Source organism: Capricornis sumatraensis, chromosome 16 (genome assembly GCF_032405125.1).
Source record: "Capricornis sumatraensis isolate serow.1 chromosome 16, serow.2, whole genome shotgun sequence".
NCBI lineage: Eukaryota > Metazoa > Chordata > Mammalia > Artiodactyla > Bovidae > Capricornis > Capricornis sumatraensis.
Window position 1 is genome coordinate 56,540,096 of NC_091084.1, and position 144,179 is coordinate 56,684,274.

Genomic DNA, 144,179 nt, shown 5'->3' on the forward strand with positions numbered 1-144,179 from the left:
GGGTAAGACGGTGAGAAATATGCCAAGAAAGTATTGGGAAATACTTTCTACTATACAGAGAAGAAAATAAATATTTAGACAGGACAGAGAGCCAAAGGCCTGAACATTTCAAGTAATAAGTCCAGGAGGTGATTATAGGTGATAAAGAGAAGACAAGCCCAGAAGCCAGGAATTAGGGTGATTAAAATAGGTTGGGAACTGGAATGGTTTAAGATAGATGCTGTGGATGGAAATGGTGTCTGGAGCCTGTTTTTACAGGTTGCTGAGAATGTAATAGGGGCAGAGAAGGGTCTCATTGCCTTAACATCTTTGTGGTGGCCTCCACTATTAGCCTGGTAGTCTGATGAGTTTCTCTTCTCCATTTCAATGATTCATTCTCAGCAAGCATCTGTTGAGCATCTGTTCTGTGCCAGGCTGTTAGGTACTGTAACTATATAGTGGAATCAGATGTCATCCCTGTGCTTGAGCTTGTGATCTGGTGGAGGAAATAGATGCATAAATAGATAATGACAAGAACATGAAATAAATGCTACAACAGAGAGAAGCACAGAATGCTCTGGTAGCAGAGAGCAAGGGCTCTTGATCCATTAAGATCTAGAAATGTAATTTGCCTGAGGACATATAACTAGGGAGGATTAGAACTCAGACCCATTAGACTTAAAAAGCTATTCTTTTTCCATTGAAGAAAATTGGGAGAAGACAGAAATGACTTTATGATGATGGAAGAAATTTATGTGTGTCTGCTTGGTTAAGCTGTAACCATATGAGTCTAGGTTAAACTTGGTTAAAGAAAGGATAGTTGCCTGAGATTTGGGAAGCAGAAGTGAATCCGCAGGTGCAGCTCTCTGAAGCTGTGGGCCTGAAGGCAGACACGGAGGTGCCAGCAGGTTTTAGCTTGTCTTCACTCTCCTCCACTCCACACCCTGGTCTTCCCACTGCTGACTCTCCTGGCCAATTGTAACTCCAAGTCCACCACCAGACATTTGGCTGTGCACCCACAGACTTCCCCCTGAGATGTCTCCATCAGCTCCCCCATCACAGTCCCACTCTGTAGCTGGGTGTCCTTGGCTTCTTCTAGGATTGGTGACTTCTAGGATTGGATCTGTTGGTGACTTCACTGGTCCACTTTCAGAGCTCCACTATCAGAGCTCCACTGCCCCAACGCCTCCCACATTGTACAAGTTCCAGTTCCTACAACAAACCCCTTATCCCAGAATTCAGAGTAGTCCTCTGCTTTCTTAGTTGAACACTTACTGAAATACTGGGTTTTTCCCAAAGATGGAAATAACTGAGTAGATAGAAGAACTGACTGAAAGTCTATTTTCTCCATTATCTCCATAACTCCAATGCCTCTGCACTTAGCAATTCAGTAAATATTTGTTGAATTGGGTTGAATTTGTAGGTTGCTTCCAGTTCATTAATACAGATATCATTTCAAAGAATAGCTTCTGGGGAAGAGATTTTTTTTTTTTTTAATTTTTTTACTTTTGCTTCTGTTATTTTCCTAGGATCAATGCAAAGGTATGGAGTCCTTTATAGCTCAGGTTCTGACTCAGGACAGCATCTGTTGCATTGGCTATATATGTTCATTTCCTGGGGTACAATGTAAGTTGCTCTGGTTTCAATTTTCCTCTTTCTTCTTCACTTTCTATCCCTTGCAAAAACAGAGGAAAACCTCACGCTTGTGCACTTTCTCCGAAGAAAGTATTTCACACTCTAATCAGATCAGAAAAAAAAAAAACATAACCCATATATCGAGTTACCCTCATGGGAATGCTCCTCTGGCAGGGGCTGAGTTGGAAGTGAGGGAAACAAAGACATCTGGAAGTGGAGGGGCTCTGCTCACTTGGGTTGCATGGACAGCAATCAACTCTGAACCACTTAATTGCAGGGGAATTTCCTTCTTGCTACTTAGACCATTCAGCACTGGTTGAGAGAAGACACATTACATGCTCACTTTGCCTCCTGGAAAGCTGGGTTAAATGTTGTTTCAATTAGATAACCATTTATGGAATGTCTGTCCTAAGCTGGTCCCTAATGTAGCTGCTGGAGATAACTGCCCTTGAGGCATTTTCAGCCAAAGAGGGAGGGAAACACGATGAGTTATAGCTCAAGTTAGTTTATACTAAGAGCTAGAAAATAGGCATAAACAAAGCACTACCAACAGAGGAGGGAGCAATTACACTTGATGAGGGACTCTGGTGAGGGGGAGGGGGTGAGGGAAGAAAGCTAATGGAAACACTGAAGAATGCACTGACAGAGGGACCTAACATTTTTAAAGCACTGAACTGGGTTTCAGAGAGCTAACAGTTACTGATAATCTATCCTGTGCTGGTCGCCGACCTAGGTGCCATATATATGTTATAACATTAAATCTTCCCTAAAACCCATGCGGAGGAAACAGAGGCACAAAGAACTGAGGTAATTCATTTAAGAACTTAAAGGAGGCAGCACTGAATTCAAACCCAAATCTTTTTGATTTCCAAGAACATGCCCTGCTCCCATCTGCTTGGAGAATGATTTTCAAAAGACGTTTGAGATGGACAGTAAAGAATAAGAAGGATTTTGATAGGCTTCGAAAGGCAAGGGGCTGCATTGAAGGCATGGGGGGAAAGCATTCCAGGCAGAGAAAGAGTGGAAAGAGAACAGCCCCAGGGCAGAGCATGAAGGTGTGGGGCCTGCTTGCAAACCTCAGGCAGTCTGGGGTGACTGTGGAAAGACATTGCCACATGCACATACCACTGTCCTTTTGGGTTCAACAGGCCGTTCGGTAATTCACTCAATAGCGCTGGGAATTTAGAAGTCAAAATCCTCAGTCCTTGCTCTCAAGGAGTCTCCGATCTAATGAGACTCTGGTGAGATAACCATCAGCAGATTGCCTTGTACATTTCAGGTAGGATGTGTGTGTGTGTGCGCGCGTGCGTGCACGCATGCGTGCATGTGAGCATTTCCTTCCCACAATCATTTCTCACCACATATATTCCCTAGGCTTTCCATAAGCACATGTTCCTTTATTACCTCTGCCTTTAGCAAGGATTGGATTTGAACTGCTGGCCTTGACGTGGTAAGTTTAAAGCCTGCAGCATCTCAGCAAGTGCCCTCTCCACCCATAAGAGACCTGATCTGGTCTCCCACTAGCTCACTTAGAAAATAATGATCAATCCTAGGGTTACAAGGAAAAAAAACTTTCACTGAAACTGACAAGAAAGCAGACACTTTCTACTATTTCTCTGCAGACTTCACAAGTGCTCAACACTTCTTGAAAGAGAATATGGCTCCAAGGCTTTCGTTCTGCTGGCTGGAGCAGAGTTCTAAAAAATGCATTTCATCTCTGGCAAATCACCGCAAAACGTCATAAACAGCTGGAAACTCTCTGAGGTGAAGACAAGTTGAATATTATGTTTGGATTTATAGTCCCCTCCCCCTTACCCCATGTAGCTGATTTCCATTTCCGACAGGGTTATTATTTCCATCTTTATGAAATATCTTGGATCTCATCTCAGATAATTACTAATTATCATCAGCTCCTCACCTGAGGCACCTTAGCACTTGGGTGAACCTAATTTTTTTATTTAAAAAGTGAACTAGGGAAAACTTAATGTGTGAGATTATGTCTTTATTTCTATTTTCATTTGCAATTCCCTTTGGCTTTCTAATGATCAGGTCATTAATCAGTGTCAAATCACCATCCAGAGCACAGACAGTACTCTTGTTACTTGGGCTCCAACATGGATTAAATGGCAGCAACTTGTGTTTTTAGGTCTGGTGCTCTTTTGTGAGGTGGTGTGGTGATTATTTAGGGTACAGACAAAATCTCAGAGGCCATCTACGGTTTTTAGCCAAGAATGTACATCACAGCCTTCTGAAATTTGATAGAGCTTCCCAAATTGTTCTGACAGGTACTCCCAGTTGAGGACCACTAACTGGGAATCCAATATCCCTCATTTCACTTCTATGTGTCCTATGCTTCCATGCCTTTGCTTCTCCTATTTTCTCTGCTGTGACACTCTTGATACCCTCCTTCTCTGTCTGGTAAAAATCCTGCTACTTCGTGAAGCCCAGCTCAAATGCTACCTCTGCTAAGGAGCCTTCTATGATGGAAATAATCCTTTTCTCCTTGATCCCATAGCACTCATTAAGTGCCACGTCATCATGGACATTCTGTGTTATCACATTCTCCTATGGTAAATAGAGCTATCTGCATATGTCTACCTTCCCTACTCAACAGTGAGGTCCAGGAGGATAATGGTTATAACTTATTCATCTTCATAACTTCAGGGCCTGACATTCATTCAAAGAATAAATTGATACCCAAAAGAAGTAAACATTGGCCTGCTAAATTTAGCCAGATCTGGGCTTCCTTTGCATTTATTCACTAGGATGCTTACAAAGAAAGATGTGCAAGGATGTGAAATGTAAGGACCTAAAGGGCCATGATGTTAAGCTTTTAACTTTTTTTTTTAAGAACATCATTTTCCCAACAAACACAATAACTGCTTTTATCCAAATTAGTAGTGTAAGGCTAGATACCTACTAGAAATTGAAGATGGGTTTTCAGAAAAGCAGACAATCTCACCAAAACCCAAATCTTAATCAACTGGTTCAAATGGTGAACTTTTACATGTGCATATCTATTCATATAATCCCCACTTAGATCAAAATATAGAACATTTAGAGCACACTGGCACGTTCCTACATGCTCCATTCAAGTATTTGCTCTCTGTAAGGTATTTACTTTTCACACTTCTAAAACTATAGATTATATCTGATGGCTTTTGATCTTTATATAAATGGAATTTCACAGTATGATTGCAACCTCCTAGTCTCTGAGCAACCCAGGTCTTCTGTCATAATGAGAAGGAATGAGTGTGTTTTGCATGTGAGAGGGATATGAATTGTTGTGGACATTTTCCAAAAATAGGCACAGCATCATTTCTGGCCCTACATGTTCTTTCAGGACTCTACCACTCTTCCATCAAGCAATGGAATCTATTTCCCACTTTCCCCTTGAATTCAGGTGGGCTTGACTGCTCCAGTCAAGAGTATGGCAGAAAAAAGGCTTGGACTTCCATAGCTTGATCATAAAAACGATAGTTTCCTTCTCTTCAGTCACTTGTCCTTCAAATCTGGCCACATGTTGTAAGGATCCCCAGGCCACATGGAGATGCCACATACCCAAGAATAATTCCAGCAAAGATTCCAGGCAACAACCAACATCAATTGCTAATCATATGAATGAATGAGCACTCATATACTTCCAGCTCCAGACATCAAGTTGCCCCAGCTCATGCCCAGAGTAGAGATGAGTTGTCCCCACTAAACCCTACCCAAACTTGGAGATTCATGAGCAAAATAAATTGTTCAAGCCAAAGCAAAGGTTTGTTATGTAACCACAGATAACCAAGAGTCTGTAGTGTCTGTGTGTTCTTGAGAAGAGTCTTCTGGTGATATCTGACTTTGGACAATTTTTTCTCTTTAGGCCATTGTAAAATGGAACAATAATTACTACGTTAAGGGAATTTTGAGGTTTAAATGAGGTAATACACTCCCAGGTGCTCTTTTTATAATGGGATCCAAACCACCTAAAGGAAATTAACACTGCATATTTATTGGAAGGATTGATGCTGAAGCTCCAATACTTTGGCCACTTGATGCCAAGAGCTGACTCACTGGAAAAGATCCTGATGCTGGGAAAGATTGAAGACAAAAGAAGAGGGCAGCAGAAGACAAGCTGGTTAGATGGCATCACTGACTCAAAGAACATGAATTTGAGCAAACTCCAAGATAGTAAAGGACAGGGAAGCCAGGAGTGCCGCAGTCCATGGAGTCACAGAGTTGCACACGACTTAGCGAATGAACAAAAATGCTACCTAATATTATTTCAACTTAGTTTCATCAAGCTGTTCTAGATTTACTGTTTTGTACCAAGTCCCTTTCATGGTACGTATGTGTCATATACATAAATATAAACCATCTTTCTGTATACACATATGCAGGCACATCATAATACCGCAGCTTCTATGTTGCTTAGATCACTTGCTCTGGGGGAATCCAGCTACAATGTCATAAGGATGCTCAAGCAGCCTTATAAGGCATCCCTGTAGTGAGAAACAGAACTCTTCTATCACTAGTTTGCCAACCATGTGAGTGCCCTACCTTGGAAGCTGAGCCTCCAGCCCTAGTCAGCCTTCAGATGATTGCAACCTCTTAGAGATCCAAAGCCAGAGCCACTCTCCTAAGCCACCCACAGAAACTGCAAAAACTGTGTTGAAATTTTTAAAAATTTTTATTAAGTCACTAAGGTTTGGGACAATGTATTATACACTAATATTTAACTAACAGTTCAATCAACATGGGGAGGGCTGCAAGGATAAAACTGACCCAGGGTTGAGGGCTGCTTTAGGGTCTGTGTGGAAGGATAGAGACGGTTGAATGGACTTGAAAGCGCTGATGAGACTGAGCTTGAAATAAATCATCTGGGAGTCCAGGGTAGAAAGCAAAATCAGAGGAGGGAACAGACTTGGAACTAGGAGACTGTGGACTACAGATTGCACTGAAGCTGAAGAGTGGACTTGGTGAGGGTAAAGGAGTAAGAAATCTGCAGTAAATGTGGAATACCTTGCTTGGTGATTTCAAAGGTGGAACAGTTCTGGAGAACAAAGTGCAGGATGCAACGCTAGGGAAAGGTTTGTATACCTTTATGGGGAGTACATGGGCCAAGCAATGGGGTAACCTAAGCAGGTTATCAGCAGATTATTAAAAATCTCCTTTAGAGTCTTTCATCCCTAGAGTTACAAAATGAGGGTGGAATGGAGTTTGAATGGCTTGATGGTAAAAGCCTTAATACAAGAGTAGTTGGCCTTAACAGAGAAGGCGATGGCACCCCACTCTGGTACTCTTGCCTGGAAAATCCCATGGACGGAGGAGCCTGGTATGCTGCAGTCCATGGGGTCATGAAGAGTCGGACACGACTGAGCGACTTCACTTTCACTTTTCACTTTCATGCATTGGAGAAGGAAATGGCAACCCACTCCAGTTCTTGCCTGGAGAATCCCAGGGACGGGGGAGCCTGATGGGCTGCTGTCTATGGGGTCGCACAGAGTCGGACACGACTGAAGCGACTTAGCAGCAGCAGCAGTTGGCTTTAATACAGATGGTAGTGACAAATTAGAAGAAAAGTCAGCCTTTATTTCTTGTTCAGGATACTGAAGATGCGGGGAGAAGGAGAACTCCATTTGAAAGAGTTTCAAGGGAAGCAGTGAACTTAAGGAAAACATTAGATTTTGGACAAGATTAAAAGGTGACAGCAGTGTTCTAGGAACAGGTTAGATGAGTAAGGATGTTTCTTTAGCTCAGCATGGGTTTGCTCATAAAAAAGCTAAAACTTTATTCTTTTTTTAAAAATATTTATTTTTGTTTTTGGCTGTGCTGGGTCTTTTTTGGCTGAAGCTGCGTGGGCTTCTCATTGCAGTATTTCCTCTTGTTATGGAGCACAGACTCTAGGCCATGCGAGCTTCAATAGCTGCGATTCCCAGGCTCTACAGCACAAGTTCAGTAGTTGCTCCTCAGCTTGTGGGATCTTCCTGGATCAGGGAAGTGAACCCATGTCTCACGCACTGGCAGGTAGATACTTTACCACTGAGCCACCAGGGAAGCCCTACAATTTTATCGTTAGCATCTATGCATGCTTAGTTGCTCTGCTGCTGCTGCTGCTAAGTCACTTCAGTCGTGTCCGACTCTGTGCGACCCTGTAGATGGCAGCCCACCAGGCTCCCCGTCCCTGGGATTCTCCAGGCAAGAACACTGGAGTGGGTTGCCATTTCCTTCTCCAGTGTATGAAAGTGAAAAGTGAAAGTGAAGTCACTCAGTCGTGTCCAACTCTTGGCGACCCCATGGACTGCAGCCTCCCAGGCTCCTCTGCCCATGAGATTTTCCAGGCAAGAGCACTGGAGTGGGTTGCCATTCCCTTCTCCAGGGTTACCTTCCCGACCCAGGAATCAAACCTGGGTCTCCTATATCATAGGCAGATCCTTTTACCATCTCAGCCACCAGGGAAGCCCGTTGGCATGTGGGAGCTTCCCAAGTTTTATGTAGGTGACTGATGTGTTTGCAATTCACAAAACTCACCCTGACTGTAGTGGCTGTATGGCAGATGTAGTGGCAAGGAATACAGAAGTTCCTCTGGAGAAAGAGGGTTAGTAAAAAGGTCCATTTCACACAGGTGATGAGGCATCACCATCAGCCTACTAAAACAATGAAGTCAGCTACTTAGGAAGTAGAGACTATAGAACTGAATGGTTAGCGGGAGAGGGGAACGGAGGCAGCTGACAATGCAAAGGCCAGATCTTTTAATCATTTTTGAACCTGTTCCAGACTGCTCAAAGCACTTCTGATCCTTCACTGAGCCTAAGTAAGTAAGTAAGTAAGTAAAGTCACTCAGTCATGTCCGAATCTTTGTGACCCCGTGGACTGCAGCCCACCAGGCTCCTCAGTCCATGGGATTCCCCAGGCAAGAATACTGGAGTGGGTTGCCATTTCCTTCTCCAATTGTCAGTTATCTCCAGTTTACTTCTCTTTTTTCTGTCCCCCAAATCCACTTATTTTTGATCTATTTGATATTCTTTTTTTTTTTTTTTAATCTTGGTTGTTATCCCCTTTTAGCACACACCCTGGCTATACAAGTGTGGTAATACAACTTTTTGATGGTAAGAATCTAAAGTCAATGTGATAAAGTAGAAAGGGCTGGTTTCCAGTCTCACTCCTGCCATGAAATTCCTACGACTCTGGTTAACTCACTTCACTTCTTTAGACACCCAATTTTTTTTTTATTTAGAAAATGAATCTTTAAGGTCTTAACCATTTCAATTTTCCTACCTGTACAATATCATAGGAGCTTAACAGATATTTTAATAGGAGTGAAATCTACCATCTCCAATATAGTACTGCAAAATTAGAATGGTAGATGGCATGCATCTTGAAGTTTGTTCCAAGAAACATACTTAATCTGCTTTGTCAATAGGGGAATAAAGTTTGAAATAGGTATTGTACTATAATACATTTCCTCAGATCAGAGGTAGAGGAGAATAGTTCTCACTTTACATTTCCTGGAGTTAAAGTGACTTCACTTGAAATCATGGCTCAAAAAATGCCTCTCTTATCCGAGGGGGAAAGGTAGGGACAGGATAATTGACTTGAGAGTAAAGTTTGAGTCTGATCATTAAAGAAGAGAATTCAATGTTAGGAATATTTGGGGATATGGAGCAGCAAGAGGCACTGTGGGGAAGGCAGCTTCTTGCTGCAAAAGACAAATAGGTTCTGAGCAAAGGGAGGATGTGTGGTAGCCCAGGGCAGACTCTGGCGCCAAGGTGCTTAGGTTTAAATCCTGCCTTTACCATTTACTTATTATTATTTTTCTGGCTGAGTCACTGCAACATGGGAATTGGTTCCCTGACCAGGAATTGAACCCATGCCCCCTGCAGTGGAAGCACAGAATCCTAACTGCTGGACTGCCAGGCAAGTCCCACCATTTATTTACTATGTGTAACTTTAGGCAAGCGAACTTCCTTCCTATGCCTCAGTTTCCTCATTTGTAATTAGAGATCAACAGTATCTACCTCATAAGAGTTTTAAGAAAAGCACAAGGATGGTATCAGTTAGTCGCTCAGTCGTGTCCAACTCTTTGTGACCCCATGAATCGCAGCACGCCAGGCCTCCCTGTCCATCACCAACTCCTGGAGTAATTCTTGATTCATACACTAATTATGGTCAGAGTTGGTTTTATAAGCAGCTTGTCTTTCCATTTCTACTCCATTACCTGTCACCTTGACATATGTTGTAGAGGAAGACACTTGGAAGTCAGAAGACCTGGGGGAAAACCTAACTCCCTTCAATTCCTAGCTTTGTGGAATAGGGTGAGTTCTTGATCTGTGTTTTTTTCATAGTAGGGAGTAATCTTAATTAGACTTGGCTCACTAAGATGCTATGAGACTCAAATAAAAGAATATTCAAAATCTTCTATTAAAGTTTCATTTATCATCTTTCCAAGAGTTAAGAAATTGGTCAGAAAACAGGTGATACTTTAATTTAGCAGGAAACAGATGGAAGAGAATGCATTGGAAGATTAAGGATGGCGTGGTGGGAGACTTATTTGTCCCACTTCCTGACTTTCTCAAGGGACAGACGGGTTCCAACACTATAAAATTTTCCTGGGCCTCAGAGAGGATTCTTAGCTACTGGGCAAATAGTACACACGTGTTGTTATTTATTTTTTTCTACCAAACCTACAATGGAGATCCAAGAACTTTTCTGTACGTTGTGTATCACATCCCAATAGGGTAAAATTAACCTAACATTTATAAGAAACTTTGTTAATATCATAAAGCAGATTAAAAACTCTTTTCCATTTGAACATTTTTACCAGAGCAGTCGTTTCCCAAAGAAAAAAATTTGAAAGGGAGGGAAAGCACAAAATTTGATTAGATCTTCAACAATAGCAGGTACTGGCTTCGATCTTACGGCCGCAATTAACTATATATTGGGCCCTTTTTCTCATCCATTAAATAGGGGCAACAATACCCTCTTCACACAATTGTTCTGTGATTAAGAACAAAGGCTAAAGGGTGAACCTACCAAGTCGCTGGGCCTCAAATAAACCCCTTCTCCTTCTTGCCTTTGACAGAAATGGCACTATCATTCCCATTTCACAGGTGGAGAAACCCGAAGTCGAGAACGTTCGGGTCCCCCTTCTCTACTTGCAACTCCGCAACCCCAAGTTCGGGTACGCCCAACTGCGGTTTCCAGTGTCAGGTCTGGCAGCGCGGATGCTCTCTCCTCGAGCTGCGTCTGGCGGCGCTGGAGGCCGTGATAATTGCTCGCAATACTCTTGAGGAATCCGAGCCTAATCAACGGCGCTTCAGGGACCAGCAAACTTTCCAACCTTTCCTAACCCCGCCTAGAATAAAGGTCGCAGGGAACCCTCTGCTCCAGCTACCGACGCCATCTTGGCCGCTACGTGTGACGCCACACGTAGCTGAACACGTAGCGGAGAGCCAGCCCATTGGCTGAGAGACCCGAGGAGAGGCGCGCGAAGCCGGGAGAGGAGGGTATGGAAGAAACTACAATCCCAGCTTTCTTTGCGCGTGCCCACCGAGAGCGAAAGAGGAGGGAGTTTGAGTTCAGACCACAATTCCCAGCAATCCTCGCGATGTCTCTCCTTTGCTTCCAAAACGTGGAGGAAAAGAGGGACAGAAGAATGGAGATCTTCTGGTGTCCGTTCTTCGAAAGGCGGGAAAGGCGAACTACACCTCCCGACTTGCAACGCGCGGCTGCGCCTGCGCCCTGATACCTGTCGCCATCTTGCCCGTTCAGAGGCACCGCAAACAAACCCAATTCCTGGTGTCCCCTAGTCTTGGCGGAGGAGCCTTTTAGATGAGCTCAGAAAGGCCGGGCAGGTGGGTGACTCTCAGACAGAGTGCTGGGAAGAGCTGGCAGGATAGCCAGTATGAAGGACCGCCGGGCCAAGCATTTGGAGCCTGGCTTGGGGCGCCCAGCCCCATCCTCCGTTGTCTCCTAACGGGATCGTGGGGCTCCCCTAGGTGGGCTTAGGGGAACTGGCAGGCCTGGTGCTGGAATTGCGGGGGTCCAGCTCCTGGGGGCCTGCCGGTGAGTCTTGGTCGTCTACCTGGCTGTCCGAGCGTCTACTCTTTCTCTCCGTTGTCCTCTCCGCTAAGGAGGGAGCGAGGCGCTGATTCCTACCAGAGCCCTTGACTCCGGCTACTGGTCCTTACAGAGCTTGGGTCGCGGGCTTGACATTGGGGTGGGTGCTGAGCGGCACGGGTGAGGAGGGTGGGCGGGCTACTCTTGTTGTGGTGTTGCGAGAGTGTGCGTGTTTGGGGAGGGGGCGGGGCAGGCTAGCCTCCTTGACACTTGAGTGGGGGGAGGATTAGACAGGATTCCGTTTTCCCGAGCGGGCTCCGGCAACCTCTGCCCAGGTTTCCAGTGCGATGCGGCCCCGCAGTAAGGTCCTCTGGCGGGGACGCATCGGGATGCCGTGACGTGGTGCTTGATTCCGGCGGTCGCCGGCCACCTCCAAGATCCTGTCGGGAGGCGGGGACTGGCTTGTGGAGGGAGCGGATTCCTTTGGCTCTGCCCCTTCTTCCTCTTCTCCACCCCTTTTCTTTATGTCATTCTGCCGACTGGAGCGCGCAGTCCAGTTCTCCTTGCTCTGGGTTGGTTCTTAGCTGAGAGGACTATGGGAAGTAGGGGGAGGGGGTTCAACTCCAGGCGTGGAGCTGGAGTTAGCAGCCCTAGCTCTTGGAAAAAGAGATGGTAGTTACTACGGATCGATGCCTGACTCCTAGTCTAGACACTGAGCTCGCTCATTCTTACATTCACTCATTCATTCATTCGTGTTACTCTTCTCAGTCATTTATTTAACAGATATTTACAGCAGATCTGCTGTGGGCTAAGCGGGTATTGTGCAAGGGCCCAGCGCCGTTGTCTTTTTCTAGACCAGGGGATTACCAGTCCGAAGTTTCTGACATCTAAACTTTTGGGAAACGCTTTTGTAAAGACTTCGGGGTGTAAATTCATCTTTCATTGTTAAGACGAGACAGTTCCATTTACCCACTTAGCATCTTAGGATCTTTACATACTGTATCTCATGTAATTCATAGTGAGAAACCTGGCAGAAGTCAAGTGAATTAATTGCCCAAGATTACATAGGTAGTAGCACCTATTTATTAAATAATGTGCCTGCCACTAGAATAAGAACTTCACATACACTATTATCCAGTTCTCATAACTGGGTGATAAAACCTCTACTTTATAGTAACACATGTTCAAGTAGACCTGTTTACCCAGGATCACACAGCCAGTAAGTTGTAAGATCTAATTAAAGCCATAGGTGTCTGATACCTGTGTTCTTTCCATGTGATAGGCTGGAATAGTAAGCTCCCAAATGGTTAAGTTCTTCATTTGTCAGAAGTTGTAAAGTGTGGAGGTGAAATAGGATTTTGAGATACTTTTACTGGTTTTGCTTCTTAACGTGTGGCTATCCAGGTGAGTGGGCTTTTGAATGTACTTTTGTAATGTGGTCTTTTGTAATTTGACTTTTTGGTTTTTGCTTTGGTAGGGAAGACAAGCTCTTTGGGGCTACCAAAAAGAAGCAGCAATGCCTGTTGTGTGGCCAACACTTTTGGATCTCAGCAGGGATGAATGCAAAAGGATTCTTCGAAAATTGGGTATGATTTTCATTTTTGATGTTTTGTGCCTCTCTGTGGTGCTTTTTGCTTTCTATTTGGGTCATGACTGTTTGCATGGATGTCATATTTCATGCTGTGTTAGAAATCCTTTAGAGGTATATAGTTCTTGTTTTACTCTTCGTTATTTCCTTAGTGCCTAGCATAGTGCTTTGTACACAGTAGATGCATGAATCATATTAATAACAATAGCAGCTAAGGATTCTTCACGGCTACTGGACTGAGTCCTTTACATTCAACATCTCATTTAATTGTCACTCAAACCAGATAGGTATTTTGCTTTTTATGTCCCCATTTTACAGATGATAAAACTGAAGCTTAGAACCCAGACTAATTCTTGACTAAGTCATGGGGTCAGAATTTCAACCCAGGGAATAGGATTCCAGTCTCACTTTAACATACTTTCAGGCTTCATGAGTGTGTGAATTACTTGTGTGTGCGTGTGTGCTCAGTTGCTTAGATGTATCTGACTCTTTGCGACCCCATGGGCTGGAGCCATATTGTTTCTGAGTTCTGAGTTAATGTAAGCTATGCTGACTTTCCCAAATTATATTTTACTATCAGTAATAAAACACCATTTACGCTTGTAATGAATTATTGAGTGCTTCTTTTCCTTTAGGGCAGTCTTTCTCAAGCAGCATTTAGGGAGAGAATTAAGCCCTAATGCTAAGGCCTTCATTGTATGTAATGAACCAAGTTTTCTACCTGATTCTAGAATGGTATGTTATCTATTGTTTTGGGGACAATTGAGAAAAAAAGAGTTACTCAAATCATTTTCTGTATTCTGTGATTCAAATGAGAATCCTGGGTTGAGAAATGTAGCTTTAGGCTCTAAGATTCAAGGAGGACATTTTTGTCTTATTTACCACTATAGTCTTAGACCAGCACATAGTAATGACTCAATAAATGAAAAAAATAATTTGGAAAAGAACATTAAATATTTTGGCAGAGGATAGCAATTATTTAGATATCTGTGATTTTGAAGGAGAAAGTGCGGACTTTGAATTCACGTAGATTTAGGATCTTGATCCTGTTACTAATGACTGACATCCAAAAGCAAGTTGTTTAATCTCCCTAAATCTATTGATACTTTTGTAAATGAAGGGTAATAATATCTGCCTCATAAGTTTGTGGGTTAAGTGTATACAGAAAGGGCCTATCACAGTGTCCGACATCTGAGTATATAGCATTTTAAAGCAGTTGCTTTCAGACACTTATTTATTTGCAGTTGAATCTTTTCTTCACAAGAAATCTTTGTTGGAAATTTCTGAGGATAAATCTGAATCATAGCTAGTCTGGCCTTAACTGCTAATAATCTTTGCCCTTTTTATTTTCCCTTAGGGGCTACCATGAAGATTTCTATATTTTAAACTATTTCTTAACATTGTACTTTAGTACCTTGGTTTTTTTTTTTTAATAAATATTCCTTTATTTTATTTTTTAACATTTAACTTTATAAGTTAAATTTTACTACCCCTTCAAGGTTTTCTATACACTGATAGGCAATTGGCCTGACTTGTTAGCTACCAGTTATAAAATTGGATTTGTATTTATTTCATAGCTGAAATAGTTACAGAGTTACTGTGATCTGTTCAGATCACAACTGCAGTCAGTTGCTTTAGTTTCTGGGCTTTTGGGACCTCAAATGAAGAGACTATGTTTAAATATAAAAATTGTAAGCTTTAAGTCTTAAATTTATCCTTTTATTCAGAGCTGTGTAGGTAATGTTGCTGAAGAGCTGCTTCTGTACTGAAAAGAACAGCCTTCCTATAGGGAATGTCATTTTCAGTGATCCTTCTTTGGGGCGGTGAGCTTTGACAGTGATTTGCAGAATGACTTCCTCCTCACCCGTTGGCTCATTATCATAACAGTGAAACCTTTGAATTGCTTTCAGACGCTAGCTCTAGGTCCAGAGTATAGAGAAGGTACTGTGTTTAAGAATTAGCTTAAAATATTTTAAGGATTAGCTTTTAAAAGATTCTTTTAAAACAGTTATAAATTATTTTAACATAAGATGTTAAACATTTATATTTTACTCGTGAAAGTGTTAGTTGCTCAGTTGTGTAGCCCACCAGGCTCATCATTCCTTGGGATTCTCCAGGTAAGAATACTGAAGTGGGTTGCCATTTCCTTCTCCAGGGGATCTTCCGATTCAGGGATCAAACGTGGGTCTCCTGCCTTGCAGGCAGATTCTTTACTGTTTGAGCCACCAGGGAAGCCCACATAGATATTGGCATAGAGAATTTCTATCTCTGTATAACTCTAACTTGGGGCTTTATGAAATATAGTATTCATATTGGGTGGCAGGTTTGTTTAAATGGAATGGGTTGAGGCTTTATTAAAATAGTTCAGATCCTTTGTTTTCTGTGGTTTTTCATGTGTTAATTATTTCACTATACTTAAGTGTCATTAAAGTTAACACTGTAATAGAATGGTATCAAAAATAATACCAGAAATTCTACTGAGCTTGATATTGTCAGAATCTTAGGATTCTCATCAAAATGGAAAGCCACAAATGTGAATGAGGTTGGGAAGCTAGCCGATGTTCTTTACAGTGAGTGAATTTCTCACTGAATGAAGGGAAAGTGTGCCTTGGATTGTGTACCTGTGAGAATTGTGTTCTGAGTTATACAGTTTTGTGTGCAGTTGCTACCTCTTCTATGCATGACTTTTTAGTTAGACTTGGAATGAGACTTGAGATGTCAAAAATCTTTGTGTTTAGTTAATTTCACTTTCTAAAAAATACTGTGAAATAGTGAAATTTCGATCACCATAAATTTCACAGGCCAAAAGTGAACCTTTTCCTTAAATCACTTCTCTCTGACCTCTCCATCTCTTTTTATGGTATTGTCATTTTCCTAAATATCTTGGAAACTGAAAAACCTGGTTTTTAATCACTTTGAGAATAGGGACCTTGTTTTGTTTATGGAGAAGGCAATGGCACCCCACTCCAGTACTCTTGCCTGGAAAATCCCATGGACGGAGGAGCCTGGTTGGCTGCAGTCCATGGGGTCGCGAAGAGTCGGACACGACTGAGCGACTTCACTCACTTTGACCTTTGTTTATATAAAGATTCGCCTTGGTACCTTGCAGTAGTAGTAGTGTTCAGTTAGTAGTTAGGTTTGAATTAGTGGCTAGTCAAGTACAGACATATTTTTACTCTTCCTAGTATAAAACTCTCAAAATAGTGACTATTACTGGAAATTTAACGTCTTTATGAAACATTATATGCTCTTTTACTCTGTTCTTTTTGCACATTTGCATTTTCCCCACCTGCCTAGAGCACAGTTCTGTTTCTGAGTAAAGCTTATGCTTCTAGACTAGATGATAATTTTCCTCTGTGCCTTTACCACTGTATTGTAAACTGTGTCAGAATTGTCTAATGACTTGATTCACTGTAACTTTATTCTAGAGTTAACTTCTTAAGGCAGGGTTTAGCATACTATCTCGTATATATAATGGGACTCAACACTGATTTGTTGAATAAAATACTCGATAAATGAGGCATGAACATTTGGAGTATAGTGATTTCTTAAATTATCCCTAGTGTCTTTCTGAACTCTACTTTGGGTTCTGATAAAAGCTGAAATATGTTTTTTGGATCAAAGTATTTCCAGGGAAGCAGAGTTTGTCCTTCCAGAAGGACATGAAACATCTACCTAATGTCCAGTGTAGGTTGAACATGCAGGATGTTTACACATGTTTACACATGGAACAATTCAGTTGGACAAGACATGTCTATTTAATATGGTCAACTCACTCTTCTATATAAATTCTTTTTTTTTTTTGACAGAACTGTGGATAATACAAACTGAATGAGGCTACTATTTTACTGTTATTGTAGTATCTTGAATGCAGCTATGCATGCCTTAGATTGGCTAACATTCAGTATCTATTATATGTAAGGCATTGGCAAATACTGGCAGTAAGTTGGATCTATTAAGAGGATAACTGTAGTCTAGATACTTATTTCCCATCATTTTGTTTTCTTCAGGTCTACTTGTCTCATAGTGTTTATGGTTTGAAACAACTATTTTATTATTTCTCATGATTCTATGGGTTGCTCATCTTGCCTGAGCTCGCTCCCATGGCTCTATTCAGCTGGAAGCTTAGCTGGTTAGTTGGGCTCAGCTAAGATGGCTGGGCCGCTCTCTCCATGTGACCTTTCATCCTGTGCTTCTTCACAGCTTGGTGATCTTAAGGTTCCAAGAGAACAAGGCCCTGTGTGCAAGGCTGCTGTTTGCATCATGTATGTGATGTTCCATTGGCCAAAGCGAGTCACATGCCAAGTCCAGAGTCATTGTTGGAGGTACTATAGAAAGGTAGTACATGAGGAAGTATACTGAGAAGCAGGCATGGTTCATTGGGAGCCATTGAGGGCTTTTTGGTTTTATAGTTTAACCACTACTAGGGACAACAGTTTCATTAAATAATGGTTGTTGCTGTGGAAAGTTAGTGAAATGAAACTGTCTGGAATTAGGTTTCAGTGTATTATGTCCTGATTTCTGTAAGAGCCAAAATTCATGTTTGCTAATCTGCCTTAGTCATTTTGCTGGTGGTTTCAATTTGTTGGTGGTTTCTTCAGGGTACCTTCAAAGTGTCTTCTAGGGCACTAGGTGAAAAAACTAGGACCAGAGATGAGAAAGGACTTACCCAAGGTCACACAACTAATGTCAGTGCTGGAGCCAGAATCTGGTCATTTGACTCTTGATCCAGTAGTTTTTCAGTTGCACACTATTCACAGATGGAATATAGGTTGAATTCTTAGGCAAGCTTAAGGAATTATTTCAAAATTTTATCAGTAAAGCTACCTATCAATAATACTAAGAACTTCTCTTAGCAGCCTTATTATACCACTGGGAACCTATTCGCAGTTGTTGGTAGCATCCCAGTTGAATGTTCTTCAGTGATGATATGTAAAGCAAAATATTTAGACTTTTCTTCCTAAACTTTTACACACATGACTTCTATGAGGCAGTAAAAAAAGAAAATAAGATTATAAAAGCCACATTTAATGTATGTTAGTAGATAAAATTTTTAATAAGAGGACATTAATGAAATATTTGCATATTGATTTTTAGGTTTCCTGCCCTGAAGTTTCACTGTATATAGCCATAGTATTAAAATATTGATGGTCTATTTTGATAAAATAATTTTCTTCTTCTAGAATTGGAGGCATATGCTGGAGTTATCAGTGCACTTCGGGCACAGGGAGATCTCACCAAGGAAAAGAAAGATCTTCTTGGAGAACTCTCAAAAGTTCTTAGGTAAATTATCATAAAAGTTTGTGAGACATGACTTTAGAAATTTCATTTTGAGATATTTTGGTACTTTTCACTCTTATGCTGAAGACAGAGGTGTTCAAGTTGTTGGTACTTAGATATCCCATCCCGGTTGTGTGCTTTGTTACAGAAAATTATGTAATTTACCATTTATTCTGTACTCTAATCAGAAAAGGTTTAAGGCAGGTTATTTTAGCTTTGGGCCAGTTGGAAAAGGGAACTATTTTTAACCTGGGTAAAGCAAAGAAGAGCTAGGAGTGACTGGATATGAAGATCTAGAGTGGCCAAGTGGCATTTGTTAGGGGGTAGGAGAAGACACTAGGAAGTTGTTGTCTTAGTTTATAGAAATGGGTAGTGATTATATCGGAGAAGGCAATGGCACCCCACTCCAGTACTCTTGCCTGGAAAATCCCATGGATGGAGGAGCCTGGAAGGCTGCAGTCCATGGGGTCGCTGAGAGTCGGACACGACAGAGCGACTTCACTTTCACTTTTCATTTTCATGCATTGGAGGAGGAAATGGCAACCCACTCCAGTGTTCTTGCCTGGAGAATCCCAGGGATGGGGGAGCCTGGTGGGCTGCTGTCTATGGGGTTGCACAGAGTCAGACATGACTGAAGCGACTTAGCAGCAGCAGCATTAGGGACAGTTGATCTCTTCAGCTTCCCATTAGTGTGGGACTTCAATTTATTAAAAAAAAAAAAATCTGGTGAAAGGGATTCTTTGATACTTTGCCTTGATCCATTCTTAACATCTTGAGCTTTCTCAGAAAATTCAGTGCTGTTTTAACTGAAATTTCCTTTCTACATTTAAGACCATTTTGTCATATTTTTAAAGTGAATATAGGGAAGAAATTTTTTTCCCCCTACATTCAATTAACAGCAAAGTAGCTATATTATTAAATCCTGTCTTAATGCCTCCATACTTAACAATTTATATTTTTCATTTGTTGTTTATATTGCCTCATAAATTCTGCTTTTAAGCCCCTTAAATAGTTTAATCAATGGTATAGATTTAGCTTAGCAATAAGGATTATAGTTTCAAGGATGGTATTTATTTTATTATTTATGAATGGAATGGGTATAGCCTTTTTTTTTTTTACTTGTTTAGATTTAACTTTACATATATTTAATCAGGATCAACATAAGCACCTTTTTACCGTAGTGGTGATGTGATATAATGCAGAAGACACATAGCTTCAGTGTTGAGTAATAAAGGAGTAATATCCTGGTGTCAAGTTTCATAGCATATGAAACAGTATCTTGTCACTTTCATTTCTTTGTTATATTTACTGAACATAAAATTTTAGACTCTTAAGCTTTAGAAAGGACTTTGTTTTGAGGGCCAAAATCTCAGTAACCATGATTAGAGGTCATTCAGTGGTTTGTATTTTTAGATAAGAGGAACCTCTGCTAATCTTGACTATGGTCTGACATTTCTGAGTTTTGGACGTTAATGACTTCATATCAAACTGAATTTGTCTTTCTGTGATTTGTAATTTGTATAATTTGTACACATTTATAATTTGTAATTTATAATTAGAATTTAGTTACAAATTCTCTCTACAATTATAATTCTCTCTACAATTACACAAAATCAGTCTGAATCCTTTTCTATGACTTTAATTAAAGCATTTGAAGATATATATATTAGACCCTTGTCTTTATCTTTTTTACACATCAATTCCCCTCCTCCCCCACAAACAAAATGTTAACTTAAACATTAATATAGAGAAGAACTGCCTGCTTGGCAGAGTTCTATAATGGCTATTTTTTTTCATAGCATCTCAACAGAACGCCACCGTGCTGAAGTTCGGAGAGCAGTAAACGATGAACGGTTAACAACAATTGCACATAAGTAAGCCATTAGTCATACCACCCCTGATTTTTCATGACGTAGTATACCATAGTTTTGAAACAGTCTTCCTATTGTGTAGAGATTCCTGAGTCTTTTATCTTGATAGTAATATCTCTGTACTCAGGGATCCTAATCGTAGCTGTGTTAACTGTTTATTTTATTGGTTATGTTTTGCATTTGGTTAGGCAAGCTCTAAGTACTCAGGTCAAATCCTGTTACAATGTAATCTCTGTGTACCTAAAGGGCTCAACAGTTTAGCAGGTGATTTCCTTATTTGAAACAAAGTTTAATAACAAAGTAGCCCCAAATTTGACAGCCCCTTAGAGTTTCTTTGTAACAGTATTTGATATGTATACATATTGCTTTATAAATAGACATTATAAATTTTTTGACTAATATTTCATGTATTTTGAGATTCAGAAAAAGATTGTAACATATAGCCTGGTTCTAAGAAATATGAATACAGTGTATTTTAATTTACTTTGAAAAGTCAACAAAATACAATTATAAAGGATTCTTATCAAGTTGGTTTCAGATCATTATAACTATTTGATAGATGGGGTGGAGGGTGGTGGAAGATAGGACTGAGCATTAATGGAGTATGAATGGAGAGAGTGCCTCCTGAAAAATAGAAAAGAGCAGAAATTATCCTTTAAAATGTTAATGCAAGATGGTAGAAACATTTGATAAAATAAGGTATGTTATAGAAGAATTCATTTGCTTTTTATTTTTGTCTTAATGTGAACTAAAGCTAAAAGAAAAATTTTGGTACCTTTCCATTCTGTAATAAATAGTGCTTTTAACCCAATTGGCAGTATTAGTATTGACCCCGAAGATCCATTAGCTTCATGTTGCACTTCTCTGTTCCTCATTTTACTTGACTGATAAAATGGGGTACTACCTTTTTAACTGCATAGTTTGAAAGATAAGCAGTTTGAATTTGGAGATTTTTCAGTGGTAGATATCTATGCACTGTAGAAATTTGGAAATTTTCCTCTAGTGACATTAAGTATTGTTAGGCCAACATGGCTGAAACATTTAAATATTAATGTGCTCCTTCTTTTAAATTTCTCTAAACTTTTAAATTGAGATACTCTAAAAATAGTAATTGAGCCTAGATTCTAATTTGAGAACTGGTAATAGGAAACTTATGTGCTAGATAATGAAGTAGTGAATAGTAGTTTGCATTCAGAGGCACTTAGAGACAAAATTAGTACCTTAAAAACATTGGAACAGTATTGTGGGGCAATTAGTTATAAGTTGATGCATCAGTTTCATACTTAAAGATAACATTTATTTAGTCTCCTTTTCCTTTTTTCCCCTTTAAAGAATGAATTTATCCTTATATTTGGGTGAAAGACCAAGTTACAGGTATGCAAATAGGTTATTATTATTTCAGGCTTTTTCTTGTATTTATTTCAAAATGGAAGCTCTCAATTATTCAGGGGCACATACTTCATTTATGAATTAACCAAGCCCCTTGCTTTTCCTCCTCTTCTCCTCCTCCCCTTCCTAATACTGCCCACCCTTTAGCTATTTTGCTGCTTGAAAGTAGTCAGAGGGTGGGAAGGGAGAGGAGGTGAAAATTTTAATCAGTCATTTTACTACTTGTTAGTTGTTCTGGAAAAGGTTTGATGGAAGAAATTTTAAGTATTTGCCAAAGTATTTTGGTTAATATGCGAGTTTCTTTAATCTGTTTGACCTCTCCCTTTCCCTCCTCTCTCTATTAGCATGGATAATTGAGAGTTGGCTTCTACCTACCTGTTTCCTCTTTTTTTCTCTACTTTTCTGATTTCTTTAATACATGAATTTAATTTTTTGAAAAACGTTTACTTCAGTGTATAATTTTAAGCTTCTCAGGCGTTTCCATACTCCTGTTTTAATATTTTATATTGTGGTTTTAGTTTGACCAGATGTTGTATTTACTCGTGGAGCCCAAGGGGCAATGGGTGGGTAATGCTGAGGAAGACGTAGATCCCTCATTCTCTCCGTCTCCTTTGCCCTCTGTAGCGACAGAACCTAGTTCTAAAGATTATCTATAGGAGAGTTTCATACTCTGAGCCTGAAAAAAGTAACTTGAGCCAAGCAGGAATGCATCTGAACTGACTGCATTCCCTTTCTCCTCTCCCTTCCCTCCCCCATTCAAAACAGCAGCTTAGGCCAGAAGGAATGTTTGAAAGGTGAAAAGAAAGCCAAGAAGATTGAGCACAAAGGAGGTGGAAACAAAAGGAGTCGAGTGTCTGGGATCAAAGAAAAGCCTTGCTTGAACCATAACACGTTTTTATTATTTGATACTCTAATTCAGTTTTGAGACATGACAGAATATTATAGTATCAAAGCCTGGAATGTTAAGAGGCCTCACAGTTTTTAATTGGGCCACTCTTGGCAGCATTGTATCTAAAGAAAGTAGCTATCCAGAATGACTGATCTCTTAACTCCTTCCCCATCAGCTAGACATTCATGGATACTGTGTGAGCCTCTCAGTGAGGATTTCATGCTGGTGCCATGCACACCAAAGGATGCAAGGGCCAAGGTGGTTCTACTAGTGTCAGACTTCTCAGAAAAGGGGCTCGGAGCAAGGTTTCCACCCCCCACCCCTTGCTATATTTAGTATAAATAAAGAGATGTTCTTTGAAACTTAGGAATCCCAGGGAAGCCATGGAATAAGATGTTTACAGAAACCTGGAAAATTCTTTTTAGATGATTTGTGCAACTAATGCATATTTACACCCTTATTAATAAGCAAATAGGAATTTTAAATCTAATTCTAACATGATGAGTAATTTTTCACTCACTTAAAAAAATTTGAGCACGTTTGCGTGAGTAGAAATTTGGAAGATTTATAAGTCTTTTTAAAAGTTGCAGTTGTGTTTTTTGCACTGCAGATTCTGTCTTTTCAATAGCATATATATTCGTGTGTTTAAATTATTAATCTTCCATAATTTCTGCCACTATTTAACAGTGTACCAGGTAAGTGTAGACATCATTTTATTTGTGTGGTAAACTTTGATCAAGCAAATTTCTTAGCGACTTTCTAGTAAAATGGTAGCAAAATAGGAGTAAGCCAAGAAAATACTGAATAGCTTTTAGAACTTTTTCCCTTTGACAATCAGTAATAGCCCTTTTCTGTCTCTCTTGTTTGTACCATTCTCTGTTTCAAAACTAGCATCAATTTGGAGATTACATGCTAACAGATTTGTGAGGGTTATCGGGGTTTTAGGAATCCCTCTTTGCCGTGTCTTAGGTAGGCCTGTGTTAAGCATAGGGAATTTGCAGATTTCCCACAATAACTCAGTTGGATTCATCAACTCCTAGAAATTCTTTTCTTAACTGAATGTAAATTCTTCTCAAGTTGTAATTTGTTTCATTCATTGAAAGTTTATAGATTAGACAACAGTGTCTAGTTAGTATAAATCAAAGGCAAAAGTTAGACATGAAACACATTGAAAATTTTTATACCTTCTACTTGTGATGTGGCAGTTCATTTCAATAGCATGATGTATGCTTGTTAGAGGAGTGGTTTAGTAACTGTGTGATCCTAAGCAAGTTATTTAACCCCTTGGTAACTCAATTTTCCCATCTATAAAATGGAGATGATAATATTACCAATTTCATGGATTGAAAGAATTATATGAGTTAATACAGGCAAAATATTCAGAACAATATATCACATATACTAAGTGCTAATTGATGTTAACTATCATCATTACCATCATCATCATCATCATTCCACTATCCACTAACAAGGGCTTTTGTGTACTCTGTTAAGAATCAGTGGACATACAGAATCTTAAACTCTAGATTGGGTTGTAGAATCATTGCTTTTGAAAAAGGTGCAGAAGTATTTCCAACTTAGTGAAGAAATTGATTGATTGATTTTGGATGAATTTTAAACATCGACAGTCACCATTAGTTAGACTGCTGCCTTTATTGAAGCCAAGCAAAGGGAAGCGAAAAGCTGTCTTTTCATGCTTCAACCTTCATTTGGACTCCTAGGATAAAATTTGCTCAACAAGTTTAAAGTAAAATTAAGAATAGCGTCTGCTAAGGAATAAAGTTCAGTTGCCTCAAACATTTCTAAGAGTGCAGAATGATATAAATAAGTAAAATTAAAATAGCGGCAGATTTCTTCCAGTGTCCTCAGATCTAGTCTGTTTATTTTTAATAGAAAGGATAATAATATAACACATTGTCATTGACACCTGCAGTGATATGTACAGCTTCGCACCTCCCAGTACCTAGTCTCTCTCGTTTACTGCCTCAGTTTCCCTTGTTTGAAAGCCTTAGAACCTCTGGCCATGCAGGCAGTTAGGATAATTTTGCAAAAATTCAGTGAATTTCATCCTTAATTATTAAGGAAAGTCTGATTTTTGAAATTGAGTAATTTTTACCTTTTTAGCCTAATTACAACATTAAGTTCTAAAAGTTGGTAGAAATACTAGTTTTCATCTTCAATACCAGCCAGATTTAAACTAATGAAAATAATGTTGATGTTTATTTACAAGGCATGGGACAGTTTTCCACAGTTTCAGAGATGTTCATTATAAGATTCAGATTATGGAATAAAATGTGTGAAAACCTAAGTGTATGTAAGATTCCTTAAATTCTGATTTTTATTCATAGTTTTGATCTTGCTTAAAATAAAGCCTCTCCTGTTCACTCAGGGTACTTTTTTTTTATAATTTGAAAAGTTATATTTGAATATATGTATTTGATTCAGTTTTAGCTATTGAGAACTCTTGTAGCAGCATTTTCTTTTTTGTTTAGTATGTCTGGACCTAATAGCTCCTCAGAATGGTCCATTGAAGGTCGTCGATTGGTACCCCTGATGCCCCGGCTGGTTCCCCAAACTGCCTTCACTGTAACAGCTAATGCTGTTGCCAATGCAGCTGTTCAGCACAATGCATCTCTTCCAGTGCCTGCAGAAACAGGAAGCAAGGAAGGTGAGTAAAGAAATATTTCAGTGTGTAAGGATGACTTCTCTTGGATTCTTCCAAGAAAAGTTATCTTATTTTTCTTCTGTTTTTGTCCCAGTATTCAAACTCTGTGAAACGTAGTGAATAACTCTTGTTCTGAGACTAGAAACTGCCAAGTTTTTAGTCTTAGCCAAAATTAAATATCCCTTTGTTCAAAGTGTGAATTACATTAATCACAAAATTGCAGAAAGCCTTGGAATGAATTTTTTAATAGGAACCTGTCTTGTTAGAAGTGGATAAAAGGCCTTGGAAAATTAATAAGGCAATAGAAGTCATTTATGATAGCTGCCGGAGAAAGATGCTGAACTGATACTTTAGAAAATAAAGTTCTGTTCTTGTCTTCTGGAATCAATGGTATATGCTGTTTCTCTGTTCCAGTCAATGTGTTTAATCTGTTAGGGGTTGCATGGCTGATGGAGAAGGCTTTCTTATTGTTATTTAATCTAGTCATTGACACATGCTTTAAAATTCCTTGGAGTCTCCTGAGGTAACCAAGAGTAATATTAAATTTGAGAGTGCATGTTTCAGTTGACTTCAGTAGCTTAGTTTGGTGTTATATGAAAATGACCCTGAAAATAATGCAGTTGTCAGATTACTTTGGGGAATTATCTTTTTTTGAGTATCTATGGATTGTGGAACAGAATGAGACATTCCTTTCATTCATGCCAGACTCTTTTACACATAAGGAAGCTATATTTAGGGAGAGACAGTTATCAGTGTGCAAACTTGGCCTTCATTGAATTCCTGTTTTCTTTGTTGCAGGAGAGATACCTTTCTTCTCTGCCCTCTTTTATCTTTTCTGTTTACCACCTCTCTGATTCAGTGGAAAGAATATAGAATTTTTGATAGTTCTAATCTAGGTTTGAGTCCTCATTTGTCATTTCCTTGCTTTGTGACCTCCACCCAGTCTTTTAGCTTCTGTGAGCCTTGGGTTCCTCATCCTTAAAATGAGGATGTGGCGTTGTGAGATTAGTGATAAATATATGGGAAGAATTTAGCATAATCCTTGGTAATCATTCCTGCTTGTTGCTGTTATTCAAGCAGTTAAAATACTGTGTTGTCATTACCTTAGCTATTATTGCACTGTTTAGATGGCAAGTGACTAGTGAGTTGTTTATAAGAGAAACTTACCTTGGTTCTCTCTAGGGGCTAAGTTGGAAATTTCTGTGGTTAGGGAAAACTGATCCATCACTCCATCATTGATACTGCTATTAGTATTAGAAAAGAATATAAGTATATGCTTTTTGTCTAACTCCTGCTATGAATAAATAATAATTTTCATTTTTCTCAGTTTTGAACTTGGTTTCTTTGTAACTGTGCTCTTCTCTATTGTCATTGCCACCTGTAGACAGCTGCTAAAATACTTGGGGAAAATCTAGTTAAGTGATGATTTTCAGAAATGGTTATTAATTTTTTTAACCTGTGGACCTAATTCCTAGAATTGGCTGCTAACTTCTGGTTATATGAAAATGTTAAAATTGGCCTGCAGTAAAAAAAATTATCTTTGTGTATGTGTGGACCGTTTTGGTGAAAGTTAACAGCGAACTTTTTTATCGTTCCTTCAGTAGTGGTTTGCTATTCCTACACAAGTACCACGTCAACCCCAACCTCTACCCCTGTTCCAAGTGGCAGCATAGCAACGGTTAAGTCTCCAAGACCTGCCAGTCCTGCCTCCAATGTAGTTGTCTTGCCAAGTGGAAGTACTGTTTATGTCAAAAGTAAGTGATATTCTCAGTGTTATCAGGGCCATCTTGGCTAAAAGCTGCAGCATAGGCTCTGATTAGATCTGCCTTCCTGATTAATTCATTGGCCCACTGGCTATTAGCAGTGGTTAGTTTTTGAACATTGTAAAGAATTCCTTTCTTTACATGTGACTAGGTATATATTGCTTTTTAATCATTTCCGGGGGTTGACTAATTATCCTTTTTTTGTTTTCTGTGGGGAATCTGCCTTAAACAGTGCTATCCTCTTAAGTATTCACTTGTTCTGATTTTCATAGAATACAAATGTGAATAGAAACTAAGGGAATGTGCTTATATCATTTATTTAGTGTTTATTCCTGTAATAGTAGTCTTTGTAGTGTTTTTAAAAATTATGCAACATATCATCTAATTGTTAAATTTCAGTGAAGCATTCTAGAGCATCTTTCTTTCACATTTCTAGTTGACTGTAATTTTTGAGGTTTATTTGCAGTTGTTAACCCTTTGATTCTACCCTGTGAAGCACTTTGATGTCCAGTTCATTTTTTGCTTTCAATGTCTGTTATGTCAGTATTGATTTGCTTTTAGTGTTAACTCGAGATCATTACTATTTGACTTTCATTTTTCTCAATGTAGTTATAAACTTAATTTCTTTGTAACTTTTAGAGGTGGACTTTGCTGTTTTAGACGGAAATAATTTTAGGTCATTGTCAGTCTTGGTTAGAATCTAAAACTTGAAGGAATAAGGAGTTATGTTTTATCACCAATTACATGAGTCATGCTGTGTGCTTTTGTAAATGTCTGCTTTATAAAGGTTTCCTATGTATATTGCAAAATTTTGTTTTTCATTTGATTTTTTTCTTAAGTACAAGACAATTGAGGCTTTAGTACATAAAGAAAAATTTTAAACTTTGGGAGTATTATACCTGATTTCTGTGAATTTAGCCAAAATGGTCTTTTAAAATAACTATAGAGGTCTACTTTTTAATTGTTTTTTAAATGTTGAAAGTGAATCCCAAACATGAAGAAAGTATTTCACATAATATATAGCTTGAAGTAACTGAAAGTTTATTGCTTTATTCTCAGAAATCACACAGGTAACATTAGTTTGAGATATAATCATTCATTCTCCTGACTTCATATGTGCAAGGCACTGTACCAGGGAAACAAACCAATAAGACTGAGGTGTTGCCCTTTGAGAGCCCCTTAATAACAGGAGATGTGCAGACTGCCTGCCACATTGCCATGGGATAAGTGATACCGAAAAGAATGTATGAAGTGCTTTCCAAGTTCAGAGGAGACATGGATTAGCTTTGCTTGGAGTAAGGGAAGGCTTCACTGAGGAAATAGCTTACAGGATGATGACTGCTGGATAATGAAGAGGTCGTTGATGATATGTGGTGTTCCCCAAAGAACAAGAGTACATAGAGATTCCACATGGATAGAGTATGTGATAAATTGGCTTTGGGGAATGGTGAGCATGTCAATTTACAAGGATTATAGGGTGGGTGGAATAGGGTATTGTGTTCTTAGAAAGATATGGGACCTTGAATGAGACAGTAATGATTTTTGTGCCTTATCTTGTAGGGAGGTAAAACTAAAAGATTTGAGGCAGGGCACTGGCATGATTAGATGTGAGATTTTTATAACTTGTAGTAGCTTGAAAGGTAGAATGGAAGTGGAGAAATTAGAAGCATGTACAACTTTTAGGAGGTTGTCGCTGACATGCAGGCAGGAGATAAGGAGGTCTGACATGGCTGTAGGGTTAAAGAAAGTCGGGAAGGTGTTCAGAGATAGCTCCCCTAAGAGAGGATTGATAGAACTATCTGATTGGGCGTGAGGCAGAGGGAGAGACCAAGGATGACTGATGACACGATGATTTTAAAATGAAGTATAAAATACAAGGTTAGATAGCTATAAAATTTAACAATGTTATTATTGCCTTATAGGTGTTAGCTGTTCAGATGAAGATGAAAAACCCAGAAAACGAAGGCGAACAAACTCTTCTAGCTCCTCCCCTGTTGTCCTTAAGGAAGTTCCAAAGGCTGTCGTTCCGGTCTCAAAGACGATCACTGTGCCTGTGAGTGGCAGTCCTAAGATGAGCAACATCATGCAGAGCATTGCCAACTCCTTACCACCCCACATGTCTCCTGTGAAAATAACCTTCACCAAACCATCAACACAGACAACAAACTCAACAACACAGAAGGTATGTGGTAGAGGGAATCTCTGTCTGCCAGGCGCTGTTTTAATCTCTTTCAGTCAATGTGATCCAGATTTAACAAACATGCACTGAGTGCTTACTATGTGCTTGGCATTATGGTGGGAATGTTCACATCTCTTTCTTAAATTCTACATATAAAGCTTTGGGTTAGATATTATTATTTTACTTTTTGTATATGTTTTTGTAGATGAGGCTCAGAGATGCCACATGACTTGCCTGATATGACATAGCTAGCAGATCTTCTAAGACTTCCATTTATTTCACTTTTATGGTTCTATTTGGAAAAAAATTAAAATATAGAGGATTCTTTCAGCCTCTATTTGGATAACTTTACCTTTAGGAACTCAGTATTTATGTTTCCAGAGTAATGAAGTTGTCAGACAGAGTTAGGTGTTTCACAGAAGAAAGGAAGGATATGATTAAGTGGATAATTGTTATCTTTTTAATTCTTGAAAGCTATCATTAATTCATTTCTAAACTCTTCTCTCAGTATGTTCATGTCATCAGTATTTGGTCAATTTTGTTATTAGAACCCTCTACTTCCGACACTAATCTGGAAACTGATGGTACCCTAGGCTTGTTACACACTGCTGTGTCTAAGATCTCCCTTCACTGTCATTCTGATCTTCCCCTTTCTTGGTTTATTTACAAATTTCCTGAAGTATATCCTCCAGTAGCTTCTTGGTATATGGGTGGGGTGGAAAGTAGAGTTGTTAAGACCTTTTGTGTGTGTGTGTGCGCGTGCACAAGTGCATGCGTGTGCGTATACTCAGGTTGTGTCCGACTCTTCACAACCCTGTGGAATGTAGCCCTCCAGGCCCCTCTGTCCATGTGGTTGTCCAGGCAAGCATACTGGAGTGGGTTGCTATTGGAACCCACTGGAGTGGGTTTCTCCTCCAGAGGATCTTCCTAACCCAGGGATCAAACCCATGTCTCCCACATCTCCTGCATTGCAGGTGGATTCTTTACCACTGCACCACCTGGGAAGTCTTTGAGACCCTACATGGTAGACTGAAAATTTCTTTATTCTACCCTCCTACTGTCTTGATGTCAATTTAGCAAGGTAGGTATTCTAGGTGGGAGGTCATTTTCCTTGAGAATTTTAAAGATGCTACTTCACTGGCTGTTGGCTTACAGTATTGCTTTTGAGAAGTCCAGTAATGCCATTATAATCCCAGACCCTCATTTTCTCTTGGAAAGCTCTTAGTAACTGTCAGAGTTCTGAAACTTCAAGGTAATTTTCCGTGGTTGTGGGTCTTTATTTTATCCATTGAGTTGTAGACTCAAGTGGCCCCTGGTATTCTAGTCACTCCTATCCTTCAATTCTGGAAAATTTCTTGAATTATTTCTTTGATTCTTCTCTTTTTTTGGATCACCTCTTATTCTGGATATTGAATGCCTAGATTGATCCTGTAATTTCAATCTTTCTCATCCCCAGTTTCCATTTGTTTGCTTTTTCTACTGTAGTAAAGTAGTTAAAAGCCTGGATTTTAGAAGTAGACTTCCTGAATTTTGAATCCCATTTTTTTCTACTTACTAGCTATGTGACTTTGGGAAAACTAAGTTTACTGTTGTAAAATAGAATAATATATCTATTTTATAGGGCTTTAGGGTGTAAATAAATGAGATAATAAATGTAAATGAGTAGGATAGAGCCTGGCACATAGTAAATGCTCTGTAAGTATTATTTTCATAATTTTTAAACTGTATCCTTCATTACTTGTCTGGAATTTTTCATTTTGGTTTTTTTGTTTAAAATTTCTAATAACTTTCTTGCTCTCTGAAAGTTCTTCTTCTTTTTTTTTTTTAATAGTATCTTGCTCTTTCATGGTCACTATGTTCTTTTCTAATGGTACGATGATTAAAAAAATTTTTTTTCTTTCATATTTTCTCTCTTGTAAATTTCTTTTACTTATTTGTTTTGATCTCTGTCTTTAAGTTTCCTTAAATGTTGGCCACATCTATATATGCAAGTGGGCACTAAAAAGCTGATGAAAGCTTTGTGAGTTGGATGGGACGTAACTGGCTGGTGACTTTCATTGTGGGTTGACTTAGCTGGGCTGTTCTGTTGATAAACACTCAGTACCACTTTACCTCCACCAGTTGTCATTCTCATTAAGACTTTTTCATGGACTGGACAGATTCTTTAGAGAAGAATCTTCTAGCCTTCACTTATAGTAGTAAGCCTATCTGCTAATATTTTGGAAACGAAGGGAGGGAGAGGGCTGGATAGTCTAATCATTCAGTACATAGACTTTACTAAACCCCTCTGTTTTTACCATAGCACGCACTCTCCTCAGCCTTGTATCATCAAATTCCCTTGGATTCAATCTCTCCCTCAAGAGAATAAGTTTTTAGTCTTCCTTTAGGATAAGGGAGGATAGCTGGGGATCTTAATGCTGCTTGAACAGGTTTTCAACTGATTTCCATTTTTTTAATCCCTCTGTTATCCCCACTTCAGAAGCATCTGGTACTCTCAAGTTCCTGAGTCTTTCTGGGATTCTCTGAAAGCTGTCTTATTTTTTGTTTCTCTGCTTGCTGGTCTTAGATGTTCAGTTTTTTGAGTATGCTTGATTGGTTATTACTTCTCTGTTTTCCACTTTTCAAAAACTTGGTAGCTGTTGTCTCCTTTCTATTTTAACCTTTTGGTTTTATGTGCTTCTTCTGAAAAATCCCTTCGTACTGTTTTAGAGGGATTTGGGGGAATGAGTAGAGGTAAATTCTTGTTTTCAATAGTTTGTCTTTCCTACTTTTAAATCTTCAGATACATGATAACTTTCATTTAAAGAAGCTCCTTGAGTTTCTTGGAAAGATGTCATTATATAATATGCAAAAATTTTAATTTTCTTGATAAACTAGAAATGATAATGAGTTGATCTGTGGAATATAATTCTGTCTTCAGTCTTAGGCTGAGGCATCGTAGTTTAGTATTAAAAATCAGGTAAGGATTTTTTGTAGTTAAAGAGGCCTGGGTTAGAACCCCAGCTCTTCCAGTATGACCTGAGATAACTTAGCCTTTCTAAATCTATTTATCCATCTGTGAGATGAGGATAATACCTATTTTGTAAGGTTATTGTGAGGAATAAATGAAACTGGATATTTTATTTTATTTGGCTGCATAGAGTCTTAGTTGTGGCATGTGGGAACTAGTTCCCTAACCAGGGATCGAACCCAGCCCCCCTGTATCAGGAACACAGAGTCTTAGCCACTGGACCACCAGGGAATTCCCGAGACTGGGTATTTTGAAGTACACAAAATGTGTGTACTCAAAAAATGTTAGGTCCCTTCCCTTGCTGGTGTTTTAATGGAAAGCATTGTTACCTAACATTAACTTTCTAATCTTTTTTGGTAGACTTATATAAAAATATTTTACTGGAAGAGATAAACCTATAAGTCAAGTCAGTGAACTTAAAAAAAAATTTATTTATACTATTGGGAATGAACTGTTCCAAATAATGAATTTATTTCACTAAGCCTCCCCCTTAATATATAGAAATTGACTATTTTTGCTGACTTCTTAAATGTTACACTGAACATAATTTTTGTATTTGATGGCTCCAGGGTAATCTTTCTGAATATCAATTTTTATATATTTTAATTATTGTTTTCTGGGCTAGCTGTATATTAGGTGTCTTTAGTCTGCTATACTCCAAGAATATTTAAATCTACTTCTGTAAATTTTTACTACCTTCTTTGCTGGATCCATTTTATCAGTAATTCTCTTCTCGTCTCCCTCTTCTCTTCTGCTCTTTTGATATTTGAGAAATAATGTAGCAAAGTTATAGCTAAAAGAGCACCCACCTCTAGTCTATGTCCTTTTATTTCTTTATTCTGTCTTATTATACTTCTATTCATTATACTTATAACTAGTTGACATTATGTTCCTTATTTGTTCATTTTCTGTTTCTCCCATACAGTATAAGTTACTGAAGGTAGAGACTTGGTCTTATTCATTACTATTTCCTAGTGTTTAGAACAGTGCCTGACATGCAGTAGGTGTTAACTAATATTTGTTGAGTGAATAAGTATATATGGTTCTAGTAGTCGCTCTCAATCTCTCTTGAGCCTCAGTTTCCTTTAAAAACAAAGATAATAATAGTGCTTACTACTTAATTAATTGAGATGATTCATGGAAAGTACTTAACATAGTACATATGATGAATACTCAGTAAATGTCACCTGACATTTAAATTAACTTTTCAGTCTTCTTAGTAAACGTATATAAAAATTCTTACAATAGATGGGGGCTCACCTTTAAGTGAAATGGGTGAACTTTTTAATTTTAATTTTTTCTTTTCTTCTGAATTGTCAATTGAAAATGGATAGTTGGGGTTGTCAGACTTGTAATGCTCATAAGAGGACATATTTATCTCCAAAGTCATGCATGAGTCATCCCATAATATTCCAGACTTAGAACCGTAGATTTGTCCTACTGTGTTGAATAAATATGTAAAACAAATTAAATTGGCTTTCCTAGTGGTCAGTGGTAAAGAATCCACCTGCCAGTGCAGGAGACATGGGTTCAATTCCGGCTCCCAGAAGATCCCTCATGCCATTTAGCAACTAAGCCTGTGTACTGCAACTACTAAACCTGTGCTCTAGAGCCTGGGAGCCATAACTACTGAGTCCACGTGCCACACCTGCTGAAGCCTGCCTGCCCTGGAGCCTGTGTTCCACGAGAGAAGCCATTGCAATGAGAAGCCCATGCACTGCAAAAGAGTAGCCCCCACTTGCCATACCTTGAGAAAGCCTGCCCAGCAATGAAGACCCAGCATAGCCAAAAAAAACAAAATTAAGACTTATTCATTCCACAAATATTTACTAAGTATCTATTTTATTTTAGGTGCAAAACTATACTCTTTTACTTCATGTGTATTCAGTGCCATTAATTTTGTTATTTCTTGGAGAAGCTGAATGTGGGTAGGACTAATAGATACACTGGATTTTTGGTATGTTTTTTGTTTTCCTTTGCTGGATAATTGGATTTTTTTGAAATCTCTGTAAAGCTGTTACCATTATTCTATTCACCTTGGATTTCTCACAAATTCTATGGAAGTCAACTTAGGAATTACTTTACATTACATATAATTATTTATGAATCTGTGGACTTGATTCAGATTCAAATAGGTCATGTATTTTCAGGGTAGATAAATTTCCACCTGTGTTAATGTGGGGCCTTCATTTTAAGTATAACATTGGTACAGCACTTATATAAACAAAGCAACAGAATATAGCTTTATGCTTTCACATGCTTGATTGATATTTTTCATTTTATCCTTAGGGTGCAAGTCCCAGCACTCTTAAGGAGTTTTTGTGAGTGCTAGAAGGTCAGTAATTTGAATTATGGCCTGAATAAACACTGTTTGGTTTTCTTGGTTTCAGAATCCCTTTGTTTTCCTTATTGTAACACGTAACTGAAGTACAAGTAAATTTTCTTCAAGGTGGATCTCTAATTTTGGATAACCCCTTTTCAAATCAGAGATTAGCTTGCAGACTGAAATCTCAAAATATATTTTATCATTTACACCTATAATCTAAAACATGCTTTCAAAGATTCTATATTTATTTTGCTGAAATGTTATTGTCTTAATATTAGAAGTCTACATGTATACTCTAGTTCTAAAATTAAAAATATTTGACCCAAGTGTGAATGCTTCCCTTTCCCTACCCATGACAGATATTGCCTGTTAAGTGTGGCATACTTTCCTGCCAAGCCTTGGCGAATCTTCATCTGTGCCGCAGAGTCCCTCTAAAAACTATGCTCTAGGAAGGTACTGCTATTAGTTCAGAATTGGCAAATATAAAACCTACCATTGCTATTACTACTATTAATTGGCTTGGCTAGTTGGTAGTAACTGTGAGTTCTTTGGATTCTCAGTGGTATCAGAATTTGGGAAAAAGATATATAAAATTTTTTAATGAAACAAAAGTAGAGTACATTAAAATAAATTTCCACATTAATTTGATATATTAAAAAATCAATTTCCAGGTTGATTTGATCTATAACAGCTTTACTGATATCCTTCTAACATTTATTAAGTAGTAGTAATAAGATACTACTAAGTACCATTTGTAAACTGCCAAATATTGACCACCTGCTATGTGCCTAGCACTATGTTAAATGCTTCACATCATTATCTCACTTAACCCTTATAATGGTTTGTAAGGTAAGTATTATTATCCCTATTTTATAGATGAATATTGGAACATAGAGATTTTCACATATCCGGGGCCCTACCATTTGTTAGTAGCGGAGATTCTCTACTCAGAGTTCTCAGGTTCATTTGACTCTTAACTTCGGGTCTTTTTACCATCTTGGTCTACTTCTCAGTTTATATGATGGCTAATGGTTGTGTTTGTAATAGTGCTATGTAGATGTTTGCTGATTGAGTCTATATAGAAGTATGCTGGTCAACTCTATAGAGGTTTTTGCTGGTCAAGACTTATATGTCTCTCTTGACTCCTCAAATAATCAACAAACTTCTTAAAGTAATGGACACTACTTAGAATTCTCTAACACTGGAATATAAAACAATAATGATATGACGTCAAAGCTTCTTTGAGATGTCAGTACTGAGTACAGACATCAGTAAGTTTGACTGACTGATTTAATTTCAGAGATTCTTTAGGACTGATATAAAAATTTTTAAAAAGAATTTCTCCCTTAAATTCTTTGGGTTTTTCAAAACAATTTTCTGTCCTAGGTAGGTAAAAAGTAATTCTGGTTAAAGAGGAAAAATTCACTCAGTATTGTTTGGGGTATCACTAAACTACCATTATACTTGCCCAGAATAAAGCTGATACTACAGATTTATAAGTGGTTTTGTGTTCTCAACTGTAAAATGGGGATAATAATAGTAATCTCTGTGGTAAGATTGTTAGGAGATTTCAATAAACCAGTGTGTATTAGCTCTAGGAGCTAATCTTGATTCTCTTCTTTTCCTCAACTCTGCCATTTCCATACATCAGCAAGTCCTGTTCACTCTGTGTCTTAAAATAGTCTGAATCTGATCACTTCTCTTTGACTAACACCCTAGTCCGAGCAGCCTCTACCGTTTCTTGCCTAGTCTACTGCAGTGACTTCTTTACTAGTCTTACTGCTTCCACTCTTACCTCTCATCACCTAGCAACTAAAATGACATTTTAAACTATAAATCAGGTTTTGTTGTTTCTTTACTTAAAATCTTCCCGTGGCTTCCCATTATACTTAGTATAAAATTTAGATTCTTTACTCTGGTTTGCAAATTTGATCTGGCCTCTGCTTACTTTCGTAACCCTTCCTTGCCCTGTATGCTGTTGCTGCACTGGCTCTCTTTTCTGTTTTTAAATACATCAGACTAATTCCTACCTCTGATCTTTTGCGCCGTCCTGTTCCCTCTTTCTGAAATGCTTTCTCCTCTGTCACCTACATTTTTCAGGTCCTAGTGGTTAACCTTGAAGTCTCTATCCTGCCTCTTTTTTCCTCCATTTTCTGTGTCTGTGAGCAAATCCAGTTGGTTTTACCTTTAAATATATTCAAAATTTGTTCACTTTTCATCAGTTCTACTACAGACATTTTGGTCACCATCTTCTCTGCTTGGTTTTCAGGAGCCTCCTAATTTGTCTCCCTGTTTCTCCTGTCTCTGCCTGGCTGTACTTTTCACCTAGCAAATTGAGTAATGCTTTTTAAAAAGTGCTTTACTTTTTAGAACAGATTTGGATTTACAGGAAAATTGAAAAAACAGTACAGAGAGTTCTCATATACTCTGCATGCAGTTTCCGCTGTTCTTAACATTTTGTGTTAATATGGTACGTTTCCTCCAATTAATAAACCAGTATTGATGCATTAATATTAATAAAGTTCATGGTTTATTCAGATTTCTTTAGTTTTTACCTATTGTCTTTAGGTAAACATTACATTACATTTTCTTGTCATGCCTTCTTAGACTCCTCTTGGTTGTGAAAGTTTTTCATACTTTCCTTGTGTTTGAGGACCTTGACAGTTTTGAGCACTAGTCAGATATTTTGTAGTATGCCACACTTCTTCAATTTATTTCATGTTTTTCTTATGATTAGATTATAGTTATGGGTTTTTAGAAGGAAGACCACAGAAATAAAATGCCATTTTCATCAAATCATATCAAGGGTATACATATCAACATGATCTTACATCATCTAGTGCCCTATTACTTTACTAAGTCTGTCTGCTACTACTCTCTGTCTTATAAATTCCAATCCAGCTTATTAGGTCCTTGAGGTTTCTTGAACATACCACGCTTGTTTGTCCCTCAGGAGCTTAGTATTTGCTGTTCCCTGTTCCATTGGATGCTCTTCCTCTAGGTAGCCGTGTGATTCAACCCCTACTTCTAGTTTCTGCTTATCTATCACCCTGTCAGAGAGATCTTCATTGAACATTTTATAAAAAACCGTATACCACCCCCTTTTTCTTTTGTTTTCTACCCTGCTTTATTGTGTCTTCCATTTATGTCAACATGACACATATTTACTTTTCTGTGTGTTTACTATTTTTCTCCCCTTACTGGACTATAGTTTAATGGAAATTAGAAATTTTTCTGTTTGGTTCATTCCACTAGCCTCAGCCTCTAGAACCATGCCTGGCACATAGTAGATGCTCAACGAATATTTCTAAACGAATGACTATCCAAATTATTTTCTAGAAAAATTATGCCAGTTGATACTCCCTGAACATGCTGAAATGCTGCATCTTGTACAGCATGGAATGTTGTCTTTTAAAACGTTTGGTTAGTAAAAGGTGTTTCTTTTAAATACATTTTGGTGATCACTAGTAAAGGAAAGCTTTCATATATTTTTAGTGGTAAATTTCTTTTTCTTGAATTGCTTCATTGTGTTTCATAAACTATTTTTAAATTGTATGTAACTGTGAGTCTAGATACATTAGTAGTATGATAGGTACATGAAAATAACTTATTTTGCCTTCCTTAGGTTATTATAGTGACCACATCACCAAGTTCAACCTTCGTGCCCAACATTCTCTCCAAATCCCATAACTATGCAGCAGTCACTAAGCTTGTACCAACATCAGTCATTGCTTCCACAACTCAGAAGCCACCAGTGGTTATAACTGCTTCACAGTCCTCTCTGGTCAGTAGTAGCAGCAGTGGCAGCAGCAGTTCTACACCATCACCTATTCCTAATACAGTTGCAGTAACAGCTGTGGTTTCTTCCACACCATCTGTGGTCATGTCAACAGTAGCACAAGGTAAGTGGTAATTCATCATGAAATTCTGTCCCTGTAGTGTATGGAATTTTTTTCATAATATTTTAATTTTATTGCCATATAATTGATATACAATGTGTTAGTTTCAGGTGTGCAGCAAAGTGATTCAGTTATACATAGATTCATTCTTTTTTAGTTTCTTTTCTCTTATAGATTATCACAGAATATTGAATAGAGTTCCCTGTGCTATATAGTAGGTCCTTGCTGATTATCTATTTTATATATAGTAGTGTTCATCCCAAGCTTCTGATTTAATCCCCCTCCCCCCACAACACACACACATTTCCCCTTTGTGAAATTGTTATTTGAGAAAAGAAGGGTATTTCTCTTGTTGTTGTTCAGTCACCCAGTTGTGTCCAAGTGTTTGCGACCCTGTGGACTGCAGCATGTCAGGGTTCCCTGTCCTTCATCATCTCCCAGAGTTTGCTCAAACTCATGGCCGTTGAGTCGGTGTTGCTATCCAACCATCTTGTCCTCTGTCGTCCCCTTCTCTTCACATCTTCAATCTTTCCCAGCATCAGGGTCTCTTCCAGTGAGTTGGCTCTTTGCATCAGGTGGCACAAGTATTGGAGCTTCAGCTTCAGCATCAGTCTTTCCACTGAATATTCAGGGTTGATTTCCTTTAGGATTGACTGGTTTGACTGGTATTTCTCTTTGTTATTATTGAAATAGCTTTAGGCAAATGAATATTCCATGCTTCCATTTTTCATTCTTAATTTTCTCCAGGTATCTTTTTTTTTTTTTTTTTTCCAGATATCTTTTGAATCTCTTGGGAACCTGTGACTTTGACTTCCCTATTTTCTCCTTTGTTTCTTAGCATTCTGTATATCTTTGAGCCCTAAGTTGTCATAGGAGAGCTAGACAAGACATCTCAGAGATTTCTCCTAAATTCAGTGGAATTCAATAGAGCATGAGAGATATAAAAATAAACTATTCAAATGTAGATACTCCAAGGAAACTGTATGATTATTTTGAGTTTTTGTTTGAGATATTTAGTTTAGATATAAGTGCTAAGAAATTAAGGGATTTTCTTAGAAAAAGGTAAATGTTAGCAGAAGTGGTAATATATAAACTGCAGTTGTGATTCTGAATGCAGGGCTTCTTCAGTAGCCTCTGTGTAGGTACCTGGGGCACTATGGCAGTCAGTGTCTGCTGCTTTTGGGGACTAAAGACAAACTGTTTTAGAGCTGATGTATCTGTTTCTGGTTATTCTTCTAGGGGCAGCTGGTGGTGGAGGGGGAAGAGTCTTGGTAACAATAAGACTTGGTGGAGGACTCCATGTTAATAAGCGTAGCTGCTGTTGTTCAGTCGCTAAGTCGTGTCTGACTCTTTGTGACCCCATGGACTGCAACACACCAGGCTTCCCTGTCCTTCACTATCTCCTGGAGTTTGCTTAAGCTAATGTCCATTGAGTCAGTGATGCTGTCCAGCCATCTTATCCTCTGTTACCCGCTTCTGTTGCCCTCAGTCTTTCCCAACATCAGGGTCTTTTCCAATGAGTTGGCTCTTCTAATCACGTGGACAAGGATTGGAGCTTCAACTTCAGCATCAGTCATTCCAATGAATATTCAGGGTTGATTTCCTTTAGGACTGACTGGTTTGATCTCCTTGCAGTCCAGGGGACTCTCAAGAGTCTTTTCTAGCACCACAATTAGAAAGCATCAATTCTTTACCACTCAGCCTTCTTTATGATCCAGCTCTCACATCTATACGTGACTACTGAAAAAAATCATAGCTTTGACTCTGTGGACTTTTGTCAGCAAAGTGGTGTCTCTGCTTTTTAATACACTGTCTAGGCTTGTCATCGCTTTTCTTCCAAGGAGCAAGCATCTTTTAATTTCATGGCTGCAGTCAGCATCTGCAGTGATTTTGGAGCACAGAAAAATAGTCTGTCACTGTTTCCAGTGTTTCCCCATCTATTTGCCATGAAGTGATAGGATCAAATGCCATGATCTTGGTTTTCTGAGTGTTGTGTTTTAAGCCAGCGTTTTCACTTTCCTCTTTCACCTTCATTAAGAGGCTCTTTAGTTCTTCTTTGCTTTCTGCCATTTAAGTGATACCATCTGACTGGCTCTAAAAGTAGAGTGCAGGGGAATTGTGTATGGTTGGCTCATGTGTATAGAGAGGAACTGTATATTTGGAATATAAGAAGTCCTAAATTATACCAATTAGAATGTTTATACTGAATTGGTCATCTATGAAATAGGATAACTGAAATTTTCTTTTTTATTATGGAAAATTCCAAACACGTAAGTAGATAGAATAGTAAAATGAATACCCATGTGCCCATTACCCAGCTTCAGCGATGAGCAACACATGGTCAGTCTTGTTTCATCTATGCCTGCTATTTTCCTCTACATATCCCTGACCCAGAATATTTTGAAGCAAATCCTAAATATCATAATTTCAGTTATAAATACTTGAGTATGTATCACAACATGATTCTTCCCTTTTATCCCCTCTAGTTTTCATACAGTATTTATCAGACTATAAGTCATAAATAACCTTTTTTATCTTATCTCTTAAATTCATCTGACTCTTGTTCTTCATTAAGTGAAGAATGGACTATTATTTATTACTCAGGTTGATTACTATTATTTTTCTACTTTTTATTGTTTCTCAGATAAATCCTCTTGCCATTGTCTTTTCTCTTTGGTGAGAGAAATTTCTTTTGTCTCATTCTTCTAATAACGTTTTATAGACTTGATGAATTACCTTACCCAATATTGTGACAGTCTTCTGCTTTTATTTTCCTCCTTGATTGCACTTCAACCTAAGTAACATGGCACTTCCTATTTTATTGTATACACTAATACTCCTGTTCTCTTTACTATATTTATTTATTTAGTCTGGCCCTGAATGTACTTCCCATTTTCCATTTCTGTTTCATGAAATCCTCTTCTTACGAAAGCCCTCAACCCTGTCAATTCAAATGTGGTCCTGTATAAAAGGATATAGAGAACATAGATTAGTTAGGAGGTTACTCATGTGCACAGTTTACCTCAGTTAATAGAGGAGTTCATTAATGCAATATAAAGGTTCAAGTTTTCAGATAGTTTAAAAATACTGTCTTTCGCTTGAATAACACTTTATTTTCATTAAGTTTTAAAACGCTGGCACTTGAAAGGGGCTCCAGAGATAATCTAGTTTAGTAAAACTAAGCAATATAGCAGACACATGTCACCAAAATCCTAGCAGTCAGGGAGGGATGGAGGTGAGCAAGGTGGAAGAATAATGTGTAAATAAGATGAGTAAGCCCTCGAGCTGATTCTGACTGCATCTTTCTTTTGTCTTCTCTCAAAATTATTCCTCAATCTGTGGTTTTACCTGATCCGTTAAACAACCCTTAGAGAATTATACTGCGGGGTAAACTCAACATACAGGAAAACTGAGTCAGAGTATCTTAAGATTTCTTCTTCATTTTTATTATTCTCCAGAAACATTTTACATACAAATGTGATATTTAAATTTTTTTCTGTAATGCAATATAAATGTCATAATAGGGCTGTGGGGGAGGAAGGTGTGAAATAGCCTGTTTGATAATTAGATTTTTATAATTAGGCTATTAATTTATCAGTTTCTCTTCATTACAGATAATAGTTCTGTTGTGTTGTTGATGAATTGTAAGATTACTGATGAAAAATCTGGGAGAAGGAATAATTTTTCTCAAACTCATACCATCTGTAGTAAAAATTGTTGGTATTTTCTTCCTATGCATGCTTGCTAATGCTAGCTTTGCACTGAAAAATTTCTTAAAACCTCTATCACGAGAATTTTTTGCTATGGATATATTAAATAGTATGCCCACTTGTACCTTTCCACATGATTATTTAATGACCCAGTTCTCAAGAAACAACTGATATTTGCTTTATTGGAAATGAGATACAGAAAAGCTGCTTTGCCATGCTAAATAATAAAAGGTGAATATTTCAGTATGAATTATTTTGTCTAATGCCATTTTTAAATTGACTGATTAAAACCCGAAAAGCAATATTTAAAAAACAGTATTCAAAACTTAGTTTGCAAAGAACAAAACCAAACTTAGTTTGCTTTTGTTCTTTTATTCACATTGAAAATCTATATTTTCTAAGAGAAAAACCTGTTGGGAGATATGTGAGAATATGCTGGCTGATTTTTCTTTTGTTTTGACTCTTCACCAAGGGAAAATGAATTAGTTTTTTAAGTGTTGGAGCAATGATGCCTCTCTTGAAAAGTTTAAGGACTAGATATCAGATATGTAAAATACTGCATATATTATATCTGACACTAGGTGTTGAATAACCATTGTTTTTATTGATTTACCTAGTTTTAAACTATTACCTACTATAATAAGCAGAAGTAGCTTTAATTATGCTTTAATTTTAAATGTTCTTTTCTTTACTTTTCTATAGGTGTATCTACGTCAGCAATCAAAATGGCATCAACCAGACTTCCTTCTCCCAAAAGCTTAGTGGGTGCCCCAACTCAGATTCTTGCACAGTTTCCTAAACAGCATCAGCAGTCTCCTAAGCAGCAGTTACATCAAGTGCAGCAACAGACACAGCAACAGGTGGCCCAGCCTTCTCCAGTATCTCATCAGCAACAGCCTCAGCAGTCTCCTTTGCCACCTGGTATCAAGCCTACCATTCAAATCAAACAGGAGTCAGGTAAATGGAAAAATGTTTACAGGAGATGGTAATTCTTCCCCAGTCACCAGTTCTCTGAAGTTTGTAATAATATATATGGATTTACTTCCACATATAGGCTCCTTAAGCACAAGAGTTTTCATTCCAAACTATATTCTGAGGCCCTCATGTTGGGGATATTTATATAGAGAAAACTAATGCTTGGGAATAGAGAAGAATGAAAAAGCAGTTTGCACAGCAGGAAGAGGTTTTCTTCAGGGAACTTTCAGGAGAGATAAAGGAAGCAGAGGAAACACATTCCCAGATTTTAGAACTATACTCTGGAGCCCACTGGGGTTATGAGAAGTGAGCAATGGAAAAATTAGTCTGGGGAGTCTTGTGTTAGAGGTCATATTGTGAATTTGGCATGAGTTGCTATGTGCTAGGCAGAGGTACTAAGATTAAAAGACACTGTGTACAGTGAAGAATGTGGCGTAACAGTTTATTGAAACCATCTCTAGCACAGTGGGAACTCAGGGGTAGGAGACAATAACGTAAGTTACTGAATCATAAAGGTATTGAATAGAAAGGCAGATAGGATAGAGTCTAAGATTTAAGGAGATTAAAAGCCTTATAACATATTTAATATCTTTAAAAGAAAATGGATTTTTTTTTCCTCCATGGAATCTATATTTTATTTCAGGGTAGAACAGGACTTTGGGAGACCCTGATATTTTCAATTTTTTGTTTACTTTTTTGATAGGAACATTTTATTATTTTTTAAGAAGAGTTGGACACGACTGAGTGACTGAACTGAACTGAAGATGTAATTGATATAACATTGTATTAGCTTTATATGTAGCATAATGATTTGATGATATATGTATATATTACAAAATGATTGCTACAGTAGGCATCATCACTACACATAGTTGCAGTGTTTTTTCTTGTGATGAGAACTTTTAAGATTTACTCTCAATGACTTGCAATATACAATGCAGTACTGTTAACTATAGTTATCATGCTGTACATTACATCCCCAGCACTTATGTATCTTTTAACTGTAAGTTTGTACCTTTTGACTGGATCTTTGTACCATTTGGCCACTGCCTCACAGCTAGTATGAGGTATGGATAGTACAATGTATCAGTAGTCATAGGGAAATTGATCTCTTGTTTTCTTTTTGCCTGCAGTCTCTGTCAGGCTTTAGTTTCAATGGTATATGTGCTTTCAAGAAAGAATTGTAGTTTTCCTTTTCAAAATGCTCTAGAATTTTTTTTAAAAAAGAGCTTTATTGAGAGAGAATTCACGTACCATTCAACCCATTTAGAGTACTATTTAATGGTAGGTAGTATATCCTTGGTGGCTCAGATGGTAAAGAATCTGCCTACAGTGTAGGAGACCTGGGTTCAGTTGCTGGGTCAGAAAGATCCCTTGGAGAATGGAATGGCTACCCACTCCAGTATTCTTGCCTGGAGAATTCCATGGACAGAGGAGCCTGGTGGGCTACAGCCATGGGGTCGCAAAGAGTCGGACATGACTGAGCAGCTTTCACTCACTCTGTATATTCACAGATATGTGCAACCATCACCACAGTTGATTTTTAGAGTATTTTCATCACTTTCAAAAGAAGTCCCACCATGACAAGCTCTTAACCTTAAGCAACCACTAATCTACTTTCTGTCTCTAGATTTCTGTATTCTGGGTTTTTATGTGAATGCAGTCATTTAATGTGTGATCTTTTGTGACTGGCTTCTTTTACTTCACAATGATTTCAAGGTTCATTTATGAAATAGCATGTATTAGTATTTCATTCCTTCTTAAGGCCAAATAATATTTTCACATTCTGTTAATCCACTTGTCCATTGATAACACTTGTTTGTCTCTGATTTTTGGATTCTAGCAACTATAGTTTGTGTGAAGTGATGCTTCGTTGTGGTTTTGATTTGTGTTTCTCTGGTGACTGATAGTGTTGAGTGTCTTTTCATGTGGTTATTGGCCCTTTTTATATCTACCTTGGAGAAATGTGTATTTATATCCTTTGCCATTTTTAAATTGAGTTATTTGTCTTTTTATTATTGAACTGAAAGGTTTTTTTTTTTGCTATTCATATTTTAGATATTAAGCCTTTATCAGATACACGAACTGCCAACATTTCCTCCCATTCTGTGGGCCGTTTTGTCATTTCTTGATGATGTCCTTTGAAGCACAAGCGTCTTTAATTTTGATGATGTACAGTTGATTTTTTTCTTGTGTTGCTTGTACTTTTGGTATCTTATTTAAGAATCTTTTGCCAGATCCTAGGTTATGAAGATTATCCTTATGTTTTTCCTAAGAGGTTGATAATTTTACTGCTTAAATTTAGATCTTTGATCTGTTTTGATTAACTGTGTAATGGTGTGAAGTAAGGATCCTACTTCATTCTTTGCATATTAAGCTTTGATTATCCCAATACCATTTTTTAAAAGACTGTTCCTCCTTCATTCAGTGTTTTCAGTACCCTTGTGGAAAATCCACTGAAAACATGTATGACTTTATTTCGGGATTCTCAGTTGTATTCCATTATATGTCTGTCTCTGTGCTGATTTGATTACCATTGGTTTATATTAAGTTTTGAAATCAGGAAGTGTGAATATTCCTGTTCTGTTGTCTTTTAAAAGATGTTTTGGCTATTCTGAGTCCCTTGCGATTCTGTATGAATTTTGAAATCAGCTTGTCAGTTTCTACAATGGAGAATGCTGGTTTTCAGTGTATTAACTTTACACTTTTGTTAATTTATTTATTTTTATTTTTATTTTTTTAAATTTATTTTTAAGTATTTTATTTTTCTAGTTACTTGGATTAGTATAGAAGTGCCACTGAATCTCTTGATTTTACATCTGCAGCTTAGCTAAACTCACTTTTAGTCCTAAATAGTTTTTAGTGAATTCCTTAGGATTTTCTATATGAAATATCAAATCATCTGCAAATAGAGATAATTTCTTCTGTTATAGTCAGGATGCCTTGTATTTCTTTTTCTTGCCTGATTTCCCTAACTAGAATGGTAAAATTTTGAATATAACTGGCAAGAGTGAGTGTCATTGTTTTGTTTCTAGTTTTTTCTATTCATAGAACTTCTTTCAGTGTCTGTTGTAAGGTGGTCAGTTAGCAACAAATTCACTTCATTTTTAATTTATTTGGTAAAGACTATTTCATCTGCAATATTTGAAAGACAGCTTTGCTGAATATCAGATTCTTGGTTGACGGATTTTCTTTGACACTTTGAACACATATTTCTACTGCCTCCTGGCCTCCATTGTTTCCACTGAAAGTCAGTTTCGAACCCCTATGCAGTTCCCTTGTAAATGAAAAATTGTTTTTCTCTTGATGCTTTCTGGATTTCCTCCATGTCTTTGACTTTCAGCATTTTAAGTATGCTATGCCTGTTTGTGGATCTCTTCGTATTTATCTTCTTTAGTGTTTGTCCAGCTTCCTGATGTGTAAGTTAATGCTTTTCAATAAATTTGGGACATTTTCAGCCATTATTTCTTTGAATGTCCCCTTTTTTCTCTATTCCTTCCTTTTTGTAGTTACATATGTGTTGTGTACTTACTGGTATTTCACATTTATGTTCATTTTTTCATTCTTTTTTCTTTCTGTTCTTCAGCTTGCATAATCTGTAACTGATCTATCTTTAAATTTGTTAATTCATTTTTCTGCTAGTTCAGATCTGCTCTTAAGCCCGTCTAGTGAATTTTTTATTTCAATTACTATACTTTTCAGCTCTACATTTTCCATTTGATTCTTTTTTATAATTTCTGTTGCTTAATATTCTTTATTTGATGCAACTTTGTTATCATACCTTCTTTTACTTCTGTAATCAAGCTTTCCTCTAGTTCTGTGAACATATGTGTAATGGCTGTTTTGAAGCCTTTTTGTTGTTGTTAAATCTGACATGTGGTTGCTCTCACAGTTTCTGTTGACTGCTTTTTTTCCCCTGTGTGGGTCATATTTTCCTGTTTTTTTGCATGCCTCTTGATGCTTTTGTTGAAAACTGAACATTTTTGACATTTACATTGACATTTTAGATTGTATATATAGATAATGGACATTGTATGTTATAACTGGGTTCAGGTCTTCCTCTACCCTCATTTGTGATTTGTTACTGTTACTTGCATGGTTATTTGTTGTTTAGTGACTGGATCAGTTATTTTGTTGAAGTTAAGCCCCCACTGTTGTGCCTTAGGGAGGTACAGCTCCAGGTATGCCCAGTCATTCTGAGATGACAGTGGTGTTGGTATGGCTCTTTCTTCTTTTTTCCTGACCACATCTAGTTGTTAAACTTCACTAACTGATTTCTCTATTGTATCCAACAATGCTCTGGAGCATAAGTTGCTCAACAAACTTGCAAATTGTGGCTTCTTTGAAGGAATAATTTCAAAGGTCTATTTTTGATATTTGTTCTTACCACAGGAGGGTTCCTCTCAGCTTCCTTACTATTCAGCTCTCTTCTACAAACTATCTGGCCTATAGTCTATCTTAATCAAATCCATTATTCTACTTATAGAATTGCCTTTCATCACATCTGCCGCTGTTTTGAGATACCCTTAGGCTTGAACTTTTCCACTGTTTTTCAGTTGCTAAGTGGAGTCCGACTCTGCGACCCCATGGACTGCAGCATGCCAGGCTTCCCTGTTCTTCACTATCTCCTGGAGTTTGTTGAAACTCATGTCCATTCAGTCAGTGATATCATCAAACCATCTCATCCTCTGTTGCAGGAATGGGAAACCCCTTCCAAGGCCCGAGAGTGGGCTCTTGTTTAACACTTGGAAATGAGTTGTCCAAGGAGACATATGAGCTGACAAAGCAAGAGATTTTATTGGGAAAGAGATTGCTTGGCTGAAGGCAGCAGACTAAAGGAACCCAAGAGAAGTGCTTTGCCACGTGGCTTGCAGTCTCTGGTTTTATGGTGGTGGGGTTAGCTTCCTGGTTGTCTTTGGCCAATCATTCTGACTCAGAGTCCTTCCTGGTGGTACAAGGATTGCTCAGCCAAGATGGATGCCAGCAAGAAGGATACTGGGAGGTAGTTGGATACATGGTGTCTCCTTTTGACCTTTCCGAAACTCTTCTATTACTGGTGGCTTATTAGTTCCATGTTCCTTGCAAGGACCTCCTGTCATAAAATAACTCAAACAGATGATTACTATGGTGCCTGGCCAGGGTGGGTGATTTCAGTCAATGTGCTTCTCTTAACACCCCTCTTCTCCTCCTTCCCTCAATTTTTCCCAGCATCAAGGTCTTTTCCAGTGAGTTGACTCTTCACATCATGTGACCAAAGGATTGGAACTTCAGCTATAGTATCAGTCCTTCCAATGAATATTCGGGGTTGATTTTCTTTAGGATTGACTGATTTGATCTCCTTGCAATCCAAGGGACTCCCAAGAGTCTTCTCCAGCACCACACTTCAAAGGCATCAATTCTGTGTCACCCAGCCTTCTTTATGGTCCAACTCTCACATTCATAAATGACTACTGGAAAAACTACAGCTTTGACTGGACGGACCTTTGTTGGTGAAGTAATGGCTCTTCTTTTTAATACACTATCTAGGTTTATCAAAGCTTTTCTTCCAAGGAGCAAGAGTCTTTTAATTTTATGACTATAGTCTCTGTCTGCAGTGATTTTGGAGCCCAAGAAATAAAGTCTGTCACTGTTTCCATTGTTTCCCTACCTATTTGCCACGAAGTGATGGGACTGGATGCCATGATCTTAGTTTTCTGAATGTTGAGTTTTAAGCCAGCTTTTTCACTCTCCTCTTTTACTTTCATCAAGAGGCTCTTTAGTTCTTCTTCATTTTCTGCCATAAGGGTGGTGTCATCTGCATATCTGAGGTTATTGATATTTCTCCTGGCAATCTTGATTACAACTTGAGCTTCATCCAGCCCCACATTTAGCATGATATACTCTGCATGTAAGTTAAATAAGTAGGGTGACAGTATACAGCCTTGATGTACTCCTTTCCCAATTTGGAACCGGTCTGTTGTTCCATGTACAGTTCTAACTGTTGCTTCTTGACCTGCATATAGGTTTCTTAGGAGGCAGGTCAGGTGGTCTGGTATTCCCATCTCTTTCAGAATTTTCCAGTTTTTTGTGATTGACACAGTCATAGGCTTTAGCATAGTCAATTAAACAGAAGTAGGTATTTTTGTGGAATTCCCTTGCTTTTTCTATGATCCAATGGATATTGGTAGTTTGATCTCTGGTTCCTCTGCCTTTTCTAAATCCAGTTTGTACATCTGGGAGTTCTTGGTTCATGTATTATTGAAGCCTAGCTTGGAAGATTTTTGAGCATTACCTTGCTAGCATGTGAAATGAATGCAGTTGTGTGGCAATTTGAACATTCTTTGGCATTGCCTTTCTTTGGAATTGGAATAAAAACTGACCTTTTCCAGTCCTCTGGCCACTGCTGAGTTTTCCAAATTTGCTGACATAATGAGTGAAGCACTTTCACAGCATCATTTTTTAGGATTTGAAATAGCTCGGCTGGAATTCCGTCACCTCTACTAGCTTTTTGTATGGTTTTTCCAAAGGCCTATTTGACTTCACACTCCAGGATGTCTGACTCTAGGTGAGTGATCACATCATCCTGGTTATCTGAGTCATTAAGACACTGTTTTGTATAGTTCTTCTGTGTATTCTTTCCATCTCTTCTTGATATCTTCTGCTTCTGTTAGGTCCATACCATTTCTGTCCTTTATTGTACCCATCTTTGCATGAAATGTTCCCTTGGTATCTAATTTTCTTGAAGAGATCTCTAGTCTTTTTTGTCACATCCTCTACTGTTTCTGAGAGCACCCTTAGGTTTGAATTTCTCCATGCTCTGTTACAAATGAGTTCAGTTTCTCTGGGAAGAGGCTAGGGAGCTGTTTTAAGACCTGTTTTTGTCCTCAGTCAGCTCTGGAACTGTGGGGGTAGGGTCATGGCAGGCTTTTCTCTGAATGTTACCCCTGCTCTATGAGCTGACAGCACTCAGTGAAGTCAAGTGTGGGAGAATGGGCAAGCAGCCTAAGATTGTCTTGCCTTGCTTTCCCTGTGGTGGAGCCACTGTCTTACAAGCCAGAGCAGGAGTGGTCACGAGCCCAATATTCTCAGAGGCTTTTTGCCCAAGATAGAGCCATGGTTGGGGGCTGGGCAGAAGGGAGTAGCCACCTCTTGACTGCAGTGGCCTGTGACTTAGCAACAGGTACTAGGGAGCATGATGAGATAAGCTGAAGTCCTTCTACTCCTCAGAAGAAAGCCCTCTAGGAGCTGGAGAAGAAGGAAACTCTGTGCCCTTTATTGTGGCAGTCTGGAGAGGAGTCCCTGCTTCACCTAGGGAGGGATGAGGAGGAACAGGTCTTAGTTTAAATATTAGAGATCTCCCCTGTGTTACCAAATGTATTCTTGAATAGATGTTTTTCGTTTGGTCTTGGGACTGTTGCCAGAGCCTTTCATTGGTTGGTTTTATTTATTTATTTCTTTTAAATAATTTTCACCAGTTTCATTGTCAGCAGAGCTCCTCATTGTTTTCTTGTCAGAAATCAATCTCTCGAATGGTTTTTGTCATTTGCTTATTTTAAATTGAGGTATAATTGACATATAACATATTATTAGTTTGAGGTGTATAACATAATGATTGATATATGCATGTATCATGAAATGACCCCAAGAAGTTTAATTAACATCCATTACCACACAAAGAGGAGAGTGAAAAAGTTGGCTTAAAGCTCAACATTCAGAAAACTAAGATCATGGCATCTGGTCCCTTCACTTGATGGCAAATAGATGGGGAAACAGTGGAAACAGTGTCAGACATTTTTTGGGAGGGCTCCAAAATCACTGTAGATGGTGACTGCAGCCATGAAATTAAAAGACATTTACTCCTTGGAAGGAAAGTTATGACCAACCTAGACAGCATATTAAAAAGGAGAGACATTGCTTTGCTAACAAAGGTCCACCTAGTCAGGGCTATGGTTTTTCACGTGGTCATGTGTGAATGTGAGAGTTGGACTATAAAGAAAGCTGAGCACCGAAGAATTGATGCTTTTGAACTGTGGTGTTGGAGAAGACTCTTGGGAGTCCCTTGGACTGCAAGGAGATCCAACCAGTCCATCCTAAAGGAGATCAGTCCTGGGTATTCATTGGAAGGGCTGATGTTGAAGCTGAAACTCCAATACTTTGGCCACCTGATGTGAAGAGCTGACTCATTTGAAAAGACCCTGATGCTGGGAAAGATCGAGGGCAGGAGGAGAAGGGGACAACAGAGGATAAGATGGTTGGATGGCATCACCGACTCGATGGACATGGGTTTGGATGGACTCCGGGAGTTGGTGATGGACAGGGAAGCCTGGCGTGCTGCAATTCATGGGGTCACAAAGAGTTGGACACGACTGAGCGACTGAACTGAACTGAACTGAACCACACAGTTGGCTTGCCAGGTGGCTCAGTGGTAAAGAATATGCCTGTCAGTATAGGAGACACAGAAGATGCAGGTTCCATCCCTGGGTTGGGAAGATCCCCTGGAGGAGAAAATAGCAACTGACTCTACTATTGCCTGAAAAATCCCATGCAGAGAGGAGCCTGGTTGGCTACAGTCCATGTGATCACAAAATGTTGGACACAACTGAGCAGTTGAGCACACCACACAGTTTGTTTTGTTTTGTTTTGTTTTGTTTTGATGATGTTAGGGCCAAAATCTTGGCTTTCTCTGCCCTCTGAAGCTGAATAAAAAAATACGAAGACAGAGTTTGGAGGAATTAGAAAGATGGCTTTAATCCTCAGCCAGCAGAGGGCGGAGGAGCCTGATAGGCTACAGTCCATGGGGTCACTAAGAGTCGACATGACTGAGCAATTCACTTTCACTTTTCACTTTCATACATTGGAGAAGGAAGTGGCAACCCACTCCAGTGTTCTTACCTGGAGAATCTCAGGGATGGCGGAGCCTGGTGGGCTGCTGTCTATTGGGTCGCACAGAGTCGGACACGACTGAAGCGACTTAGCAGCAGCAGCAGAGGGCGACACAACAGCTTCGTGCCTCAAGAACTGAGCCTCCACTTCTATGCAGAGTCTAGGAGCTTATATAAGATGAGGGCTTGCAGTCAGGAGTCAATGATGAGGAACAAAGGATCTTGTATTCTTCCTCTTGCATTGTTTCAAGAAACAATGATAGAGTGGCATCAGGTAACCCAGTAATTGAATCTGGCAGTTTGGTATCCCTGTGGCCTCCTTTGTGTAGTGCAAAAAGAGAAGAACTATGAGGGGTGGTCTATGAAGCGAGTGCTATAAAGGTGAACACCAGATTCAGGATGTAATTCACACAGAGTCAAAGGATAATAGGTGCAAAATGTAGCTCATGTCGAGTTAGGGGGCAGAAAAGCAATCTTAGTTACAGACTAGAGATTAGGTTTGATGCTTTTGAATTGCAGTGCTGGGGAAGACTCTTGAGAGTCTCTTGGACAGCAAGGAGATCAAACCAATCAATCCTAAAGGAAATCAACCCTGAATAGTCATTGGAAGGACTTGATGCTAAAACTCCAATCTTTTGGCCACCTGATGCGAAGAGTAGACTCATTGGTAAAAACCTTGATGCTGGGAAAGATTGAGGGCAAGAGAAGAAGGGGCTGACAGAGGATGAGTTGGTTGTATGGCATCACTGACTCAATGGACATGAGTTTGAGCAAACTCCAGGAAATAGTGAAGTACAGGGAAGCCTGGCATGCTGCAGTCCATGGGGTTGCAAATAGTCGGACACGACTGAGTGACTGAACCACAACAACAGATTAGGAACGGTTAAAGTAAAAAATAGGAATGATCAGGCCTGCTGACTGTTCTCTTTACCTTCTTTGTTCTGAGGAAAAGGGAAAGAAAAAACTTAATTCCTCTTTTTTCCTGTTTACTGCAACAATGAGAGGAATGGTTTTAAAAGCACAGGAGTTATCTTCTTTATGTATCTTAAGCATTCATTAATGAGATAATTCTAAAATTCATTTTTCCCCTACAGCTGTATAGTTGATGATTTATTATAATCAGAATTTGTTTATACAGTAGTAATACTTTTTTATCTACTGAATTCTTGCTATGTATTAGGCAACTCACAGTTTTCCCATAATTAATCTTCACAACAATCCTAGAAGGTATATATACTAATATTATCTTTATTTTATGAATGGAAAGCTAAGTCATAAAAATCATTAAGTAATTTGACTAATTATGCCTAGATGTTATTATTTTAACTTCTTTGTTGGGTATAAGTATTTTATAATTATTTAAGGCTATTAAATAAATATATTTGTTTGCTACCTCATATCTAACCTGAATCACCATCCAAAAAAGTAATAAAAATTTTAGTTGTCTATTGAAATATATTCTGTTCCATGAATTATTTCAGTGAAGTTTAGTGGGGAAAAAGTGTTAGCAAAATTTTCCTTCCTTAGTTAACAGCTGCTAGGACTTAAATTTGTTGTTAGCATGAGAGATTTCTTTTAAATGGACATCTGAAATTTGGAAGGTCAGTGTAAAAGTAACATTTAAATAAATTTGAAAAATATATAAAAAATATAACATCACCACCCTAATATTTTAATTTTATTTTTATATATTATTTTCAAATTCTTGTCCACATGTGTATTTTATGTAGATTCAATAACAGCATATTCTGTACTTTTGACAAAGTGAGCTATTTAAATACTTTAAGATAAGTTTAAAAATAAAAGGTTCAAAAAGAAAATGTTCTTGCTTTTTGTAATCTTAAGAGGGTAGAAAAATCTTTGATAGAGGAGAGAATATATAAAAGCTATATTAACTTTTATTTTTGTCTTCTTATCCTAATCCTTTCATCCCAAGTATTTGCATAGAACACAGATTGTGAAAGTTAAGATCAATGGCTAATTTGGTTTGAAAGCTCTCATATGATGTAATCATAGACAAAAATCATTTTTTATTAAGAACTTGTTAAATAGTTTTTGTAGTATTTTAATTATATTCCTGAATCAAAGAAATTTGGAAAGATAGGAGTTTGAGGGATAAAAGTTAAAAGAGTATAATTCATCAATATGAAAGAAAGCTTCTTTTTTAGTCAAGACTCAGTAAATGTGTATAACTGCTGCCCTCTTGGGTTGATATAAAGCACGGTATTAAAAAATAATTTGTATTGAGATTTATCTTTCTTCTTTCAAAGGTGTTAAAATCATCACACAACAAGTTCAACCAAGTAAAATCTTACCCAAACCAGTGACAGCAACTCTGCCTACCAGTAGCAATTCCCCTATTATGGTGGTTAGCAGTAATGGTGCAATTATGACAACTAAACTGGTAACCACTCCTACTGGTAAGTTATCTTGAGCATCAGTCCATTCATTCATCATACTCAGGGAGTAATTTCTCTGACCCAGTAATTTGCTTGACATTGGGAATATAGAAATTCAGGAGACAATTCTTCAAAGAGGCCTCTCTTGACTCTTCCCTCCTCCCAACTTGAATTAGCTCTCTGCTGTTGTCATGGTCCTCTTCTTTTCCTTGTAACACATACTACAATTTCTAATTACTTAGGTACTTTTTTGTCAATTTGTTTGATGTTAATTACTTTATTAGCTCATGAGCTCCATGAGGATAAGGGACCGTGTCTGTGTTATTCACCATATGTATGTAGAGCTCATCTGTAAGTAGGTGTTCAGTCAGAATTTGTTGAGTGAATGAAAATACAGTCCCAGCCCAAGAGAATCTCACCCTGACGAGGCTGAGAATCTTTGTTACATTATTGTATGGTAAGTGTTAGTCTGACTGAGAGAAGCATTGGATGCCATTTTACCCAGTTATGAGAGCATCCAGACTATGGCCCAAGGAAGTGACAGTATAGAGCATTTGAAATCGGACCATCCTTTGTGACTTTGACCAGTTTAGTTCCTCTCAGTCTTTTCCGTTGTCTGTTTCTATGTGATCATAATGCCTTTACTAAATCTGGTATGTTAAGTCCCCAGGAGAGTGCTTTACTAGCCATTACTGTAATAGCCATTACTATAAATTAATGTTAGCATTAGTAGTATCCATTGCTGTTATTTTAAACTTCTGTAACTCTTACCAGACTCTTTGAAGAGGGCCAAGTTTAGATGATGAGATGAGATTGTTGGATGGCATCACTGACTCAATGGACATGAGTTTGAGCAAACTCCAGGAGATAGTGAAGGACAGGAAAACCTGGCATGCTGTGGTCCATGGGGTTGCAAAGAGTCTGACATGGCTTAACAACTGAACAACAACAGATTTAGATGATAGAATCTGAAGAGTGTAAAATGATTCCTTTCTCAAGCTTATAAGCTATCACCTGTTGGCCATTATGTAAAAGTGTGTATAAACATTACCCTTAATCTCCCTTAAGCTTTAATGTCTCCTTTTCAGAGACAAAGCAGAGACTTATGTTAAGCAGCATCACATGGCCACACAGTCTATAAAAGACAGGACTGGAATTTGAATCCAGGTCTGTTTGACTCCCAAAACTTTTTTAAAAAGGTTGTGATAAAATAAAATAAAATTTTATTATGTGATAACATAAAATTTGCCATTTTCACCATTTTTAAGTGTACAGTTCATTGGCATTAAGTACATTAATGTTGTTTTGCAGCCATTACAGCCATCTAGCTCCAAAACATTGTTGTCTTCCCAAACTGAAACTGCCCATTAGACAATAACTCTCCATTCCCACCCTCTTCCAATCCCTGAAAACTGCCATTCTACAATACTTAATCTTCTTGCAAAGCCTATGCTTTAAAAACAGTTTTTCTTTTATTGACTCTATCATTCTTCACCCAAAACTTTCTCCATTTTGTACAAAGATGTGATTCCTCATGTTAGGGAAAGGTAGTGAAAAATAATGTATGCTTTTGTATCTATATTAGAATAAATGTTTCTGCAAATTTTAAAACAAAAGCTAAATTTGAAATATTTTCCAGTTGTAATTAATTCAAGCTATTTATCTTCATAGCATATTTATTTTGTAGTATATTTATTTTTCTGATTTAGATGTATGTTTGTAATTAGTTTAATTCTTCTTAATGTTCCTCTGCTTCTTCCTTTTTTTTGGGTAGTGATTGTATTTTAAAATGGTAAATACTAACTGGATAAAACCAATTTTAGGGGGGTTTTGAAAATGATTATTACAGTGACTCCTGAACCTAATTATGAAAAAAATGTTCTCAGTTGAAGAAGGTGTTACCTGAATTATCTTCTTTCTCTCCAAAACTAACTGTTCTTAGGAACAGTTTTAGAAACTTAGGAATAGTATTTCTGAGTTACGAGATGTGTGAGACGCTACAATAGGCTAATCTGATTAATTTTTAGTTCCTGTTTGGGGAAAGGAAAAAGTCCTAAAAATAGTGGGGAAGAGTGTAAAATCTTTTTGAGAGATATGAAGAAAAATATTCTAACAGGTCAGTTAAAGTTGAGGAAATATGTAAATAGTGAATTTTCTCAGTAAAAATATATTCCTGGCAACTCTTGGCAGCTACAACTTTAATCTCTAGTAAAATTATGGAATAACTCTTTAATGATGGAAATGTATTTAGAGGGTAGCAGAGTACAAAACAGTAAAAGTTTATAAAATTTTAGGCAAACAATATACTGCCTTATTTGCTGAGTGCTGACATTGGATTTGGCACTGAGAGCATAAAACAGATGCAGAGACCTTGAAATCTAGAACAGAAATATCTAAAATGCTCTGGCAGGAAAGATAATTAAATTTAAGTTTCTTTTGGCACCAAGCTAGTGGAAGAAGGGTAGTGGAAGAAGGGAACAGAGTTAGTTATACTTTTTCTTGGGGTTAGTAATTTGATGTAACACATCACAAAATTTTATGTGTAAAGTTAATTCAAATTGAGTTGGCTGTAGTTCTTGCTATGTGCATTGAAAACTGGCTGTAAATTGTTACTTAATGGCTTGACACCTTGAAATTCCATTTTCAAGTTAAAGCAATGTAGATTACATTGAATTACAGTTAAACTGTATAAATTGTCATTCTTCTAAAAGTGATGACAAGTTTTTTCTTGGCTTTTCCCTTTTTATAGGCACACAGGCAACCTATACTCGGCCAACAGTGAGCCCATCTATAGGTCGGATGGCTGCAACCCCTGGAGCTGCAACCTACGTGAAAACTACCAGTGGTAGCATTATTACAGTAGTACCCAAATCATTAGCTACCTTGGGGGGCAAGATAATTAGCAGTAATATAGTTTCTGGTAGGTATATCTGAAATATGTTAAAGGTATAGGTGACCAATAAGAGGAAAAAACATTTCACTGTCAAAGGATACTGTTTGATTTCAGTTTTCTGCTTAGAAATCTAGAACTTTGTTTTTAGTCCGTATGTCTAGTGATTGAGTATAGTTTTTTAGTTCCAGTATAAAATCTTTACATGTTAAAAGTTTTAAAATAGAAAGAACATTTAGTTGCTTTTAATCAGAATGGAAGGGTTATAGTTTACATTTGCATAGAGATGTTTCATTTATAAAATATTGTCCCATCTATCAGTTCATTTCTACCTTAAAACTCTGAAATAGTTGGTATCATCTCCAGTTTATAGGTATAGATGTGTTTTACATTTCAAAAGATGAACTTGACCTGTCCAAAGCCACATAAACTAGACAGTGAAAGAACTAGTCATTTATTTGTCTAAATATGTTTGTGGGATCATAATCTCAATTACTAACTAGTATTTATTTGTCTATATATGTTTGTGGGATCATAATCTGATAGTTTCAATTACTAATGTCACTTTAGCTTATTAAAAATAAAAATACTTGAATATTTTTATTTGCTTTTCACCATTTATAATGGCTTTTTACTTTTAAAAAATATTTAACTCAGATAATGAAAGCTAATATTTATCGGTATTTTAGAACCTTACCTGGTTTTTAATGGCTCATTTATTCCTGCAATATTTGAGTTGTGTACCCTGAAGTGGAATGTTAACATGGTATCTATTTTCATTGAATATTGTTTTTTAATTAAAATGATGTAAATAATCTCTGACCAGGCAAGCCCTGTGGACTTTACTGTCTACCATTTTTGTAGACTAGCCGTATTTTGTACGCCCCCAGTGAATTGTTCTGACATTTTAAAGTGAAGGAATTGAAGTTCCTGGCGGTAATATGATGTTGCTGATAACTCAAGGAGTGAAAAAAACAAGGCAGGTTGTGGTATTGGCATGAAGCTTTATATTTAAAGCTGCTAACTTTGGCTCTACTTTTTAAGTGTAAGTGAGAAACTTTGATGTTTGCCAAACTAAGGAGGGTGAAACCAGTCGGGAAAGAATCATCATACTCCAGCTTTTAAGAGGATATTTTAAATAACACAGTTAAAACTCAGATTGTAATTTATTACCTGACAATATCTTTAAATAGTATAGAGCACACACTGAAACATTTTTCAAAAAGTAATGTTTTTTATTAGTGTATAACTTTTTATGACCATAGGGTATTTCTTTACTTAGGTATAAGTTCTTAATACCATATAGCTTGAAGGAATGTCATGAAGCCTCTTGTTTTCAAACCTTATTTATGATTTAGCTGCTTTGTATGAGGTTAGAGCAGTATACACAAGCACATTTTCCTAGAAGCAAAGAGGCAGTGAGGTTTATACCCTACACTTGTAAACATATCATCTACCTTTGTTCTAAAATATAAAGTAACTGGTGGTTAGTTGCTATTCCAAGTGTATGGGTATATAGAGGAAGAGCTCTTAAACTTTTTCGGCACTCTAGGATATAATGGGCTCACAGTTGAAATAGCTTTATTCATTGCGTGGAGCTCGTTTTGCCTCTACCTCTGCTTCACTATTTGACACTTTCATTCTAAAGAACTTCTCTCATTACTGAGTACTTTAAACTAACCCTTATGTTACGTGTCAGTGTTTCTTATTATATTCTCGCTCCATGATACTGGGATTATTGGTCAGTTTTTAAATTTTCAATCCGTGTCTTTTCACAGAAACCAATAAGCCAGGTTGAATGAATTTAGACACTTTTCTACCTTCATCTGTGATCAGATGCTGGATGCTAGAGTCAATGCCGTTACCATCCCCACAACAAAAAAGAAATGCTTTTCTTAAAATACCTGGCTTTAAGAATAGAAGGCTTTAAAAAAAAAATAATACTTTTATGTTTATTGTGGGGAATTTCGAAAATACAGAAAGGTATACAAAGAAAACTAAAAACTATAATTTTTGCCATCTAGGGAAATAATCTATGTATATTTCTGTTTATTCCTTTTTCTATTTAGATTTCTGTATAAATGTTTTTGTGCATATATGTATATTTTAAAAATTAAATTTAGATCTATATAATTAGTTTTAATCTTTTTTCATATGATAATATCATTTTCTCATTCCATTAAATGTATTTTGATACCTCACACCCCAGATTAATGACTATACAATATTCTTTGCTATAATGCACCATAATTTAACTGTTTATTCATTGCTGGATGTTGTAGGTTATTTAACAATTTTTTTCTCATTGATAATCCTGTGAAGAATATTATTATACATAAATTATTATATGAAATTCTTATTTTCTTTGTATAATGTCGTGGAAGGCAAATTCATGCTTCCAAAATACTTTTAGAAAGATCAAGTTTTTATTTTTATTAGAATAAGCAGTTAAGTTGAAGGCATGACTGTTTTTGCAGTTATTTCATTTATGCAGTCAAATATTTACTTATATGTGTGTGTATATAGATATATATATAGAATTATCAGATACACAAGTCTGTTGGTGAGCTTTGTTGAAAGTTGGTTGAGAAATCACGTCTGTTTTATGCAGAAGATGGATCCTTTAGAGGTAAACTCATTATCTTGAATCTAAGGACTTTATGGAACCTGTGACAATGGCAGGACTTGATTTTGATTCCCCTTGTCTTTAGTACAATGTCCAGGCAAGGGGCTAGTGTTTGTATATATTTGTTCATTCGTTCATTCATTTGCTCATTCTTTGAGCAGAGTAACATATAAAAAATTACCCCCAAAACCAAAATTGCCAGAGTGCTTTAAGAATCAGTGAATAATAAAATATAGGACAATTAATTTGTGTTCTTTAAGCCTACGTTCCATAATGCTCAAAGTTTTACAGGCATCTTATTTTCGAATAGGAATCTCTGGAATGCGTCAGTGTCATAGCCTATGATCCAAATGTGATTCACAGTTACTTGCACCTATTGTATTTTGACTCTTTATAAGTAAGGACTGTATGTCTAGGTGAGTTCTCTAATATGCTATGAGCTAGATGTGGGGTTGGGTGCTGTGATGCACAGTGATGTACACAAGGGACCTTCTGTGCCCTACAGAGTGCTTAACAAGTGAACTTCATACATTCTCGTGTAACATGAGAACTATAGGCTGAATACTATGAAAGAATAGGGGAAGACTTTTTTAAAAAAATGAGTAATACTTCTGACTTCAATATAATAGATATCACCTGAGATACAAAAATATACTATTAGAATTTTAAATTTTTATAATTTGATAGTTCTAGTTATAAATCATATTCTATCTAATATAATGCAATACTTGCTTTTCCTTGTTATGCCTTTTTCTTCAGTTTTCTAACACACCGCCTCCCATTTTGTTAAGCTAGTGAACTTGATTTGCAGCTGTCTCACAAATTGACACACCTGTAATAGAAAGGATTTGATATTTTCATAGTTATAAAGATAATTCATTTGTTAAGTAAGTTTTGTCAAAAATGTGACCCTTATACTTTGCTATAAAGTTAAAGCTTGGTTTACATATCCTTCAGCTAGTATTTAATGCTTACTTTCTAAAAACACTTTTTTATTAACCAAATATTTGATGAAGGAGCATTGTCAGAGAAGGCATCATAGTCAATCACATGAGGAATTGGAGTTAATAAGAGTTAAAGTTGATATAAGTAAATAATAGGCAGCTTGGTTTTTGTGGCTTTTAACAGCTTACTATTCACAGACCACAGATACAGGAAAAAATATTTGTGAAACTGGCCCATGGACAAAAGTGCTTTTTTATGTAACCTGAGCATGTTACCTCAGACTGATGAGGCATTAGATGATGGCAAGCATATTGTATTGTAACAAGATTGCCAAAAATTGACATATAACTAGAACATTCTTATTCTTATCAATCTTATTTCTGAAACTAGTAGAGAATGCTAAGGTTTCCCAGTAGAAAATAATAAAATTTTAATTTTTCTTCTCAAGAGTATGTTAATCAGTCATGTATTTTAATGTGTATCCATTCTGTGCTTAGTCATTTGAATAATGATATGCAAGCCTGTAGAAGGAAAATATGATTTGCCTGTTTGCCAGAGGAAATTATAGGTATAAAGGGTGCACTGGGTCTAGTATGCTCAAGGACTGATGTGGAAATCAGCACTCTGAAGAAGAGATATATATTGGGTAATCCTGAAAATTAAGAGTCTGATGGAACCTGAAGGGCTAAGCTGAAGAGTTTGGTCTTTGGTGGTAGATAATAGGAAGCCATAATAAAAGAAATTACTCGTTAAACTATAGAGTTTATGGTGTACATTGTGCAGTGGGAACAAATAAGATCAAATTAAAAAGGATTTTGAAACCCAAGAAGGGAAGTTGAAACTAAATACAGTGAGGATTTGGAAGGTTTCTGATCAGTTTCACATGTTGTTGGTTCTTGGCATGATGAAATGAGGTGGTTTTTTTTTTTTTTTTTTTTAAGAATGTTTGCTATGGCAGGATACATCAGACCTATTTGCATGACAGAGAAGCTTGAAATAGGGAGAAGATACCGGAAAGCAAGAGAGATGTGGGCCTGTCTGTTGAGCTGACATTGATAACATTTCGAAAGAAGATATTTGTTATGACAAATTTAGTTCATTCGTATACTCATTGAATGATAACTTGAGTAATTGCAATACGGTGTGTGCTAAACACTGAGGAGTCAGTGGTATAAAAAAATATGGTTGGAGTTAAGGGGCTTCATTTTGTTAGAGGATGCAGAGTGAAGACAGGGCAAGAATCAAAGATTTGCACCAGGATTTCCAATTTGAACAATTAGAAGAATATAGGGTATGAATATGATAGGAAGATAAATTTAATAGAAGAGAAACATATTGTGGAAGGATGTGTGGGAGAGGGTAAGATACTAATGTTTGGATCAGTAGATATAAATCGATTATATAGATCTTAATGATTGAAAATATAAATTTATATTTTTAAGTATATAAATTAGGGTTTCATCCTCAGACTTTTCAGTGTTGCAAATTATAAGAGTACACATTTCATCTGACTTGGTCTGGGACTAGTGTTCATTTTCTTTTTTGTTCTCATAAAAATAAATGACATTTCTTTTTCATAAATTTTCTCTACAGTCTAGTGTTATATGAGAATTTTGATATACATTTACCCTTTTTTATGTTCTTTTTTGGAAGTGTTTTCCTGTCATACTAGTCACACAGGTAATACTATTGAGTTTGGGAGAAATATTTGTCATGAAATAGTCTAATTTGTTCCAGTTAACTAATCAGAAGAAGAATATCAGTAGGGAAGCAGGTGGTGATATATTTAGATTCTGAGTTTGTTATGTAGGTCTTCAGATTCCAAAAAGATGAATGCTGTAAGAATCAATTCTTAATATTCTTTCATTCTAGGACAACTTGTAATTTATTATTCCAAGGCCTTCATTTTCATCCTCATGACAGCTTTGACATCATCTGGGGTGACACTGACTACATGTATTTAATTGTGTACAACATAAATAGAAATAACCAAATATCACTAGTCCTTAACTCAGGCCTCCTTTTCTCCCCCCTTCTCTAAGGAACGACTACCAAAATCACTACAATCCCCATGACTTCCAAGCCCAATGTGATTGTTGTGCAAAAGACTACAGGAAAAGGAACGACCATTCAAGGCCTCCCCGGCAAAAACGTTGTCACAACGTTGCTAAATGCTGGAGTAAGTAAGAGCTTGAACTACAGACTCAGCAGTCCACTAAGGATTTCAAAGACCAGCTATATAAATATTTGTCTAAGGACTTTAGAACCCACAATGGCTAGAATGGCTTGATTTACTCCTACTGTGATGTAAAAAACACCACCTACTGATGCTATTTTTTACAGTAATTTCTAAAACATGTTCCTCATGGCTGTGTTGCTTATGACCATGATTTCAGTCGTAGCTTGGTTCAGATGGAAGATTCTACCAGCTTAACTCAGAGGGAACTCCATCAGTGGACAGTTTTATTCCTGCTTATGGCCAGTAGATACCAGTCTAGTATTGGACGTAGGCTAGGCAAAGAGAAATATTTGGTGCTAAGACTAAATTAATGATAAGGATTTGTTACTTTCACTTTTACTTCTCTGAGCTAGTGGGGAAAAAAATCAAGTAAATTAAAGATGCATTTATAATTCTGAAGGCAGTTGTTACGAGGTTAAGAGATTTGAAGTTAGCCAAACCTAGGCTTTGTCTCTGAGTATCATAGGTGTTTGGCTAACTTATTCAACTTCTCTCATCCATAATTTCCTCATTTGTACATTGGGAATGATGATCTCTACCAGTGAGTTTGTTGAGTAATGAGTAACTAACTGGTAACTGTTTTAAAAGTGCTTAAAACAGTACCTGGCATATAAATCCTCAATAAATTGTTTTTTCTTACTGTTATTATTCTTTGTACTTAACTATAGAGGTTTGGTAGTATCTCTACTTTGTTAGAAAAAAGAATACTATGCTTCATTGTAGTTGATCTCTAGTGGCTTCCTTGGCATCATAGTCTTTACAGTGCTGGTGGGTGTCTAGTATTAGATTTTTTCATCACATAGGAAAGCATAGATTGTTCCTAGCTCAGTTCATAAAGTAAGCCAAAAATAAAGCCAGAATTAGAATATAGATTTTCAGAAATTACATGGTTTGTAATTTCATGGAACTTGATATTAAAAGAGAGGGGTACCATGTACTCTAGGTCCTATGGTCATATAGATATAAAAATAGTATATGTGAGTACTAGCTGCCATATATATCTAATAGCAAAAAATCTGATGCAAGAAATGATAGTCAAACAAGAAGATCAGGGTATAAGACCATCCTCGTTACCACATACGTACATGCACCTATACTCGTAACTTGCTTACCTGTGCCTGTACACACACACACACCTGTGCATGTATGCACACACACAACCAGAAGAGCTTTTTCAAAAAAGAAGCCTGCTAGTTTGTTTTGAATGGGTCTTTATAATTTTACTTGGACAGGGCTCATTGAGCTTCTTAATAAAAGGTCACGCCTACTTGCAAACTAGCAGCTCTTGGCAAATGAATATAGAGCTTTTTCCAGAGATGCTGCCGTGAAGGGTGTGTTATGTATTAAAATAAGTAATCACATGGTTGGCAGACACTCCATGTTTTCCTTAGATTATTGCAGCAGATATTTAAACTTGTGAAGTTTGTAATCATTTAACCTAAATTCACAGAGTAATTACCTTTTGCCAGTTCACCTAGGTGTTTTGTTTTTACTGGCTGCTAAATTTCAGTGGCCACACACTTAGGTGATGGTGACTGAAAAGAAAAACTGATAAGGTGAAAAAATTTTAGATATTTTCCTTTTTCATTTTATAGATTTTAATTTTTAAAATTTTTGTACTTTAGTAAAATGACTGTATTTGAATTTAATTTGTTAAGCTCAAGTATTGACTCCATAAATGATCAGAAAATAGTACTTAAAAATAAAGCAGATGAAAATTTAGAAAATGGTGAAAAGTTAATGGGCTTAAACTATCTAGTTAATGGACTAAAGTGATATTAGTAACATGCTAATGTGGGAAATGTCCTAAGTTTTTTCTTTGTATTTTCCAGTGTAACTTCAGAAAAAATGTTAATATCGCTGCTGATTACATTTCTTGCCCATACCATTTCACATAGACATTCTGCTGTATAGCCTTATAACTTCATATTTGGGAAACTTAGTTTATTTTGTATGTGAACATTTAGCTGTTGGTAGAATGCACAGTAATTTTTTTATTACACATATGTTTATTTCATATAAACTGTCACATAAAGATGAATATTGGGGGAGCATGACCTGTAGTTCCAACACTTAGAGATAACATTTTAGTATATACTCTATAATTTTTGACTCTTTTAGTATATACATTCTGTGAATGACAGAGAATACTAAGTATTCTTAAATAAGGTAATTTTTAAAATTCACTCACCAAGAAATATTTACTGCCTTCTTTGGACAGAAGGTTGGTCAGATGACTTCTAAGATCATTTCAACTAGGTCTAACATTTTTGATCACCTGGAAGCTTATACTTTGTTGCACAATTTGCAACCCTTTCCCCATCATCCTGGTAAAACTTTTCTATGATTTTTCAGTAAAAGGAGTTATTTTTCCCATTTAAATGTATGTAAATCTCATGTATTTACTGACTTCAATTTAGGGAGAAAAGACTATTCAGACGGTGCCAACAGGAGCAAAGCCAGCTATTATCACTGCTACAAGACCCATCACCAAAATGATTGTAACTCAGCCAAAAGGTATAGGTTCCACAGTTCAACCAGCAGCTAAAATCATCCCAACAAAAATTGTTTATGGGCAGCAAGGGAAAACACAGGTATGCTAAGATATGGTGATTTTTCTTGACTGGTATATTTCAAATTCCTAAAATTCCAAGGTAGAAATCTGAACAAAAAGATGAATAACATTTAAAGAACCAGATTATTAAAAGTTATGATTGAGTGTTTATAACCATCTGTTTTCAAAACCTGTGTTTCTCTTTTCAGTACTTAAAAAAAATTAAATATTTGTGTCGTGTCATGAGCAAAAGTTAAGAGAATAGAATCCCCTTGGAGTAAAATTTGCTGAAGGTGTATGTTGTTGTTTGAGAAGTAGATGGTTGAAAGAGGATAGTAGTTATTCATAATCTGTCAAAGAATATTTTTGTAAGCTTATATGACCTTTGAAAGCACTTGAGATATTTACTTATAAATTTTATTTCCTTGAAACCTAAATAATGGAGAAAGTAGAGATCTGTTCATTTTTCAACCAGTAAATGATAAGGGAGCTTTTCTAGAAATTTACCTGGGAAATTGAGGCTCAGGATTTAATCTTGTGTTGCTGGGCTACTGTTTACTTTGCAGGTACTTTACTTTCTTGAGAATATCAAAGGAAATGATGTCAGCTTTGGTTGAAAAATGCTATTTTAGAATTTTTGTAAATGATAATAATTTATCTATAAACTAATAGTTTGCCTTTAGAGTCAGTTCCCTCAATATTATAGCCAAATAGTTTATATATCAAAACCGTTAGTTTTGTGATTTTTCTAATAAGGTCAAATTGCTTTAAATTTCAGTGGTAAACAGTTACATTTGCTCCATCATCTTTGTCATAACCCATGTTTTCATTCTTGAATTTTTGGAAATGGGTGACTTAATAGAGTCTGAAAGATTTAGATTCTTATAAATGGAGAAGTAAAAAATAATTGTGGTAAAGTAACATTTTCATTCCATGTACCCCATTGGAGTTAACTCCTGGAGTCCACACTTTGAATTGAATGGTTCAGTGTGAAACTTTCTTTCCATTTCACTTGTTCTACTGTCTGCGGTTTTGACCTTTGCCAAGGTTGATCTGTCACATGTTCCTTATTGACTATAGTAGTTGTCTAAATTGTGGCTCAGCGGTAAAGAATCTGCCTGCAATGCAGGAGACACAGGTTCAATCCCTGGGTGGGGAAGATCCGCTGGAGGAGGGAATGGCAACCCACTCCAGTATTGTTGCCTAGAGATTCCCATGGAGGGAGGAGCCTGGGGGGCTACAGTCCATAGGATCACAAAGAGTTGGAAATGACTGAGCATGCACACACGCCCAGTTGTCTAAATTAGTGTCCCTTTGGAGATTTCTTAAAAGATGACTTAGGTCCTAAGCAAGATTACTTTGTACAGGTGTGTTAATTAGAAATTTCATTTCGTTTCCAAAAAGAAACCTGAAGAACAGTGGCTTAAACAAATTAGGGTTTTATTTTTATTATGTTGATAAATATTTAGAGGAAGGAAATCCTGGACTGTTATTGTGACTCAAAAATTCTCCTGGGAGATCTGAGGAAATCTTTCCTCTTATGCTGACTATGTATAGTATACATGAATACTTAAATTCTATCACACACACACACACACACACACACACACACACTTCCTGGGAGATCTGAGGAAATCTTTCCTTTTATGCTGACTATGTATAGTATACATGAATACTTAAATTCTATCACACACACACACACACACACTTCCTGGGAGATCTGAGGAAATCTTTCCTCTTATGCTGACTATGTATAGTATACACGAATACTTAAATTCTATCACTCACACACACACACACACACACACACACACACACACACACACACACACTCTTCCTGGGAGATCTGAGGAAATCTTTCCTCTTATGCTGACTGTGTACGGTATACATAAATACTTAAATTCTATCACACACACAAACACACACACACACTTCTCCTGGGAATCTAGGCTCCCTGTGTCTTTCTGTTCTGCTGTCCTTAGCTTGTGGCTATCATTCTACTATATAACTGCAGATTGTAAAATGATTCCTAAAGTCGTTATAGGCAAGAAAAAACAAGGCAAAGGCTCTTGTAGCTGTTGTAGCATGAAATGTATATGTGGCCTGGTATAATTGATTCATAGATTGAATTTGTCTGTGATGATCAATGCTGTGCCCAGAGTATAATAAATGGACAGAGTACTGTTTTCCATGTCAGGAAAATATTTGTTTTATTATGATCTAGAAGTGAAACATATTTTAAATGCTCAAAAATTTATACTGGTTGTATTTCCACTTGTCTTCTAGGTTCTTATTAAACCCAAACCAGTGACATTTCAGGCCACAGTTGTTAGTGAACAAACAAGGCAACTGGTCACAGAAACATTACAACAAGCATCCAGGGTGGCAGAGGCTGGTAATTCATCTATTCAAGAAGGAAAGGAAGAACCGCAGAGTTATACAGATAGTAGTTCCTCTTCTACGGAGTCCTCCCAAAGTTCCCAAGGTAAGTCCCATTTTACTTCTGATTTATATAATTATTGCTGAGATAATGCCCTAGTTCTAAAATAGTGGAATCTAAGGATCTCAAACAAACATGTATACTTTGACTTGTCAGTTCTTTTGATTTTATTATCTTTTGTTTGATGTGAGCAGACATTTTGTTTTTGGTAAGGCTTACCATTCTTTCTTGCTTGGCTTATGTTCATCAAATAATTCATAAACTAGGTGATGATTTTGGCAGATAGGTATTATCAAACTGGATAGAGCTGTGATTCCTTTTGTTTGCTTTGAGTAAGTAGAAGTGTTCAAGAAAGTGAGTGTACCTTTTGAAATGATTTTTGCTGAACCTTGAGAAAGGATCATGGTGGCCAGAGATGGGCCTATAAATGGGCTGTATGTGGGTGTTCATACATTGCAGTTTGCATGGAATAAGTCTTAGTTTATTTGTGTTCTAGAATAATAATAGCATTCTTTTTCACTCTCATAGGTATTCCAGTTTAGATGATAGTTGTGTGGTTGTCCTAATTATAAGAAAGGTGATAGGAAGCCAGGCTCCATAATAGGGAAACTAGTTATAGTTAGTGATATTTCAATTATGTTGTTCTAGGGAGTCACTTGGAGAAGGCAGTGGCAACCCACTCCATCACTCTTGCCTGGAGAATCCCATGGATAGAGGAGCCTGGTGGGCTGCAGTCCATGGGGTCGCAAAGAGTCGGACTCGACTGAGTGACTTCACTTTCACTTTTCACTTTTCATGCATTGGAGAAGGAAATGGCAACCCACTCCAGTGTTCTTGCCTGGAGAATCCCAGGGACAGTGGAGCCTGGTGGGGTGCCGTCTGTGGGATCGCACAGAGTCGGACACGACTGAAGCGACTTAGCAGCAGCAGCAGCAGCAGGGAGTCATTTGAAATAAACTCAGTGATCATAAGCTTTGAGATTTTCTACAAATCTAGTACCTGTGTCTGTCAGTTACCTTAACCACCCATATTGATCATAAACTTTGAGACTTCGTACAAATCTAGACCCTGATGCTAGGAAAGATTGAGGACAAGAGGAGAAGGGGGTGACGGAGGATGGGATGGTTGGATGGCATCACTGACTAAATGGACATGAGTTTGAGCAAACTCAGGGAGATAGTGAAGGACAGGGAGGCCTGGCATGCTGCAGTTCATGGAGTTGCAAAGAGCTGGATGTGACTGAGCAACTGAACAACAACAGCAACAAATCTAGTACCCGTGTGTGTGTCAGTTACCGTAACTACCCAGGCAGTATATTTATGCCTGTGCTTAGAAGCGCTGATCTATTGAAACAGAACTGTTTATCTTTCTTTGATCATTCCTCACTCACTCTGTTTCCTCTCCTCATATCCACATTATTCTCTCTGGAATGCTTTCTTAGCATCTTCACTTTTTCAATACAGTTTCTTTATATTGTACAGGCATTATTATTTTAACTCTTTAATGGAATCATCCTACATTAGTCTTACTAATGATTCATATTGCTAATTATTCCATTAATTCAATTTGAACATTTATTTTAAAATTTATACTATGTAGTAAGCTTTATGAGAAAGCTTCATGAAGGAGGTAGCATTTGAAATGGTCTTTGGAAACTCACTGATAAAAAATAAAATATTGATTTTAGCAAACAGTATGGCTCTCATTTTAGAAAATGGATAATTTCCTTCAGGATATTATCAGTAATAGTAATATTTTCTGAATCAATTTAGTAAGGTTTAATTTATCATTCTATATTGGTTATGAATAAGTTTATATCTGATTATAGTGGGGTGATATTTACTCTCTTTTAGACTTACTGATTTGATGTGTATAGATTCTATTCTTTAACAATAAGATTATTTTTTCCTCTTTTATTTTTAAGTCTGTACTTATTTGAATAATTCCAGCTGTTTTTTCCTTTGAGAAATATTTTCATAAAAGTCAGGTAAAATGTTTAGGTTATGAATTGGTGCTGAAATGGGAACCTGAACAGTAAATTATATATACACAATCTCAGGTTACCTTTGAAATTGCTGGTTTTTTCCTAAGGGAGCTATAAGCCAGTCATTACTTCCCTAACATGCCATTTCATTAGGGAGCCTTTAGTTTTCATTCTAAGAAAGGGACAAAAGTTTGACTATTTTTGGAAGTGATTGAGTATAAATTTCTTGCTCTTTGATCTGTTATTATATGTGGCATCATTTATTTTTACTTGTGTTATTTATCTTTCATTGCATATTACTTCTTTTTAAAATATTTTATAATACAGAAAAAAACCACCAAAGAGGAATATCTAATATAGTTAACTGTAAAGCCAGTTTTTAAAAATATTTATTTATTTGCTTTTTATTTGGCTGTGCTAGGTCTCAGGTGTGTCATGAAGAATAATCGTTGTGCGGCACAACTCTCTAGTTGTGGCACACAGGCTCCAGAGCATGTGGGCTCAGTAGTTGTGACACGCAGGTTTAGTTGCTCCACAGCATGTAGGATCATAGTTCCCCGAGAACTACTAGAGATCAGATCCATGTCCCGTGCCTTGCAAGGTGGTTTCTTAACTACTGGGCCACCAGGGAGGTCCCTAAAGCCAATTTTTATAATCTTCACTTACTCCTCTCCCCATTTCACTATATAGTTTCTTAGTACATTTTTCAAAGACAAGGGACTACATATGCTGTGGGAATATATATGCGGTGTTATAAGAGAAAGGGATAAAGGTTTTGCTAAGTGTAAGACTCAAGTTTGGTTTTCATACCTACTGGGAATATAAGCACTATATAACAGTCCCTTTTTCCCTTTATATTATTTTTGTAGTTTTTAGCCCACCTTTGTTTAGTACTGTTAATGTAATTTCAAATTTATAAAAAGTTACAGGAATAAAAAGAACTTCTGTGTATAGTCTTTTACTAGATTCACCACCTATTTATATTTTGCCCTATTTACTTTGTTGTTGATTCTCTTTCTGTGCCGCCCCCTGTGTGTTTATAATTTTTGAAATTTTTAACCATTTGAGAACAAGTTGTTGACGTCATGCCCTTTATCTCTAAATACTTATATTTGTCGGATTATATTCCTTAAGGGTTAGTCTCTTCATTACTAAAATACAGTTATCAAAATCACTATTTAAAGTTTTAGTTCTATCATATACAATCCATTCAGATGTCATCAACTGTCCAATCATGGTCTTTACAGTTTTGCCACTACAGCAACCTACCCCCACCACCAGTCCACAGTCCACATCAATACTATGCATTACATTTATTTGCATTGTCTGATGTTTCCCATTTAATTCAGCATGAATTCCACAGATGTGGTGTATTCTTAGCTTTATCTTATCAGAAGGCACTCATGTCAGTTTGTCCCAATATTGATGATGTTAATGTTGATCTCTTGGTTAATGCCTTCCCTCTTTTTTTTTTTTGCATTATGAAATTACCATATGTCCCTTTGAGATTAATGGTAATATATGGGGAGATGGTTTGAAACTATATAAATATCATATCCCTCACCTTTATCTACTAGTTTTAGCATCCAGTGATAATTTTCTAAAGTCTATTATTTGTTACCTAGTTGATAGATGGCATTCTACTGTAAGAATAGATCAACTTTTCTTGACTTCATATCCTTTTTCTAGTGACTTCCTTTATACAAGTCTTAGAATAAAGATGTCTTTTTATGCCAAAGGATTCCTTGATTCTATTTGTGATTTCTAAACTTTTCCTACCACTCCCTGCCTGAAAGGAGAAGCAGTTTAGGCCTTATACATTACTTCTGAACTGTCTTCTCACAGGCTAGAATAGAGACTTTCATCTTCACCTTGTTATGGCACTTCCCTTAATCACCCTGGGAGGGTTCATTACTCCTTCTATACTTGGCTTCCAGAATTGCTTTGTACTACCAGCTAGTTTATCGTTGATCATTTTATTTTGTACTTTTTTTGTTTGTTTAATATAATTATTTTCTCTTCACTAGGCTACTAACTTCTTAGAGGCATGCATTATACTCATCTCTATATATTCAGTATTTAGTGAAGACGTTAACTAGCTCTAAGTAGACACTCAGTAAAGTTTCTCTGAATGAACAAACAAAACAGCAACTGTAACAGCAGCTGTGGCACAGGGTTAAGCTTCAGCCTTATAAATTCATTTTTGTTTCCTGAGTCCAAAACATTTTTTTCTTTCTGGGGTTTCTCCTAACCTAGTGGGTGGGACTTTTAAGTTCTATACACCTGAAGTATTTTTACATACTGATAGACAGCCAGATGACCAACACTAATAGTTCAGGATCATACTTGCCTAGGTCGCTAAATGAAAATTGGGCCACATGCCTTCCACAACTCCTCAGCTTTCCTTCCTATTTGCATCTTCTTTTTTTCTCTTTTTCACTTGGGAACAGGGTTATTGGGCTTATTGTGTTCCATATTTTTTTTTTTAAAGAAAGAAAAAAACGTTAAAAGAAAAACTTTATTTCCAAAAAAGGTTTTGAGTAGACTAGCTAGAATACAAGATTATGTGAAGTAAAATGGAAGAGAAAAAGAAGACAAAACCAAGGGTAATAATTTAAGATGGAACCTGTATGAGGCAAATATGAAAATGCATCCTATAAAGACATTGTTTTAAGTAACTTGGATTCTAGGATGATTTTTCCAGAAGCTTCATGATCTCAGCAGGTCATGATGAGGGTAAGAAATGAATGAAGGTTAAGCAAAACATACCGATACTTATTGCAGAACTTTTCAGAGTCATCATATGGTGATATATATTGTGAAAGATGAAGAGTGGCGTATATAATAGAAAATGCCCCCTAACTTTTTTGAGCATGGAACCCTTCTTTTGCAAAACATCTTAAAGAACTAATGTTCTTTAAGGAACATTTGGGGGAAAGCTGTGTAAGCAGTTAAATACTGTGAAGGCTTTGTTTTTTATGACAGTGTTTCAAAGGGAAGATACCTATTACATCATGGAAAAGATACAGACATCTTGGGTTTAGTATAGAATAGATGGGTTAGATGCGTGCAGCATCTGGGAATCATTTTTATGAAGAGCAGTAGGTGGAGACAGGACATTTATCATAGAGAAGAGAAGATGAAGATTGGGTTGGGTTGTGGGGAACGTAGGAACTGTTGTCAGTTATCTTAAGGACTGACATAGAAGAGGGAAAAGAGTTGGTCTTTGATAGGTACATGGGCAGAACTAGAACTGTTGAGTAGCAATCAGAAGACCTGTTTCCACTCCATACAAGAAAATTTTCTAATTGTCATAACTGTGCAAAGATGGAAAGAAACTGCCTTGGAAAACAGTGAGTTCTCTAGTGCTAGATTCCTGGACTGGTGGTGATATTTTGAAGATTTTAACATAAGATCGATGATAGTATTAAACATACCTTTAGATTTTATTTTTTCTAGCTGAGAGGTCTCATTTCTAGTAGAAAGTAGCTCAGTCGTGTCTGACTCTTTGCGACCCCGTGGACTAATATATAGTCCGTGGAATTCTCCAGGCCAGAATACTGGAATGGGTAGCCATTCCCTTCTCCAGGGATCTTCCCAACCCGGGGATCAAACCCAGGTCACCCGCATTGCAGGTGGATTCTTTACCAGCTGAGCTACCAGGGAAGCCTGAGAGGTCTTATAATTCTATGTAAATGTGATAGAAGCTTTTTATAGTAAAGACATAAGAGACGTTCTTCCGTAGAGATGCCTGAGTCTGCCTTTGGATAGTGTATATCTCTAGTACATAACATGTAGTATATGCCCAGTAAATATTTGTTAAATGACCTCTGGGCAAAGATATCTGAGGGTCAGTAGGCCACCATCCCCAAGAGAGGTGGAGAAGTCTGGATGGATGCACACTGCATAATCAAATGGAACTGTTGTATCAGGCTCCTGCTGTCTCAGTCATTGCAGTCTGACCTCAGCATCAGATTTGGTAGGCAGTAGATTTATCTCGTCTAAGCGTGAGCCAACAGTAGAGAGGAAAATCACTCAAGGAATGTTTTTCACGTTTAGGTTCACACTCATTCTGTGTCACAGCCGTTGTGGTTGCTGCACTGATGCTTTGTATGGTCAGCTGCACTTTTTGTGTATGGACAAAAAGAGGAAAACCAGTCTTCCCAGTCCCTATGGGATGATGTTATGTGGGGTGATGTGTCTGATTAGGTGCTCCTTGTAGAAATGTGTTTTCTTTTTCCAGTCTTGTTTTACCTTCTCTCTCCCAATGCAGTTTTTGCTTTCTTCTGGGTAGTTAATATGTGTATTTTACAGAGTTGGGTTGCAAAGTCATTCTTTGCCTATAGGTTCTTGCATCTAACCAAGGGGTACTTATAGCATCATGAGAGATTCTTAAAATTGAGAACTAAGTTTATATAAAATGAATGATTCCCTAATATAATCAGTACTCTTTAAGTTTAATTTCTTATATATGCTCTTAGAATTAGTAAAGAAAAACTGCCATAGGCCTCACATGGCATTTGATATTACAACATGATGTTGTTCTTCAATCATCTAGATTTTTTTTTGAAACTTTAATGGAAATTGTACATCCCTGGTGTGGCATATAGTCTACCTAGAGTTTAGAGGATAAGGTAGGGAGCAGAAATACAGTTTAGTTTTTATGGTAAATAAAAATTCCAGATATTTTGTATATTGATTTTGTTTTTTGGGGGAAGATAGGGTTTTTTTGGTTTTTTTTTTGAAGAGTCATTCCTGCTGCTTCAACCTTTTTGAACAACTTTGTGGTTTTCAAAAATATAAAATTCATAGAAGGGTGAACTTAAGTTGTACTTATTCTTGGTTTTGGGGCTGCATGAATTATTTTCTGTGATATTTTCATTGATCATTCCAACTCATAGTAGTCTTTTTCTTTCTATTATATAATTGCCCTAATTATTTGACTTTTTCCCAGGATACAAAGCTACACACACACACACACACACACACATTTTATGTCTCCTCCATTAGAATCTAAACTTGGGAGTAGCAGTCATGCTTTTATAGCTGATGTAATTTCTGTGTGGTATCTTGAACCAAGGAGTTTAGGAACTTAACAGTAGTGTAGTATACTACACTTATACTACTTATTCCATCGACTTATTCTGTAGATGGAAAACTCAGATAATTTGTTGTTTGATTTTGTGTGTCTAATATTTACATGCATACTTATATAGCATGGATATAATAAACCTTGAGTTAGTTAGGGCTATAATTTATTTTGAAACTAACAAAAAGGCTTAGAATTGAGAAATTTTCAGGCCACAACCAGAACAACAACAACAAAAATAAAACATTTCTATTGTCCTTCATAGTTTATAAAGCTCTTTTACAAATATTATTTCATTATACCCTCAGAAATCCTATGAGGTAGAGAGGTAATTTTATTGTTGCCATTTTAGAAATAATGATACTAAGACCAAAAGAATCAACTTGCTGGTAATTGCTAGAGCTGGGACTGTAACCTAAGACTTTGAATTCTGAATGTTATACGTTTGCTATTATATCATGCTGCTTCTAGATCATTTATCCATTTTTCTTGTCAGTGGACAGGATTTCCTTTCAGTAACTCCAGTAAGTGTTGACTGAATGCTCAGGTTGTAATACAGAACACATTTTTAGGTGCATTGGGGAAAATAAGACTCATACCGCATTTCGTTCTTATGGTACATGGACATGCACCCACCTACAGAAATGCACACCTATTTATTATAGCAGTTATAACATTGAATTGTAATTTGTCTCTTTACATGTCTGTCTCTCCAACCAGATTGTGTGCTTCTTGAGCATCCTTTGATTATTCTGTGAGCTCCTTTATATCCTCAGTGCCAAGTGTAGACTGGCACATAGGTGCCCAGTCTGTTGAATCAATGTATGAATGAATAAGTGAATACAGACATGAAAGACATTATGTCCTCTGGGAGCTTACAGTCTTTTTGGGGAGATAAAGCATGAAGTTTGTAGTAAAACAAAGATTTTTTTAAAAGAACAAATTGTTTTTTTTTTTTTTAAGAGAAACTTTGTTTATAGGGTTTTTTTTTTTTAACTAATATAAAACAGATTCCCAGCCTGTAGTTCATGTAATTGCTTCCCGGCGTCAGGATTGGTCAGAACATGAGATTGCAATGGAGACTAGCCCCACCATAATTTATCAGGATGTATCCAGTGAATCACAATCAGCTACTTCAACAATCAAAGCTCTCTTAGAACTCCAACAGACAACAGGTATGAATTCACATGCTCAGCTGAATGAAGCATGTTTTCTCTAGAGATGGGTTGTGCTAAAGTACTACTACTGTTATATTTTCTTTGTTATTATTTGAGCACATTTCCCCCCTCTGGACTTGTCTATAATCATTGGTTCAGTCTGTTTAGTTGTCAGTTCATTAAGATGTTCACAGGAGTACTGAAGGATAGATAGACTGTAGTTTATCATTTCTATCAGAAGAAAGAAGAAAAAACAGCACAGTTCTTTTCTTCTCTCTCTCCAGCTTAAAGTGGACAATCCTGTTGCCTTTTGTCACCAGAAAGGAGTAGGTCTATCGATTTCTAAGCACAAGGATAAATGCAGTTTGCCAATTCTATTCAAGAATAGTAGAAGGCAAATTGGAGGGCCCCTGCCATCCTGCTTGATATTGGTGGAGCAGTTTTGTGGTCTTAAAACATTAAGGGCCTTGCTAACATTCTAATTTGTTTTTTTATCTTCATACTTCTTCGTATAATTTTACAACCTGAGCTTCCATGCAAAGCTGTTCTCATTTAGCAAGATCCAATCAGTATTTCCAGTTATTAAATGTCTTCTATAAACTCTAGGCAAAACTGTGTTAGTTATACTGACTTTTCTATTATAATAGATCAGATATTGTCAGAGTCCTTGGGGGGGACCTTAGTGATGATCTCGTCCAACCATTTCATTATGGATAAACATACTGAGACCTAGAGAGGTTATCCAGTTGGCTAGTGGCAGAGTGAGATTCCATGTCTTTTGATTCCCAGTTCAGTGTCCTCTCTACTTATGGGGTGACTTTTGTATTCCTTTGGTTTTGTTTTACTTTCTTTAAATGATTATCTTGATTTTATCATATTTTATGCTTGGTGAGAATAATCTGAATGATTGCTTACTGGACTTAATTACTTACTGTTTGTTGTAACATCCACTCTATACTACCCAAAAATACTAGCATTTATTTTAAGTCTTTTATTTTTTTATTGGTGTTATTTTTGGCTTTAGGCATTTCCTTAGCTCCTTGTCTTTGACATACTCAACTATTTCCGTTAATGCCTTATAGAGGGTGGAAACCAAATAATTTTGTAGAAAAAGTGATAATTTAGAAAGTTATTCTATCCATGGAAACCATTCTTGATTCCAGACCATTCCATAGACATTTTTGCAGGAACATATTTTCCTAACAATGAATATTTTTATTCTTCAAGAGTCATAAAAATGTAACATTTCTTTGGGAATTATCTTGAATTTTTAATAGATCAAATTAAACCGGTCACTGTGTTGTGCTCTTCCGGGCAGTTGTGTCCTGGAGCAAATAATGCTAAGTAGTGCTTACTTACCCTTTGTTTTCAGGTTGGTGAACTGAAGAATACCAGGTACTGCCTTGACTAAGGGTAAAGGAAGTGTTCTAAAGGGAGTATGTACAAGGGAAACAGATCCAGTTGTTTGGCCTAGTGATAATAGGGGGCAGATTTTAGTCTGGGTACATATGCGTTCTTGCTGTGCTACTGAGTATGCTTGTAAAAGTTGTGCACTCTGTAGCCATCCAGTAGTCTGCTGTTTTGTTTTCAACTTCCTATCTTCTTAGTCACTGCCCATGTGGCACCCCAGAGGTCTTGTTCATTTTTCCATGGACAACTCTGGTTTTAGTACTTGTTTGTAATAAAGTTAATTTTTCCCCTGACTTTTTTATACAGTGAAGGAAAAATTGGAATCTAAACCAAGACAACCCACTATTGACCTGAGTCAAATGGCAGTGCCTATTCAGATGACCCAGGAAAAGAGACATTCTCCTGAAAGCCCATCAATTGCGGTGGTAGAGTCAGAACTAGTTGCTGAATACATCACTACTGGTAGGTGTCCTTTTAAAAAGTAGTATGAAGGTAGGAGTGCTACCTTTCTGGATTTCATGGGATGATTGGGGGAAAATATATTTTTTATATTTCTCGATCTCTTCCAGTTTTCTCTGAGAGCAGATTCACATTGTCTTTGGGATTCACCCTGTTTTTAATGATTAGAGGGAGAAAATTGATAGATTTTCCAAAGTTTGCAAGTAATATAAAACTGTAGTTGGCCTTAAAGAATATCTGTGAACATCAGGCAGCACTGGTAGTGAGAGGATAGGATATCTTTTATGGGGGAATAAATACTCAGATACATTTGAAATTTTTAGTTTTGGGGAAGGGGAAGTGGGTCAGGGGTGAAAGAAAGTATAAAATCCAACCCTCCTCCCCCTTTTTAATGTAAAGAAAAAAATGTGGAAAATTTTAAATCCTTGTAAATAGTTAAGAGTTGTGATGGAAAGCACATTAGGTATTTATGTGGTCTGGCAGCAAAACACTGATGATGTTTTTGGATGGCATATGTAGAGAAGTGAAGCAGGAAGGATAATCGATTCTTTCATATTCTGGTGAGACCACACCTGGAATACTGCTTTCTGTTTTGGGCACTCTATTACTTTGCAATTTGGAGGAGTTCAGAGAGTAGTAACATGAATAATTAGGGCTTAGGAGAGATGGCTTATGAGGCAGTATATAAAGAACACCTGTCTTCTGTTTTCTTAACCATTAGAGAACATAAAGTTACAAATATTTGAAGGATGGAAATACCAAAGTGGAAAAGGAATTTTTTGGCATAATTTTGGGAGATATTGTTAAGACTAATGGATTAAAATGGCCAAAAGGGAAAATCCAATTAAAAATTATGTAAAGCTATCTAGCATCTTTCTTTAGAGATACTTAGCAAAAAGCAGAGAGCAGTATGTTGGGAAAATCAATAATAACCTCTGGGGATAGACTAGATCATCAAACGGTAAATAGATAAAAAGACCTATGATATCTTCCCTTACTTATCCTTTTCAGAACGCACTGATGAGGGGACAGAGGTTGCTTTTCCCCTTCTAGGTAAGTGGTGTGCATCCATTTGTAGTAAAAGTAACTGAAGATAAAAGATGATTGTTTTGGGGGCAAACCACTTAATGGATGCGCTCTACTCTGATCTGGTAGAGGAAAGGTAAGCTCTACTCAGTAAAAGGGAGAAAGACTTTCCTTTTGCAGAGTAGTGGGATTCTTTCTCAGAAATGAGCAGTCTGACATTGGAAAAATAAGAGTTGTTTAAAGAAATAAGTGACTGTTTTATGGTGTTTACATGGCCCAGTTAAAGGTCACTTCAGCTGTTTTCCAAATATCTACTCTGTGACCTCCCTTCTATAATCTTCTCCCATCGTATCCTCAGCCTCACTGAGTGGTTTATTTCTTTCTACTTCAAAGTCAACTTCCTGACCCTCTTGTATTATTCTGCAGTGGATGTTATTTTTCTTTAACTTAGGTACACTCTGGGGAATTACTATGAAGAGATTTTAGTTTCTTGAATTTATAGTATCTTGAGGATTAGTCTTAAATGGTTTCAGTTGATCATCTATGGAATCTACTTCATTTCTTAATAAATGTAATAATTATAAAGATTAGTGTGGGCAGTAAAAATGTTCCATATAATCTGATAATTTCGTCAGAAATTATATTTATTATTTTTCAAATGTCATTCATTTCTGATGATACTTCTGTCAGTAAAAAGCTTCACTGATTTGCTTGCTTAGTTTTAATATTATTCATATGATTTGTTTTTTCTCTTATTCAGTTGTATTATAAATGATTTCAGTATTTGTTATTTTAATACAAACCATGACTCCCTTTTTTCCAGTTTCATTGAGCACGTATGAAAGATTGTATTAACTCATATAATTTAAAATGTATATATAAAGCTTATTGTGAAATGCAGTAAGATACTACGGTGCATTTATAAAAGAGTACTAATGGTGCTGCCTGTAACCTCATATCACATGTAGGCATATATATAGCAACAATAGAAAAACTGCATGTGTGGGACTTCCTTGGTGGTCCAGTGGCAGACACTCTGAGCTCAGAGCTTCCAATGTAGGAGGCCTGAGTTTAATTCCTGGTCAGGGAACTAGATCCTACATGCTGCAACTAAAAAGATCCTGCATGCTGCAACAAGGATCAAGGATCCTGCATGCAGTACTGGGACCCAGTGCAGCCAAATAAATAAATATTAGAAAAATTTTCAAAAAAGAAAAGAAAGATGGCATTTTTGAATATAGATAAAATGTGTTATAAAAATGAAGCTTATTTGTATTTCACTGGATAGTTTTAAAGTTCTATACTCACAATGGCACTTTTACATTGATTTTGTAGTGATCATCTTATCCTTGGGCATTTGACTATGACTTTTCTAAGTATGGAACCACTACTACTTGAAACTGTAGATCAAGATATATGAGAATTAGAACCATGGATTATTGAGGTTTTGATAGTCTCAAAATCCTTAGCTAATTTTACAGATTTATTTTTATCTGTTTCTGATTCAAAAAGTTGGTTTCTAATAACTATAGACATTTTTAAAGCTCTGTAGAATAAAAAGTGTTGAGTATTTATACTGTTGAAATTGAGGCTGATTAAAAGTGATAGTTTGGCATCAACATAGATGTGGAGTTTAAATGTATAGTTTACTCCATGGGACCTTCCAGCAAGAGACTAAGAGGTGGAATTATTTCTTGAACTGTACTCTTTATCATTTGTTTTGGATGAGCTGAATTTGAGAAGATGAAAGAACACTCACTTTTCTGTTATTTTGTTAACTTTATATTTTGGTACTTAACAATCTAAGGACCATTTTCAATTCATTACTTCATTTGGTCCTCTTCTAAGAAATACAATTTTAGCCCAATAAAAAACAAAAATAAAATAAAACCTATGAACTTTAGAGATTAATAACATAGAGTTTAAGTGACCTCTTCAAATTCACATAGCTGATTGGTGGCAGAGTGGGACAGAATCCAATTGTGACTATTAATCCAGTTCTCCTTCTGTAGTATCACCTTGACCTTCTAAATCTTTAGGATATGAGAGAGTGTCTTTTGTATATAAAGGAGTGAATGCTTCTGGTTTTTGTATTAAATTTAGAACTGGGATCAAGAGGTTAAAAACCTGTACTGTCTCACTGTCCTTAAAAATATTAGTCTAGGATTTGATTTGGAGAAGGCAATGGCAACCCACTCCAGTACTCTCGCCTGGAAAATCCCATGGACGGAGGAGCCTGGTGGGCTGCAGTCCATGGGGTCACTAAGAGTTGGACATGACTGAGTGACTTCACTTTCACTTTTCCTTTCATGCATTGGAGAAGGAAATGGCAACCCACTCCAGTGTTCTTGCCTGGAGAATCCCAGGGACGGGGGAGCCTGGTGGGCTGCCGTCTATGGGGTCGCACAGAGTTGGACACGACTGAAGCGATTTAGTAGTAGTAGTAGGATTTGCTTGCAGAAATTGATTGTTGTTTTGTTACCTTAATGAGGTAAAGGTCACTGGAGAAAGAGCACAACTCACAGGAGGATATAGCTTTAAGGGACTTGTTCCTCCTTTGTGATAATAGTTTTCACAGTGCTTCCACATACATTTCTCATCTCATCCTTATAATAGCTCTGTTATTCCCATTTTACAGATGAGGACACAGAGTCTCAGAGAAGATAAGTGACTTTCTCAGAGTTACACAGCTCATAAATGGGCAGACTCTGGTCTTCTGCCTCCTAGTACCACACTTTCTCTCTGTGATGCAATCTCACAGACAGTTGTTTAAAATGACTACTGGTTACAGATGCTGTGGTGATTTCTGGAGAAATATCATCACCCCTTCTATTTTCAGTCAGCCACCGCTCCCAGCCCCAACAGCCCTCCCAGCCTCAGCGGACCCTCCTCCAGCATGTGGCTCAGTCACAGACTGCAACACAGACATCCGTGGTGGTGAAGTCCATCCCAGCTTCTTCCCCTGGAGCAATCACCCACATAATGCAGCAGGTTGTATCTCTTCTTTTTCCTTCTACCTTTTATAGCTGCTTCCTTCCTGAAATAAGATTCAGTCTCATCTCCTATTATAAGAGGGGAAATAACTGAGTTAAACAGTGTTAGTATAGTTCTTTTCATCTGTGAGGGGTGAGTAAAGGAAGTGAACTGAGAGTCTTAACACCAGAAAGTAATTAAGAAATAATATTCTTGGATCTTCTGTGAACTGTTAACGTTTGAAAAGGGTAAAGCTATCTAGATGAATCTATGACATCAGAATTGGTCACTGTTTCTATGTATTTTCTTGTTATGGAAGGGTTTATCACTGAAGCAAGATTTTCAAATGAAATAGAAGTTGGCTTCTTTAAGCTGTTTGATGCTGAGTTTTTCATTTGTTTTAGTTTTTTGCTTTCATAATGAATCCTTATAGGAACATTAAAAATAACTAGGTAAATATTATTTGACTTCTTTTATTGAATGTGACCAACTGAAGAAGAGACTGAACAGGAAGGAAAATGAATTAATATAAAACAGAAAATGTGGTACCAAGGGTAATGGGGAAAAGGTAAAAAATACATTGATTTATTGATTTTGTGCCAGATACTGTGCTTTGAGCTTTAAATGCTTTAACTTATTTAATTCTTGCTATGAGCCTCCAAGGTGATTATATCATCCCTCTTACAAATGAGGAAACTCATGCCCATAGAAATTAAATAACCTATTCTGGATGGCAGAACCAGGATTTAAATCTAAAGAATCCTGCCTCTATTATAAAGTGATATCATAAATATCAGATTTAAGCATGACTTATCATTAGTAGCCACATAAATTATCATTACTCAACTGGTAGCAGTTGACCATAATTACAGGCAAACTACTCAAAAGGCATGAAGAAATTGTTGAATTAAAAACCTGTTTATGTAAGGTCATTGTGAGATAGGGGAGAGTTTCGATTTGATCTCAGAGTTTTAAAGTTTAAGTAGATGTGTAGCATTTGATAAAGCAGTGGGAAGGATGGGATTGGGATGGATCTTCTGTCACTGAGGGAGAGCAGATGGCCAGAGATTTTGCTGGGTGTTAGCTCTCAGCCTGGAGTCTGGCCCTCATCTGGCTGTCCTGACATTGACTTTTCTCAAGACACCCGTGGAGGTCGGATAGCTGGCTCTAACCAAGGTCACTCACGATCGCCGCTGCCTCCCAGCGCTGTTGTGACTGACATCAGGCCATCGCTGTTTCTCCTGACAGGAGTGCTCTTGTCGCTGCCACAGTTTCCTTCCCTCCTGGGAGGGAGCTGGGTATGGGAGAGCCGTTGCCTGGCGGGCGTGGAACCTGGGCGAGGAGGGCTGGGGCAGAGGGCAGATCATTCAGACCTTGCTAGGCCTGGCCACCCGTCTCCACCCTTAGCAAAGAGGCCCTCTGCGGAGACTGGGATGGGCAAGGCCCTCAGACAATGCCTACCTTCTGGACCATGCTGAATGGGTGCACAGCACAAGTGGGCGTCTCTGAACCTTGGATTTTCTCTAGATACTTCACTTCTGGGTTGCTGTGTTCTTCCTTTGGATAGATGAACAGCTCTGGAGCTGTGTCCTGAGCCAGGGACCCTTTTCTTTTCCCATCTTGTGCTGTGCTTACAGAGCATCCTTATTTTTCTTACCTTTTAAGTTCTGGGCCCTCTGAGAGTTTTCTTACTGCAGTACATTTGCCAGTTTTTGCGGTACTTAATGTCTAAGAGTTGAAATTTTAAGAGTCTCAATCTAAGGCTGCCTTTAGATTTAGAGACCTTGAGAGTTTTTTGGTCTTCTTAGGTTCTCCCTTCTGAAAATTTTGAATGATTCTCATAATCAAGTCTTTTCCAATTTGAGGAAAATGTAGCAATATAGGTGTTTTTCTTATTTCATTCTTACTTTGTGCCTTTTTTACTTAGGCATTAAGCAGTCACACTGCTTTTACCAAACACAGCGAGGAACTTGGAACTGAGGAGGGCGAGGTTGAAGAGATGGACACTTTAGACCCTCAGACAGGCCTGTTTTATCGATCTGCCCTGACTCAGTCACAGTCAGCTAAGCCGCAGAAACTTAGCCAGCCACAGCTGGAACAGACTCAGCTGCAAGTGAAAACTCTGCAGTGCTTCCAGACTAAACAGAAGCAGACCATCCACGTGCAGGCAGACCAGCTCCAGCACAAACTCCCGCAAATGCCCCAGCTTTCCATCAGGCATCAAAAACTCACCCCTCTCCAGCAAGAACAAGCACAGCCCAAGCCAGATGTACAGCACACACAGCATCCCATGGTGGCCAAAGACAGGCAGCTTCCTACCTTAATGGCACAGCCCCCACAGACTGTAGTACAGGTGCTTGCCGTGAAAACCACGCAGCAGCTCCCTAAACTGCAGCAGGCTCCGAACCAACCAAAAATCTACGTGCAGCCCCAAACCCCCCAGAGCCAAATGCCGCTCCCAGCCTCTTCAGAGAAACAGCCGGCAAGCCAGGTAACGGAATATTGATAGCATGCAAAGTTAAACTTCTCTGTTCACGGAAAAAAATGAAAACATCACGACCCTATCGTGATTAGCGGTGCGTTCTCCTGGCAAGAGGAAACTCAAAAGCCTCATTACTCTGGTATTACTTTACTCCATCAGAAGGTTGACATTAGGGAAGAAATGTACGCATTAATATAGGAAGAAAAAAAAGCATAGCACTCAGAACTTGAATTTCCAGGCAGTTTTTAATGAAATAACTTCAGCATTGATCAATAATGCGTAGATATACCTAAATTATTTTTATTTTTTTAGGCATAAAGTATTTATTTCCATGCCTGTAATCTCTTATTTCTGTGGCAATAATGCTAATAAGTAAACTACAGTCTTTTAAGGAGCTTCATTGACCGTCTTCATTTGTAGTTTACACCACCACCATTTGGTTAATGAATTTATCTTCTAGATTTCAGAGGAATTATCTGTGAATATTGAAAAGAAAAATTATATTAGGGAAAATTAGTGGCTTTGGAGTGATGTATATGTATATGTGTGTGTTATAAATACATATATATATATAGAATATGTTTGTATAAATGTATTTTGAAGCAAAAGATTGAAAAAACCCTACTTTTATTTTAAAAAGCTGAAGATTATATGAAATGATTTGAGATGGGTTTAAGGTGTACTGTGTGGGGATGTAAATCCCAAGGAAAACAAGGCTGCTGTGACTTTTTTTCCTTTACTGCTATGAACCTTGGCTGGCTAAACAAAGGTTCTTTTGACCCCTCCTCTTTCGCTAGGTTTCTTAAAGGTAACCCAGATACTTTCCCATCAGCCCTCTTATTGAAACACCAAGCTTCAAAATATCTTCCTAGTATACAGCACAAATGTTTCTTTTGCCATTATTGTCTGGGGTGTTTGATAGGTTTTCTCAAAGATATGTAGCTGTAACACACACAACCCCAATTTGTTTTCAGGTGGAGCAGCCAATTATAACCCAAGGATCCTCTGTTACAAAGATAACTTTTGAGGGGCGCCAGCCTCCCACAGTTACAAAGATAACTGGTGGCAGTTCTGTGCCTAAGTTGACATCACCAGTTACAAGCATATCTCCCATTCAGGCCTCTGAGAAGACAGCAGTGTCAGACATTTTGAAAATGTCTTTGATGGAAGCTCAGATTGATACAAATGTAGAGCATTTGGTAGTGGATCCCCCAAAGAAGGCTCTTGCCACTAGTGTGCTCACTGGTGAAGCAGGATCATTACCCTCCACCCATGTGGTGGTGGCAGGGATGGCGAATTCCACTCCCCAGCAACAGAAATGTAGAGAGTCCTGTTCAAGTCCATCTGCTGTTGGCCCTCCCCTAACGACAAGGAAAATCGATGCACCAGGAGTGCCTGCGACAGGCCAGTTCATGCGTATTCAGAATGTAGGCCAAAAGAAAGCTGAAGAGAGCCCAGCAGAAATTATCATCCAGGTAAGAATCAGAAGGAACAGAAGAAATCTTGGGTGTCTTGAGGGTTGTGGGTTTGGTGTGTTTTGGGATGTCACAGGAAGAGTCAAGCCAAAATGGCAAAGAGATTATCAAATTTGATTTATTACCTATTACAAATATACAAGTTTATAATTATCCTAGAATATTGATAGATATTATCACAGCAGTACACCTTAGAGACAGTCAAGGGCCCCGAGCCCCTGTGTCCGCTTGATTCATAGATGCAAGCCACACTTGCCAGTGTTGACTCAGCAGTCAACCTACAAAATCAGCAACTTTCCAGGTCAAATTTTGGGCTTTTCAGTCTTTGCCTAGAGTATAAGTAGTTTGTACTCCTGGGATATAACTGGATTGTACTCCTATTTCAAGTTAATTTCAGAGACCCTTGTAGAAACACAGTTCTTGATCTTGATCCAAATTTATGGTTTTCAGCACTATAAAACCTTAATTAACTGAAATGTCTAGAGAACCATGTTATAAAAGAATGTTCCTTAGTAATTTAATTTTATAACTAACTTGGGATTAACCGTAAAGCTTTGCTTTTTATTTCAATCATTATATTATTGAAAAATCTTATTATGGTTACTCTCCTGCCTTGGTAAGTACAGGCTAGTGAACATGACATTATTGACAGTAGATTTTCCTATGCCTCACATTCCCTTCATTCTATAATTCATCTGTTATCATATATAATCCAGACTGAAGAGTTACTGGGTCCAGACTAGCTTCTAGAAGTTGTGTTTTATTTCCTTCTCTCCTTGCAAGGTTTCAGGTTTTTTTCTTGACATTTATCATTTTTTGCTTAGAAGGTATCAGAGCAGCACATTTTAGTTAATTGAGAATTTGGATTTATTGAAATGCGGATAATCTAGTATTTACTATGGATGGTAGTATTTATTGTACTATATTGTGTGAGTTAGACTATTCTGTAGTAAATTTTGCCTTTTCTGTGATCCCAAGCCATGAAAGAATGCAAGTTGACCGATATTAACCCAGATAGGATTTATCTTAGTATAGGGGAAATGCTTAAACGCAAATAGATCTGGCCATTGAATTATTCAAACATTTTGTTCCTGTCAAAACAAATAGTGAACTAAATAATCGTTGACCAAATGGATTTGTTACGTGTTTTTTCCCCCTGAAGAGGTAGCATTGCCTGCTAAGTCGCTTCAGTCGTGTCTGACTCTTTGCGACCCTATGGACTGCACCAGTCTCCTCTGTCCATGGGATTCTCCAGGCAAGAATACTGGAGAGGGTTGCCATGCCCTTCTCCACTGAAGAGGTAGGGTTTGGTGGAAAAGGAGGTTTCGTGGCTTTGCTATTCACTGTGTGACTTTGGGCAAGACTACTTAACCTCACTGTGCCTTAGTTTCCTCATCAGTAAAATGGGAATAAGGAATGCCTACTTTACATGGTTGACATAAGGATTATATAAAATTGAGATGAAGCACTTAGCACAGTACCTGGCTTGTAGTGATTGCCCAATATATGATAGCTATTCCTATTTTTACTAAAATTTACTGTGGCCCCTGGCAGTTTAAGTTCTTTAAATTTGTATACTTGCTAAATTGAAAATTATTTTGAATAGCTTATGTGGAAATTATTTTCTATACTTCATGAACAGGGGTTAAAATGTAATTTGCTTCCTGTATCAAAGATGATAGCTAATGAGTAGGTTCTCGGCAAGATTACTGAGCTAATTTTTAGCATTTACTATGTGCTGGGTTGATGTGTCACTGTGTCAGAGGGAAGAGCAGCATTAAGGACCAAGCTTTTGGAGTCAGAAATATCTAGATTTGAATCCCATAATCCTTACCTACTTTGTGGCTTTGAGCAACAGTTAACCTCTGTTCCTGTGATGAAGGGAAAACAATAATAGCTCAAAGAGTTGTTTTGAGGATTGAGTAAATATCTGGTTAAGTGTCCTATATAGAGTAATACTCAATGAGGATAGCTCTTGTTGTTATAATCATCACTAACAGATTGTTGGAACATTTATTTTCAGGTCTCAGTAGTTATGCTTAGCTTTGACCCAAAGTATTGATTTTTACTCATTCAGTAAAATACCTACTGACTTGAGTGAAGGAAGTCTGCAGAAGTTCCTTGATTTCTTGAAAAGTGTTCTGTAAAAATTCAGCATGTTTAATATTAAGTACCTTGTAGACAGATAATCCATATTTCTTCTATTCATTCATTCATTCCACATGGATTATTTGACCTCTGTGTTCCAGGCACTGTGCTAGGTGTAAGGATAGAGGAGTACACAAGATGAATGTATCTTCTATTTTAAAGGAGTCTGTATGTATATAGAATTCATAGAATTTAGATCTGTAGGAATATTTAAAGCATATCTTTTCTAATGATCTTATTTTACACAAAATTAAACTAAAGCTTAAGAAGGGAAGTGACTTATTCAGAGGTCCACAGCAAGTCACAGCTAGAGCTGAACTAAAATTCTGACCCCACCAGCGACTTTTTCACAGTGACCAGCCGCATGGAACAAGGGCAGGAGCGTGCGGGAAGACAATTTAGAATCAATGCCTAGGCATTTTACACTATTTTCTTGAGAGTGTTAAAACTAAATTTGCATCTCTCCTCAATGGAAGGTTGTTTTGATTAGGTATATTTTCAAAATGCTGATATTCAACTTTGCTCCTGGGTTCTTTATGTTAAAGATACATCATTCATTGGGAAAGTTAAGAATCCGTTGGCAATGCAGGAGACCTGAGTTCAATCCCTGGGTTGGGAAGATCCCCTCGAGAAAGGAAAGGCTACCTACTCCAGTATTCTGGCGCAGAGAATTCCATGGACTGTATAGTCCTTGGGGTCACAGAGTCAGACATGACTGAGTGACTTTCAGTTTCAATGTGTGCCAGACCCTGTTCAAAGGTCTGGGTATCTAGCAGTGAAAAAGATAGTCAGGATCTGTGCTCTGGTTCAAACTGTCTTGGTTCTTACATTCTAAGGATGAGAAGAAAACAAAGAGATGATAAATCAATAAAGCAAATGTACAGAACATAATAGGGGTTAGGGGTGGGATCGACCCAGTACTCTGGTTCCCCTTCATAGAAGGAAGGCTTCTCAAAGCCTTTTACTTGAAGCATTTGAGCTAAGATGCAGATGATAAGAATGGAACCAGCCACGTAAAGATTTAGAGGAAGGATATTCCAGAAAGAGGGGAAGAACTAGTGCATACACCCTGTGGCACAAGCGAGTTTGGCATAAGGTTGGAGACATAGTAAGGTTTTTGATTTATAGCAAGAACAATAGGAAACAACTGTAGAATTTTAAGTAAGGGTATGTATGATATGAACTGATATGCCTTTTAAGAAGGTATATAATAAAGTTGAGAAAAAAAGAATCTGACAAGGCAATATGGCCTAATACATGTTTATCTTTTGGTACTTTAATTGTTTAAAAGACTGTTTGTCCTCTCTAGCCTTATTTTCAATAAAGATTATTACAATGTGACCCAAACAAATAAGTTCACCTTTGAGCTACCAAAGGGCTTAAAAATATTGTGGTATCAGTGGATTAATCATTCATCTTGCAGAAGCAAAATCTGATGCATTTACATTTAAAATTTGCTTAATGACCAAATAAAAATATCCTCAGAGTCTGTCTCTTGAATTAGGCATGGACTTCAGCCTCCTTTGTTAGAAGAGGCACCATCAAGGAGTGGAGAGATCACTTTGCGTTGTAGAGGACTTGGATTTGAATCCTGGCATCCTAGCATTAACGGTGACCAACTGTGTGACCTTGATTAAGTCACTTACTATCTTAGTTTCCTCATTTGTAAAATGGGAATAGTATTAAGCATCTAGCATAGTGCCTGGCATCTAGTAGTTGTCCAGTTAATGTCAGTTTCCTTATTTCCTTCCTTGTTATTGTTGAGGACATCCTTCTGTTACCTTTTTTTTTTTTTTTTTAACCATGAAGCTTCTTTCCTGTCTTCTCTTCCAGGCCATTCCCCAGTATGCTATTCCTTGCCACTCCAGCTCCAACGTGGTCGTAGAGCCCAGCGGGCTCCTTGAACTGAACAATTTCACCAGTCAGCAGTTGGATGATGATGAGACGGCCATGGAGCAGGACATAGACAGTAGCACAGAGGATGGAACTGAACCCAGCCCCTCTCAGAGTTCTGCTGAGCGATCCTAGTGTTTGGACACAGGAGTGCACTTTAAAACCTACTTGGTTACCAAGTGTCCAGGGAAGCCCTTGTATTTTGATGTCTAAAGAGAGCACTTTGCCCATGCTTAGACTGTGGACCCTGAAACAGCAGTGTTTCAACAAGAATTGCTGCAGGAGTAGCATTTTAAAACAAGATAAAACTCACAGGGGAATGTACTTTTTTTTAGAAAAAGAAAAAAGATGCACATCTACGGTGACATAAGACCTGATATTCTTTCTCTGTTGGACCATGGCTAATGGAAAAGTTTGTCTTGCAGTGGAAAGAGTCTTTTCCTGTGAATGTTCCTCAACTGGTTTCTACTGAGCAAACACCATCAAAAAAGGAGAATGTGAATAGTTTGTATTTTGAAACAGTGTGTCAGGAACAGTGGTTTTTTTTTTTAATCTTGTATGTTTTTGCAAATCCCTCCAAGTGCTGAATTGGTAAACATTTTACATCTCCTCAGTTCATATTTTATAAAATAACTAGTTCTTTGATACTGGCATTAAAGAATCCTTGTTAGATGGTGGAAATCAGGTCCCTAACCAGTGGGAAAAGCTTTTTTGGGTGGTTTGTACATTCTCACCAGTTGTATGCTAATTTATTGTGTTGTCCTTCCTTTGTGCTCTAGGCAGCACACTTGCTTTCTATTTATTTAAATGTAAACATTTCAAAGCAGGCCATATTCCTTCTGACAAATTTCCTGTAACCCAGGAGTGTCTACCCTTTCCACCTCCCACCCTCTCCCCCTTTCTCCTTTAAGAAAACTTATGAGAAAATGTTTCATTGTGAAACAGAGAAACTAGAAATATTTTCTAGTCCAAAGGAAATGTTCAGTTATGTTCAGGAAAACAAATTATTCATATGATGCTATCTTAACACTGAAATTGCACATTCATGTTGGACTGAGACTTTGAAAATAACTTTTACATACCTTTGTTTAACCCCCTTTGAAATGTATAAAAAGTTCATTTACAGTTCTAAATGTAATGTTTTTAAGCATTCTACCTTTTTAGGACATGATTTGTTTAAGCAATATGTATGGGTCTTGTGATCACTGTCTGTCACAAGTAGAGTGAAGGGTAAGAGGGTGGGAATGGGTGAGTCAGTTTTGACAAGTTGTGGCAAAGGAAACTATACTTTTCATTTTTTAAAAAAATGTAAATAGAAAAGTTTTTAACGGTTTTATATAGATTTCACTATAAATAAGCATTTTAAGACTGACAGATGTTGAACTGTATATACATATATCAGCATAACTGCCCAATTTTTTGGTGCTGAAGTACTGTAAAGTAGAATTCATCAATGGTCTCCTAATTTTTACATCTATATCTGGAAAAAAAAAACCAACTGTGATCCTATAGTTAATAAATTCCCACTAGAGTGACACTGAAGATTTAAACACAGGCATTCACAGATGCACTGATTTGTTGTACTTGTCATTATTTCTGCTACATGATAATGACTTATACCCATAGATGGAGCTGTTGGGTATTATTTTATTGTACAAATTCCTGTTTAAAAGACTTTGTGACTGTTTCTAGTTAAGTAATTTTTTTAACCTTTTGGGTTATAGACTTCTTTGAAAATCTGATGACACTTTGAACTCTCACCAAAAAGTGAAAACTCTCACATGCCAATATACATGTTAGGTTTTGCAATTTTTAGGGGTTCATGGGCCTCTAAGCCTATCTGTGTGTTCCAGGTTAAGCCCTCTGTTAACAGTCAGTCCATTACTTACAGATGTAAGTTTTTATAAAATAAAATATCTTTTAAATATTCATGGATCAGGTAACAGCAAACTTGAATAAAGTCATTATGTTCTACTTTTGCATATTCCGGCACCATAGCATACCTGTGTCCCTTTGAGAATTTAGCCTTAATATGTTTCAGCAACTAAAATGGCAGATGAAATTTCCATAGTCTGCATTTTTAAAAATTAGTATATATTTTAACAAATTATCAAATGAGGGATTTAATTTTTTTTTCTTTTAAAAACTGTTAATCTCAAGGACAGCATGAATTTCAATTTATTTGACAAATATTAATTAAACATCTTCCTTGTGCTAGATGCTAGGCTAAAGCACCAGGTATGTACCATAGTGAATAAACAGAAAATCCTTCCCTTATGGAGTTGACAAGCAGGGTTACTGGCTGATGAAATGGATATGAAGGCTAAAGGAAAGAAGAAAGAAGAGTGGCTCTTAGGTTTCTTAATTTAGTGGGGGGATGGTAATGCCATTCATGGATCTCTAGGCGTCCTTTACCTGAAAATCTTAGCCTTAGATCTTTTACTGTTTCATATGTTTAAGTTCATAAATGTAAGTTTACATCACCCATGTGAAAGATATTCCAAGATTACAATGCAAATGCTACAAAATGAATAAAACCCTAACAACTGTTACAAGCAGTGATAAGAAAAATCTGTTTGGTTTAAAGGAAACTTTGATAAATGCTTCATACTAGCAGTTGCAGTTTATGGTGAAATTACAGAACTTTACAAAAATGAGCAGTTTTACTGAGATTACTTCACATCATACCATTCACCCATTTAAAGTATTACAGTTCAGTGGTTTTTTAGTGTATTTAGAGTTGGGCAGTCATCACTACAGTCAATTTTAGAGCATTTGTATAATCCCCCAAAGAAACCCTGTATGCCTGAAACCACCACCACCCTGGGTATCCTCTAATCATTTCTGTCCCTATGGATTTATCTGTTCTGGACATTTCATATAAATGGAACCATGTAATATGTGATCTTTTATGACTGTCCTCTTTCACTTAATGTAGTGTTTTCAAGGTTCATTCATGTTGCAGCGTGCATCAGTGCCCTATTCCTTTTTATGGCTCAGTAATAATCCACTGTGTGGATGTACCACATTTTGTCCATCCATCAGTTGATGGGCATTTGTGTTGTTTCTACTTTGAGGCTCTTATGAATGATACTATCATGAACATTTGTGTACAAGTTTTACGTAAGTTTTCAATTCTCTTGGGTAGATATCTAGGAGTGCAATGTCTGGGTCGTGTGGTAAGTATTTTTAACAGTTTGAAGAACTGCCAAACTCTTTTCTACAGTGCCTGCACATTTTATATTCTTGCCAGCAGTGTCGGAGATCTCCAATTTCTCTGTGTCTTGGCCAACACTGGCTGTAATTTTAATTGTAGTTATGCTAACATATGAAGGGTCCTGATACATATTTCCTTGATGGCTAGTGATGAGTATTTTTTCATGTGTTTATCAGCCATTCATACATCTGTGGAGAAATGTTCTTTGCCTGTTTCTTAATTAAATCATTTTCTATTTTATTATTTAAATTGAGAACTTTTGAAGTACAGAAATATTACTACTCTTAAAAGTAAGTTGTTTTCTGGAAATTAATTCATCACCCTTAAAATCTTAATCAGGTTCTTGTTCTTCATCTCTAATGTAGCAAATTACTTAACATCCTTAAAAATGTATAGAGCTTTATAGTTGAAAATGCTTTTGAATACATTTCAATACACTGCTGTGATAGGAGACTTCAGTAGCACCTGGGATGGTGCAAAGGAAATAATAGTTAGGTTTTGAGTTCCAGGCTCCTCTGTTTATTCGTCATATGAACTTGAGGAAGTCACATTTCCCATAATTCTGATCCCATAGAATTATTGTGAAGATTAAATGAAATTGTTTATGTGAAAATGCCCGGCACAGTTGTGCTCTATTTTGTAAGCCTTTTAAGTTTGGTGATCTATTTTTTAAGTCTAGTATTTGTACCACTACCACTTAAAAAACTGAGGGCTCAGAGACAGGTGATGAGCCTGTCCTCACAGGTTAAATGCTAGTAGGCATCATGCTGAGCCATGAGTTGCTACTTTCCATAGAAGAGTATATTTGTGCCACCAGACACAGGACTGATCTTTGGGAGGTCAGAGGAACTTGGCGTTGGTCTTTAAGATGATCATCACGCCAGCCTAACATGCCTTCACTCAGAGGTGCTCAACTCAGTTTAATTATGTGTCACAAACTCCTGATAAGAGGAAGTAGAGTGAGAAAGCACCATATGGGCAAGGCCTTTCCAAGAAAGGACAGTGAGAAACAGTCTTTTGCCTCTGCTTGCAGGTTTATAAGCCTTTATGTAAGTGAGGTTTGATGACCTGTATATATATAGAGAGAGAGAGAAAAAAGAAACACTGTACAGTTGTACTTGTGAGAAGGCCCACTCTTGCCTTTTTCTCTCTTCCTTACTTACATATACAGTGTACCTGAAAACAGGTACACTTTTTTTTTTTTTTTTAAAGCAAGCCTGAGTTTGATTCCTGACAAGCCATGTCAGTTTGGACAAGCTCTAAGGGGTTTAAAACAACAGAAGATGGAATGAATTATGATTCCTACTTTTAAAAAACTGATAGGTGAGCAAAATTCCTCCAAAGTGGTTCTTTCTGACTTTTTCTTTCTCTTCCAAAAAATATCAATAGTTACTGTATACTTGCTTTGCATAGACATCAGGAACACAGTTGTCAGCTGGGGGAGAAGCCCTTGTCCTCATGGAGCTTCAGCATAGCAAAGGAGATAATGTTCATCAAAGATCACACCTAGATCTATTCAGTGTTAAATGCTGTGACAGAAAGTGCCATGATAGCATATGAATGGGGAGGTTGGGGAGTTTTCCTTCAGGAAAGACTGTTTAACCTGTAATCTGAAGGAAAAGGACTGAGCTAGGCAAAGAGGAGGGCAGCAGCTGTCCGGTAGATGGACAGCAGATACAAAACCCTTGTGGTGGGAGGGGACTTCTAGGCCAGTGTGGCAGCAGTTTGGAGAGCAAGCGCAGTGAGTACAGTGGGAGTGGAAAGTAGAGACCAAACTATATGGATCTTACAGCTTGTTATAAAAGTTTGAATATTTTTTATAAGAAAAATGAGAAGTCATTAAAAAGTTTTAAGCCATTAGAGCCAGTAAAATGAATTAACACTTTTATAAAATATTTGGAGTTACGTTGGTTCATTGGAACGGAAGAACATTTAACATTTCTTTTTTGATGCCAGTCTCATCTCTTCCTGTCCTTTTTCTCTAACATCTACAGTGGTTCCCCAGCACTGCGGAATCTGGTATTCAAGGTTTTTAGCCATAGCTTCAGCTTAGGTTTCTGGATTCATCCTTCATTTCACTACCCTGGTCTGCTGCCTGTGCACCCCACCACACACACAGTTTATGCTGTTAGAAAGTCTCACTCATTCCTCAAAGCCCAGCTTGACTTTCACCTCCTTTGCTAAGACTGCCCAGATCTCTTCAAGGAGAATTCATCCCACCCCACTGCTAGGTTCCTCTAGCATTTTGGGAGAAACGTGTGTTTACTAATCATTTATCATTAGTGAACTGTTTGTAGCATGTGAATCTTCCTTATAGACATCTTTTTGGGAGGGGGTCAGTTCAGTTCAGCTCAGTCATCTCTGACTCTTTGTGACCCCATGGGCTTCAGCACGCCAGGCTTCCCTGTCCATCACCAACTCCCAGAGCATGCTCAAACTTAAAGTGTTGCCAGTTTTGTTGATCTCTTCCAATAAATGATTTGACTTCATTGATTCTATTTTTTCTATTCTCTGTTTAATTTATCTCCATTCTGTTCTTTATTATTTGCTTTCTTTTGCTAGCTTTGGTCTTAGCTTTTCTTCTTTTTCTAGTTCCCCAAGATGTAAAGTTAGGTTATTGATTTTGAGACCTTCATTTTTAATGTAGGCATTTATAGCTATAAATTTACCAGATGCATTACTTTTGCTATATTCCATTAATTTTAGTATGTTGGGATTTTTTTTTTCCCACTCATCTCAGGCATTTTCTAGTTTCTCTTGTTATTTCCTCAACCATTGGTTATTTTAAAATGTGGTTTAATTTCCACGTATTTGTGAATTTTCAGTTTTACTTATTTTTAAAATTATTTACTTTTGGCTGCACTGGATCTTTGTTGCTTCGTACAGACTTTCTCTAGATGCAAGGAGTGGGGGCTACTCTAGTAGTGATATGTGACTTTCTCATTGTGGTGGCTTTTCTTGTGGAGCACACAGGCTCTAGGGCACACAGGCTCAGTAGTTGTGACTCTTCGGCTCTATAGCACAAGCTCAGTAGTTGTGGTCCGCGAGCTTAGTTGCCCCGTGACATGTAATCTTCCGAGACAAGGGATCAAACCCACGTTCCCTGTATTGGCAGGCAAATTCTTAACCACTAGACCACCAGGGAAGTCCCAGTTTTACTTCTCTTATTTTTTTCTTCATTCTACCATAGATATTCTATCCATGATTGATGAAAGTGGTGAACTGAAGTCTGCACAAATCTCTATTATTGTGGAATGATTTCTCCCTTTGGTTTTTATTAATATTTGCCTCATGTATTCTGGAGCTCTGTTTGATGCATATATCCTTATAATTGTTTTGCATGGACGGAGGCGCCTGGTAGACTACACAGTCCATGGGGTCACGAAGAGTCAGATATGACTGAGCAACTTCACTTTCACTTTTCACTTTCATGCATTGGAGAAGGACATGGCAACCCACTCCAGTATTATTGCCTGGAGAATCCCAGGGACGGAAGAGCCTGGTGGGCTGCCATTTATAGAGTCGGACATGACTGACATGACTTAGCAGCAGCAGCAGCTTGATGAATCAACCCTTTTATCATTGTCTATTGTACCTCTTTGTCTCTTAACAGTTTTTACTTAAAATCTATTTTTTCTGATAGTAGTATAGTCACCTTAGCTCTCTTTTGGCTACCATTTTCATGGAATATATATTTCTATCCTTTCACTTCTATTTTACCTTTAGATCTAAAGTGAGTCTCTTGTGGATAGCAGAGTGGATATTTTAAAATTTAGTCTGTCAGTCTTTTTGAAAGGAGAGTTAAATCCATTTACTTTCATGTAATTATTAAGAAGGAACGATTTACTTATGCTGTTTGGTATTTGTTTTCCAAATGTCTTACACCCTTTTTATCCTCCATTTCCTCCATTACAGTCTTCATTTGTGTTCAGTTGATTATTTGTAGTGAAATGTTTTGACTCCTTTCTCAATTCTTTTGTGTATATTTTTTAGATATTTAGATATTTCCTTTGTGGTTACCATGGGAATTACATGGAATATCTTAAAATTATAGCAATCTAATTTGAATTGATAATTTTGATAGCATACAAAACTCTGCCCTTACATTCATTTGCCTATGTAGTTATTGGTATCTTTATTTCTTCATATGTCTTCAGGTTACTATCCAGTGGCCCTTTGTTTCAACCTGAAGGGTTTTAGCATTTCTTTTAGGGAAGATCTATTGGTAATTAAGTCCCTCATTTGGAAATGTCTTAATTTCTCCCTTATTTTTGAAAGTTTTGCCAGATATTGAATTCTTGATTTTTTTTTTTCTTTAGCACTTTTAAATATGTCATCCCACTTCCTTCTAGACTCCATGGCTTCTGGTGAAAGATTGGCTGTTGGTCTTATTGTAGAGCCCTTGTACATGATAAATTGCTGCCCTCTTGCTTCTTTTAGAATTGTTTCTTTGTCTTTTGAGAGTTTGATTATGATGTGTCTTAATGTGGGTCTGTAAGTTTATTCTACTTGAAGTTCACTGAACTTGAATATGTAGATTCATATCTTCATCATCAAACTTGGGAATTTTTCAGTTATTTTCTATTCAAATATTTGTTCCGCCTTTTCCTCTCTGTCTTTTTCTGGGACTTCCATAATGCATATATTGATCTGTTTGCTGGTGTTCCGTAGGTCTTTTAGACTCTATTCATTTTTCTTCATTCTTTTCTCTTTCTGCTCCTCAGACTGGATAATATCAGTTGTTTTGTCTTCAAATTCACTGATTCCATCTTCTGCATTTTCAAATTTGCTGTTGAACCCTTCCAGGGAAGTTTTTTTAAGAACTTACCAACATATCCCCCATTTTCCCAGCCCCTGGTAACCACCATTCTACTCTCTGCTTTTATGAGTTCTACTTTTTTAGATTACACATATATGTGAGATCATGCAATAGTTGTCTTTCTGTGCCTTGCTTATTTCACTTAACATCTTCCAGATTCATACATGTTGTTGAAAATGAGTTTTATTCTTTTTAAAAGCTAAATAATATTTCATTGTATATGTATACAAGAGAGTTCCAGAAAAACATCTATTTCTGCTTTATTGATTATACCAAAGCCTTCGACTGTGTGGATCACAATAAACTGTGGAAAATTCTGAAAGAGATGGGAATACCAGACCACCTGACCTGCCTCTTTAGAAACATGTATGCAGGTCAGGAAGCAACAGTTAGAACTGGACATGGAACAACAGACTGGTTCCAAATAAGAAAAGGAGTACATCAAGGCTGTATGTTGTCACTCTGCTTATTTAACTTTTATGCAGAGTACATCATGAGAAACGCTGGGCTGGAGGAAGCACAAGCTGGAATCAAGATTGCCAGGAGAAATATCAATAACCTCAGATATGCAGATAACACTACCCTTATGGCAGAAAGTGAAGAAGAACTAAAGAGCCTCTTGATGAAAGAAGAGAGTGAAAAAGTTGGCTTAAAGCTCAACATTCAGGAAACTAGGATCATGGCATCCCGTCCCATCACTTCATGGGAAATAGATGGGGAAACAGTGGAAACAGTGTCAGACTTTATTTTTCTGGGCTCCAAAATCACTGCAGATGGTGATTGCAGCCATGAAATTAAAAGACGCTTACTCCTTGGAAGGAAAGTTATGACCAACGCAGACAGCATATTTAAAAGCAGAGACATTACTTTGTCAGCAAAGTTCCGTCTAGTTAAGACTACGGTTTTTCCAGTAGTCATGTATGGATGTGAGAGTTGGACTATAAAGAAGGCTGAGCACTGAAGAATTGATGCTTTTGAACTGTGGTGTTGGAGAAGACTTGAGAGTCCCTTAGACTGCAAGGAGATCCAATTAGTCCATCCTAAAGGAGATCACCCTTACAGCAGAAAGTGAAGAGGAACTAAAAAGCCTCTTGATGAAAGTGAAAGTGGAGAGTGAAAAAGTTGGCTTAAAGCTCAACATTCAGAAAAATGAAGATCATGGTATCTGGTCCCATCACTTCATGGGAAATAAATGGGGAAACAGTGGAAACAGTGGCAGACTTTATTTTTCTGGGCTCCAAAATCACTGCAGATAGTGACTGCAACCATGAAATTAAAAAACGCTTATTGCTTGGAAGGAAAGTTATGACCCACCTAGATAGCATATTGAAAAGCAGAGACATTACTTTGCCAACAAAGGTCCGTTTGGTAAAGGCTATGGTTTTTGCAGTGGTCATGTATGGATGTGAGAGTTGGACTGTGAAGAAAGCTGAGCGCCAAAGAATTGATGCCTTTGAACTGTGGTGTTGGAGAAGACTCTTGAGAGGCCCTTGGACTGCAAGGAGATCCAACCAGTCCATTCTGAAGGAGATCAGCCCTGGGATTTCTTCGGAAGGAATGATGCTAAAGCTGAAACTCCACTACTTTGGCAACCTGATGTGAAGAGTTGACTCATTGGAAAAGACTCTGATGCTGGGAGGGATTGAGGGCAGGAGGAGAAGGGGATGACAGAGGATGAGATGGCTGGATGGCATCACTGACTCGATGGACATGTCTGAGTGAACTCCAGGAGTTGGTGATAGACAGGGAGGCCTGGCATGCTGCAGTTCATGGGGTCGCAAAGAGTCGGACACGACTGAGCAACTGAACTGAACTGAACTGAACTGAACGGAAAGGAGATCATTCCTGGGTGTTCATTAGAAGGACTGATGTTGAAGCTGAAACTCCCAATACTTTGGCCACCTGATGCAAAGAGCTGACTCGTTTGAAAAGACCCTGATGCTGGGAAAGATTGAGGGCAGGAGGAGAAGGGGACGACAGAGGATGAGATGGTTGGATGGCATCACCGACTCAACGGACATGAGTTTGGATAGACTCCGGGAGTTGGTGATGGACAGGGAGGCGTGGTGTGCTGCTATTCATGGGGGTCACAAAGAGTCAGACATGACTGAGCAACTGAACTGGACTGTATATGTATACAACACACACACACTTTCTTTATCCATTCATTTGTTGATGAACAAATGTCTTGGCTATTGAGAATAATGCTGGAATGAACATGGAGTACAAATATCTTTTAGAGATACTCTGTTTATTTCCTTTGGATATATACCCAGTAATGGAATTGCTGCACCATATGATACTTTTATTTTTAATTTTTAGGAACCTTTATACCTTTTTCATGATGTTTTCATTTTAATAATTATATATTTCATCTCCAGAGTTTTTGTTTGGTTCCTTTTTATAATTTATTGTTATTCTCCTTTGTTTAGACATCACTTTCCTCTATTTGTTTCTCCATGTTATTCTTTAGCTCTTTGAGCTTATTTAAGACAGTTATTTTAAAGGCTTTGTGCAGTAAGTCCAATGTCTGAGTTTTCTGGGTGACTTTCAGTTAACTGATTTTGTACTGCTGAATGGATTGTACTTTACTCTTTATTTATATACTTTGATTTTTTTGTTGAAAAATGAACCTCTGAATATTAAGATATAGCAACTCTATAGACAACAGATTTTCACTTTCCCCCAGGATTTGAAGGATTTTTGTTGGTTTGGTTTGGCATTCTTTGTTTTTTATTTTGATTGTTAAAGGCTGTAGTGGTTCACTTGTCTAGTGACTTCTCCTAACTTCTCTTCCACCCCTAGAAACTTTTCTTTTTCATGTGTGGTCACTGAAGTCTCTATTCCTCAGCATGTATTAAACTAGTGTTTTGACAGAAATTTCCTTGAACCCTAGGAGCTAAGCAAATATACACACACATACATACCTCCTTATATTTGCAGACCAACTTTGTGCTGTGGCCCTTCAGCACTTAACCAGACTTCCACTGAACCTAGAGACCATCCTAATGTGAAGCTTGAGGCCTCAGTCCTTTTCCTAAGTATGTGCATGGCTTTCTAAATTTCTGATATACAGCTGCTTTTGAATGCCCTAATTTCAAAAAAACAAAAACAAATGACTCCCTAGTCTGTCTTCCCAGTCCTTAGGTGATTTATCGATGGTTGACGTCTCAACCAAATCTTGTTCTTCAGGTGTGTGTAGGTTGTCTTTCAGCCATACCATGTTTTCAAGAAATGTCTGCTGCTTTTTCAGCTGGAGTGAGTTTTTATTTAAGTGAGACAGCAACGAGTGCCTTGCTTTGATCCTTCAAATAACCCTGAGGCAGCTTAGAACAGATGTACACAATAATTTGCAAATACGGTTTGCTGTCCTCCTCCCAGAACCAGGGACCAGGCCCCTACACTGGTAACTTGACATCTTTAAGCCAAGTCAGGGAGAGAGTGGGATAAAGGCTAGTAAAATGCCATAAAGCTTTCCTTTTTTTTCTTTTTTTATCTCATTTTTAAAAATTCTGGTAAAATATACAGAACAAAATTTGCCATTTTAAGTACACAATTCATTGGCATTATGTACATTCAGATTGTTGGACAACCACTACCACTGTCTCCAGAACTTTTTCCTCATCCCCAACTGAAATTCGTTACCTGTTATGTAGTAACTCCTATTTCTTTGCCCCACACCCACTCCCTTACTAACCATCCTATACTTCTCAAGTTGCCATTTGCTTGATTCATCATTTGGTTATTGCTGTAAACCTTTGACTATATTCCAGAGTCTGACAAATTGGTTCTGACAGTTTCTGCTTATTTTTCAATGTTTCTGTGGGACCATGGGAGCTTGGAGTTTACTACCATTTATCTGCCATCACCATCAAGATTTTGTCCTGAGCAGTTTGGAAGAGTAGAATAGCCATTAAGTAGGAAAGACTTTGGGAGATCAAATTTTGAAAGAGGGTATCAACGGTTCCGTTTAGCAGAAATTAAATTCAAGATACCTGTAAATAGGGGAAAAAAAAGAGGTACAAGGGCTGATGCCTGGGCAGTCCAGCACATAGGGGTCAGGAAGATGAGGCAGAATCAGAAAAGGGGACAGAAGAAATGACCAGAAGGATGGGGGTTGAAGCTGGAGACTGAGGTGGCAGTATCTAGGAAACAGCTAAAGAAAGCTGCTAAGTCAAAATGAGAACTCACAGAGCTAGTCATGTGAAGTCATTGGTGACTTTGGGATGAGCAATTGTGGTGGAGTTAGGGACAAAAGCTAGAGAAGAATGTGAGGAGGAAGCTGAAAACAATAAAGATAATGAGTTGCAAAGATAGTGAGTTGCTATAAAGAGGAGCAATTGCTAGAAAGGCAAGTGAGGTCAAGAGGTTTGTTGTTTTTTGTTTTGTAACTTAAGAAAATGGGATTCCTGATGGGATTGATCCAATGGACAGAAGAAAGTTTATAATGCAGGAGAGAGGAGAATTGCTCATGTACTGTTCTAGTGGGAAGAGAAGGGATTTGTGGAGGTGTTGGGTTCATCCATTACAACATAAGTAAATTCAGGAACAGGAGGGTAGGTGGGGAGATAACATTTACATCAATTTTCTGCTGAGTCTCAAATCCACATCTATAGTACTATCTCTTCCCAGAGCCAAAATCCACTGCCTTGACTCATCCCCAACTGGATTTCCTAGAAGTACTTCAGCCTCAGGCTGTCCCAAACCAGAATAGATCAATTCCTTTTCTTCTAATTTATGGTTTCATTCATTAGCAACCCCAGAGCTGATGCTGGAAGGAGAGTAGATGTCTTCCATGGGCAAGAAAGTAGGAGAATGGAATAGGTGGATAACTCAAAGATGGTGGGAAATTGGGATGTGGGGTGACTAGGAAGCAGTGAGCTCAGAGCAGGCCCCTGGAAGCTATTACACACCCAGAGGTCAACAGTGCAATCTGTCAGGGTCTCGTGGAGTTATCCATGGTTTTTCAAATGATCTAAAGGGCTATTTGTCTTCAGTTTTTCTCCGTAGCATTAGGTTGTTAACCAGCTGGAAAAACCTGACACGCGCTTTTGCCTCCTGGGCCTTGTATTCCTTCCTACTACACTGTACTTACCCCTGATTCTTGACCAAAATGCCTTCTCACCCTCCATCCCAAAGGTCACTTCCAGAGTTACTTCCCAAATTCTTCCCCCATTACTGTTGAATCTGTCTCCTTTATAGCTCTTCTGAATTTTCATTATGGCTTCCAGTTTTTGCTCCATGAAAGTTTGCTCTAAGAATTGAATTCTTCTTCGTGTCCCTAGAATAGGATCTGGCATGGATGAGGCATCAACAAATTTGTTGATTGTGTAAAAAAAAAATTAGACCATTCTGGTCGTGGGGTTTGCTCACAGGTGCACAAATGCTTATTAACATTAAAATGCACAAGCAAATCCCAGCAATAACATCCTTATTGCAGGCTGTTTTTGGATGAGGATGTTATTGTTGTGAGATATTTGTGTATCAGCCTCTCTGGACTCCAAGCGCAGTGCCCTCCTCTGCTGTCATTTGTTCTGGCACTTCAAAGTGCAGGAAAACCATGGGTGGTGATTTTAGAATCTTATTCAGAACCCTCAGGGAATGAGTCATTTCATACTGACGACTTTTCCGGATTGCCACAGTTCAAATAAATTAAGCAACAGGACATTGTTGTTGTTGTTGTTGTAGTTATTGTTGTTAATTTTAACCTCTTCAGAAGGTAAATTTCAGAAATATATTATCATACCATCCCGAACATAATCCTACCATCTCTTGTTTCTTCACAATCTTCATTATGAACACAGTTATAGTGATTTTCCAGCTCAGCAATGAGAGTACACAGCCTTGCTAAAGGAGTGAGAGGAGGCGTAAGTCAGGCTCAGTCTTCTCCCTGGAGCAGATCCAGACTAGAACCCCAAATCTAACCTGGAGGCAACCAAACTGCCCCAGGAGTCAGAGGGGTAAGTGGCGGTGGGGGCAGGGGAGGACAGAGGCAGGCTCTGACCTGAGCACAGGACCAGTGAATCTCCTGCTGCTTTGTGGATTTGAACTCTGTGAGGATTTGTTAAAATGCAGTTTGAGTCAGTAGCTTTGGACTCAGTTCTAGGCTGGCATCTGAGTTCTGCATTTGAAACAAGCTCTTGGGTGATGCCAGGGCTGCTGAACCACAGACCGCACTTACAATATCAAGACTTTTGTTGACTTACCAGAGGTTTGCTTGTAACCATGTGTGGGTTTTCTTGGGAAGTGTATCTTCAGTGAGTCTTTCTCCAGGGCGTCTTGCAAGCGCCTGATGGCCTCTGGCAGCGAGCACAGTGCTCTAAGTTCGCAGAGTGCTCTCACGGGCCCTGTTTCCCTTCATTCTCACAGTAGTCCAGGGAGGCAAGTTAGCACCATTTTCCCAACTGGGAAACCAGTTCCTGACATCTCCACGTTTCGTGCTCTTTTTGTGGTTTCTTGCTGCCCACACCACACCTGCACTTTGTGCCTTCCACAGCCCTGCGGGCTCAGCACAGTGGGGATGCACTGGGGAAGATGGTTGTGTGTGCACGCATGTGTATGCGTGTATTAAAATCAAAGGCTTATCAACAGCCGGAGCACACGGGCCCATGCCATCTCACTTAGGACACCCCGACTGAGAGTGACATTTTTCTCCTGTCAAATCTCCCCCTCAGACGATGACCTCACCTTGTATAGACTAAACACTGAACTCAGAAGTGGCAGTGACCCTCTGCAGTGTATACTGAGATGCTGTTGGCACCCCACGCATCGCTCCTTTAAAGCCTTTCCATTTCAGGGCCGGCTGGCCAGACTCCTGCCGGCATCAACCTCTCCGCTCACCTAAGGGCTTCTCTGGCACAGGGACCTGCCTCTGCCCCATGCAGGTGCCAAAATGCTGGGAAATTTACAGCCCTCCAGTTAACCAGGGAATGATGGGAGTGGATATGAAAAAATAACCCAACTCTCTCACCTCTTAATTTGGGATAACTTAAGAGCATCTTCCACATGTTAAGCCCCAGTTACCCACAGTGGTAACTGGCTTGGTAATGTTGCCTTTATTTGCTGCCTTCCCCTCTCTGCCTCACTCCCCCACTCCTGTAATAATGTTTCCTGGGGCCCCCTCCTGAATGAAGGACTTACACGTGGTGATTCCTTGTCTTGTGCTCTGCTGGGGGAACCCAGATTAAGAATCTTCTCCAAACCACTATTTCTAAGGACCTACTTACATCTGGGCCCACATGCCTGCCTTCCCTCTAGTCATAATGGAGAGAGCATTCCAACTCCTTAGTAAGGTCACACCATCTCCAGGGACCTGGATGATATCCTCCTGTTTCTTTTATTGAATGCTGGTTGGTGCGTGTGTGTGACGACACTGTCAAAGACAGGGGAAGGATCTACCTGGAAGGATTAGAGGAGGTAGTAGCTGTCACTCACACAGGGCCAGGAATAGAGTTGGTTCCCACCAGGCAGACTGGAAAGCTACTTATTTCACAAGGCTGCAGGTAGAGTGCTCAAAAGAGTTTCGCCTCAGTTGTGGGGAATCATAAGTCCTGGACAAATTGCCATTTTTGTCCTGCCTAACACATCTTAAATACCCCAAGAAGATCAAACTGTTTCAAACCCATTTAAGTGCATCCTAGAACAAAGCTCAAGAATCTTCATAAAAATAAATATCTAGCATTCAATAAGATAATAGTCACTATTACTTGCATCAAATAAAGATGATCAGAAATGCAAATAAGCAGGAAAATACAACCTACAATGAGAAAAATCAAATAAAACAGACACAGGCTTACCCCAGATGTAAAAACTAACAGAGGAGAATATTTTAAAATGTCATTATCACTACATATATGTATTGAAATATTAGATGGAGACATTGAAGATATAAAGACACAAATGAAACGTTTAGAGGTGAAAATTATAATATCTGAGATATATGTTGAGTAGGGTTAACAGCAGATTAGGCATTTCAGAAGAAAGATTATGGTGCTTAATGACAATAATAGAAATTATCCCCAGTGAAACACAGAGAGTAAGAAGAAAACATCTTAAAATGAACAAGAGCATCAGTGGACTGAGAAAATTTTAAGCAGTCTAATATATGTGTATTTTGGCACCCTGGAGAAAAAGAAGAGAGACAGAAGAATACCTGAAAATAATGACCAACATTTCCCCGAATTTGATGAAAACTATAAACCCTCACATCTTGGAATCTCAGTGAGCTCCGTGAAAGAGTGTACATAGATGTTTCATAGTCAAATGCTCAAAAGCAATGATGAAAAGGAAACCTTAAAGCACTAGGGTGAGGAAAAAGACACGAAGGAACCAGAATAAGGATAATAACAGATTTCCCTTAAGAAACAATTCAAGCAAAAGGACAGCGAATGATACTTGAAAGTACAGAAGGAAAATGCCTAAAAAGACATGAAGGAACCAGAATAAGGATAATAACAGATTTCCCTTAAGAAACAATTCAAGCAAAAAAGACAGCAGAATGATACTTGAAAATAGAGAAGGAAAATGCCTATCAACCTAAAGTTCTGTAGCCACTGAATGCAAGTTTCAATGATGGTTTTTCACAACACAATGTGATTATGTGGGATTTTGTCCTTAAAGGGAAGCCAGGTGAGCATACAGGGGAACAAAGAAAAGACAGTTCAAATAGCAAGACAATGGATTTAACCCTAACCATATAAAAAAATCTGGGCTTCCCAGATATACTAGTGGTAAAGAACCCACCTGCCAGTGCAGGAGACATAAGAGATGCAGGCTCGATCTTGAGGTCAGAAGGATCCCCTGGAGAAAGGAATGACAAGCCACTCCAGTGTTCTTGCCTGGAGAATCCCATGAACAGAGGAGCCTGGCGGGCTGTAGTCCATGGGGTCACACAGAGTTGGACACGACTGATGCAACTTAGCACACACTCACATAAATAATCACATGAAATGTAAATTATCTACTCTCAACTAAGAGGCATAAAGCATTAGATTAAATATAAAAACAAGACTCAATTACATGCTGCCTCCAAGAAACTCAGTTTAAAAAAATCATAAATAGTTTAAAAGTAAGTGGATTGAGGTACAAGCTACTATGTATAAAATAACGCAAAATTATAGAGCAAAAGAATCGGACACGACTGAGCGACTAAACACACGCTCCCATTGTACATAACATGGAATATAGCCAATATCTTGTAATAATTTTAAGTGGCAAATAACCTATAAAAATATTGAATCATTATGTTGTACACCCGAAGCTAATATAATATTGTAACTCGACTATACTTCGACTTTAAAAAGTAAATGGAGGGACTTCCCTGTTGGTCCAGTGGTTAAGAATCCGCCTGCCAATGCTCGGGACAAGGGTTTGATCCCTAGTCTGAGACAGTACCACATGCAGCAGGACAAGTAAGTCCTGCATCACAACTACTGAGCTCATGTTCTAGAGCCCATGCTCTACAACAAGAGAAGCCGCCACAATAAGAAGTCCATGCTCTACGAATAGAGAGTAGTTCCCACTCACCACACTAGAGAAAGCCTGTCCATAGCAATGAAGACTCAATACAGGCAATAAATAAATAAATACAATTTTTTAAAAGTTAGTTAAAAAGTAAATGGATTGAAAATATATATACTATACTACCAATAGTACAAAAAGAGTTGGGATGGCTCTATGTGTCAGATAAAGTAGATTTCAGAGCAAAGAATATCATCAGAAATAAACAATCCCATTTCCTAATAAGAAAAGGGTGCCACGTGCATGCTCAGTCATGTCTGGCTCTTTGCAACCCTATGGACTGCAGCCTGCCAGGCTCCTCTGTCCATGGGATTCTCCAGCCAAGAATATTGGAGTGGGTTGCCATGCCCTCCTCCAGGGGATCTTCCTGACCCAGGGGTCAAACCTCTGTTTCTTGTGTCTCCTGCATTGGCTGGTGGATCCTTTACCATTGAGCTACCAAGAAAGCCCTAAGAAAGAGATAAACTGATCAAAAGCACGAAATTCTAAAAGCATATGCATGTAATGAAAGAATTTCAAAGTGTCTTAGAGGGAAAAAGCTGCTAGAATTGCAAGGAAAAGTAAACAGATTCACAATTACCTTCAGAGACTTCAACATCTCTTTCTTATTAATTAATAGAAAAGAGATAAAGAAAGAAAGCATTTACCCTGAAAAATGGGGGAGCCCAAAGCAACAACATTATGCTAAGTGAAAGAAACTAACCACAATGCACCATATACTGTATTGTTGTTGCTGTTTAGTCACTCAGTCATATCTGACTCTTTGTGACCCCATGGACTATAGCCCGCTGGGCTCCTCTGTCCATAGGATTCTCCAGGCAAGAATACTGGACTGGGTTGCCATTTCCTTCTCCACCTTATACTGTATAATTCCATGCATATGAAGTATACAGAATAGGCAAATTCATACAGAATGTAAATCCATGGTTGCCTAGGGCTTGGGGTTTTGGGTAGTGACTGCCATTGTCTTTTTACAAAATATGATGCAAATGTTCTAAAATTGTTTGTGGAGAAGATTGTCCAACTCTGTGAATTAAAAAATTGAATTTTCACTTTAAAAGGGTAAATTCTGTGGCTTGTGAATTATATTTCAATTAAACTGTTATTTAAAAAGTTGTTCTAAATTTTGTAACTAATTCTTGGATTAAGTGTTAGACAAACGCCTGATGGCTTCTCACTGCTCTTAGGACGACTTCCCAAGCCTAACCCTGGTGCAACTGACCCTATCCAGCTCATCTCCTCCTCTTCATTCTTGTGCTCCAGCCACAGTGGGCTTCTCTCTGTTCCTGGACATGGCAAACTGATTCCTGTCTCAGAACCTTTGCACTTGCTGTTACTTAGATCTTGAAGTCTTTTCTACAGAACCGCTTTCTTCTCATCAACCATGTTTCATCTAAAGTATCAACTTCTCTGAAAGGCCTTCCCACATTGTCCTGCCAAAAGCCTACTTCTGATTCCATGTTACCTTATTTTATCTATTTCATGCAATTTAGTTCCTTAAACAACCTTCTTTGTTTATTGACATATGTGTCTACCTGCTCTAGAATGTAATGTAAAATCTTTGAGGAATAAGTTTCTTGTCTTGTTCCCTGCTGTATCTACAGTTTTTAGAACAGTGCCTGGCTCATGGTTGTTAACTGAGTGAGAGTTACCCAGATCAAAGAATCACCAGAAATACACACTGCTGGTAGAAATAATGGCACTAGGGAGCGAGGCATGAAGGGTAGAAGGAGTGGATGAAGGTCAAAGGTCATGCCTAAGTGACACCAAGGGGGTCAGGTTGACTGCTCTCTGTAGGTTAGCAGGCTCAAGTGCTAGCGCTAGAAAGATGCTAAGCAGTAGGAATAGATGTTTCTAAACTTTTCTTTAACAATTTTTAAAATTAGAAATATATAATATATACAGGAGAGTATATAGTATTTTATACAATGTAGAGAATAATTATAAAGCTTCCCTGGTAGCTCAGATGGTAAAGAATCTGCCTGCAATGAAGGATACCCAGGTTCGGTACTTCATTTGGGAAGATCCTCTGGAGAAGGAAATGGCAACCCCCTCCAGTATTCTTGGCTGGAAAATTCCATGGACAGAGGAGCCTGGTTCATGGGGTTGCAAAGAGCTGGACACGACACTAAGCAACTAAATAGAAACATTCATGTAGTTACCACCCGAGTTAAGAAATGGGAACTTGCCAGTCACCCTGCAAGTCTGTGTGATTCTTGTCACATTCCTCTTCTCAGGACAAAACCACTCTCCTGATTTTTTTTTAATTTTATTTATTTATATAACTGTTGTGGGTCTTTGTTGCTGTGTGTAGGCTTTCTCTTGTTGCAGCGAATGGAGGCTACTCTCTAGTTGAGGTGCACGGGCTTCTCATTGCAGTGGCTTCTCTTGTTGCAGAGCGCAGGCTTTAGGCAAGTGCGCTTCAGTAGCTGTAGCACGTGGCCTTTTTAGTTATGAGCCCAGGAGGTATGATGCAGGGGCTTAGTTGCCTTGTGGTATGTGGGACCCTCCTAGACCAGGGATCAAACCCATGTCCCCTGAACTGGCAGGTGGATTCTTAACCACTGGACCACCAGGAAAGTTCCACTTTCCTGATTTCTATTATAGTTATGCAGTTGCTTTTTTTTTTTTTTTTTAACATTTTGACATCTACTTGTCCATGATTAAATAATGTATTTTTCAGTTTTTGAACTTTATATAAATGAAGTTATACTGACTGTATCTTCTATGATTTGCTTCTTTTACTCAACACTGTGTTTCTAAGCTATTTCTATGATGACAGATATGGCTGTTCATTATTACTGTTGTATAGGACTCCATTGACTGAACATACCACAATTTATTTTCCAGCCTACCGAAGGGGAGTAGCTTCTAGTTTTTTGCTACACTAGAAATATTTTTGTATATGTTCACGTTTTCCCAAGCACAGTATGTGTATACTGTTTTCTCTGGAGAACTCTGATGTTATACTCAGTTTATTTATTCATCTATTGAAGGACATCTTGGTTGCTTCCTATTGGAGCATTTATGAATAAAGCTACTATAAATAAACATTCATGTAAAGGATTTTGTATTTACTTAAATTTTCAATTCACTTAAGTCATACCCAGGAGTGTGATTGCTGGGTTGTATGGTAAGTCTATATTTTAGCTTAAAAGAAACTGCCAAAGTAGCTACACCATTTTGCATCCCCAGCAGCCATGAAAGAGTGCTCCTATTACTTCACATACTCATCAGCATTTGGTTTTGTCAGGTTCTTGGACTTTAGCCATGCTATTAAGTGTGTAATAGAATGTCATTATTGCTTTCATTTGTATTTCTTTAATGACAAATTATTTTGAGTGTAATCATATTTTTAACTTTCAGTTTTCTGATTATTTTTAAAGTTGAGTTTATTTCATATGTTTATTGGCCATTTGACTTTTCTCTTTATGAAGTGTTCAGGTCTTTTTGCTCATTTTTTCAATTTGATTTTTATCTTTTTCTCATTATTTCCTAGAACTTCTTTATATATTCTGGGTGTAGTTTCTTTTCTGGTGTAAGGCATTGCACATGTTTTTGCTTACTTTATGGCTTGCTTTTCACTTTAGGATGCCTTTTGATGAACAGAAAACCTCTGTATTTGAGCTAGAGCACAGGCTCTAGAGCTCTTCATGTTGCATTGTGTGGGCTCTAGAGCGCACGAGTTCACTAGCTGTGTTATACTGGTTTCTCTAGTTTGTAAAACTACGTGGGTAGTTTCTACACATGGGTTTAGTTGCCCCTTGATACTTTGAATCTTAGCTCCCCACCCAGGGATTACCAAGGAAGTCCCCGGAAGTAAATAGGCTTAACTTCTTTTGCCTAAGTCCTGCTCCCCTCCCTGCTGACCTCTGATCCGGTTCCTCTGTGCTTACCTTCCAACCCTATTCTCCATTCCCAAAGGAAAAGGTCCTATCTGGCATCACCTTACAGGGTAAGGTCAGGCAGAACTGAAAGGGAAAACGGTAGAGTCTTGTTAGTGGGTAGGAGTTGTTAGGACAAGCTCTTGAATGCTCATATGTTAATCTTTTTTGTCCTGTCACAGCTTTAAATCATAGCAGTAATCTGGATGGAACAGGGATCACTACACAGAATCTACCGTGCCCAAAGGAATCTTATGAGGGACCCTGCCGTTTTCCCCTTTATTTTCCCTGTGATCCACATAGTAAAGTCCTGGGGTTGAGGGTAGGGAAAATGAGAAAGAACTGAAGAGCTTGGGGTTGGAGAAATTTTTCAGGGCATTTGAGGTGAGAGGAGCTGAACTAAGACGAGGATAGAAGTGACAGGAGGAGAAAGTGGATTCTCAGAGCATCACATGGAGTGTGTTTAGATTCATTTTTCTTTTCAACAGGAGGAAGCAAAGAATAAATTGTTCTAAAACTCCACTAAGGTGGCAGCCACTGTGAGGAAGGTGGCTGTAGAATATGTCAGTATTACTTTTGAAGGTAAACAAAAGACACATTTGCACAGAATACAACTGGAATCCCAGAACTGAAGGAAGCATTAGGAGTAAAGAAGGAAACAACTTCGAAATTTGGAAGATGCTTGTCAGGGCATCATGCTTGCAGATGATGACTGTGTAATGATATCAAGATGATTTAAAATTGGTGATGTTTTCATTAGCCATTCTCAGTGATGAGCGCAAGAAGTGTCAGAAGAAGCAAAGAAAAATTTCCTAGAAGAAACTGATGCCTTAGAATCCAAACTGAGATCAACTCAGTGGGTGTTAGACTCGAAAGTTGAGTTATAATCAAGATTTGACAGCAACATAAACCTTGAAGTGAAGTGAAGTCGCTCAGTTGTGTCTGACTCTTTATGACCCCATGAACTGGAACTCTGCCCATGGAATTTTCCAGGCAAGAGTACTGGAGTGGGTTGCCATTTCCTTCTCCAGGGGGTCTTCCCGACCCAGGGATCGAACCTGGGTTTCCCACATTGCAGGCAGACGCTTTACCATCTGAGCCGCCAGGGAAGCCCACTCTTTGTGACCTTATGGACTATAGCCCACTAGGCTCCTCTGCCCATGGGGATTCTCCAGGCAAGTATACTGGAATGGGTTGCCATGCCTTCCTCCAGGGAAGCTTCCCGATCCAGGGATTGAATTTGGGTCTCCTGTGTCTCCTGCATTGCAGGTGGATTCTTTACCACCGAGACAGCAGGGAAGCCCAGTTTATTTGCTTATTTTATACATAACAGTTGTACTGTTAGGAGAAGTACACTGATTGAAACTGCCCACCCTGGCCAGGCACCATAGTAACCATTTGCATGAGTTGTTTTATGATAGGAGATCCTGATAAGGAATACAGAACTAATAAGCCACCACCATCCGGAAGTGTTCAGGAAAGGTCGAAAGGAGACACCGCATGTCCATCCACTTCCCAGAATCCCTCTCGCTAGCATCCATCTTGGCTGAGCGATGCGTGCGCCACCAGGAATGACTCTGAATTAGAATGATTGGCCAAAGACCACCTGGAAACTAATCCCATCATCATAAAACCTGAGACTGCGAGCCACGCAGCAGAGCAGTTCTCCTGGGTTCCCTTACCTTACTGCTCTCCACCCGGGTGTCCTTTCCCAATAAAATCTCTTGCTTTGTCAGCACATGTGTCTCTTTGGACAATTCATTTCTGAGTGTTAGACAAGAGCCCAGTTTCGGGCCCTGGAAGGGGTCCCCCTTCCTGCAACAGTACCTCTTAATCCTAAACCCTCTGCTTCCCTCTCCCCACTGGTAAACACTAGTTTGCTCTCTATACTGAACTTGAATAACATTTAAATTGAAATGACTTCTTTAAAAAGAGGAGGATGAATTGTTCTGCTGGCTTTATCTGCTAGGTATACTTCTTAAATGCAATGCTAGTCTGACACTGAACCCTGAGTGTCTTTGGCTTCAGAAGGACTCCACTGCCTGCTTGCTATGGATGTACAAGGCTGTGTTAAGGGCTTTAAGGATGAAGAAACTGAGGGTCTGAGGTGGTGGGTGCCTTGCCCCTAGTCACAGAACTAAGAGATGTCAGAGCATGGACACAAATGCAGCTGGGTCCGACTTTCTAGCCTGAGGTCTTTGTCTTGCTGCTCAGATGGCTCTCCTTTGATCGGCCGCTGACCCTAGCTCATTCCTGCCCCCTCACACTTCCTGTTCCCCTCCCCTCCCCCTTGTTGTCCACAGGGCCAGGCCTTGCCTCAGGGCCCAGCTGAAGCTGTACCCTCTCCAGCTCCTGTTATATCAGCCTCTAGAGACATCGCCCCCTGCCTCCTCAATGAGGAGAGAAAGCTTTTTGCATCCTGACACTCTCCAGACAGCCAGGCCCCAGAGCTTGCAGCCAAGTGGAACCCCTCCGGTGCCCCCAGCCTGGGCTCTGGGTGCGCTCCCCGTCACAGCCCAGGAATGTGGGCATCCAAGTATCAGCAGCAGACACGCTGGCTGTCAGCCGAGCCAGGGGCCCTGATAACTGACAGGAGCTGAAAGAATCATTAGAGAGGAAGGCTGGGTCCAAGGGGCACATTTCAGGGTCGCTGGGCTGCGCAGAACAGCACAAAGCAGCCAGGGCTGGCAGCCTCAGAGAAGCCATTGCCTAACAGGCTTCGGTTTCCCCATCTGTAGAATAGGGGTGATATTTCCTTTTTTTTTTTAAATTCATTTTATTTATGCATTTGTTTCTGGCCATGCTGGGTCGTCATGGCTGCTGAGGTGTTTCTTTAGCTGCGGTGAGCAGGGGCTACCCTCTAGCTGTGGTGTGCAGGCTTCTCATTGCGTGGCTTCTTTTTGCTGAGCACAAGATCCAGGGCATATGGGCTTCAATAGTCGTGGTGAGAGGGCTCTAGAGCACAGGCTCAGTAGTTGTGGCACATGGGCTTAGTTGCTCCACAGCCTGTGAGATCCTCCCAGACCAGGGATCGAGCCCCTGTCTCCTGAACTAGCAGGCAGATTCATTATCACTGAGCCACCAGGGAAGCCCCAGAATACTTCTTGACCTGCCTGCCTCACCAGCCAGCTGTAAGGAAATGAATGTGATTGATTATACCACCTGATTTTATTGCCTACTCCAGCCCATCTCAGAGAACCACAGGGGAAACCAAGGCCCGAAGAGGGCAGCTCACACCTGGGGCTATTAATAGAGCCAGGCTCAGCCTCCAGGTCCGTTTCCCCAACCAAAGCTCTTCTCCCTATTCTCAGTCCCTTCTGTCCTGAACACACTCGGATAGAAAGGATAACTTCCTGCACGGGGGACTGGGATGAAGCAGAGCTAGTCCAAGGACCTGGGACGAGGCCAGGAGAGCCGGGCTCCAGGCTTAGGCTGTCATTGACTTAATGTGAGAAACTGGGACAGGATTTCTCCTCTCAAGGCCATTCTTTATTATAACGTGGGGGCATCACCATCAAGAGAGCTTCTTAGACATTCATGTGCTGGTGAATCGCTGGGATCTTGTTAATAGGCAGATTCTGATTCAGCAGGTCTGGGGGAGGGCCTCAGAGATGCCATTTCTAACAAACTTCCAGAGTCTATTGATGCTGCTGGCCCTTGGACCACTTTTCTTCTTCTTCAGCTAAGACAGCAAAGGAAATGATTTACTGTACACGTTACATTCAGCCACAACTGACAAGAAAACTAGTCCATAATATCACAAGTCCAGGGTAAAGGGCCAAAAGGAACTGCTTTGATACAAGCATGGTGAGTCTCTCAAAGGTGGTCGAGGCAATCAGAATGGCCGTAGATGTCTCAATTCCATTGAGACAAGTTCTAGATGGTAGACACGCAGTCAAACAATTTGTACCAGCGTCCCTGGCCTCTAGCTTTCATTGCTTCTGCTTCTGTGCCTTCCATGGTGTACGAGTTTACTTGGACCTCTGCCTCATCTTTCTTCTTTTGCGCTTCAGCCTGCACATTCACTTCTTCCTCCATTTTGCTCTTAAGGTATGGAGGTTTCTCCAAAAAAAGCCCTTGGACCACTTTTTAAGAACAAGAGACTGAAGGAGCCCTAACGGCTTCTGGTATGGCCTTTGGTAAGTGTCTGGGGCCCTGGGATGTCTCCTTCCCTTCACCCCAGCAAACCCCCACCCCGAGGCTGTCCAGAGGTTCCTGACACTCTGCCTGGGAAGCACTTCCTCTCTTCTCTGAGGCTCTTCTCTCCATCCACTCCTGCTTCACCTTCAGAAGCAAGAAGTCTCAAGTTGTTCCTTCCTCCAGCTGGGACTTCCCTCATGAAGACCCTCCTCCAGCCTTTCATAGGAGCCAGAGCCCTGACTCTGTTGAGGATGTGAGGAGTTTGTTACACAGCTTCCCAGCTCCACGGGGAAGGCTGGGAACCCTTACAGGGCAGACATCCAGGAGCCCCTCGTCCCAAGGCCTGGTTCTTGTCTCTGGAGTGGGGCCACCTGTGCTTTCCTGCCCTCAACACCCACCCAACAGCAGCAACTTCTGCAGTAAGATTTATGTGATGCCATTGGGGTTTTTTTTAAAAAAAGAAAAAAACAGGGTGTGTGTTAAGAAGGAAGGAAGAAACCCAACATTTATTAAGGTCCTATTGTGTGGCAGGCATATTCACAAACATCTCTTCCTCCCAACCCTTGGCCCTGGAAGGCACTTGCCTGAAGGTCATGGTGAGGATGGAAAAAAAAATGAAGCCTGTGAAACTCCTGAGTGACTTGTCAGCAGTTTGAGGAGTGGATAGAGGCCAGCCTGGTTTCAGAGCACAAAGAAAGAGGAGGCTGGAGCAGGCAGAGGAGGGGCATCCAGCGCTGGTGGGGCCTGTTGATCACAGACGGAGTGGAACTTCTCTCTATGAGCAGTGGGAGCTTGTTAGGATTAGGCAGATTTGGGGCCAGGCTGGTGGGCGGCCGTCTATGGAGTCCCACAGAGTCAGACACGACTGAAGCGACTTAGCAGCAGCAGACTGGGTCTCCAGAAGGACAGTGTGGCCAGAGTGGAAATGTGTGGAGGGGCACAGCTACACGTGGGGCGCTGCTACACGAGGAGGTCCTTTCCCGCCCTGGGATCGTGAACTGCACAGGCTGTGTAGCGGCTGTTTGTCTACATCCTAAGTATCTCTATGGCACGTTCATGTCCACAGCCCGAGTTCCCTGTCAAAATCCCCAGGAGGGGGCAGCACAGACCTCAGTCTCCCCTTTGGGAGACAAGGTCCAAGGACCGCCAAAGGCTTCCCCGAGACCCCCCTGGGATGAGTCACTGGGCAAGAGTTGGAACCCAGGCTCCCACAGGCTATGTTGCTGCCAGGACTCTGGGGCCTGGGAGGGAGAGAGACCGGAAAGCTGGGGCCCAGCCCGGGTCAGCCAGCGTCCATCACCAGGAGCATCACCAGGCTGGCCCGGCTCAAAATAGCTCTCCAGACGCAAGGAAACATTTTATCCTACTCTGTTTTCCCACCAAAGAAAATAAACATTCCCAAATCTCAATGGGGCCAGACTCCAAAGAGGGGGAAAGAGAACGAGAGCAGGCCTGGCCGCCCACTGAGAAGCCGGGTTTCTGTCCTCTTAGTTCCTTTCTTCAGGGTCAAGACTCTGCTTTATGACATGAGTGTGGCAACTCCCACGACTTTCCCAGTGGTGACTGGCTTTCTCTTGGTGTCAGACTGCCCTTTCCCAGGGGTCGCTCATCTCAGACATGGTGACACTACTGGCAGGCTGCAGAGACCATGCTTGAGGGGTATAAGTATGGATTGTTTAGGACACGACTCTGCCCTTGAGGGGCTTACAAGCTACTGGGTGGCAGGGCAGGGCTTCCTCTCTCTTTGAGGAGCTCTTGGAACCTGGGGGAGAGAGCACTAACATTTACTGAGTGTCACCCAAGCGCCAGAAACTCCCACAGACAGAGTCATCCCATTTGACCCTCACAAGCCTTCGAGCTGTATGTTATCACTTCCCATTTTCCAGATGAAGAAACTGAGGCTCAGTATGAGCATGAAATCTCAAGGTTTCATGACTTGCGAATGATAGATATAGGATTGAATCATATGTTACGCAGCTTTAGGACTGTCCTTTTCATCCTGCTGGCTCTTATGGGGCCCTCTTGGAGACTGGCCTGTGGATTGAATGAGCCCTGGATGCACTCATGTACAGAACTCTCCCCTTCTCCCTCTGGCTGTGGGAACCCTAGGTCCTGGGACACAGAGACCTTATCAGGAAGACAGAAATGAGGCTGGTGTTATGTTATGCATTGAATTGTGTTCCCCCAAAAGATCTGTTGAAGATCTAACCCTCATACCTGCCAATGTGACCTTATTTGGAAATCAGATCTTGGCAGATGTAGTCAAGTTAAGAAGAGGTTGTAGGGTGGGCCCTAGTCCACTATGGTTAGTGTCCTTATAAGAAGAGGAAAGATTGTCATGTGAAGACAAAGGCAGAGATTGGAGTTATGCTGCCCTAAACCAAGGAATGCCTGAGACTACTGGAAACTAAGAGGCAAGGAAGGATCGTCCTCTGGAGGGCTTTGGAGGGAGCATGACTGCCAGCACCTAGATTTTATAGTTCTAGCCTCCAGAACTGTGGGATAATACCTTTCTGTTGTGTTAAGTCATCTAGTTTGTGGTCCTTTGTAATGGCTGCCTTGGCATTAGCTGAGGTCTGCCTGGTGTCCGCCCCCCTGGCTTCCTTAGGAAGCAGGCAGACTAGAACTTGTGGGAGAGAAGAGCTCAAGTCTCAGCTCCGTGAGGGAAAAACTTCTCCCAGTCAGAATGAGTCTTCAGCAGGGGCTGCTTCAAGGGAGTGAGGGTCACATCATAAGGTGGATATGTGAAGGAGTAGATGGACCTTCTATAGGAATATTCGGTTGTCTCCTTACTGCTTTTTTGGGATGTCATAAATGTATATACAGATATAAAAATAGAAAGGATTGGCCTACTGATAAATTTTCTATGTATTTTGCAAACATGTTTTCTAGTTAAGGGGCTTCCCTGGTGGCTTAGACAGTAAAGCGTCTGCCTGCAATGCAGGAGACCCAGGTTCGGTCCCTGGCTTGGGAAGATCCTCTGGAGAAGGAAACGGCAACCCACTCCAGTACTCTTGCCTGGAAAATTCCATGGACAGAGGAGCCTTGTAGGCTCCAGTCCATGGGGTCGCAAAGAGTCGGACACGACTGAGCAACTGAGCATGCCCTTGTTTTAATATCTGGTAGAGCCAAACTTCCCCATCTGCACTTTCTTCTTCTGGAATGTCTTCACTATAGTTTTTAGTATTTATTAAAGGTCATTAAAAAAATCCTTATCCCTGCCCATTTATATTAAAGTTCTCTTAAAATAATGCTACTATCACTATTAATCTGAATGATTTACTTTAAAATTTGTATAACTATTTGTGTAATAAAAGTTTAAAATTTGGGGATATAGTCATAAAAATTTTAAGTGTAGATAGCAATATACATACAATGTATTTATGTCTACATTAGGATGAAATTTCTGGAGAGGGGAAAGGCTATCCACCCCAGTATTCTGGCCTGGAGAATTCCATGGACTGTATAGTGCGTGGGGTCACAAAGGGTCGGACATGACTGAGCTACTTGCACTTCACTTCACTATGATGAAATCATTCTTCATACACTATTCAGCCATTTGACTTTTTCGCTTAGACATATGTTCAATATATTTTCATGTCATCAAAATCAAACTGACAACGCACTGACTCTGGAAGAGGAAGACCCCATGGCTGGGGCTGTTGCAACCATGATTGCCCAGTCAGTGACCTGAATCAAACAGTCATCAGAATGCTGGGCAAATAAGAAAAAAAAGAACTGCCTCATTTAAAAAATGTTCACAGTGTATCCCATTTTAGAGAAGTACTCTAATCTAGTCAATCAATTTCTTGAGGTACAATGATACTTTCAACAGATCGTTAAAAAAAAAATTCTAGGGACTTCCCTGTGGTCCAGTGGATAAGAATCCTCCTTCCATTGTAGAGGATGCAGGTTTGATCCCTGGTTGGGAAACTAGGATCTCACATGCCTTGTGGGCAAATAAGCCTGTGCTCCGCAACTAAGACCCAAGGCAGTCAAAAATATATAAATAAATAATTTTTAAAAATTATACTTCCCTAAACAAACTACCTTCCAAGAATTGTGGCCATTTACACTCCCACTAACCCTGGATCACAGTGCCTGTGGGATTAAAGTCACCAACACATGGTGTTTTCAAGAAGGGAACTAGACAGATACTTTAAAAATAGAGCAAAGAACATGATAGACATTGTATGCCATCACCCAGCTTTGCCCCATATTTACCGCATGAGCTTTTTATTACATTTTCTTTGGAAATTAAAAAGAAATTACGGACATTTCACACGTAAGTAAAAGTGGGGCAAATGAGCCCTGACCACCTTCAACAGTTATCAATTCATGGCTAACTGTGCTCCATCTAGACTCCCAACCACAAGTTAATGAAACAGACACCAATTTCACCTGCAAATACTTCAGCAAGCCTTTGCAAAAGATAGACAGTTTCACACCTTAAAAATCAATGATTTTCTAATATAATCAAATACCAATGTAACAAATTTTACTGGTTGTCTTTTTACATATATTATACATATGTACATATATATAAAGTATGATAGATAATATGTATATTCATTTATATATATTTTTTCTCTTTATGTATATATATTTGCTTGAATAAGGATCCAAAGTAAGGTCCAGACATTGCTTTTGATTGTGTCTCTTAAGTTTTTCTTTTTAATTTTGAAACAAGCACAAACACAGAAAAGTGGCAAGTACATTACAAAGAACTTCCCTTCCCCTGAACCTTTTGAGCGTGAGTTGTGTACCTGGTTTCCCATCACCCCCTGAGTCTGTACTATTTCCTATGAAGACTGTCTCCTCTGTAATACAACCAGCAACACCAGGAGGCTAACAGGGAGTCATTGCTACCATTTACTCCTCAGACCTCCTTCAAGTGGCCAATTGCCCCAGCAGTGTCTTGTATAGTCGGGGGACCCAGTTCAGACACACTCGCTGTGTTTAGATGTCATGTCTCTTTAGCCTCCTTCAGTCTGGAAAAGTTCCTCAACTTGAGACTTTTAAAACCCTGACATTTGGGGAGTGATTTTCTAGACCAGTAGGAATTTGTCTGACATTTCTTCATGATTATGCATCATTAACAGGAATAGCCCAGAAGCGACCCTGTGGTTTTCTCATTGTCTTCAGATGGTGTGTGATTTTGACCGGTCCCTTTACTGATGAAGATAGAGGTGATATCTGCTAGTCTTCTCCACAGTAAAGTTACTCCTTCCTCTTTCGTGATTTCATAAATACTTTGAAACTGTGAAAATGTCTCATTTCTCATTAAGCTTTCAATTTATTCATTTGTTTATATCAGTGTGTACTTATGCTTTTCTGTTTTATTCACTGGGCTGTATTTAGTTTTGTGATCAAATTGTCCCTAGCTTGACCAGTCCCTTCAAGCTGGGTCATGTATCCTTTTGAAAAGTCCCCGTCATTCTTGGATACTTCCGTAATTTCTGGCACAACAAGATCTTCCAGGCACATCTTGTACTCTTCCTTCCCCTATCCTGTGATTAGGCATTCCCTAAGGAAATGCAAAGTGGTGACATTCTAATTCTATTATTCTTTCTTTGCTTATTAGCAAGGATTCCTTCATTCCAAACAAAATTTAAAAACTTCCTTTTCATCAAATACACGAGTTCATTTCTTTGAGGTAGTTTCAATAGCAAGTCAGGATAAATATCTTTCCCTTTACTTGTCAGCTTTCATAACAATTAGTTTATTTTCTAGCACGCTCCAAAGTTGATCAATAAGACTTTTTGCTTCCAGTTTTATTGACATATAGCTGTTCTAAAGTTTAAGGTGTACAGCATGTTTTGATTTACATATAGCATAAAGTGATATCATAATAAGTTTGGTGAGTGTCCATCATGTCATATAGACATGTAATTAAAGAAACAAGGCAATTTGCCATGAGAACTCAAGATTTACTCTAACTACTGTCATATATAACATACAGTGGTGTTAATTTCATTTATTGCATTGTACATTTCATCCCTAGCACTTGTGTATCCCATTAGTGGAAGTGTGCACTTTTTGACTATCTTCATCCAATTCCTTCTCCCCCAATTTCCCACTTTTGGTTACCACAAATCTGATCTCTTTTCTAAGAGTTTGTTTAGTTTTGAAATATAATTGACCTACAGCACTACCTTAGGTCCTGTTACACAACATAGTGATCCAACATTTCTATACATTTCAAACTAATCACCATGATAGGTCCATTATGATATGAACAAGTATTGTTATGAACTCAGTGACTTTTAAGTATTTCAATATATTTGTCATTATTGTTATGAAGTTCAGATGGTCCCATAATTGGTCAGTGGGAGCCTGTCTTGGTTTGTTTTTCCATATGAATCTAATCATGAGGAAACAGGAGAAATCACAAGCAAACTGAATTCTTTCCCAATGAAAAAGGTCACTGGGAATTTTGTTTGGGATTGCACTGAATCTACAGGTCAGTTTGGAGAAAACTGACTTCTTCAAGATAGCAAGTCTTTCCATTTATTAATGTGATATACATCTCTGTTTATTTGGTAAAGAACTTGTCTGCCAACGCAGGAGACTTAAGAGACTCGGGTTTGATCCCTGGGTTGGGAAGATCCCCTGGAGAAGGATGTGGCAACCCAATCCAGTATTGTTGCCTGGAGAATTCCATGGGCAGAGGAGCCTGGTGGGCTACAGCCCATGGGGTTACAAAAGGACATGACAGCGACTAAACCGCAACAGCAACATCTTTTAATGAAGTTTTATTAATAGTCCTGTACATCTTTTGTTAGATTTATTCCAAGGTATTGCACATTTTTATTAGTACAAATCATAGTCTTTTAAAACTATTTTCTAACAAAAAATGGAAAAAATGGTAGTATATAAAAGTGCAATTGACTTTTGTGTATTGACTTCAATCAGACAAATTGCTAAACTCTCTTCAGTCTAATAATTTGACCCTAGACGATTTTGCTTTTCTAGGCAAAGGTGGTCTATGTTCTTTAAAACTGGGTTTATTGTCCAGTTATTGGATACAGGATTCTAAATGCAAGCATTAGATCGCCAAAGTCTTTCTGATGATTTTTTTAATGTGATCTAACAAGTTCTGATAGATCTCCTCCTGTATATGTCTTTTTTAAAGCTGTGTTTTCATGTGTTATGAATTAAACAGTTTTATATCTTTCGGGTTAATTGAAATATTAATTATTTTGTGATGGCCCACTTTATCCCTCATCCTGTTTCTGCCTTCAAATCTGTTTAGTCTGATATTCATTTGGCTACACCAGATTTTTTCCTTTTTGGTTAATATTTGTCTGTTTCATCCTTTGAATTTTCTGTGTTCTTACAGCTATTTTTTTTAAAAACTTTCTTTAACCATCTTCACTTTGCTATCGTGATTCAAATTATTTCTACTGTATAGCACATAGTAGGTACTCAGGAAACCCGCCATCGTCACCCTCGGGTGTCTTCGAGGCCTTCTAGGGGTAGGGGACTGGGAAGGGAAGTGAGGTCTCGTCTCACTATTACCCCTCAGTCTGAGGGGCCTACAGGACATGGTTTTTCCTGAGAAAAGCATGGCGTTTCCAGAAAGACCTGGCTGAGAAAACCCCACTAGTCTGAGGCCACATAACTGTTTCCTAGAAACTAGATGTGAGTGAAACTCTGCTGGTGCCCGAGTCACAGCATACGTTTCCTGTTTTTCATCCACGAGCTAATAAAGTTATTTCCTTCACAGGCTGCACTGCTGAGCAGGAAGACCCTGCTGCCTCAAGGCTGGAGGCCGGCCCTTATCCACCGCGCTCCAGGCGAGGGAGGAAGTGGCCTGGGCTCTCCCGGGGGAGGGGCTTCCTCCCGGGCAGGACTGCTGTGGACTCTCCTCCCCACACACTCGACCCCTCAGCTGCAAGGGGGCATCAGAGCCAGCTCTACCCCGACAGTCCCCAGGGCTCTGTCCCGGGGCATGGAGCCCTCCGTGGGTGTTCCGACCATCTATCTGGTTCTCTTGGAAGACCCCTCGATGTCTGAGCAGCACCTCAAATTTCACGTGTCCCACACAGATCCCTTGCCTCACACATGTCCTTCCTCACAGTCCCCATCTCTGTGGTTCTCTCACCATCCACCGGCTGCTTAATCCAAATGAAGGGCATCACTGGACCCCCTGCCCAATCCGTGTAGCCTGTTAGCCAGATGACTTGATCTGGGCTCCCCAGCCCCAGCCTAGATTCCATGCCCAGCAGTGTGGAGAGGGCTTCTGGGGGGCTCTCCGGGGCAGGGATGGGATGATGTCATCGCTTTGCCCCAGCACAGTGTGGCGTTAGGGAGACTATTCCAGAAGTTGAACGGTGGAGTGAATGAATGAGTGAATGAATGGGCAGGGCCCTCTGGAGTCTTCCTCAGGATAACAGCCTGCTGGGCCACCTCTTCTAACCATCCTCCCTAGTTGGGGAGGATGGCTTCACCATTGCCCCCCGCTCCTTCTTCCGAAACTACTTCACTTCTCTCCCACATGAGCAACCCTGCTGCAGACATAACTCTGGTCGCTCCTCCAGGGCAGGGCTCTGGGGGTGGTGTGGTCTTGCACAGTGTTGACTCTAGGTGCCAAGAATACTGCACTGGGTCCTTTGTTTCTGATTCACTCAGACATTTCTGGAGCCCAGAGTATGTGCCATCCACTTGGGATATGACATCACACGGATGAAAATTTGCTTCACCTGAGACTCACTGGCCAGAGCGGGGAGTTGAGGCCCCATAGCACCCAGTCACCAGTATGTCCAGGTGAGCTGGGGCATCCGAAGGTGGGCTTGGTGGGTACAGCCACATGGTAACAGGGCAGGAAGGCTGTGGGGAGCTTGCGCAGGTAAAAACCTGGACAGCAGGCCAAGCTGCAGGGCTGAGCCCAGCTCCCAGGATATAGTGTCACAGAAGGATGGAGGGTGATGGCCCTGGGGGGCTGGGATCCACCACTGGTGGCCCAAACAGGCAGTCAGTGAGAAGGTCATGAGAAGGAGTCAGGCAGCCCTGACATACTGAGGAAGCCACTCTCCGAGCCCCAGTTTCCTTTTCTGTAGCATAGATGTTAACAACCCTTGTTTCACTAGAGAATGAAATGAAAGCACATTAGGCAGGCCCCTGGCACCTGTGAGGGGCCAAGCTGGGGCCATGGGAGGTGGGGCGGTGTATCAGTCCTGGAACAGGGGACAGGGGCCAGAGCTGCTCAAAACCCCTTGCTGTCTTCTGCTCAGGGTCTCTCAAAGCTAAGACAGGGGATGAGGCTTAGGGTGAGGGGCAGCAGAGGGCGGAAAGATTTAGTCTTGAGTTAGGCAATGTACGCACATGAGCACAACGCTAGCAAGCTTCAGGTGGAGCGGGTATCACCCTGAGGACATGGAGGCTTGGAGTGGAAGTGGCCTGCCACAGGTGATGGGCACAGCTGGGCTCCAACCCCAGTGTGCAGGTTCCCGCTCAGTTAGGCCCCCTATCTTGCTTGCGCTGAGGTTGGGGACACTACCCCAGCCCTCACCTCCTTTCTCAGAGTCGCAACTCTGGAGCCAGCTGATTGGTAGACCTACTGCTGCATTGTTGAGCCTCTTATCCACCCTGATTGGCTCATCTTTTATTTCCAACCCAGCCTGGAAGGCTGCAGATGCCCAGTGGTCTCCATTCTGCTCCTAACTGGGCCCCTCCGTGTCTTGGGTTGGCCTCCCTGCTGAATTCTAGGGGGGTTGGGCCTCATCTGTGTGTCACTAGCACCCAGCCAGGACCCTGGCATGGCGTGGAAACCAAGAAAAGGTTTGCAGAAGAGGAAAGAGGTAGAGGGTAGCCTGGGTTACCAGAATGCTCTGAGTGGGTGAAATTTCCCCACCCCAAAGAAGGGAAAGACCCCCAATTGTGGTTCCCCATGGTCCTAGGTACACAAATGTACTTAGGTGCATTTGGCTATTTGTTTCCAAATTGCAGTCAAATACACGTAATATACAGTTTACCATTTAACCCTTTTCAGCCACAACTCGGAGATATTAAGTAATACACGTTCTTGTGCAACCATCGCCACCATCCAGCTCCAGGACTTTTGCGTCACCCCACACTCTTGGCTGTCTTTTTCTTGTTTTTGGCTGTGTGCTCCCGGGAGAGCAAGCGCCCTGCCTCGGAGCCTCAGCTGCTCATTTACACACCAGGAAGCACGGCTGCCTCACAGCTTGTTGTGAGACTAAAGGAGGTGGGTGTGGGCCATGCTTCCCGGGTCAAGTGGGGTGCACCCGGGAGTGGCTGTTATTCTTCCCATGTTGGCACAGGCCAGCTCCTCAAGGGCACTTCCTAAAGGCCAAGGTTGCATGTAATGAGTACGATAATTGTGGCACTGTCATGACAATGAGGCATGAAAGAGAGGACGCCGGCCAAAGGGGAGCCAGGAGACCTAAAAATTCTCCGCTGTGGACTGTTTGTGGCCTCAGCCGTATCCTGCCCCTCCGGGGCTTCTCTTTCTCCTTGTACACAGAGGCACACAGAGGGCGCTTTCTTGTGGTACCGAAAGCTGCTTCTTCCCTGTCATCAACCTCAAGCTTCCCCTCACCTGGGCCAGGAGGCTGGGTGAGAGTTCCCTGCGCATGCAGAGGGGAAGTCAGTACTTCCCAAGGGCTCTCTGCTCCCTGGGCATCTTGTGTGCTAGTCCAGCAGACCACAGGCCCCTCGAGGACAGGGGCACTGGCTTTCTCTCAGCCATCCGTTCACTCACTCACTCACTCACTCACTCACTCACTTGTGTGCTGTATGAACTCTTGTCTGTGCCAGGCCCTGTGCTGGCTGCCTGTGTGGACTCCTGGTCTGGTGAGAGGTCAGAGCCAGGCCCGGACAGGGTGGTACAGTGCTGGGCCTGCAGGGACAGAATGGTATTCCTGGCACCCTGTGCCCGGCAGAGGGTGGGGTGGGAGCGGCCTGCGGTGCAGACGTGCTGGGGCAAGTGCCCATCTCCTACAAGCTCTATCTCCTTATCTTTAAGCAGCCACCACAGAAGGGGGTTGTGAGGAGCCAAGGATGGGGGTGCACGTGGCAAAACAAGAGCACAGCTGCTCGGCGAACATGGTCTCGTGTGAGCAGAGACCACGGTCGGGTGGCCCCACTCGGGAAATGCTGCTCCTGTGTCTGTCCGTCTGTCCCTTAGCCAAGCCCTCCCAGCACCTGCTGGAACAGGGTATAGCAGACATCACACAATATGGGCTGTCACTTCTGCGAGGTACTTCTTGAGAACCCTTAGAGATGCTTATCTTCACTGAGCTGGCATTCTCAGAAGGGACCTGCTGTTGGTTGAGTGTGAGACGGGTCCGCCACACAGCAGTGCAAGCCCCAGGCCCCACCCTCCAGGTCCTCGGTCTTGTGGGGAGAAGTCAGGTGTGACACTGCAAGCGACCTGCTCCCTGCGGGGTAGACCGTGGGACCCCAGGCCCGTGTTCCAGTGGGGGTGGGGCGGTGCTGAGCAGAGGGATGGACTCAAGTCATGGACGGAGGATACAATTGAAGCTGAGGTAAAGAACTGTTTGGGCCAGTTCTAGTGTTTAGTCTCAATAGCACCACCCACCCCCACACACACAATTTAGTTAGTAAATCCACAATCCCCATTTTACAGATGTGAAAGCTGAGGCTTAGTAAAGTTACTCCCTCTCCAAGGATCACGCTGTTGGCAGGTGGTGAGGCCTGGACTTGAATGCCACGTCACGCCCTGTTACCTCACACAATCTTTCTCTCTCTCCTTCTGGGGACCTGCCCTCCCCTCTGCCACTCTCACGATCCCATACTCTGACCTCCTCCAGGTTTCACCTTAAAAACCGCGGTGCCCAGAAGGCTCCATCTCATTTCCTGCTACAGGCTTCGGAGTACCTGGGTGCAATCCGCGAGAAAGCCATAAATTTGTAATCCCTACTTCTCCCACAGCCCAGGCCTGGGACTGTCTTCCTAGCTCTGGGAAGGCCCAGGTACACGGGCTCCACCCTAGGGTGTGGGCATGGACAAAGCCTCTTTGTTCCATTGCCTGCCCAAAGGCTCTGCCTGAGCAGGAAGCTGTGCCAACCGAGTGTGGGTTTGCTGATGAGGCAGCGAGGGCCACGGATCCACAGATTCAGTACCTGGGCTCTCATCCCCACCTGCATGTCAGTGTCACCTGCTGCTGCTGCAAACTCGCTTCAGTCGTGTCCGATTCTGTGCGAACCCATAGACGGCAGCCCACCAGGCTCTGCCGTCCCTAGGATTCTCCAGGCAAGAACAGTGAAGGGGGTTACCATTTCCTTCTCCAATGCATAAAAGCGAAAGGAGCTTATAAAAAAAAAAATCATAAGGCAGGGCCCCACCCCAGACCCATTATACCAGAATCTCTGGGTGGGGCCTCAGTTCAGTTCAGTTCAATCGCTCAGTCGTGTCCTACTCTGCGACCCCATGAATTGCAGCACGCCAGGCCTCCCTGTCCATCACCAGCTCCCGGAGTTCACTCAGACTCATGTCCATCGAGTCAGTGATTCCATCCAGCCATCTCATCCTCTGTCGTCCCCTTCTCCTCCTGCTCTCAATCCCTCCCAGCATCAGAGTCTTTTCCAATGAGTCAACTCTTTGCATCAGGTGGCCAAAGTAGTGGAGTTTCAGCTTTAGCATCAGTCCTTCCAAAGAACACCCAGGACTGATCTCCTTTAGAATGGACTGGTTGGATCTCCTTGCAATCCAAGGGCCTCTCAAGAGTCTTCTCCAACACCACAGTTCAAAAGCATCAATTCTTCGGCACTTGGCTTTCTTCACAGTCCAACTCTCACATCCATACATGACCACAGGAAAAACCATAGCCTTGACTAGATGGATCTTTGCTGGCTAAGTAATGTCTCTGCTTTTCAATATGCCTTCTAGGTTGATCAGAGCTTTTCTTCCAAGGAGCAAGCGTCTTTTATTTTCATGGCTGCAGTCACCATTGGTAGTGACTTTGGGGCCCTGAAAATAAAGTCTGCTAGTCTTTCCACTGTTTCCCCATCTATTTCCCATGAACTGACGGGACTAGATGCCATGATCTTAGTTTTCTGAATGTTGAGTTTTAAGTCAACTTTCTCACTCTCTTCTTTCACTTTTATCAAGAGGCTCTTTAGTTCTTCTTCACTTTCTGTCATAAGGGTGGTGTCATCTGCATACCTGAGGTTATTGATATTTCTCTTGGCAATCTTGATTCCAGCTTGTGCATCATCCAGCCCAGCATTTCCCATGATGCACTCCGCATGTAAGTTAAATAAGCAGGGTGACAATATATAGTTTTGACATACTCCTTTCCCAATTTGGAGCCAGTCTGTTGTTCCATGTCCAGTTCTAACTTTTGCTTCTTGACCTGCATACAGATTTCTCAGGAGGCAAGTCAGGTGGTCTGCTATCTCCATCCCTTTAAGAATTTTCCAGTTTATTGTGATCCACACAAGCAAAGCCTTTGGCATAGTCAATAAAGCAGAAATAGATGTTTTTCTGGAACTTTCTTGCTTTTCCTATGATCCAACGGATGTTGGCAATTTGATCTCTGGTTCCTCTGCCTTTTCTAAATCCAGCCTGGACATCTAGAAGTTCACGGTTCACATACTGTTGAAGTCCAGCTTGGAGAATTTTGAGCATTACTTTGCTAGTGTGTGAGATGAGTGTAATTGTGCAGTAGTTTGAACATTTTTGCCATTGCCTTTCTTTGGGATAGGAATGAAAACTGATCTTTTCCAGTCCTGTGGCCACTGCTGAGTTTTCCAAATTTGCTGGCATATTGAGTGCAGCACTTTCACAGCATCATCTTTCAGGATTTGAAATAGCTCAACTGGAATTCCATCACCTCCACTAGCCTTGTTCATAGTGATGTTTTATAAGGCCCACTTGACTTCACATTCCAGGATGTCTGGCTCTAGGTGAGTGAATACACCATCATGGTTATCTGGGTCATGAAGATCTTTTTTGTTATAGTTCTTCTGTGTATTCTTGCCACCTTTTCTTAACAGCTTCTGCTTCTGTTAGGTCCATACCATTTCCATCCTTCATTGTGCCCATCTTTACCTGACATGTTCCCTTGGTATCTAATTTTCTTGAAGAGATCTCTAGTCTTTCCCATTCTACTATTTTCCTCTATTTCTTTGCATTGATCAATGAGAAAGGCTTTCTTATCTCTCCTTGCTATTCTTTGGAACTCTGCATTCAAATGGATATATCTTTCCCTTTCTCCTTTGCCTTTATCTTCTCTTCTTTTCTCAGCTATTTGTAAAGGTTCCTCAGACAACCATTTTGCCTTTTTGCCTTTCTTTTTTTGGGAATGGTCTTGATCACTGCCTCTTGTACAATGTTACAAACCTCTGTCCATAGTTCTTCAGGCACTCTGTCTATCAGATCTAATCCCTTGAATCTATTTGTTACTTCCACTGTATAATTGTAGGGGTTTTGATTTAGGTCATACCTGAATGGTCTGGTGGTTTTTCCTACTTTCTTCAATTTAAGTCTGAATTTGGCAATAAGGAGTTCGTGATCTGAGCTACAGTCAGCTCCCGGTCTTGTTTTTGCTGACTGTAGAGCTTCCCCATCTTTGGCTGCAAATCACTCTGATTTTGGTATTGACCATCTGGTGATGTCCATGTGTAGAGTCTTCTCTTGTGTTGTTGGAAGAGGGTGTTTGCTATGATTGGTGCTTTCTCTTGGGAAAACTCTGTTAACCTTTGACCTGCTTCGTTTTGTACTCCAAAGCCAAATTTGCCTGTTGCTCCAGGTATCTCTTGACTTCTTACTTTTGCATTCCAGTCCCCTATAATGAAAAGGACATCTTTTTTGGGTGTTAGTTCTAGAAGGTCTTGTAGGTCTTCATAGAACTGTTCAACTTCAGCTTCTTCATCATTACCAGTCAGGGCATAGACTTGGATTACTGTGATATTGAATGGTTTGCCTTGGAAAGGAATAAAGATCATGCTGCTGTTTTTGAGATTGCATCCAAGTACGGCATTTCAGACTCTTTTGTTGACTATAATGGCTACTCCATTTCTTTCAAGGGATTCCTGCCCACAGCAGTAGATATAATGGTCATCTGAGTTAAAATCACCCATTAAATTCACCCATTCCAGTCCACTTTTGGAGAAGGCGATGGCACCCCACTCCAGTACTCTTGCCTGGAAAATCCCATGGACAGAGGAGCCTGGTAGGCTGCAGTCCATGGGGTTGCGAAGAGTCAGACACGACTGAGCAACTTCACTTTCACTTTTCACTTTTCACTTTCATGCATTGGAGAAGGAAATGGCAACCCACTCCAGTGTTCTTGCCTGGAGAATCCCAGGGACGGGGGAGCCTGGTGGGCTGCCGTCTATGGGGTCAGAGTTGGACATGACTGAAGTGACTTAGCAGCAGCAGCAGCAGTCCATTTTAGTTCACTGATTCCTAAATTGTTGATGTTCACTCTTGCCATCTCCTGCTTGATCACTTCCAATTTGCCTTGATTCATGGACCTAAAATTCCAGGTTCCTATGCAATTCTGCCCTTTATAGCACTGGACTTTACTTTCATCACCAGTCATATCCACAACTGGGTGTTGTTTTTGCTTTGGCTCCATCTCTTCATTTTTTTGGATTTATTTCTCCACTGATCTCCTGTAGCATATTGGGCATCTACCAACCTGGGGAGTTCACTTTTCAGTGTCCTATCTTTTTGCCTTTTCAATGCTGTTCATGGGGTTCTCAAGGCAAGAATACTGAAGTGGTTTGCCATTCCCTTCTCCAGTGGACCACATTCTGTCAAACCTCTCCACCATGACCTGCCCATCTTGGGTGGCCCCACAGGCATGGCTTAGTTTCATTGAGTTAGATCAGGCTGTGGTCCTAGTGTGATTAGATTGACTAGTTTTCTGTGATTATGGTTTCAGTGTGTCTACCCTCTGGTGCCCTCTTGCAATACCTACCGTCTTACTTGGGTTTTTCTTACCTTGGGCGAGGGGTATCTCTTCACGGCTGCTCCAGCAAAGCTCAGCCACTGCTCCTTACCTTGGATGAGGGGTATCTCCTTACTGGCTGCCCCTCCTGACCTTGAACGTGGAATAGCTCCACTAGGCCCTCCTGCGCCCATGCAGCCACCACTCCTGGGACATGGGGTAGCTCCTCTTGGCTGCTCCTGCACTGTCGCAGCCTGGCACTCTCGGCTACCGCCCCTGACCTCGGACGTGGGGTAACTTCTCTTGGCCGCCGCCCCTCAGGCATGGGGTCCTCCCGGCATACAGAGTTCTCAAGAGGCAGGTTAGGTGGTCTGGTATTCCCATCTCTTTCAGAATTTTCCACAGTTTATTGTGATCCACACAGTCAAAGGCTTTGGCATAATCAATAAAGCAGAAATAGATGTTTTTCTGGAACTCTCTTGCTTTTACAATGATCCAGCAGATGTTGGCAATTTGATCTCTGGTTCCTCTGCGTTTTCTAAAACCAGGTTGAACATCTAGAAGTTCACGGTTCACATATTGCTGAAGCCTGGCTTGGAGAATTTTGAGCATTACTTCGCTAGCGAGTGAGATGAGTGCAACTGTGCAGTAGTTTGAGCATTCTTTGGCATTGCCTTTCTATGGGATTGGAAAGAACATGGACCTTTTCCAGTCCTGTGGCCACTGCTGAGTTTTCCAAGTTTGCTGGCATATTGAGTGCAGCACTTTCACAGCATCATCTTTCAGGGTTTGAAATAGCTCAACTGGAATTCCATCACCTCCACTAGCTTTGTTCATAGTGATGCTTTCTAAGTCCCACTTGACTTTGAATTCCAGGATGTCTGGCTCTAGGTGAGTGATCACACCATTGTGATTATCTGGGTCGTGAAGATCTTTTTTGTACAGTTCTCCTGTGTATTCTTGCCACCTCTTCTTAATATCTTCTGCTTCTGTTAGGTCCATACCATTTCTGTCCTTTATTGAGCCCATCTTTGTATGAAATGTTCCCTTGGTATCTCTAATTTTCTTGAAGAGATCTCTAGTTTTTCCCATTCTGTTGTTTTCCTCTATTTCTTTGTATTGATTGCTGAGGAAGGCTTTTTTATGTCTCCTTGCTATTCTTTGGGAATATCAAATGGGAATATCTTTCCTTTTCACCTTTCCCTTGAGAAACCTATATGCAAGGTAGGAAGCAACAGTTAGAACTGGACATGGAACAACAGACTGGTTCCAAATAAGAAAAGGAGTACGTCAAGGCTGTATATTGTCACCCTGCTTATTTAATTTATATGCAGTGTACATCATGAGAAACTCTGGGCTGGAAGAAGCACAAGCTGGAATCAAGATTGCCAGGAGAAATATCAATAACCTCAGATATGCAGATGAAACCACCCTTATTGGCTGAATGTGAAGAAGAACTAAAGAGCCTCTTGATGTAAGTGAAAGAGGAGAGTGAAAAAGTTGGCTTAAAGCTCAACATTCAGAAAACTAAGATCATGGCATCCGGTCCCATCACTTGATGGAAAATAGATGGGGAAACTGTGGAAACAGTGTCAGACTTTATTTTCTTGGACTCCAAAATCACTGCAGATGGTGACTGCAACCATGAAATTAAAAGACACTTACTCCTTGGAAGGAAAGTTATGACCAACCTAGATAGCATATTAAAAAAGCAGAGATGTTACTTTGCCAACAGAAGTCCATCTAGTCAAAGCTATGGTTTTTCCAGTAGTCATATATGGATGTGACAGTTGGACTATAAAGAAAGCTGAGCCCAAAGAAATGATGCTATCAAACTGTGGTGTTGGAGAAGACTTGAGAGTTCCTTGGACTGCAAGGAGATCCAACCAGTCCATCCTAAAGGAAATCAATCCTGAATATTCAATGGAAGGACTGATGCTGAAGGTGAATCTCCAATACTTTGGTCACTGATGTGAAGAACTGACGCATTGGAAAAGACCCTGATGTTGGGAAAGATTGAAGGTGGGAGGAGAAGGGGATGGCAGAGCATGAGATGGTTGGATGGTATCACCAACTTAATGGACATGAGTTTGAGTAAGCTCTGGGAGTTGGTGATGGACAGGGAGGCCTGGCATGCTGCAGTCCATGGAGGTGCAAAGAGTTCGACATGAACAACTGAACTGAACTGAGACCTGCCCAGAGGAAATACCATGTGATGACAATGGCAGAGATTCAGGGAATGCTTCTATCAGCCACAGAATGGTGCCGATTGCCAATGAAGTAGCAGAAGCTAGGGAAGAGGCGAGAACCAGATCCTCTCTCTTACCCCTCAGAAGCACCCAACCCTGCCGACACCTTGACCTTGGACTTGTACCCTCCAGAACTGGGAGACAATACATTTCTGTTGTGTAAGCCCCTCAGGTTTTAGCACTTTGTTACAGCAGCCCCAGCAAACTAGCCCATCTCCTTTTTACAGATGAGCAAAACCAAGATTATGAAGTGACTGTGGAAGTTACCTGGGTGCTGTGGACCTTGTCGACTGGTTGTTATTTCTCTGCCACCTCTTACATGCTGACCCCCGATACACCCCAGTCTCAAGCCCTCAGCTCTTGAGGATTTCATCCATCCACACATCTCTGAGGTGTGCAATGTTCTAAGCACAGGGGCCTAGCAGAGAAACAAACAGATATACAAACAAACACAAACAAACAAACACAAGCTCCCTGTCTATCCCCACCCACCATGGGGAACAGACAGTGAATAAGGTAACTGAGATATAAGTTAACAGTAGGTTGCATGGTCTAAGAGCCATGGGGAAAAATGAGGCAGGGAGGGGTGTAAGAAGTATGGAGGGCTGGAGTTTTGAACAGGTATTTGCTGAAGGCTCACCAGGAAGGTGACACTCCTGGCACCATTGCACCCACCCAGGCTGCAGCCTCTCCAGAGAGACACCTCTCAGTTCCTGCTCAGTTTGTCCTCCCCAGGGGCCCTCTCCCTTGTGACTTGCGCTGCCTGACCCAAACCGTGCTTCCCGTCCACGTGCACAGCCAACCAGAAACCTGGAAACCAACTACGTCTCTGCCACCCTTGCCTCATCACCCCATCTAACCCTGGGAGCTGGAGGTGTCCCCTCCAGAGGTGCTGAAATCACTGGCTCAGCTCCCCCTAAGCATGTGGGGACTCATTCAGTGAGAGCCAGTGGGAGGCTGTGGGCAGACTCCCAAAGACAACATCCTGCCACGATCAGGGAACCAAGTCTCTTCCCTTTCTGGGCCTCAGTCTCCCTATCTGTATAACAGGAGCAAATCCCTGCAGAATTAACCTCTTGTGTTATCTTGGCTGAACCAATGAATGTGAATGACATTGCTCTGAACAGTGTGTACCCATGAACAGGTTAGGGTGAGGAGAAGATGAAGGGGGATGCTGCATGTGCTGATGTGGACAAACCAGAAGGCAGCACCTGTGGCCATGGCAGGAGCAAAGTGATCTGCATCCAGTCCTCGCATGATGCTCTCCCACCCACCCCGTCAGTTTCCTCTCCAGGTTTCTCTCCTTCAGAGGGTAAAGTGCCTGTCTACAATGCGGAAGACCCAGGTTCGATCCCTGGGTTGGGAAGATCCCCTGGAGAAGGGAATGGCAATCCACTCCAGTACTATTGCCTGGAAAATCCCATGGACAGAGGAGCCTGGTAGGCTACAGTCCATGGGGTCGCAAAGAGTCAGACACAACTGAGCGACTTCACTCACTCACTCACTGTCTTCTGTAGGAAGTTTGTGGCAAAGACAACCCCTGCCTCTGGGAGGATGCATTGTGCAGTGGGCAGGTCCCTTCCCCCCATGTAAATAATAAGATGGGATGAAATCAATTGATTTCTGGGATCCTAGAGTTTCCAAAGACTTACCAGGGATGCTGGGGACATAGAAGGAACACATTCCTGAAACTGGAACATTGGATGAAGCCTCCCTTTCTGAGATCCAAGTCAGAGCAGCAGAAGAGCTGGGGCATGAGAGAGAAGGTCAGACTTACCAGATCCCACACTCTGGTCCCAAACAGAACTTAAAGCAGGCTGGATGTTCAGGAGACAGAAGCTGTGTATCTGAGGTCAGAGGACAGTGAATGGACTTGGGATCTTATATGATTTTCTCACTGTGTGTCTCACTGTGTGTCTCACTCTCCATCTGTGGAATGGAGCTGCCCACCTAGTCCTCTATTTACATTGTATGGAAACCCCTGCTCTACTATGTTCATGGATAAGCATGCACACATGTGTACAAAAGAGTGGGAAAAGAAGGAGAAAAGGCACGTCCTCCTGATCAGTTCAGTTCAGTCGTTCAGTCATGTCTGACTCTTTGCAACCTCATGGACTGCAGCATGCCAGGCTTCCCTGTCCATCACCAACTCCCGGAGCTTGCTTAAACTCATGTCCATCAAGCTGGTAATGCCACCAAACCATCTCATCCTCTGTTTTCTCCTTCTGATCCTGCTTTCAATCTTTCCCAGCATCAGGGTCTTTTCCAATGAGTCAGTTCTTCACATCAAGTGGCCAAAGTATTGGAGTTTCAGCTTCAGCATCAGTCCTTCCAATGAATATTCAGCACAGATTTCCTTTTGGATCAACTGGTTGGATTTTCTTGCAGTCCAAGGGATTCTCAAGAGTCTTCTCCAACACCACAGTTAAAAATCATTTCTTTGGTTCTCAGCTTTCTTTATAGTCCAACTGTTACATCCATACATGACTACTGGAAAAACCATAGCTTTGACTAGACGGACCTTTGTTGGCAAAGTAATATCTCTGCTTTTTAATATGCTAAGTGGTCATAACTTTTCTCCGAAGGAGTAAGCATCTTTTTTTTTTTTTTGCATGTAGATGTGAATTTTATTCCCTTAATTATGCTACATTTAATTGGACCATTCTGGAGTAGATCATAGAATCAGACAAAACTTAGAGTTTAAAAGTCACCTCAGAGAATACTTCAGCCCACAAAGTTTATTTATTTTCTGTCTCTGATATGCTTTGATTCTATTGACTTAAATTAAATTTTATTCAATGTCAATTTGGCCTTTGTATTTATTTATTTATTTTTAATATAAATTTATTTATTTTAATTGGAGGCTAATTACTTTACAATATTGTATTGGTTTTGCCACACATCAGCATGAATCTGCCACGGGTATACACGTGTTCCCCACCCTGAACCCCCCTCCCCCCTCCCTCACCATACCATCCCTCTGGGTCATCCCAGTGCACCAGCCCCAAGCATCCTGTATCATACATCGAACCTGGACTGGTGATTCGTTTCACATGATATTATACATGTTTCAATGCCATTCTCCCAAATCATCCCACCCTCGCCCTCTCCCACAGGGTCCAAAAGACTGTGCTATACATCTGTGTCTCTTTTGCTGTCTCACATACAGGGTTATTGTTACCATCTTTCTAAATTCAATATATATGTGTTAGTATACTGTATTGGTGTTTTCCTTTCTGGCTTACTTCACTCTGTATAATAGGCTCCAGTTTCATCCACCTCATTAGAACTGATTCAAATGTATTGTTTTTAATGGCCGAGTAATACTCCATTGTGTATATGTACCACAGCTTTCTTATCCATTCAACTGCTGATGGACATCTAGGTTGCTTCTGTGTCCTGGCTATTATAAACAGTGCTGCAATGAACATTGGGGTACATGTGTCTCTTTCAATTCTGGTTTCCTCGGTGTGTATGCCCAGCAGTGGGATTGCTGGGTCATATGGCAGTTCTATTTCCAGTTTTTTAAGGAATCTCCACACTGTTCTCCATAGTGGCAATACTAGTTTGCATTCCCACCAACAGTGTAAGAGGGTTCCCTTTTCTCCACACCCTCTCCAGCATTTATTGCTTGTAGACTTTTAGATAGCAGCCATTCTGAGTGGCGTGAAATGGTATCTCATTGTGGTTTTGATTTGCATTTCTCTGATAATGAGTGATGTTGAGCATCTTTTCATGTGTTTGTTAGCCATCTGTATGTCTTCTTTGGAGAAATGTCTGTTTAGTTCTTTGGCCCATTTTTTTGATTGGGTCGTTTATTTTTCTGGAATTGAGCTGCAGGAGTTGTTTGTATATTTTTGAGATTAATTCTTTGTCAGTTGCCTCATTTGCTAGTATTTTCTCCCATTCTGAAGGCTGTCTTTTCACCTTGCTTATAGTTTCCTTTGTTGTGCAGAAGCTTTTAATTTTAATTAGGTCCCATTTGTTTATTTTTGCTTTTACTTCCAATATTCTGGGAGGTAGGTCATAGAGGATCCTGCTGTGATTTATGTCAGAGAGTGTTTTGCCTATGTTCTCCTCTAGGAGTTTTATAGTTTCTGGTCTTATGTTTAGATCTTTAATCCATTTTGAGTTAATTTTTGTGTATGGTGTTAGAAAGTGTTCTAGTTTCGTTCTTTTACAAGTGGTTGACCAGTTTTCCCAGCACCACTTGTTAAAGAGATTGTCTTTTCTCCATTGTATATTCTTGCCTCCTTTGTCAAAGATAAGGTGTCCATAGGTGCATGGATTTATCTCTGGGCTTTCTATTTTGTTCCTTTGATCTATATTTCTGTCTTTGTGCCAGTACCATACTGTTTTGATGACTGTGGCTTTGTAGTAGAGCCTGAAGTCAGGCAGGTTGATTCCTCCTGTTTCATTCTTCTTTCTCAAGATTGCTTTGGCTATTCGAGGTTTTTTGTATTTCCATACAAATTGTGAAATTATTTGTTCTAGCTCTGTGAAAAATACCGTTGGTAGCCTGATAGGGGTTGCATTGAATCTATAGATTGCCTTGGGTAGTATACTCGTTTTCACTATAGTGATTCTTCCGATCCATGAACATGGTATATTTCTCCATCTATTAGTGTCCTCTTTGATTTCTTTTACCAGTGTTTTATAGTTTTCTATATATAGGTCTTTTGTTTCTTTAGGTAGATGTATTCCTAAGTATTTTATTCTTTTCATTGCAATGGTGAATGGAATTGTTTCCTTAATTTCTCTTTCTATTTTCTCATTATTACTGCATAGGAATGCAAGGGATTTCTGTGTGTTGATTTTATGTCCTGTAACTTTACTATATTCATTGATTAGCTCTAGTAATTTTCTGGTGGAGTCTTTAGGGTTTTCTATGTAGAGGATCATGTCATCAGCAAACAGTGAGAGTTTTACTTCTTTTCCAATTTGGATTCCTTTTATTTCTTTTTCTGCTCTGATTGCCGTGGCCAAAACTTCCAAAACTATGTTGAATAGTAGTGGTGAGAGTGGGCACCCTTGTCTTGTTCCTGGCTTTAGGGGAAATGCTTTCAATTTTTCACCATTGAGGATAATGTTTGCTGTGGGTTTGTCATACATAGCTTTTATTATGTTGAGGTATGTTCCTTCTATTCCTGCTTTCTGGAGAGTGTTTATCATAAATGGATGTTGACTTTTGTCAAAGGCTTTCTCTGCATCTGTTGAGATAATCATATGGCTTTTATTTTTCAATTTGTTAATGTGATGTATTACATTGATTGATTTGCAGATATTGAAGAATTCTTGCATCCCTGGGATAAAGCCCACTTGGTCATGGTGTATGATCTTTTTAATGTGTTGCTGGATTCTGATTGCTAGAATTTTGTTAAGGATTTTTGCATCTATGTTCATCAGTGATATTGGCCTGTAGTTTTCTTTTTTTGTGGCATCTTTGTCAGGTTTTGGTATTAGGGTGATGGTGGCCTCATAGAATGAGTTTGGAAGTTTACCTTCCTCTGCAATTTTCTGGAAGAGTTTGAGTAGGATAGGTGTTAGCTCTTCTCTAAATTTTTGGTAGAACTCAGCTGTGAAGCAGTCTGGACCTGGGCTGAAGCAAGCATCTTTTAGTTTCATGGCTGCAGTCACCATCTGCAGTGATTTTGGAGCCCAAAAAACTAAAGTCTGTCACTGTTTCCACTGTTTCCCCATCTATTTGGCATAAAGTGATGGAACTGGATGCCATGATCTTCATTTTTTGAATGTTGAATTTTAAACCAGCTTTTTCACTCTCTTCTTTAACTTCCATCAAGAAGCTCTTTAGTTCTTCTTTGCTTTCTGCCATAAGGGTGGTGTCATCTGCATATCTGAGGTTATTTCTCCCAGCGATCTTGGTTCCAGCTTGTGCTTCATGCAGCCTGACATTTTGCATGATGCACTCTGCATATAAGTTAAATAAGTAGGGTGGCAATATACAGCCTCGACGTACTCCTTTCCCAATTTGGAATCAGTCTGTTGTTCCATGTCCAGTTCTAACTGTTGCTTCTTGCCTGCATACAGATTTCTCAGGAGGCAGTTGAGGTGGTCTGGTATTCCCATCTCTTTCAGAATTTTCCACAGTTTGTTGTGATCCATACAACCAAAGCCTTTGGCATAGTCAATAACACAGAAGTAGACGTCTTTCTGGAACTCTCTTGCTTTTTCAATGATCCAACAGATGTTGGCAATTTGATCTCTGGTTCCTCTTCATTTTCTAAATTCAGCTTGAACATCTGGAAGTTCTTGGTTCACATGCTGTTGAAGCCTTGCTTGGAGAATTTTGAGCATTAGTTTGCTAGCATGTGAGATGAGTGCAATTGTGTGATAATTTGTCCTTCTGATACCACTCATCACAAGCTTGACAGAGAAAGATGGAGAAAAATCTGTTGCTGTCCACCCACCTCCTGGTTCCCCCAAGTCCATATGAAGGAAAGGTGACTGAAAGGCTCTCTCTGTGTGCCTGTCCCTTACTTGGTAAGCCAGGGAAGAGATCAGTGAGTTCATTGATTCTGGGGTGGGGAGTCTTCTTTCACTCTTCTGTGCCCCTGGGGTGGGGTGGGCTCCAACAGCCCCTCAGTTCTGCAGGGTGACTAAGTCCACATGCTGAACTTGTGCAAGTCACTTAACTTCTATGAGCTGGCTTCCTCATCTAGCTCCCAGGGATAATAGTACAAACCCCCAGGATTGCTGAGAGGATTAAATGATATACAACCAGTTGTTGTTGTTCAGTTGCTAAGTTGTGTCTGACTCTTTGTGACCCCATGAACTGCAGCACTCCAGGATTCCCTGTCCTTCACTATCTCCCTGAGTTCGCTCAAATTCATGTCGCTCAAAGTCAGTGATACCATCCAACCATCTCATCCTCTGTCCCCCCATTCTCCTCTTGCTCTCAATTTTTCCTAGCATCAGGGTATTTTCCAATGAGTCAGTTCTTCCCATCAGGTGGCCAAAATATTGGAGCTTCAGTTTCAGCACCAGCCCTTCCAATGAATATTCAGGACTGATTTCCCTCGGGATTGACTCCTTTGATCTCCTTGCTGTCCAAGGGACTCAAGAGAACCCAATCCTTATCATTAGCTCTGGGTCTCCAACCTGGACGGCACCTGGCACCGTGGTTGGCCCTCTTCAGTCCTACTTGGAAAACTAGCATCCTCAGATGCTCTATAACTGTGGGTCCATCCTCTGGGCTCTATAACTGCTCTCCACCTCATAGTCACTAGCCACATGCAGCTATTCAGTGTCTGAGGCGATGGTTTGTCTGAGTCAAGATGTACTGTGTTTTATTATGTCATTATTATTTCACACAGAATTTCAAAGATAATATGCAAAGAGAATGTAAATATATCAGAAATGATTTTTACTTTAATTATATTAATTACATGCTGAAGTGATGAATAGTTTGGATATATTAGATTAACTAAAATATATTATTAAAATTAACCTCACTTGTTTCTTTTTACTTTCACAGTGTGACTATTAAAGAAATTTAATCACATATGTGGCTTGCATTATATTTTATTGGGTGACCCCACTCTAGAAGTTGGAAAGGCCACTTCCAGGGCATCTTCCTGGTGGCTCCCCGGAAAAGCAGCCTTTGGAATTCCCACTGAATTCCACTCAACCTCAGCCACTGAAGAATGTTTGCTTCCCAGACAGCGCCTGGGTTCCAGAAACCACTCGGGGTGGCCTCACTCACTTCTCCCCAGTTCCCCATATATCATGCAGCCACCCAGGCAGCTCTGACCCCTCCAAGGACCTGAGTGTGGTGACAAACCCCACAGACCCTTCCTCCAAATTCTGACTGCTTAGAACCTCGACTCTGTGTGGGAATTTCCCCTGCGTAACTTTCTCCCTCCCTGCAGCCACCAGAGAGGTGGCTTCCTTGTCTCAGGCCCTGAGTCAGCTCCAAGGAATCCTCTCTCCTCTCCAGAGGGTTCTGAGAGTGAGAGGCCAGCTACATGACGCTCGAGACTATGGACTCAGAGAGATCTGGATGGGAATCAAGACAGCTGAATGTCTGGGGAAATCTCCTCTACTCTACATCTAAGTTTTCTCATTTATGAAATGGGCACAATCATTGTACCTGCCCTATGGGGTTTCGGGGTTTAAATGACATTGGCAATGTGTGGCCCTGGCACAGTGCCTGGGTTATCATAAGTGGTAGTTATTTAAGGACAGGAAAGGGTTAGGGAAATGGCTTTTGGCCACAACCTCACTCAGCCAGACTGAAAGAGGAGACAGGGCCAGGGTTGGGAAGGAGGTGGTGGGCCTATAGTTCCCTTTAGGCTTTGGGCTATAGGTAGCCAAATATACAGCCCTTCTGGCCCATTTTCAGAAGAGGAAATTGAGGCTCACAGAGGTGAAGTGACCTGCTCAGTGATGGGGCTGCCTGGCTCTGAAACCCCTGCTGTTTCTCTTACACTGCATCCTGAGGTCTGAGGATGGTGGAAGTGGATTCAAGATCATTTGAGAGGAAAGTTGAGCTGAGATCACCCCCTTCACACTTGTGATGTCAAGTCTTTTAAAGACATTTTCCACAACTCCTGTCCTAAACTGGGTTCCCCCAGCAGACCTTAAGCCAAGAAGTCAGGTACAGGTAGTTCCTCTAGGTAGGAGGTAATGCCAGGAAACACAGTGGGGGGCAGAGAAGTGAGACCTGGGAGGCAGAGAGCCCAAGAAAATGGATCTGATGAACAGGACACCACTGTGGGCACCTGAGCTCAACCCCATTGGGCGCCCTTTGAGTGGGTATACAGAACATACAGGCTTCAACAATATGTGAACTGTGAACTTCCAGATGTTCAAGCTGGTTTTAGAAAAGGCAGAGGAACCAGAGATCATGTTGCCAACATCCTCTGGATCATCAAAAAAGCAAGAGAGTTCCAGAAAAACATCTATTTCTTCTTTATTGATTATGCCAAAGCCTTTGACTGTGTGGATCACAGTAAACTGTGGAAAATTCTGAGAGAGATGGGAATACCAGACCACCTGACCTGCCTCTTGAGAAATCTGTATGCAGGTCAGGAAGCAACAGCTAGAACTGGACATGGAACAACAGACTGGTTTCAAATAGGAAAAAGAGTATGTCAAGGCTCCTATTTGTCACCCTGCTTATTTAACTTTTATGCAGAGTACATCATGAGAAACGCTGGGCTGGAGTTAGCACAAGCTGGAATCAAGATTGCTGGGAGAAATATCAATAAACTGAGATATGCAGATGACACCACCCTTATGGCAGAAAGTGAAGAAGAACTAAAGAGCCTCTTGATGAAAGTGAAAGAGGAGAGTGAAAATGTTAGCTTAAAGCTCAACATTCAGAAAGCTAAGATCATGGCATCCCGTCCCATCACTTCATGGGAAATAGATGGGGAAACAGTGGAAACAGTGTCAGACTTTATTTTTTCGGGCTCCAAAATCACTGCAGATGGTGATTGCAGCCATGAAATTAAAAGACTCTTACTCCTTGGAAGGAAAGTTATGACCAACCTAGATAGCATATTAAAAAGCAGATACATTACTTGCCAACTAAGGTCTGTCTAGTCAAAGCTATGGTTTTTCCAGTAGTCATGTATGGATGTGAGAGTTGGACTTTCTTTATAGAAAGCTGAGCACCAAAGAATTGGTGCTTTTGAACTGTGGTGTTGGAGAAGACTCTTGAGAGACCCTTGGATTGCAAGGAGATCCAACCAGTCCATCCTAAAGGAGATCAATCCTGAGTGTTCATTGGAAGAACTGATGTTGAAGCTGAAACTCCAATACCTTGGCCATCTGATGCAAAGAGCTGACTCATTTGAAAATATCCTGATAGCTGGGAAAGATTGAAGGTGGGAGGAGAAGGGAAAGACAAAGGATGAGATGGTTGGATGGCATGAGTTTGGGTAAACTCCAGAAGTTGGTGATGGACAGGGAGGCCTGGCATGCTGCAATCCATGGGGTTGCAAAGAGTCGGACACGACTGAGTGACTGAACTGAACTGAACAGAACACACACCACAATTTTCAAATGGGGAGCTAAAGGCTCAGTGTTGGTCCAGCTCCCGCCCCTCACAATTGAAGTGTGCCCATGGGTGTATGGAATCTCTGGCATTTCCCTGCACGGTCTCCCTTGGCACTGGAGGAAGCCCTCAGGTAGAGAGAGAGAGAGAGAAAGAGAGATGGAAGCTAGACTGATATGGGCAGGTAGTCCATGT

At 39.6% G+C, this 144,179-nt stretch overlaps 1 protein-coding gene across 4 annotated transcripts; it reads left to right on the plus strand.

The window, feature by feature from the left end:
• Positions 1 to 13,171: 13,171 nt before the first annotated feature.
• On the plus strand, positions 13,172 to 92,609 carry EMSY (EMSY transcriptional repressor, BRCA2 interacting). 4 transcript variants are annotated; one of them, XM_068988430.1, is made up of 21 exons: positions 13,172 to 13,241; positions 18,427 to 18,526; positions 20,323 to 20,397; positions 21,727 to 21,768; positions 25,165 to 25,340; positions 26,939 to 27,091; positions 29,023 to 29,282; positions 38,241 to 38,517; positions 42,927 to 43,181; positions 54,331 to 54,480; positions 57,209 to 57,379; positions 62,963 to 63,099; positions 65,580 to 65,753; positions 68,000 to 68,198; positions 76,237 to 76,401; positions 78,100 to 78,255; positions 79,264 to 79,305; positions 82,118 to 82,269; positions 84,179 to 84,742; positions 85,708 to 86,208; positions 90,190 to 92,609. In XM_068988430.1, exons 1-21 carry the CDS (start codon positions 13,172 to 13,174, stop codon positions 90,382 to 90,384), a joined length of 4,014 nt encoding a protein of 1,337 aa, XP_068844531.1. In that variant the 3' UTR covers positions 90,385 to 92,609. The 4 variants fall into 4 exon arrangements, with proteins under 4 accessions (XP_068844531.1, XP_068844532.1, XP_068844533.1 ...); XM_068988431.1 differs by lacking the exon at positions 79,264 to 79,305; XM_068988432.1 differs by lacking the exon at positions 21,727 to 21,768.
• Positions 92,610 to 144,179: the final 51,570 nt, after the last annotated feature.

Coding starts and splice junctions, on each gene's coding strand:
- EMSY (XM_068988430.1), top strand. CDS start 13,172: ATGCCTGTTGTGTGGCCAACACTTTTGGATCTCAGCAGGGATGAATGC. Junction 25,341..26,938: donor AGAAACAGGAAGCAAGGAAG/GTGAGTAAAGAA, acceptor TCGTTCCTTCAG/TAGTGGTTTGCTATTCCTAC. Junction 78,256..79,263: donor TGCTGAATACATCACTACTG/GTAGGTGTCCTT, acceptor TATCCTTTTCAG/AACGCACTGATGAGGGGACA.